This window comes from Phocoena phocoena, chromosome 4, assembly GCF_963924675.1.
Source record: "Phocoena phocoena chromosome 4, mPhoPho1.1, whole genome shotgun sequence".
Classification (NCBI taxonomy): Eukaryota; Metazoa; Chordata; class Mammalia; order Artiodactyla; family Phocoenidae; genus Phocoena; species Phocoena phocoena.
The window spans coordinates 134,183,344-134,326,334 of NC_089222.1; the positions used below are offsets into that span (position 1 = coordinate 134,183,344).

General features: G+C 48.1%; 2 protein-coding genes across 7 annotated transcripts; one reads left to right on the top strand and one right to left on the bottom strand.

Moving 5' to 3' along the window:
- The first annotated feature begins 8,803 nt into the window (after positions 1-8,803).
- On the top strand, positions 8,804-91,914 carry EVA1C (eva-1 homolog C). 3 transcript variants are annotated; one of them, XM_065876624.1, is made up of 8 exons: positions 8,804-9,147; positions 44,032-44,228; positions 47,983-48,106; positions 56,456-56,608; positions 72,013-72,156; positions 80,835-80,915; positions 82,639-82,728; positions 91,346-91,914. In XM_065876624.1, exons 1-8 carry the CDS (start codon positions 8,988-8,990, stop codon positions 91,720-91,722), a joined length of 1,326 nt encoding a protein of 441 aa, XP_065732696.1. In that variant the 5' UTR covers positions 8,804-8,987; the 3' UTR covers positions 91,723-91,914. The 3 variants fall into 3 exon arrangements, with proteins under 3 accessions (XP_065732696.1, XP_065732697.1, XP_065732698.1); XM_065876625.1 differs by having other exon boundaries at positions 8,988-9,147; positions 80,835-80,906; positions 91,346-91,722; XM_065876626.1 differs by lacking the exons at positions 44,032-44,228; positions 47,983-48,106 and having other exon boundaries at positions 8,988-9,147; positions 91,346-91,722.
- A 34,997-nt stretch (positions 91,915-126,911) lies between these two features.
- CFAP298 (cilia and flagella associated protein 298) lies at positions 126,912-142,379 on the bottom strand. Of its 4 annotated transcripts, none has more exons than XR_010655842.1 (7): positions 142,197-142,379; positions 139,767-139,934; positions 135,448-135,515; positions 130,078-130,236; positions 128,241-128,376; positions 127,427-127,522; positions 126,912-127,135 (listed from the first exon to the last, which is right to left on the bottom strand). XR_010655842.1 is itself a non-coding variant. In XM_065876568.1 (7 exons), exons 1-7 carry the CDS (start codon positions 142,333-142,335, stop codon positions 127,025-127,027), a joined length of 873 nt encoding a protein of 290 aa, XP_065732640.1. The 4 variants fall into 4 exon arrangements, 3 of the variants coding, with proteins under 3 accessions (XP_065732640.1, XP_065732641.1, XP_065732642.1); XM_065876568.1 differs by having other exon boundaries at positions 127,025-127,135; positions 128,245-128,376; positions 142,197-142,335; XM_065876569.1 differs by lacking the exon at positions 127,427-127,522 and having other exon boundaries at positions 127,025-127,135; positions 128,245-128,376; positions 142,197-142,335.
- Between the last annotated feature and the right edge of the window lie 612 nt (positions 142,380-142,991).

Here is a 142,991-nt window from a genome sequence, read left to right on the forward strand (position 1 = left end):
AGGTCAGTTGGAGAGTCAGCCAGACACAGTTTATGCAGTTCTTGTTGACAAAGTAAGGTCTTCATAATATTTGGATTGTCTAGATTTGCAGTTCCCAAACTGGGCACCAAACTGCCCAGAGTACCGCAAGAAATTCACACATTGGAAGGTTTTTATAAGTTGAGGGAAATACAGCAATTCCTGACATCTATTGCAAACCACGAACTCAAGGTAGTTCATAACTTCAACATTAGATTGTGCTACTTTTCTTTTTTATTTTCTGCCTCTGCAGTCACATTGTTTTCTCTTTTTAAATTTTTATTTATTTATTTACTTATTTTTGACTGTGTTGGGTCTTCGATGCTGCATGCGGGCTTTCTCTCGTTGCAGCGAGCGGGGGCTACTCTTTGCTTCAGTGCACGGGCTTCTCATTGCGGTGGCTTCTCTTGTTGTGGAGCACGGTCTCTAGGTGCAAGGGCTTCAGTAGTTGTGGCATGCAGACTCAGTATTTGTGGCTCACAGGCTCTACAGCGCAGGCTCAGTAGTTGTGGCACACGGGCTTAGCTGCTCCGTGGCATGTGGGATCTTCCCGGACCAGGGATCAGACCCATGTCCCCCTGCATTGGCAGGCGGATTCTTAACCACTGTGCCACTGGGAAGTCCCTGTGCTACTTTTTTTTTTCTTCTTCTCTTCTTCTTCTTTTTTGTGTGCTATTTTTCTATCAAAGATGTCAGAGCTTCACAAAGCTGGGATTTCAGTGGTTACTGTAATAAAAAGCAAGTACCAAGCAAAATCTACATGAAACAGAAAATAAGGGTGGCAGTGTCCAATCTGATTTCAAGGTTGGAGAGATAGCGATGTGCCTAATGGGTGTGCATACCCCCTTAGTAAATAACTGCAGTTATTTAAGAATAAAATTAAAAATATTTTTTCTTTTACATAATATACATTTTCCCCAAATAGCTACTTAATTAATTGTTAGAACATAAATACTTGCTAAGTTGTTTGGATCTAGCTATTTAATAAATTTTTAACAGTTCAATAATTTTTTTTGGCCTAGGGGCCCTGCAAAAAATCACTGGGACAATAAGGGCACCATGAACTGAGAAACTCTGGGAACCTCTGCTCTATACCCTTAAATGGAATTCAGTTTCATTGGTTCTGAATTCCTGTTAATGGACATTAATTTGTTTTTTTTTTTTGGTTTTTGGTTTTTTTGGTAGCTTTAAGCTTCCCCTTGGGAATGATCATTTAAATTAAAATTTTCTTTTCTTTGTTTACCCAGGTTTCTAGCTGTATCATTCACAATAGCCAAGACGTGGACGCAACCCAAAGATAAATGGATAAACAGAATGTGGTGTATACATGCAATGGAATATTATCTAGCCTTAAAAAGGAAGGAAATTCTGTGACATGCTACAACATGGATGAAACTTGGAGACATCAGGCTCCGTGAAAGAAGCCGGACACAAAAGGACAAATGCTGTATGATTACACTTAGGTGAGGGACCTAGAGTAGTTAGATTCGTAGAGACAGAAGGTAGAATGTTGGTTACCAGGGTCTAGAGAAAGAGGAGGATGGAGAGTTCTTGTTTCATGGGAACAGAGTTTCAGTTTTTGAAGATGAAGAATGTTCTGGAGATGGACGGAAGTAATGGTTGTACAACGATGTGAATGTACTGAATACCATTAAACTGTACACTTAAAATGGTAAATATTAGGTTATGTGTGTTTCACCACAATAAAAAAAAATGATTTATGAAATTCATGGACCGCAGTTATTATTCCTAAGGCAAATTAAGATTCTCACCTACAGAGGGCGCCCTTGTCAGTTCCTAGTACCTTTCCTTGGTGGGTTGCAGAAACTGTACTTTTTGAAGCTGCAGGTTTCTCCTCTCCCAGCTCCTGTGCAGCAGTCCTCTCCCTTCCAGCCTCTCCCTCACCCTTCTGAGGCTTTTGCTAAAGGATTTTTACTGCTGTTGACCAAAGGGAAACAGACTTGGCTTATACATGACGACCCTTCTCTTTTCTTCCTTCTCGGAGAGACACAGTTACAAGAAGTGCCAATATGGTCTATATATTCACCACTTAAAAATGGTGAAGATGCACCAGTCAGAATGGCCATCAACAAAAAGTCTACAAACAATAAATGCTGGAGAGGGTGTGGAGAAAAGGGAACCCTCTTGCACCGTTGGTGGGAATGTAAATTGATACAGCCACTATGGAGAACAGTATGGAGGTCTCTTAAAAAACGAAAAATAGAAGTACCATACGACCCAGCAATCCCACTACTGGGCATATACCCTGAGAAAACCATAATTCAAAAAGAGTCATGTACCACAATGTTCATTGCAGCTCTATTTACAATAGCCAGGACATGGAAGCAACGTAAGTGTCCATCGACAGATGAATGGATAAAGAAGATGTGGCACATTTATACAATGCAATATTACTCAGCCATAACAAGGAACGAAACTGAGTTATCCGTAGTGAGGTGGATGGACCTAGAGTCTGTCATACAGAGTGAAGTAAGTCATAAAGAGAAAAATACCGTATGCTAACACATATATATGGAATCTAAAAAAAATGGTCATGAAGAACCTAGGGGCAAGACGGGAATAAAGACACAGACCTACTAGAGAATGGACTTGAGGATATGGGGAGGGGAAAGGGTAAGCTGGGACGAAGTGAGAGTGGCATGGATGTATATACACTACCAAATGTAAAATAGATAGCCAGTGGGAAGCAGCTGCATAGCACAGGGAGATCAGCTCCGTGCTTTGTGACCACCTGGAGGGGTGGGAGGGAGGGAGGCGCAAGAGGGAAGAGATATGGGGACATATGTATATGTATAACTGATTCACTTTGTTATAAAGCAGAAGCTAACACACCATTGTAAAGCAATTATACTCCAATAAAGATGTTTTAAAAAAATGGTGAAGATGCTACATTGTATGCTATGTATATTTTACCACAGTAAAAACTAATTTTAAAAGAAAAGAAAGGTTATATAGTGTCAGGCCTTTGAGGATTGGAAGAACTGATGTCAGATTCAACCAGTATTTTGTAGGGAAATGAGATCCCAAGAACTCAGGTATGTCACAGAGGGCTGGGAGACAGGGATGTTTCCGGGCAGAGGAAGAGCGTGGAGGCTGACAGAGTGGGCCAGAGGTGGGGAGAAAAAGGGGCATTCAGAAACCAGAGTCAGGGAGAATTCATAGAAAGAAAAAAAATTCTGGTGAAAAAGTCCAGCCCGGTTTCCTGACAGGGGACCAGGGCCACTGTCGTCCAGAGGAACAAGTCGGAAACTATTACATTTCCATCATTACCTAACAAGGCAAAGGGCATTTGATCACAAAGACATCCCTAGGGGTTTGAATGGAAAGCAAACACTGTCTTATGCTCAAGCAATAATAATACACTAAGGCCATGAGATGGTTATGTTTATTACCGTGTATGGGGCTTCTGCTCTGACTTGCCTCTCATCTAGGTCCGCTCAAAACTGTACCACCATCCACAACTCAAGTACCAACAGTGGCAGAGCTGGGATTCGAACCCTTGAGCTCTGACCATGGAGGCCATACAATTACCCACTGCCACACGCTGTGTCATCTGGCAGGGCAAGCTTGGTAGTTCAGAGCTAGATGTGTTTCTCCCAAACCAACTATGGAACATCCTTCCATCAGCACACTTTCCCTTCTGATGGCACAGAACGAGGTAGGAATAGTAGGGAGTTGTGATCTCTGGAGAAAACTTCCCTGCTCTCAGGTGCGGTCCAGGCAGGCTGGATTCCCCGCAGCATTTGCTGTGTCACTGGCAGCAGGGAGCAGCCTCAGGGCTTCTGTGGGAACAGCGCTTTCCAGCCTCAGAGGGGAAAATGATGTCTGCTCCTTCCAGGATGGAGACATGCTCTCCTCCAGAAACTGAGTTTACCACCTTGAATACTTGGGAATGTTTACGCTGAAAACTCCCAAGAATCAGAATTCAATCATTCACAATGCTTCAGGAATCCCCCCCCAAGTTTACTCATGCTACATTCTTCTTCTATAAAGAGAAAAATATGAACAACATAAAAATAAACTGAGAGCAAAAAAGAAGTGAAAACATGTATTTAAGAAAACATTAAGGAATGTCTTGGAGCCAGTATCGATTTAGCCCAATTTCCTGAAATCCTACATCTAATTTAAATAGGCTGTGGGCTTTTAGAGCCAAAATGGACTTTTTGAGTCCACGATTTTCATTCTGCAGACGAAAGTCAGGGAGGTCCAACACCTCCGTCAGTGGCTGTCTGTCAGGGGCAGAGTACAGGCTATTGCACTTGAAGCCTTTGACCTTGGACGGACACCAGTTTTGAGCCCACATTCTTAAAGGTTTCCTTCCATAGGCTTTTGGGCCAAACATTCCCCCCACGGCCTCTCAAGTGCATCCCCAGCTTTCACAACCTTCAGCAAGCAGCCCTTTGCTATCGATGTGGCTCTTTGGTGCCAGCTCTATGAACAAACCACCGTTTGTTGCTTTTTAAAAATAAGCCTTTTTAGCTCTGGACAACATTCGGCCTCAGTGTCCTGAGCTGAAAGGTTGGTTTCTTTGCAGCTGACAAATGATGGCTTATGTCTTCTCGGAACAGCTGCAGCCCATCTTTGTCGAAAGCCCCAAAGCCTTACTTTGATAGCCCAGTGAGAGCACAGGTACAGGCTGTGCCCAGCACACAAACATCCTCCAAATCAGGTTTGGCTATGTGGGGAGGGAAGTAGCCAGGATCTCAAGGAAGGAGGAAAATAGAGATGTAACTTAGGAAATGGGGGTGGGGAGTAACTGGCTTCCACTTTGTTGGGGGCACACAAAGTATGAGGACCAGAGAGGAAAATAAACGGAATTCTTTAATTTTCTTGCAAGATTCCAAAATTCTTAAAGACATCAGGTTAGGAGTAAGATGATTTAACAGGGCACAGCTGAGGGGCACAGCAGAGGGCAGGGAGGGACTTGTCCTCCAGCCTCGTCACTCACAGCCCACAAGCACCCAGGCACACTGCGCTCTCCATCCTTTCCGAACACCTTTCCAATCTGGCCACTCCTCCCTTCTCTCTGGACCTGCAAAGCGCCAGCCCAATGCTCAGTCACAGCCTCCAGGCTCCCCTCCCCTCCAGACCATCTCCCTGGACCCACTTTGCAGTCTTTGATCTTTTTAAAAAAAAAATGGCTTCATAAACAACAAGGTTCTATTGTATAGCACAGGGAACTATATTCAAGAGCCTGTAATAGGGCTTCCCTGGTGGCGCAGTGGTTGAGAGTCTGCCTGCCGATGCAGGGGACACGGGTTCATGCTCGCTTTGGGAAGATCCCACATGCCGCGGAGCAGCTAGGCCCATGAGCCATGGCCGCTGAGCCTGCATGTCCGGAGCCTGTGCTCTGCAACGGGAGAGGCCACAACAGTGAGAGGCCTGCATACCGCAAAAAAGAACCTGTAATAAACCATAATGGAAAAGTATATGAAAAAGAAAAGAATTTTTTAAAAGAATATATATAGTATATATACATATAACTGAGTCACTTTGTTGTACAGCAGTAATTAACACAACATTGTAAATCAACTATACTTCAATAAAAAATTTAAACGAGAAAACAGTTTTATGGGGGAATTCCCTGGTGGTCCAGGGGTTAAGATTCTGCGCTTCCACTGCAGGGGGCACGGGTTCGATCCTTGGTTAAGGAGCTAAGATCCCGCATGCCGCTCTGTGAAGCCAAAGAAACAAACAAAACCACCCCAGCTTTACGGAGATATAATCCACACACCACACAACTCACCTATTTACAGTTAAGCGGGCTTTGGCCTATTACATTATTAATTTATTTTTGAAGTTGTGGTAACTACATGACATAAAAATTGCCATTTTAAGTGTACAATCAAGTGGTCCTAATTGCATCCACAGTGTTATACAGCCATCACCACCATCTATTTCTCAACTCTTGGAAACCTCTAATCTATTTTCTGTTTCTACAAATTTGTGTATTCTAGATATTTCATGTAAGTGGAACTATGCAATATTTATCATTTTCTTATTTCACCTAGCATAATGTTTTTAAGGTGCATCCATGCTGTAGCATGTATCAGAAGTTCATTCCTTTCTATGACTGGATAATATTCCACATTTTGTTTATCCATTCATCCATCGATGGACCCTTGGGTTGCTTCCACCTTTTGGCTATTATGAATAATGCTGCTATGGACATGAGTGTACAAATATCTCTTGGAGTCCCTGCTTCCAATTCTTAGAAGTATAATCCCTGGACCCACTGTTGACCCCTCCAGTCTAGTTGCATTCAGAAGCCAGAGTCATCTTTTACCAACACACACCTGATTGCATCACTCATCTGCTTACAACCCTTTGCTGGCTTAAGACGGAAGGGCTCACAAGGGCTTAGGATAAAGATGGAAGTGTTCTGGGGCTTCCCCAGAGGTCCAGTGGGTAGGACTCCTCGCTTTCACTGCCAAGGGCCTGGGTTCAATCCCTGGTTGGGGAATTAAAATCCCACAAGCTGTGCAGTGCGGCCAAAAAAAAAAAAAAAGATGGAAGCGTTCAAAAAAGATGGAAGCGTTCACCAAGGTCTCTGGGTCCCTGAGCTCTGACAGCTGACCTCTCCACATCACCCTGCCCTGCCCTTTTCTCTCTGCTCCATGTCCTGCATGCATTTCTGGAGCCATGCTTCTTTGGGATTTCACACATGCTGATCCCTTTTCCTAAGATGTTCATCCTCCCCAAATATTGATACCTAGCTTTTGCTTGGCCAACTCTTCCCGTCTTTCTCACCCATCTTATCTTTAAAAGGTCCCTAACACCTCCTTCCCTTCCTCCTTCCCTCCCTGGGTCTCGTTCCCATGGCTCCTTGGCATTCCCTTGGCATTACCTGTTCAATGTCTGTCTTCCTCACTGTACCAAGGACTAATGCTGAGTACTTACTCGTTCCAGGCCTTGTCCTACCCATGTCACCTGTTTCAACTCATTCAATTCTCACAATAAGCCTGATGCCTTTACAGGTAAGGAGATCTGGGGATGCCGTCACACCTAGTAGCAGTGTCCACACTGGCAACTGGAAACCAGCACATCCCTACGGGACAGTGGTGGCAGCCACCAGCCCTGAGGGAGCATGGTTCCCTTCCTGTGTTAGGAGTGTCCCCAGGTACGTAGGTACCTAATTCATATCTAAAGTAGATGGATGAATGGAATGGAAAGAACATCAGGGAACCGAGTTTTAAGCAAACGTCTCTTACTGAATGGCTGCTAAGTGCTGGGCATCCTTACCCACCCTCCCTGCCTCAGTTTCCCCAGCCTAGAAGTGCACAAGAATACTTAGGTCCAAGGGTTATTGAGAAGGTTGAATATTTTAATGTAAATTTTAAAAATCATTGTGCCTGGTAGACTGGGTCCCACTAACAAATATTGATGTTTGCATTTGCCCCTCTCACCCCTAGCCCAAGACAGGGAGGTAATGGCCGGAATCCGAGTTCTCCTGGCCCTGCCCCTGCCCCTGCCCCTGCCCCTGCCCCTGCCGGAGCACGGTGTGAGACGCAGTGACATCCAGCTCGCCGGGATCCTTGTAGCCCACCTCTAAGAGGTTCCCCCAGGTAGGCCAGCGAGTCTCGGTTTTCTCGGTCCAGGCCTCCCCGCCGCACTCTGCGGCGTGCGCGGTACAGTTCAGAGCCGGCCGGCGCAGGGCGCCCGGGCCCGCCCTTGGGCCTCATGATCTACATTTCCGCGTCAGTCCCGCCGCGAACTTGGCATGCCCTCCCGCGGTGTTCGGGAACACTTTGTGCCGAGAGCCCGCCCGCCCTGCCCTCCTCCTTCCCGCCGGCGCCGCCTGGCCCGGACGCCCAGCGCAGTCCGCGGGGTTTGGGTTCCTGGACCCCAGGTACCCCACCCGGCGCGCGGCCACGGAGCCCCCAAGTACTTGTCCTCGGTTCCCCCGAGCCCGAGCCGTGCAGCCCGCTCCTCGCGCACGGGCTGGGCGTCCAAACGTAGGTTGCACCGCGCGTAATCGAGAGGTTCAGAAAGATGCTGTGGCCCATTTTAAAACAAAGCCCATTTATTGCGTTCGGCGGCTGTTTGTGCCGGTCCAGTGTCAGATCCTCTGAGCGCGGCGGACAACCAGGACCCAAAGGAAACGTAGTCGCAGCGAAAAGAAACCGGCTCTGGAGCCATCTGATCCGTTTTCAGCACAATGCACATCCCTCCCCCCCGCCCCACTCCCCCCAGCCCCGCGATGGTTCCCCTCCTGGCTGCGTAAGCTTTGGCGTCGGGCAATGCTCCGGGTCTCGGTCTTCTCCTCTGTGAAATGGGGAAAACTGTGCGAGCTTGGTGATTCTGCACGTGGAGCGCGCTGGGTCGCAGAGACGTCAGTGTTGCGGTCCCACACCTCCAGTACCCCACCTTCCCGCGGCCCCCACCCCGGGGCTCCCGGGCTCCAAGCGCGGCTCTGGCTCCTAAGTGCGTCACGGGTACCGGCCGCACTCCACAGGCGGCCAGGGCGAGGCTGGCACGGGGCCAGCGCGGGCCAGGCCAGGGGCGCTGAGCCGTCTCCGGGGCGGGGACCCGGGCGTGGAAGGCGCTAAAGTTGCGCGGCCCTCGGCGCGCTGTTGGGGGCGCCCTCCGCGGCGGGCAGCGCGCCAGGGACCGGCCTCCGCAGCTCTGGGCGCGAGAGGCTGCACTTTCCCTTCGCCCCCAGCCCTCGTTTCCTCCCGCGCGGCCGCAGCGGAGATTTCCTCTCGGGGAAACCACGCGGACTCTTCCCGGGGCTCTTCGCCCCGCCCCAGTTCTCCGCCCCCTCCTCTTTGCTGGGGAGCCGGTGCTAGCCCGCGGCGGGGAGGAAGCTCTGGCAGCCTGGGCCAGGAGGTGGCAGGGGGCCGCGGAGCCGCTGGCTACCAACTCGCCCTGCCATGTGACGCCGCCCTCCGCCCAGCGACCCCCCGCGCGCCCCGGGCCCGCGCCCGCGCTCTGTCGCGCTGCGCACCATGCTCCTGCCGGGACACGCGCGCCCACCGCCAGCGCCCCAGCCAGCACAGCATCCCGGCCTCCGCAGGCAGGCAGAGCCTCCCGGGCAGCTCCTGCGACTCTTCTACTGCACCGTCCTGGTTTGCTCCAAAGAGATCGCAGCGCTCACGGACTTCTCCGGTAAGAAGCGACCTCCCTCGCTGTGCGCCCCCGGCGCCGCGGGGCGCCCAGGTGAGCCCTCGGTTGGGGGCAGGCGCCCGAGGGGGCAAGGCCGGGTTGGTTTAAAGTTGGAGCGCGCTCAGAGCCGGTTTTCTTGCCTGATAATAGGAGCCCTTAGCATATTAAGTAGCTGCGCATGTGGGATGGTGGCAGGGAAGCCCCCCCCCCCCCCGAGAAAGAAGGGTGAGTAGGGTATTTGGAGTTTTTCCCTCAATGAGTTGACTTCCTCGTCAATTTCCCAGGGTCAGGGACCCGACTCCGATGGATGCGGGTCGGCTTAAAATACCTTAAACTGAGTCCTGTGCCGCGCTCAGCGCTGTTGGAACACGTGTTGTGGTCCACGCTGCACTTGGTTTGCTCTCTGCATAGGCCGGGTGTGCCCCAGCCAGCCTCTCAGGTGCCCACGTAAGGAATCCAGCCCAGAGGACACTTGACCTGAAGTCTGCGCCGACAGGCACGAGGGAAGCCCAAGGGGATGGGAGGTCTGGTGGAGATGCAGTAAGAAGATGAGTAGAAGCTTACAGAACAGAGAGGAGACTGAGGGGTAGGACTTGACCGCCAAAAGGCACCAGCGTCCCCCACCTCCATCCCCCATTGCGCGTCCCCTATCGCCTTAACAAAAAAATAACGACTTCCCCCTCCCAGTAAAGGATGAGGCTTTTCTTTGGGGGGATTGCGACCAAGGCTTCCGCAGCTGATCTCAGATAGTTCTGGCGCTGTAGGTGTGGCGCAGCAAAGTGAGAGAAGTTTCTGGGTTGACGAGGGCTATAGGAGCCGCATTCTTACGTTATGGCCGCGCTTGCTTAGAGTAACAACGTCCTTGCAAATTGTATCGGACCTGGGTCTCCGTCTGGCGAGGTTGGAGGCCTTTCACCCTTTCCTCGCCCCTGCCCTGCCCAGGAAGCAGCTCTGAATCCTACTCTTCCCCTTCTCCAGCATCTTCTGCCAAGTCCAGGCTTCCCGCATCCCTGCCTGAGGGTCTTTTGCGGTATAATCATGGCAAACGGGAGTCGTTCCTCAGCCCTATTTGTGCAGTAGACTAGTACATGGCAGGGGACACTGGCAAATCAGAAGCTGAGTTGGGTTTCTAGTTTACTTACAGAGAATGTCATTGTTAGCTGAGAGCCCTGGGTCAGAGTTTCTTTGCTTTGAATATTTAATATCAAGGCAGTGTTTCCACCTAGCAAAGGAAGCCAAGATATGTCTATTTGGCAAGGAAACTGTGGTCCTTAAAATCCAGCACCACAGGGTCAGAGCGCTATGGTAAATGTGCTGGGAAACTGCTGAATATCAAGTGCTATTGACTTTTTTTTTTGGTAATAGAACTTTCTTGGCTGCTAGAAGAGTTCTCTCTTTGCTGGTTTAAGCTATGGAAAGCAGTTCTGAATTCAGCCACCATCAAGCTCTGAATATCGTTAAGGAAAGAACTGAAAGCCAACAAGCCCTTCTTTTGTGACATCATCGTAACTGAACAAATATTGCTTTAGGTAAATCGCGGTGTAACCATTAGACTGTTTTCATAGATTAAAGACACTTAGAGTTTGTTTCTTTAGTGGAGCAGTTGCAATCCTCGAAGCAGTCTATAGGTTACCACCCAGGTTTGGAATTGTCTGTACGGAGCAACTGTTCCAGAGGGTGAACTTGAGCTCTCAAACAGGGATGCTCTGCCCTGGGAAATGGATGCTGTCATACATGTTTTTCTAAGTGACTATAAACAATAAAAGGAATTTTCTCCTGCTTTGGATGGGAACCTAAATTCCAGGGTTTAAAACTCCCTGAGCCAGTGTTGGGTCGGCGGTGATATTTCCAGGTGTACCCACAAGGAGTTCCCACGTTTCCTCTGGGCAGCCTTGCTCTTCAGTGATGTGAAGACCAGGGAGAAAGTGCCCAGGAGCCTTTTGGGAAGAAGAAAAGAAAAATAAGCTTCTCTGAAACCACAGACACACTCAGGCTTAGATCTAAATTCTATCTTGTGTGGCGTCGGGGAAATATTAGAAAAGGCTCAGGGAGAAAGGTGAAGTCTTCAAAGTTGATTCATTTGATTTGAAACTTCATGAACCTTTAGGGACCCCCTAACCATGTGACATACGGCATCGAGGAAAACTCCTAAGCTCCAAAGATGACAGTCTGAGGGTTCAGTTGAATGTTTTCATTGAAGCAGTGCATCCTGATCACGTGACTCCAACACACACCTCCGCCCCTGCCACCCCCCACTGTGGCCTCAAAGCCTGATGCCTGCTCTTCTGGGGACAGGAGGTCCTATTCCTGCACTTGGAGGGGTGTGTAGAAACCAGTGCCTGAAAAAAGACAGTGGACCCTCCCTGTCGGAGCCGGACAGCAATAGCTGAGGGCTGGAGAGCACCATTTGACAATGTAGTTACTTGCTTGTTTTTCTAAACAAGGAAACATCAAAAAGCCAGACAGAGGGGGGAGGGTGGAGGGAACTTGGGACCCCCTTCAACCTTCGTGAAGAAGGGGATGGAAGAAGGATGGTGAATCCAGGTGAAAGAAAGTGCCAAAATGAGAGGGGTCCCAGCTATGGTCTGTACAGTACAGGGCCTCCAGGGAGATGAACGGTGCAGAGTTTTGGAAAGTTACTTAAGCCTTTCTCTTCTTTGCAGCTCTTCCTTGAGCTTTTTACCGAGGCCGTCAGCTGCTGTAGTTTTCCTGGGTCATTGATTTTTTTGGCCCCAGGGATTCCAGCATCGGATCTCACTCTTAATAAGCCAGAGGCTGCATCGGGGCCTGCTTCTCCCCCTCCATGCTCGTGACTTGTGCTAATGACCTCCAAGCCTGCTAGGAAACAGGCTCCCTAAACACCCCCTTCCCTCTCCTCCCTGAAGATGTTGAGATGCTGCCAGTGGCCACTGGAAGGCTATCATCACGGCATTAAAAACACATCCCAGGAAGGCAAGAACAGTTCATGCAAAATCACTGCCTCTGATCCTTAAGCCCGAACTCAAATGTGCTTGGCTTTCATCCATTTTCCTCTGGGATGGTCTTCTGTTCTTTTGACTGCATTCCCAAATTGAGGATTTAGCCTGAGAGGTCCAAACTGATCACTGATTTTTTTTTTTTAATAGAAATGTCATGTCAGCATCATCTTTGTTCAAAGAACAAGGCAGGATGAGGGCAGAGAGGAGGGAGGGGTGCCATTTTGGTTCCAGCCATTAAACGCTAAGGACCCTCTACATTTGGTCCTGCTTTAAAGCGGGATGTTTCAGTGCATCCCTGAACTTAGTCTGCTGTGTCCCTCAGGTCTTGTTCATGTTTTTGGTGGTTTTACTCTTTGCCGAGAGCAGGCACCGTCTTCTCCATCTGCTCTTCCCTTTCTCCCTCTTCTGTTTTGTTTTGTGTTTTTTCTTTTTTTTCTTTCTTCTCAAAGAAGTTCAAAGTGATGGATGGGCTGATGGGCAGAGAGGGAAGGAAAGGATAGAAAATTCATCAAGTTCCCACTTGGATTCCTAGAAAACTCTTGACTTTTGACAAAGTCATCATGACCCTATGTTTACACGTTTGGTTTTACCCTAGGGCACGTAGTGGTAAATGTGGGAAGCAGAAAGGAAAGGAGGTGAGAAACAAGGGGAGCGGAGCAGCTTTTAAGGCTTGTACCCAGATGTCCTCAGACTTTAAAGAAAGGGCACTGCACGAGGGAAGTGGGTCTCTGGGCTGACGTCCTACCTCCCGCCCCCGGGAATCAGTAGCCCAAGCAAGCAAGATGTGGGGCTTGTTATCAGATCATTTGCAGCTCAGCAAGTAAGCCCCATCCTAGCTCCTATTTCATTGGTCAGGAATTTCAGAATGTAGAAAAATGGTCATTCAGTTGATCTTGGGGGCTCGGGGGTGGGAACTTGGTCGTGATGGAGTTGTCCATTTAGCAGAGGTTGAACCTTCCTGTTGTGTTCAGAGAGGCAGTGGGTCTCAACCCCGGCTGCACACTAGAACTGCTTGAGTCTAAACAGCTGTACGGATGCTCTAGCAGCAACTCAAGGCATCTGATTTAATTGATCTGGGAGATCCAGGCATTGGTCTCTTTTTCAAAGCCCCCAGGCAATTCTAGCGCACAGCCAGAGTTGAGAACCATTGCTCTGGTGTCAGAGGGCAGGGCTGCCTCCTGTCTCTGTGTCAGTTCATCCAGGGGGACACGGGCATGACGGGGTCTCCCTTCACCCACCCTCCCGCACCCCAGGGCTCACCACCAGGGAGACCAGGATGTATTTTCCCAGCTCTCAGTTTGCCACTGCATTCCAACACACACGTATGCACACACTTATACATACATGCACGTGTGCCTATGTACACACGCACAGCTCTTCTTTTTAGCATGCCTCGGTCACATCATCCTTTAATTCGGGATTGTCTTCATTTTCAAAACTTTCATGGAGCGAAAAGCCAGCTCGTAACGAAAGAAAAAACAAAGCAAATGTCTGCAGGAGTTGTCCAGCTGTCACAGAAGAAGAGGGATGAAGAGTAAGTGTCTCAAAGGGCTCATCTGTTTCCATGGAAAGTAACAACGTTTGAAAAGTGTTCTCCCGGCTCTTTCTGTAGCCGAGAAGAGGAGTCTGGGTAAGGGAGTGGTCCTGTTATTAATGGCTTTGGTCTCCCAGGCGCTTTATTGGAAAGGGCAGCCTAGTAGCCATTTCAAGGAAGGAACAGAAAGGAAAGGAGTAAAAATTAATTGAGCACCGGGTTATCTGATTTCATCCTCATAGCAACACTGTGAGGTAAGTAGTAGTCTCACTTCACCCAGCCTCAGAGAGGTTAAGTGACTTGCCCAAGACCTCCCAGCTAGGAAGCAGAGCAGAGGCAGACCCTAACTCCAGCCCAGGAGTGGGGCCAGGCTGGGCGGCTTGGCCCGTGTGGGTGCTGAGTGGGGGACAAAGCCAGAGAAAAAGTGCCACAATTTGCTTAACCTTTCTGTATAGTCCTTGGATTGACCGTGGTGGTTTCAGTTGCCCTCTGAGTAGACTGACCTCTTCCCATTCCTTCCTTCCACGTCTTCTCATCACAATTCATCCATAGTAGGTACAGGCACAAGGTGATTAGTAGATACAGGAGAAAAATGTTAGAACTTCTGTTCTTTTCTATTTGTTTCTTTTCTATCTTTAAAAAAGAAGTTGTGTTTTGCTTATAATTAACATAAAGTTGAGGGAGTTCCCTGGCTGTCCGGTGGTTAGGACTTGGTGCTTTCACTGCCGTGGCCCATGTTCAATCCCTGGTCAGGGAACTAAGATCCCATAAGCCATGCCATGTGGCCAAAAACAAAAACTAAAAACAAAAACAAAAAAAACCCATACAAGTCGACAGCAGAACAGTACATAATCTCTTTTTTTTAAATTTTATTTTATTGAAGTATAGCTGATTTATAACATAATTTCTAAATGTAATATAGGGGCGAAATGTTCTCAAAATATTTTTACTGATGGGGTTCATGATCTAAAAAATTTGGAGACCACTGGTCTTCTCAGCCATCCTGTCAGCACCTTTAAAATTCTTGAAAAGGCGCCACTTTGGAAATAACATACACTGAAAGAACACCTGCTCCCATGTGACCCAGCCCTACCCCTGCCATGCCCACTACCCCAGTTAACAACTGCTAGTAAAATTTAGAGGCAGGATGTGAATCCCGTAACTGTCTTGTTTCAAAAATCCATACTCTTGTCATTCAAGCTAAGTAATGGACGTGGAAGCTAGGGGCGAGGCATTCTGAACTTTTATGATACTTGGCCACTATTTTATTTTATTTCTATTTCTTTTTAAAATTTATTTATTTATTTATGGCTGTGTTGGGTCTTCACTGCTGTGCATGAGCTTTCTTTAGTTGCGGCGAGCGGGGGCTACTCTTCGTTGCAGTGCGCGGGCTTCTCATTGTCGTGGCTTCTCTTCTCGCGGAGCACGGGCTCTAGGCACGCAGGCTTCAGTAGCTGTGGCACTTGGGCTCGGTAGTTGTGGCTTGTGGGTTCGAGAGCTCAGGCTCAGTATTTGTGGTGCACAGGCTTAGTTGCTCCACAGCATGTGAGATCTTCCCAGGCCAGGGCTCGAACCCATGTCCCTTGCATTGGCAGGCGGATTCTTAACCACTGTGCCACCAGGGAATCCCTCAGCCACTATTTTAATGAGGCTGGTGTGTTTGTATCTTTCTGGAAGGAAATAGCTTCCCTGAATAACATCAGTCCTAGAGTCACCTAGATTTTAACGATAGAAGGAGACTCTCAGATGGGAGGGTGGCCGACCAAGTGATTCTAATCTGTTTTCTCTGAGCTTCTCTCTTTCCCTGTGGGGTCTCTAATTCTGCTACCCCTTAGCTGGCCCCTGTGTGTGCACCATCTCAGTTGAAACGCTGACCCATCGTAAGGGGTATATTCTTTACTTGGTTCCCTTAGGACAAGTAAGAGAAGTTAGTTAAAAATACTGTAGCGTATCAAGAACATAGAGCACTGTGTACCACACAGTGCTTTCAGCACTTCGTGTTTATTAACTCATTTAATCCTCACAACGCTACGAAGGGAATACTGCTATGATAAGTTGAAGAAATAGCATCAAGAGAGGCTAAGTAACTTTTGGGGATTTGAATGCAGGCGGCTTCTCTAATGCTAAAGCAAATAAATTACAAGTTGTTTAAAACAGTGCCACTTCTGTAATGTTTATCTCTTAATATACTAGATCCAAAGCTTTCCCAGGACTTACAGGTGTTGTCCGTTCCATGTCGTGTCTAGAGATAGCACCGTCCAGCCCCAACTAACTGATTACAGGATAGGATCTATAATTCATTTCTGGAAATATGGTGGCACTGGTGTTCTGGAATTGTTTCCCCAACAAAACACTTAGGGCTGGTGAATAAAACATAAAAAGCATCCTTTAAATGCATGAGTGAGTGACTAAATGCAAGGAGTAGCCAGGGAACAAAAATGAAGAGGGATCAGAGAACTGAAGAAGTTTGCTGGCACCAACCCTATGGCTACACTGGGGCCTTTGATGAGCTTTACAACCAGGATTTAATAGGTACATGAGGGCAAGAGACAAGGCATTAGACCAATGTCAAGTGAGAAATTGGAATAAAGATCTCCTTATAAGGCCAGGACATGGAAGGGCTAAATACTCATAAAAAGATGCATGAAAAACACATCAGCCTTCTTGTAAAGAAAGATGACAAGGAAACATCTCAGCTTAGGTTCAGGATTGGAGGAAAAAATAATCTCTGTTGAGACTATGTAACCACAGGTCTGCCTTTTCAAGAGTCTGGGTTTTGAATTCACATTGCCTTTACCAGGAAACCCAAGCTGAGAAACTAAAAAAGTTGTCCCAGGTTAGTAGTGCCCCAGGGTGCCTGGGAAAAACACACAAATACTCCCTGCATAGAAACATCAACACAGGCCCCACAGATTCTGAGAGATAAAATTCTGTTGATTATGAACACAGTATCCAAAATTACACTATATGAATAATAATCAGCAAAAACAACAGAGTTTTTAATAAATAAAATAGGGAATATAAAACATAAAATAATAAAAGAGAATCTAAAACATGAAGAAAGAATGAAAGGCTATCAGGAAAGATCAGGCATATTTTTTTAAGAAATCAAATGTATGTACTAACATGAAAAATAGATTCATTGATGTTCAAAGCTTGATGGGTAAGTTAGATGCAGCTGAAGAGAGAAATAGTGAACTGGAAAATAAAGCTGGGAAAATTATCCAGAATGCCGCAAAAGAGATAAAGACACGGAAAAAAGTTTATAAGACATGGAAAATGGAATGAAGGTTCAACATACAGCTGATCAGTATTCCAGAAAGGGAGAATAGGGAAAATGAGGGAGAGGCAACACTCAAAGTGATAATACCTTAGAGTCAATTTTCAAGAGTTGATGAATGATTCAGATTCAAGCATCTCAAGCAAGATAAATAAAAATAAATTTATGCTTATCATATTAAAACTACAAAATGCTAAAACAAAGTGACAGTTTTAAAATGACCATAGAGAAAATAATTTTCATCTATAAAGGCTTGCCCATAACAGTGAGAGCCAGAAGCCAGTCAAATATTTTCCAGGTTCTGGGGGAAAAAAAACTGTCAGTGCAGAGCTATATACCCAGCTAAACTATCTTCAAGAGTGAGTGTGAAATAAGGGCACGTTTACCACTAATAAATCCTTACTGAAAGAACTACTAAAGAATATACTTCCTGAAGAAGGACACGGAGTCTAGAAGGAAGGCTTGACATATAAAGAAAAGAAATGATGAGCAAAGAAATGGTATAACTTCTAATGCACTTTACCTATATTTTTTGCTGTCTGCCTGCTTAGAGGGTGTCATTTCCTTGCCTTGATAGAGATGTTCTCTAAGATATCTTGTCTTTTTGGCAGCTAAAATCAAGAGATAGCTTTTTGACCCAGTTGAACTCTTCCACTGACATATGACTTTCATCCTGAGAGTATCCAGTACTCCTTACCAGGTGGGCATCAGTTCCCTTGTGAGTACACAGTGGAAGGTCTGTATGAAAGAACAAGAAATGTTCTCAGGTCTTTCAGGTATCAGATGCTGTGCTAGGTATCATATAGGCCTACTCTAAAGAGTCAGTTCTGTCCTGAGAAAGCTTCTTTCTCAGTGGTCTCATAGTCACACAGATAACAAGCAGTTTGAGGGATGAAGAATAGATTTGGCAGGTCACATTCTCAAAATGGTATCCAAAGCACAGAGCTTGGAATTGAGGGTTTAGTAGTGTATCCATAGACCTACCAGATGACACTGCCCATGTATAGGTTTTACATTTTCACACCTGCACTTCAGGACACCTGTATCACTTGCTCACTCAGGCTCCTGGAGATGAATTTCTCCTGCATTAACAAGATAGGGAATGAAGTGATGCTTGGGGTTAGTTTCGACCTGAGAGTCAAGTTTTCTATACACAGAGAAGCAGGCAACATTAAAATTCAAAACTCAGGCCACTGACTCTGAAATGTATGTTTGCAAACTGTCTGATTTCATGTCTGCCTCAGATGTCCCATGAATACAAATCACCTCATTTGGGGTTGGAGGAGCAGGGAGGAAGAAACCTAAGAAAGATCTCCAAAACAAATCTTTAATTCGGATGAGGATAATAGAATGTAATCCCATTTCAAGTCTGTCAGCATTCCTTTGATGATTACAAATGAGTCCCTTTCCCCCTGCAATGTGGGGGAATAATCTGGATAAAATAACCCTTTTTGTCTGTGAGGGCCTGAGCGATGCATACTCATGACAGCTTTCAGAGTAGTGTTTCAGAGTCTGAGAAGGGCTCTCTGCTACCAAGTCCTTCCCTTTCTACTCTTGACTTAGAAGATTTTTCCCTCTTTTCATGTTTGGCGGCTTCCGAAGGTCTCAGGCTTAGCAATCATAAATCAATCATAGTACTGTACTCTGGAACGAGAGAGACCTGGGTCACGGAGCCCTTTCTCTTCTCTGTTTGTTCAGCGGGAGACAGGTGGAGATGAGAACGCACGATCTTATCTAGAAGGCCAATTTGTACAGCTTTTGAGGGATACACTTCAAGGAGTGCAGGCAATTATAGTCTCCTTTCTATTAAAAAAATGTACACTGACTCAAGTTCAGGCTCACACACCTCTTTTCTGTCCATTTGATGGTGAAATTAAGGGACAGTCGTTTTTAAACACCTTCTTCTATTTTGTGAGGCCTAAACACACCTTCCAAAGCTAACAATGCCAAATGCTTTGTGGACAAGTCAGACCGGATATAAAGACTCAGGTGCCATCTGCAGCCCCAGCACGAAAAGGGGCCTCAAGGCCCCGGTGCTGCAGGACCTGCTGTGTGGAGTCTGTCCTTCAGGCTGTGGAGAATTCTACAGAACAGAGCCTGTGGGCTTCTCTGTTTTGCCTCTTTAAACCTCAGTTTAAGTGTGAAGGTCCCTTTCTTCTGATTTCCTTTTTTTTTTTTTTTTTAAGCAAAGGGCTGCAAGATTTTTGTCCCCAGGATTATGTGTAAATAGTGTTATCGATCCCTAAAACCATAAACCAGTGCTTTGAGGAAAACGGTCTCCTCTCGTCTCAGACTTCTGCGTTTCTTTCTGGCTCTTCAAGGCAGGTTATTTGGCTTGTCAGTCTTCACCAAAAATGCCATGCGGTCCCTTAGAGTAGATGGCTGTCTTCACTCAAGAAAAATTTAGCTTGTCCTAATGTTTAATCTAAACCAGTGATTCTCAATGCTTAGTGAAATAAGACAGAGAAAGACAAATGCTATATGGTATTTACTTATACATGGAATCTAAAAAATAATACAAATGAACGTATATACAAAACAGAAACAGACTCACAGACTTAGAAAACAAACTAATGGTTACCAAAGAGCAGAGGGAAACGGGGGAGGGATAAGTTAGGGGCATGGGATTAATAGATGCAAACTACTATACATAAAATAGGTAAGCAAGAGTTACTCTATAGCACTGGGAATTATACCCATTGTCTTGTAATAAGTTGTAACGGATTCTAGTCGGCAAAATTACTGAGGCACCGTGCTGCATACCTGAAGCTAACACAATACTGTACATCAGCTGTATCTCAGTAAAAAAAGAAGGAAAGAAGCCAATGATTCTCAACCCAGGGAGACTTTGTCCCCCCGGGAATATTTGGCAGTGTCTGGAGGCAGTTTGATTCTTCACAACTAGGGGTGCTATTGGCATCTAGTGAGTGGAAGCCAGGGATGCTGCTAAACATCCTACAAGGCACAGGATGGCCACTACAGCAGGGAATGATCAGGTCCTCGGTCCTCATGCTGAGGTTGAGGAATGCTGGGCCAGACAAGACAACATGCCGTGGCTTTATGTTCTACAAGTGTGGAATCTCAAAAAAGTGGGAACATTTTTTAAAAACCAAGGTTGAGTCTGGAAAACCTAGAGGTGGCTCCACGATGCTCTTTTCAAGGCCAGCTTGCCTTCTGCAGCCACCCAAAAGGGTTCAGTTCCTCAAAGCCAAGGACGTGGCAATCCAGGCACTGCTCTCATCCAGATTTTTCTTCAGGCTCCCCTCAGCCCCGGCTTCCTCTCTGGAACTTGCCTATGTCTTTGGCCCTTTTGTCCTCCTCATTTCAAGCTCAGTTACTAGCCATCGTTAATGTCAATCTAAGATAGCCCTCTGGACGCAGAGGTGTTTAGACTTGAAGTCGCGTGCTCGCTCGCAGTGCGAGGATGTGTTTGCAACACCTCTCAATTATTTCACAACTTCACTGAAACAATCCTAGGCGCGGGGCAGGATGGGGGGCGCAATTTGAATTGAATTTTTAAAAGGAAGAGAGCAAGTCTTGAAAACCATGCTCAGATCTGCTTTTCCCTGGCTCCTCTCACTGCCTCCCCCTACTTTCCTCCTCCTCTGTTCCTGCTTCCCTTCTTCCTGCACCCTGTCTAACCGCCCCCCACCTTTGCATCCACAGGCTGACAGCACATGTACCCACTGACATTTCTGTGCAACGTTGTGTCCCCATCTGTGCCGCCTGTTATATACTCTGTAAAGAGACCTGTTCAGAGACGGTTCTAAGAGTGTTACTTGCACGGATGAATCATCTATTACTATTTCAGTGCAACCCTGCCCACCCCTCTGTGCTGAATGTTATCACCTTATCAGGCCACATTTGAAGCTTCTGTGGTCATGGGACCGGGCATCATTGTAGGGCCCACACTGAGTAGAAGGAGAATCAAACAGATTCCTCTGAAATGATAGCTACAACCCCTGCCCAGAGGCCACCAGACCGGCGGACAGCCAACCACTGTCAGAGCTTGCCTTTCTCTGTCACCCTTCTTTCAAACAGGTTGCAACACTAATTAAAATATTTCTTTCTTTCTGCCAAACACAGAGAAAATATAGTATTGTTTCCAAAAGAGCAGGCAGGGGCACCAGCAGGAATGGGTGTGCAATATTTGTAAAGTTTCGTGACTCAGTAACTCTGAATCTCCAAGCATTTTAAGAGCTTTGTCCAAAAAAAGGTCTATTGTGTGGCTCTTGGCACTGAAGAAAATAGCAGGCCTGTCAGAACTCTGTTTCAGATTTAATTTTAAAGTGGGTGATGTAAGAAGGCCGTCCAATGGGAGGGCTTTGCTGCTTCTTCTCATTTCCGCCCATTCTGGTGTGACAGAACTTGAGTGTTCAGAATCCATTTATATTAAGAAATTGAAGCATCTTCCCTTGACACCATGTTAATAAAAAGGTACCACGTTCCTAAGCAAGGTACAGTATGTCTTTAAAACGAATATGACTTCCTGCAATAAAAGTAAAAACATATTTGACTGTATATGTATATTTGATTATTTGACTGTCTCTCTGTGTGTGTATATATATATATGCACATATACAGAGCATCTTCTTGCCAGATCTTCTCTTTTTCTCAATACACTTTTTAAAAATTATAACTTTTTTCTTTTTTAATTGAAGTATAGTCGATTTACACTGTTTCAGGTGTACAGCAAAATGATTCAGTTACGTATATATATGTATATATGTGTGTGTATATATATATAGTCTTTTTCAGATTCTTTTCCATTATAGGTTATTACAAGATATTGAATATAGTTCCCTGTGCTATACAGTAGGTCCTTGTTGTTTATCTATTTTATATATAGTAGTGTGTATCTGTTCATCCCAAATTCCCAGTTTATCCCTCCCCTTCCCTTTCCCCTTTGGTAACCATAAGTTTGTTTTCTGTGTCTGTGAGTCTCTGTTTTAACAATACACTTCTGAAAATGTAGGCCTAGAGACATTATTGATTTTCCCAAATGCTCCAAGCATTTGTTATTTACTTCCGGATACAGATGTTATAAAAATAAGCAGAAAAAAACATTTTATGAAGGTGCTCTTTCCTAGTTGTTTTCTTCCCAGGATATTAAACAGTGAACAGTGATTTTTTTCATCATATAGACATGTTAATATAGGGTACACATTTATCCTCTATGTCTCTGTGTTAATAAAGATTATATACTGTGTTTTTAAACAAAGAACCAAGGGATTCTATTCAACCATTGGATTCAGCTGAACCAGGTTGTAAAGCTTCTAGGCTGGGAAAGTTTCTCACAATGTAACCAAGCATCAGTCCATGTTATGGGAGTGACTTTCCCTGCTTCCAACGCCACTGGTCCTCAGCAAAACAGACTCTATTTCCTTCTTCCTGGTTTCTAGAAAATTCCCTTAAAGACCTGGACAGTCACTGAATTTAAGGTGTTTTTTTTTTTTTATAATGGGAAATTTAACGTGTAGACCCCATACGCAACATGGATCGCCCCAGGCTGGGTCCAAAATAAAATCAGACCATGGACAAGATCAGTCCTAGAAAACTGAACACAGATAAACCCACCATGACTCTCCACAGCCCCAGGTTGTTACTGTGAGGAAGGTCTGGCCAAAGGGAATGTCTTAGTTATTTGCTCCTGTGTGTGTAGCTAGTGCGGGGCCTTTCATCCTCAGAATGCAGTCAGACAGTGACATGTGAACCAAGCTCAAACTACAGTCTTCCATGGAACCTTCTGGAACCTTCTGGAATGTAACTTGCTACTGCCTCAGGGTCTTTCATGAGAGTCTGCACCATTCATCTTCATGACCCACTTATGTATTCTCTTTCTTTGGCAAGGTAAATTATTAGGTGGAGTACACGCAGTCTGATACACTGAGGGTCTTACGTTAAGAATGTCAGATGTTTGTTATTCAGTCTCACAGATTGGGTTAAAATTGCAGGGCTAAGTACTAGTTTTAAATTACATCATCATCATCATTATTATTCCAGAAACCGTGAGGTATGGACTTTACCTGACCATATCTGCACTTCCGCTGGCTTTGGGGAAGAGTGAATTTGCTGGAATCACCGAAGCCTGAGAACCAGGGGAAAGGGTTAAGCATTTCTCACTGCAGGGCATTCGGGGCCCAGGGCTGATGCCATTGCATACTAAATCCTTCCTTGATTGGATTTTAATACAATTATCACCAAGGAATTAAGTCACGAAAGGATAATATGCAGACTTCAGAAACAGAGCTGTCCAATAGAAATATGACGTAATCCATGTAGGTAATATTAAATATCCCAGTAGCCACATTAGAAAAAGTTAAAGAGGTGAAATGAATTTCCATAGGAAATTTTACTTAACCCAATGTACCCAAAGTATCATTTCCACCCTAATAAGTATTTTTAAAATTATTAATGAGATAGTTTATGTTCTTTTTTGCTTATGAAGACTTGGAAATGCTGTATGTATTTTACACTTACAGCACATCTCATTTCAGACTGGCTGCATCTCAAGTCCCTAGTAGCCACGTGTGGCCCGGGGCCGCCGTACTGAGCAGCGCAGTGGTAGAAGGTTGAGCAGGGCACGAAGGTCTATAGATGTCTAGAGCTGGGCAGAGTTGAGGTAGGGGATCAGCGCGGAGCCTCAGGCCTCAGCTTTTGGTGAGGGCATCTTCTTCTCACAGAGCCCCCGTCAGGCTGCCTCGTGAAGGGGCCAGTGCCAGCTGCCCCAGTTCCTCCCTGGGAGCTTGGCCTCCCCAGCTTGCCTCCTTGCCGCGTGGAGGAGGATTGGTGTCCTCATGCCTCCTCCAAGCCCTTTCCCGAGAACCCTCCTAGATTTCTGTCCTTGGACAGGGAGAGGGCTGCCGGGAGTCACCAAACTCTAACAGAACCTTCCAGCAATACCAGAAATTGATCAGCCCTACTCGCCTTAATCCCTTTCTGCCACGTGGACATCACAAGGATTTCAGGCTGTCATCCTGTGCAAACCCACCGCGGGGCATCGGGGCTCAGTGGTGCAAGAGTTTTTGAACTGTGCATCCTCCTACTGGAAAGCTTATTTCTCCCAGAGGCTGCTCTTGGTTAACCTTAGCCCACAGCGGAGAGAACACAGGCTGGGTACCAGTAAGGGATCTGCCAGGATGTCTCCCAGCTTATTAGAGGCAGGACCAAGATTGGACTCAGGACTCCGCTCCTGTTCGGAGTCACTGTGCTGCCCGCAGGATCAGCTCTCAGAAGGAACAGATGAGGGCCTCCCTGGTGGCGCAGTGGTTAAGGGTCCGCCTGCCAATGCAGGGGACACGGGTTCATGCCCTGGTCCGGGAAGATCCCACATGCCGTGGAGCGGCTGGGCCTGTGAGCCATGGCCGCTGAGCCTGCGCGTCTGGAGCCTGTGCTCCGCAACGGGAGAGGCCACAGCAGTGAGAGGCCTGCGTACTGCAAAAAAAAAAAAAAAAAAAAAAAGGAGCAGATGTGAGAGGTTCAGAAAGACCCCAGCCCAGAACTCTCCCCTTTCCTGATAATACCACGGGCTGACCTGGCTGTTTATTATTCCTCTGGGATCACGCTAGAATCACTTTGGGGGTGCGTTCAAATACACTGATGTCTGGAGCTCCTCCCCAGGCTAATTGAATTGGAATCTCTGGGCTGGGGCCTGGACATTGATATTTTTAAATCTCCCGAGGTGGTTCTGACATTCAGTCAAGGTTGGCATTTGCTGGAAAGCATTGCACGCTTTTAAATCTGTCCATATATTTATTCAATATTAAATATTTATTATTATTTTTCCAGACACAGAAAATTTGTAATACTAGTCCAAAGGCTTCCTTTATACTCTTCACCCAGATTCCTTAAACGTTTCCATTTTATCATATTCGCCTTATTCCTTTTTTTTTTTTTTTTTTTTTTTTTTGCAGTACGCAGGCCTCTCCCTCTCCCTTTATAGCCTGTCCCTTAGTTTGCATTTGTCTGATGTTTTATTCTTATGCATTTGGGCAGGACGTTACAGCAATGAAGCTGTGTTCTTTTCTGTGCATTGCATGGGGAGGAATGGGATGTCGGTCACCCCGTTACTCCGAAGTGACTTTGATGTTTGGTGAAGGTGTCTTTTGGATGACAGATGCCATCATCAGCCATCCTCACACAAATTGAGTCACTGTAGGTAGCAATCTATCTAGCAAAGCAGTTAGGGTCTTGAACTCAGGAGAAGCAAGTCTTAAAGCAGAAGAGGGGAAAGAATAAAAAGGTTCTGGAACCTGGAGCTTTGGCAAAGGGAACTGGTCCAGGAAAGGCACTGCCAATGTTGCTCCTGGCGTTGGGATGAAGTGACAGGACAGCATTTGTCCTGGAAGGGGCTTTGGATTAGGGAGAGGGGCAAGAAGAGAGACTGCTTACGTGTGGCTTTGGTGAGGACTGAAATGTTCCTTTTTAATCCTCCATCTAAATCAGAGCAACTCAGTCTTTCTAAGCTTTGGTGCACCTCGCAGCTCCATCTGTCTTTTCCTTTGGGATCGATAGCTTCCAGTTTAGCCCCAGATGTAATTCCTGTTAAGATCATGACCAGCTTGACACTTCCGGTAACTCAACCTGTTTATTATCTGTTGCGTATCTTCAGATCAGATGTGGATTTTACCACTTCAAAGAGCGCTAGAACTTCAACTGATGGAATGCATCCGTTTTGCTTCTGGCTCAGAAGACTTTCTTATTGCACAGACGAAGCCTATTACTTGTTTTAATAAATTATCAAAGCTTGGTTTGCCTTGTGCGTGCACGTAGGGGACAGTGTATTGACTGAGGTGGAGTCGGAGATGGTGTTTATTTCTGTCCATCTGGTATACCAGGCCTCCCGAGGGCCTCTGAGTACCAAGCAGTTTCCCTCCTGCACTGCTGTCGGTATTTCTGCTCATGGCTGTCTTTGGCTCATTATAAGAATGTGTCATTCCCTCTTCTTTGTTCCTTCTCCTTACTTCATATATTTACCTTCACCTGGGCCGTCGGAGAAACGTCGCATTGTCATGGAGAAAGTGACCACAACAAATTTAAGTTCCCCAAACTCACGCTGTCCCTCGGTCACTTCCTCATACCGTGGAGCCAAACAACAACTAATGGAGATAATAATGATAAAGATGAATGTTTATGCACAGCTGACTCTGGATGTCTCCCCCCCCCAACAAAAGATATTGGAGTCTTAACCTGGTACCTGTGACGTTATTTGGAGATAGAGTCTACATAGAAGTAATCAAGTTAAGATGAGGTCATTACAGTGGCCCCTAATCCAATATGACTGCTGTCCTTCAAAAAAGGGGAAATTTGGACACAGAGAGACCCACAGGGAGAAGGCCACGTGAAGAGTAAAGTTATGCTGCCACAAGTCAAGGAACTGCCGTAGCGAGGGGAGAGGCCTGGAACACAGCCTTCCCCAGAGCCTTCGGAGGGAGCGTGGCCCTGTCGACACCTTGATTTTGGATCTCCGGCCTCCGGAACTGTGAGGCAATACATTTCTGTTCTTCTAAGGCACCGAATTTGTGGTACCTTGTTACAGAAGCCGCAGGAAGTTAATACAGCAGAGTTCTGAGCACCGTGCCTATAATAACTCAGTTAATCTTGACAACGGTCCCCTGAGATAAGAGTTGTTATCGTTACCTTCAGTTTATAGATGCCTGTCTGAGGCTCAGAGAGGTGGGGCAGTTTGCCCAAGGTCCCTTGAGCTGATAAAACCCCGCTTTACTCAACCCTGTAATATCCACCTCTGGCCGTCATCTTACGTCTCACCTCTCCTTCACAGCCGCCCTGTGCCTCTTCCTCCCTCCCGTCCTCCTTCCCTCTCGGTCTCCTCTAAGGGGCCTTCTCTGTTGTTCTACCTCTTGAAGGTCTGCATTCCCCGGCGTCCCTGCCCTCGGCTCTTCCCACACTAGCCGTTCCCTCAAGTTTCACTTGTGTGCCGATCACTTCCTGGTTTCCCTCCTCCCAGGTCCCTCTCTGGAGCTTCTGACTCTGGACACTCCGCTGGGATGCCCCACGGGCACTCAGAACAGAGTCACAAACCCTGCTTTTGATGCTAGATTTCCCAAGAGGACAGCATCACCGGTTCAAAACCTGGGAGGCATCCCTAAGTCTCCCTTGTCCCTGTGCCCCTCATCCCCATCCCCCATTCCCACCGATTCTAGGGCTAAATCACTGTCATTTCAGTCTGGACCCAGCTGCATAATCAGGACCCAAATGCCAAATGAAAATAGGGACCCCCTTGTTCAAAAATCGGGGGAAAGAGCTGTTTAAGGCACTAAAATACGAAGTTTTCTTGTCACGCTGGTTTTTATTTGCTCTTCAATGTTGTTCTAAGAGAAAAAAAATGGACACTTTAAATTATTAGCATGGATTTTATTGTTCATATTAGGCTATGCTAGTTTTAATACAAATACAAGAGCGTTGAGCGGGTACATGGAATTACAGAAGTGATACATTCTTATTTTGTGTATATACTGCCCATTCTGCTACTGCTCTCTACCTTGTCTCTTACTGAGGTGTGAGGAATGATGGAAAGGAAAAGAAGCCGTGGGTTCCTCTGTCTTTCCCTTTCCTTCTGTGTCATCATGTTCAACATAAGTATCTGGCTAATGTAAACACAAGTAAAAAAAGATAGGTGGGTTTCTTGGTTGTCCTTATTTCTTACAATGCCCTTGCCGTCCTTCCTCATTCAAAGCAGATTCCTATTCTAACAGAGACTGTGGCCTCTCAGTGCTGTCAGCATCTCTGCTTACCCAGTTGGAGATGTAACACGCTTTCCTGATGCTCACTTTGAGTTTTGCTGGTCAGATCGCGCTTCTGCCAGAATTCGATGCTCGGGGCATGTCAAACAGTTCATGGCAACGTGGTAGGAAACAACAGTGGAAACCTAGGTTATGGGGGTCTCCTCTGCTCGAGCACATGCCCCGTTGGCCTATGGGGCTTCGTTTACAAAACACAAGTTCGAAGATGAAATTATTGAAGGGTTTCAGGGTGGTCACAGCAGAGCATTAAACCAAGAGCTGGGCTCTTCTGAGCGTGGGGCTGGCTCTGTGCACCAACACGGGGCGTAGACCCACGAGGTCGACTCTTGATCTCCATCCCTCCCTCCCCGTCCCTCTGCCCCTGTCTTAGCTCAAGCCTTCATCCTTGCCCCCCAGAGGACTGCAGCCACCCTAATTTCTTCATAGGTCTCTGCAGTCCATCTAACACAGGCCACTGGATTCAGGATTTCTCGGAATTGCCAATCTGACCAGCATCACTTGCCTGCCTTCGAGCCTGCAGTGGCTCCCATCTGACCTCAGGTTAAATGCAAACTCCGTAGGAAGACCTCGCTAACTTCGTCAGCCTTCCCTCCTGACTTCATACCCGGTGCACTGGCCACGCCGAACGTCTAGCTAGCTCCCTTTGAGCCTTTGCACATCTACCCCTGCTGCCTGAGGCTTATTTTCACCTGGTTACCTCCTGCTCTTTCTTCAGGCACCACCTCCCACCTGGAAGCCCTCCTCGCCGCCTCCTCGGGTGGGTCAGATGTCTCTTGTTATTGCACCCTGCCCACCAGACACCCACTGTGCTCCTCTACCACAGCATTTGAAATCACTCAGCGCAATACAATGACGAGGTGTAGAGAGAGAAGTGGTGCGCAGTTCCTCCTTTATTCGGCATCCTGGACTCAGGCAGGGGTGATGAGGGGCCCTTGAACCTGGAGTAGAGACCCAGGCCCAGAGTCGGAGCAGGGGCTCACCCCGGCCCCCATCACCAGTGGGGCGTGAGATCTTTTGTGCCGCCGAAAGTGGAATACTTCCCTGACATCACAGCGGGCTGTCGCGGGTATCATCGTGAGCCAGGAGATGACAAGGCTTTTGTTAAAGGTTGAACATTTTATAAAAAGGAAGAATGAATACTTATATATATTTTTTGAAGCAAAGACCGAGTTCTGCCACATGGAGACTTGTTCTGAAGGCAGTCCCAGTTCTGCATGTTTGAATTGCCTACAAAGGCTAGCGCTTTTGTGGCTGTGTAAATCCCACTCTATCCTTAATATAGAAATACACTGGGTTCTCATTATTCGAGGTGGTATGTTCTGTAGAGTCCTGCTGTATAGCACTGAATTAGCAAATATTGAGACATTGTTCCTATGAGAATGCACAGCCTAATTTTATACATGTTTCTGCTTAATGACTAATGACACCTTATTTTATCAAAATTTTTATTGGAGTATAGTTGACTTACAATGTTGCATTAGTTTCAGGTGTACAGCAAAGTGAATCAGTTATACATATACATATATCCACTCTTTTTAGCTTCTTTTCCCATGTAGGCCATTACAGAGTATTGAGAAGAGTTCCCTGTGCTATTATACAGTAGGTCCTTATTAGTTATCTATTTTATATATATTAGTGTGTATATGTCGATCCCAATCTCCCGATTTATCCCTCCCCTCCCTTACCCCGTGGTAACCATAAGTTTGTTTTCTACATCTGTGACTCTGTTTTGTAGATAAGTTCATTTGTACACTTTTTTTAGATTCCACATATAAGCGATATCATATGATATTTGTCTTTCTCTGACTTCATTCTGTATGACAATTTCTAGGTCCATCCATGTTACTGCAAATGGCATTATTTTGTTCTTTTTCGTGGCTGAGTAATATTCCATTGAATGCATGTACCACATCTTCTTTATCCATTCCTCTATTGATGGGCATTCAGGTTGCTTCCATGAAAGACACCTTATTTAATACCCATTGTTGATTCATTAATGTTGAACTCACGGCCAACAGCACTGTGATTCGTGCCTGGACACAGCCCCTCTAACATGTGTATTTTCTCCGTAAGGCCCATCCCAGCTTCTTGCGCTTGAGAACGTGAGACAGTGGTGCACCACCGTGCTTGGGGCTGTTCGACACAGCAGAATCACCAGCACGAAGCACAAAAATGTGACAAACCTGGCACTAGGTAGACTATGAAAAGGACCCACGTTTATCGTATGAGAGCTGAAACCAGAAGGCAGAGCGTCACCTGGTTCCACTACGGCTGGGACCACGCACACTGGCTGACTCAAATTTTCCCAAGAATGGCTAGGAAAGCCCTGGGAGGATTGATTTTGGGGGTCTCAAATAAATATTAGTAGGCGAGTTTGCAAGAAACATTGCGAATTATCATGAGGGTCAGCTGTATATACCAATGAACCAGGGTTGGATTTTCCTCTACTTAGCCATCCAGAAGATGGCCAGAAGCCAGTCGGTAGAGTAAGACTCCAGCACGGTGGTGAATAAAGTACGCATAACGGGATGTAATCGCTCAACTGTCACCCAAACAGTTGTGTATAAAAGAAGGCGACAGACCCAGAATAGAAAGTGTAAACTGAGGGCCGTCAGAAGTAACAGGTGTCAGCCAGGGAAGGATACAGAAAAGTAAATAAAGAGCTCATAGGAGAATGAAGAAAGCGTGGGTCCCTGGGGCCATTGAGTGAAGCTGAGTCCACTGGAGAAGGTTTACACCAGGGGCCAGCATGCCAGGGACTCAATTAAAGGTGAATATAATGATTAAGGCCAGGCCGGCCTGATTACCGTGCGGGCGCCCGTATTTCTTTACATTTGCCAGCCTCCCCTGTTTCTGCAAAATACAAAAGAAGAAATGCTGCTACTTCCCCTAATTCTAAGGTGAAACCAAAGAAGGGGGCAGCGAAATGACCTGCCCAAAATCCTGTTAAACCCAGGAGGAGGCTGTAACAGATACAGTAGGTCACCTGGCCTGTTCAGCACAGCCTCTTGGATACGAAGTTTACACCTGTTGCAAGTTTTAGAAACGTCCCTGCTCTGGTTTTGTTTAACTGCCTAGGGAACAAAGCGTGTTTAGTCAAAAGTACAGCAAATCTGTCCTGCCCCTAAATCCAATCATTTTAACCTTCCAAATAGCTTTCTGAGGTTTACAGCGCTGCTCACCAGTCATCATCTTCAAGGAAAAAGTTTTATTATTATGAGTAGTGAAATCACTATATAATTTTCCAGTTAACTGAATAAAGCTCAAAATGCATGCCCTAAAGTCTTTCTACCTTGAGCGCATCAAGCCACCTTGATCATCTTACACATCCTGAGCGTGGGCTGTCGGGGAAATTAACAGTCTGGAGTTGAAAGGCTGTTTCAGGGGCTCCTTGGAGAGGCAGCACCTCTCTGCCCCCGCATCCATGTGTTGGGCTGTGTTGGGCCCTCTGGTTGGTCGGCTTCCCTGAGTGTTTCTGAGAGCCTTTTGTTGTACGTGGGGATAGAGCCACTAATTTGGCCAATTCCAAGGCAGGAAAGATCAAGTGTAGATTTCACATCTGAGTTTTAAGTGTGGATTAAAAGTTGCATTAAGTTATCAAATGCACCTCCATCCTGCCTTAATCGCCAAGTGGCTCTGTAGTTTGGGGGTGACTCTGCATCCCAAAGAAAAGAAGAAGTATTCCGTGTAAAGGCTTCGGGCAAATGGGGATTGATCCAGTTACTTTTAAACAGCTCTAATCCAGATGGTGTTGGCTGAATAACTTTCTAGAGTGGGTACCTGATTACCGAATAAGGTGTTCATTCTTATAGGATGTGAAGTCTTTGGTTGAAAAGGCACAAAGCAGCTCCTACCAGACTGCTCAAACATAAAATAGTGAGTGTAATCATACGGTTGTAATTCAAGTCCAACACAGCTCACTTAGAATAATTTGTAATCAATTGATTCATATCTTTCTCTCTCTCTTTCTCTCTGTATATGTTTATATACATATGCTCATATATATAATGTATGTATGTACATATATACACGTTATATTATTGTGTGGTAAATGGTGGAGAAAGTCCTCCTCTTGGGCTCTTTAAGGATCACACCAACACAGCATGTTGGAAATTACACTCAGAGAGGCATGTGAAATTAAAGGATTGATTATACTCACAGGTCCTATAGGAGGGAGGCGTGGCACACCACGCAGGGTGCCATATGGGAGAAGCACCCAGGGAGCAGCTCAGCCAAGCAGGTAGGGAGCCGAGAAAGAGAGAGGACCCATGGGCAAGTACCTTTACTGGGGGTCAGGGTGGAGTACGTAGCAGAAGTCATGAGGGGTTTTATTGGTGTGTTTGAATGTCACTGGGTCACAGTCAGAGGAGCATGTAGCAGGGACCAGCCTTATCACACCAGTGCAACTGATTGCCTGGGTGGGATGCTCACAGCCTGTTTGTGGGGATGTTGAGGCATTAGGAATATAGGTTTAAAAAACTGACAGTACCGGGGGCTTCCCTGGTGGCGCAGTGGTTAGGAATCTGCCTGCCAATGTAGGGGACATGGGTTCAAGCCCTGGTCCGGGAAGAACCCACGTGCCATGGAGCAACTAAGCTGGTGTGCCACAACTACTGAGCCTGAGCTCTAGAGCCTGCAAGCTGCAACTGCTGAGCCCGTGCGCCACAGATACTGAAGCCCTCACTCCTAGAGCCCGTGCTCCGCAACAAGAGAAGCCACCGCAATGAGAAGCCCGCGCACCGCAACGAAGAGTAGCCCCCGCTCACTGCAACTAGAGAAATCCCACACACAGCAGTGAAGACCCAACGCAGCCAAAAATAAAAAATAAACACATAAATTTATGAAAAGAAAAAATTGACAGTACAATTCCCTAGCAAGATCTATAAGTACTGGGTGACGTTGGTGCCATGAGGGTTAATCAGAATCTACTACTCACCCATTCACTTCTGGTCTTCCCTTTCTCTGCCAGTCTTACTCATTTAAAAACTATTCATTGCCTTCCTACTACATGTCAGACTCTTTCTAGGTTCTGGGGATAGAGCAATAAATAAAACAACATCCCTGCTTATATTCAGAAGAGGAGAAACTGACAGTATCTCCGTGTAGTGAAATACAGCAGAATCAGGGGTAGTGGGGCAGGAAGTGCATGTTTTTCAGAGCAGCTAGGGAAAGCCTGTCTGATAAGGTTACATTTGAACAAAGGTCAGGATGAAGGGAGGGAGGGAGAAAGTACACACTCGAAGGAAGAAGCTTTCTGGTGAACAGAACAGCCAAAGCAAAGGTCCTGAGGTGGGAGTATGTGTGGTTTTTTTTTTAATGGATTAATTAATTTATTTTTGGCTGCATTGGGTCTTCATCATTGGGTCTTCGTTGCTGTGCTCGGGCTTTCTCTAGTTGCACGAAGTGGGGGCTACTCTTCGTTGCGGTGCGCAGGCTTCTCATTGCGGTGGCTTCTCTTGTTGTGGAGCACGGCTCTAGGCGCGTGGGCTTCAGTAGTTGTGGCACGCAGGCTCAGTAGTTGTGGCTCGCGGGCTCTAGAGCTCAGGTGCAGTAGTTGTGGCACAGGGGCTTAGTTGCTCCGCGGCATGAGGGATCTTCCCGGACCAGGGCTCGAACCCGTGTCCCCTGCATTGGCAGGCGGATTCTTAACCACTGCGCCACCAGGGAAGTCCCTGTGTGGCATTTTTGAGAAACAAGATCACTGTGGCTGGAGCTGAGGAGGAGAGTTCTAAGGATGAGGTCAGGTAGGTAGTGGAAGGGGGCTTGATCTCATAAAGACTTCAGATTTTTTTGTTTGAATGAGTCGAAAGACAAATAATGGATTGACACGTGTAAACAAATGCTTAGACAGGCACAAGGATCTGATCCATACGTATAAATACACACCTGGTCATCCACACAGAAAAATCCGCTTAATATATATGAATATATAGGGGAAAGTATGGGGTTTGGTGAATCAGAGGGTCAGTGTGCAGAAAGGGAAAAGAAGGAGATGTTGGGAGAAAAACTAACAAGACAAGAGATCATTGACTAAGTGATTGTCAGGAACCAGAGTTAAATACAAGAATTCAAAGCCCGGGGGAAGTGGAAAAATGGGACCTGGGTGCCATGTGGCACTCAAGAAAGATGAAAAAATGTTCATTCTTTAGGCAGAAAAGTCACAGAGAAGAACCGGGCGGCTGTCACTTTTCTTGTCAAATGTTAGCAGCCAACTTCCAGGGTTATTTTTTCCATTATTGTTGATCAGAAATTTGAAAGTATTTTAATCACATACACTTTGGGGCTCCTTTAAATGCTCTTGAAACAATGGCAGGCATGGAAAATTTTGCAGGTTTTGTGCCTTTAGCGATAGTATTTTTATTTGGCTTTAAGAAAATCAAGCGGCTTTATTGTCAAAGAGCATAGCTTGAGTTTGTTGAGAAAAAGGGGTCAGAAACTGGATTTTTGGAATTTGTAGGTTCAAAAGTAACGTATCAGAAGCCAGCAGACTTTTCCAAATTTGCACTCAGCTGGTTCTTTTGGGGGAGTGTTGTGCTCATTTCTGTAAAAAATGCTTCCACGGCACCCGCAAACCTGGGGACAAATGATTAATGGTATAATCCCCATCGTGAATATGAGCCTGTCCTTGGGGCATTTTTATAGACTGTAAAAGCAAACATCATCTACCGTTTTACCAGATGCCTTAATCCTGAATCCAAACCGAGGCTGAGCTAGGAAGCAGTGGATTTGGGGCTGCTTGTCCTTGCTTGTTTGGGGGCTCCATTTCCATAGAGCTTGGACTCCCAATCTCTTTTCCTCTTAGTACACTCATGGAGTCCTTAAGGGATGAAACTGACATGCCGAGCCACTGTGTAAGCTGCTCTACTTATGCTATCTTACGGCCTGCACAACAGCTCTGTAAAGTAGGTATGTCTTCGATATTACAGATGAGACAACTGAGACCTAAAGGGGTTAGATTTAACGTGCCTGAAAAGCATCTGATCTGAGGGGTTTCAAAGCCTGAATTCCCTGCATCATAACCTGTGTCCCCCACATCTGTGCGTTGGCACTTTTTATCCTGGGCCAGCACCTTCTGGGGCACCGCACCAGTCTGCCCACAGCCCCAAACCCTTCCCACACTCATCAGGACATGGAAACTTGCCTACCTGTGAGCATTCCATAAAAGCCCACTTAGTCTATGCTTTCCTCTTTTGCTGATGCAGCTTTTTAAAATTTTAAAAAGTCAGTGGCCTTGTGAAGAGTGGTGACTAGTAGGCTAAGTAATGAGACCTCTAATTCTTTTGATCTCCTTAGTAATTCAATGGCAGCAGGGTCTCAGCTCAAAGAAAGGACTATCCCAATGAGCATTGAAGGTCATGCGAAATGGTGTCAACACCACCATCATAAATCAGTGAGATGTGTTTGGTGAAAGTTTTTGGTACTCCTCGAAGACCTACCAGCTTCCTACTTAACACAAGTACCCATTGACAGAATGCTGGAGTATTAGTCAGGGTAGGCTAGCTGCTGAAACCAACAACTCCCAAATCTTGCTGGGATAACGAGGCTGTGCTCCATGAGGTCACTCAGGGACCCAGGTTCCTTCTGTCTTGTGCCTCCCCCATCTTCTGGGTGCTCAGAATCTGTCCTTGTCCCTTCTCTCTTCCACATGTGACAGCAGATGGGGAGACAGAGGGAGTAGAGAGTCACACTGGGTCTCAAGGGCCAGACCTGCAGGAGGCAAGCATCACTTCTGCCCTTTTTCTATTGGCCAGAACTTTCCACTGGTCCACTATATTGTCAGGAGGCCTGGGAAAACTGCTCCTCCATGGACTGAGGAAGAAATGTATTGTCTCTGCCCCATCTAGACTCTCACTTTACCTCTGTCCTCGGCTGGTTTGTTTTGGGACCGGGATCTGAATTGCATCATTTAAGAGCAGCACAGCTACCTTGGTCATCCCTGTCATTGTGATTCCCCCCCACCCCAAACATCTAAGAAACAGTCCGATGGCTCTAGTTCTGCTCTTAATTAACCTCCAGAGTCAACGTTTTCATGCCAAACCTGGGGCTAGAGAAGAGACTTAAAGTCTAATAGACTTTTTGATCTTAATGCTCTTGTGTGTGTGGTTCCCAGTCTGGAGCCCTTTATCCATTGTAGGGCCTTTCCTGCATCCTCAGACTCACTGACTCATTGCTCTAAAGCCGCGTGGGCTGCCCCTCCCCGAGCTTTAGCCAGTTTTCCAAACACACTCACAAACACAAAAGAAAAAATACCCTTTTCTGGAAGAGAACTTCAGACATGTAGAAACACCTTTGAGTATTTGTGAATAAAAGGGTGTGGTCTCTTATCTAAAGCATTAACCGACTGGAGGGAGCTGCTTTCTTTTAAGAAAATGGGGGTGTGGGGTAGCAAGAACAGTACAATTGAATTCCATTCTTTTCCCAGAAGAAAGGTTGTGAAATTGGCCCCAGGTGATAGGGGCCTTGAGCACATGGATGTGGGACCGGGGACTGAGGTACTTACATCCTGCACTCGGGGTGACTCCGGGGACTGAGGTACTTACATCCTGCACTCGGGGTGACTCCCGCAACCTCAGGCCTTGGGAAACTTGGACTTTTGTGGATGGCTTCTGGCTTCAGAAAAGAAAGAGGAAGAATTTGCAGCCCGTTTGGCATCTTCTAAATATTAGTAGTTTTTAAACCTTATTGATTAATATTCGTAGTTTTTAAACCTTATTGATTTAAAAACTGGAGCGAGAGAGAAGGGAAGGGAGGAAAGAAGGAAGGAAGGGAAGGAGGGAGAGGGAAGGGGGGAGAAAGGAAGGGATAAAAATGTTCTTTTCCCTCCAAGCTCAGCAGTGACATTTCTGGACCGTGACGGCAGCTACTGGGCTGTGTGCTTGTCTCTGAGTTGACCGTCTCTGAGTTGACCGTCTAACCATTGATGCTCAGAGCAGAGAGGGGCGACTGGGGGTGTTATTTACATTGCATCAATGAGTAAGTTCATGTCCTTCAAGATTTACCATATAGTAGCAATTCCTTAGTGTTGTGCAATGGTTTATGGTTGATAGAAGATGCTCTGCCCATTAACGTCATTTGATCCTCACAGTAAAACATGAGGACATCAGTTCTGAGAGGTGATGGTCACAGTCACACACTTTAATCCCAGGTTGAACCCTGGTCTCAGGGCTTTTAATCTTCTGCTCCCCCCACTTCTTCCCTGTCCGTCCGCCTGTTTCAGGATGAGGATTCCTCAGCAGTATGGGATTCTGAAATGCCTTCTGAGATCACCCAAGTTGGACGCAGCTCTTAGCACTGACCGTGTTTTACAGACTCAGCGAACGTTCCCTTCAGAATGATGTGCTTAACAGTAACCCTCAGATACTTCATGCAAAAAAAAAAAAAACCGGGGGGTCTGGTCAAATATGTGCGAGAGAGTCTACCTCCTACGTCCCTCCTCACGCCCCAGTGCACAGTGGCTTCTCTGTGGCTCTGTGGAGTCCTGCAGGGCAAGCACTGTTTGCCTTGGTTGAACCCATACATTCCAGGCTTATTTCGGATAGACTCTTCTTTTTCCCTGCACAGTACCTGTTCCTCCCATAGAACTCTTTACCTCCTCCCCATTCTTGAATGGGGATTCAAGAATCCCTATTCTTTGAAAATCAGTCATTTCCATTCTGGTCCTTCAGTGGTCCCTGGATTATTTGTGTATAAATGGGTTTTCCTTGTAAATGCGATGGGGGTTATTATCCCAAGGATATATTTCTGAAGACAGAGAAGAGCTTCTGCCCCTCTTAGGGGTTCATTTCCCATGAACTTTTCACCTACCTTTAGAAACAGGGAAACATAAAAGCCTTTATCTAAATTACTCGAAGGGCTTCCCTGGTGGCGCAGCGGTTGAGAGTCCGCCTGCCGATGCAGGGGACGCGGGTTCGTGCCCCGGTCCGGGAAGATCCCGCATGCCGCAGAGCGGCTGGGCCCGTGAGCCATGGCCGCTGAGCCTGCGCGTCCGGAGCCTGTGCTCCGCGACGGGAGAGGCCACAACAGTGAGAGGCCCGCGTAAAGCAAAATAAGTAAATAAATAACTCTAAGATTTGCCCAACCCAAGCCTCTCGGGACGTGCCTCTGAGGAAGGTTTGAGCCACAGCGGTGGCTGCAGGAGTTTCTGCTGATACACAGTGAAGGGCTCACCAGGGAAGAGAGTATCCTGGAGTTAAACAGAAGCTCTTCCAAGGCCTCTGCGCTGTGTGTAGCTGAAGAAGCATCTGCGCCCTCCCACTCCTCCTCTCCCCCACTTTAAACAAGGATCAGTGGAGCATTCACAGGCTATACCAGATTCTGAGGAGCGATTTCTTTTTTTTTTTGGCGGTACGCGGGCCTCTCTCACCGTTGCGGCCTCTCCCGTTGCGGAGCACAGGCTCCGGACGCGCAGGCTCAGCGGCCATGGCTCACGGGCCCAGCTGCTCCGCGCCACGTGGGATCCTCCCGGACCGGGGCACGAACCCGCGTCCCCTGCATCGGCAGGCGGACTCTCAACCACTGCGCCACCAGGGAAGCCCCTGAGGAGTGATTTCTTAACAGAGTGTGTACTTCTGCCTTCTTTCAGGGTAGTAAGTATTTGCCCCCAAATGTACAGCTAGATTGTGAAAGTGCTGGCAGAGAATATTAACACATAGAGCATTTTTTTTTTTTTTTTTCCGGTATGCGGGTCTCTCACTGCTGTGGCCTCTCCCGTCGCAGAGCACAGGCTCCAGACGCGCAGGCTCAGCAGTTGTGGCTCACGGGCCCAGTTGTTCTGCGGCATGTGGGATCTTCCCAGACCAGGGCTCGAACCCGTGTCCCCTGCATTAGCAGGCAGACTCTCAACCACCGCGCCAGCAGGGAAGCCCCACATAGAGCATTTTTGACTGATGGGGCATTTGATGCAGAGAGAACTGTGAACAAAAAGCTACATCTTTAAAAACGATCCCATTTGAAAGTTGGTGAGGGCATAAATGACATAAAATTGGCCGTATGTTGATTAAAAAAAACCCAAAAAGATCCCATTTGAACCAGCCAAGAAACCAAGGTGTGGGGAAGCTAAGTGCTGCGGTCTGAATGTATCTGTGCGACTAAATTTATGTATTGAAATCCTGACTCCCAAAGGGAAGAGGTAGGGCCTTTGGCAGGTGCTGACGTCATGCTGACGTCATGAGGGTTGAGCCGTCGTGAATGGGATTCACTAATCCCATTAATCTCTTACAAAAGAGACCCGACGGAGTCCCCCTGCCCCGTCCACCATATGAGGACACAGTGAGCAGAGGCCAGCTATGAAGCAGGAAGACGGCTCTCAGCAGAACCTGACCATGCTGGTGCCTTGATCTTGGACTTGCAGCCCCCAGAACTCTGAGAAACGAATTTCAATTGTTTATAAGCCACCCGTCTGTGGTGTTCTGTTAGAGCAGCCTGAATGGACTGAGACACTGAGTAACGTGTTGACTCTACACAACACATTGGGAAGAGTGCACGTGTTCGTTGGGGAAGCCGGGTAGCACGCTGGAAGGGGCTTTGGACTGGGAGCGGGTCATCCGTCATCTGCCCTTTGTTCAAGGTCGACCTTGGCGGAAGGCTCTTGCTGCACCCCAGTTCCTTCCTTCATCTTGGGAGATGCCTGATCCAGAGGGCATCTTCTCAGCTCCTGGCATCCTCGTTTCCAAGAACCTTCTCCTCCACTAACCTCTTGCACACTTCCGTGGCCACTGCATCACCGGCAACTGCTCTGTCTTGAAATCTGTTCAAACAAATTTTGGGCACGAGTTCCTCCCTCCCCAGCTTGCTGGTGTGCTTGCTTCCACTCTGACCTTGCTGGATCTCAGCAGGACCTCTCTGTTCCCTTGGGCCTCTCCCGTGATCATCTCCTTCCCTGTATTTAGCTTGGAGCCCACAGTCCATCGTCTCAAGCTCTCTCTTGCTAGCATCCGCTTTCAAATGTTTTGAACCTTAATCTACAGTAAGGAATATAATTTACATACGACCTCTGACTCATATGTACATATATTTTTACACATACATACAAACCTGCATAGACCTCTCCCAACTTTAAAACAATCATAATTATTTAAAAATCTCTCCCTGGACATCAGTTCTTATGACTGTAGCCTTATGTCTCTCCTTATCTTCACCAAGTTGTAAGGGTCATCTGTATAAACTCTTAGTTTCCTGTGGTGCTTTAACAAATGATTACCCAGCACAGGCTTATTCTCTTACAGTTCTGGAGGTCAGAAGTCTAAAATCAAGGTGTTGGCAGGCCTGCATTCCTTCTGGAGGCTTCAGGGCACAATCTGTTTCCTTGTCTTTTCTAGTTTCTAGAAACCGCCTACATTTTTCGGCTCATGGCTGCCCCATTCCAACCTCTGGTTCCGTTGCCACACCTCCTTCTTCTGACTTTGACCTTCTTGCCTCCCTCGTATAAGGACCCTTGGAATGACACTGGTCCCTCCCAGATCAGCCAGGATCATCTTGCCATCTCAAGATCTTTAACTTAATTATAACTGCAAAGTCCCTTTTATAATGTAAAGCAACATATTTATAGGTTCTGGGGACTGGTCCCTGTGGACATTTGGGGGGGCGGGCATTATTCCGTCTACCAGGTGAACCATCTTAGATTCCCTTAACTTCCACTCCCTTTCAGCCTTTTCTAAACAGGCTTCTGTTCCCCACTCACCATCCCAGATGCCTCTCCAAATGGTCCTTGATGCCCTCCATGTTGCTGAAAGCAGTGGGCAGTTCTAACTGTCCTTCTTTGGACCTCTTAGCAGCTTCTGACATAGTCGGCCAATCAGAATGGGGCATGGAAGGCACCTATGGGGGCCATAAGGTGGGCGGGCCAATGGCTTGTCCTCATGAGGGTTTCCTGCTGTCACTATGGAGGAGGATCTAGTGCGGATGGGATGGGGTCAGCTGCAGAAAACGGGGTTCCATGGCTCTCCATGCCCTATACATCAGCCACAGGCTCCACAGTATCCAGGCTTTCTTTATTAGTGTAGAGTATTGGTCACGAAACTGCAGGTAAAGGTTTTTTAAACAAACGTTTATCTACCAACAAAAAAGTACACAGATCCTAAGTGCGTAGCTCGGTGAACTTTCACAGAGTAAAGCACGTATCCTCCCTTCAGGTCAAGAAACAAAACTTTGCCAGCACACACGCACTCCCTGTCACGTCCCCTCCCTGTCACCTAACCCCTCTCTTCCCAAAGGTCGCGCTCTCCTGGGGAGGCATGGGTGGTTTTTAAATTTTTGCCCTTTTATATAGACTTTCTTTCTGAGAAGTTTTAGGTTCACAGCAAAATTGAGCAGAAAGTTCAGAGACTTCCCGTATATCCCTTTCCCCCTCGACCCCGCACACACAGCCTTCCCCACTGTCAGCATCCCACACCAGCAGTGCATCTGTTACAATCAGTGAACCTACTCTGACACCCGATCATCACCCAGAGTCCATAGTTTACGCTAGGGTTCACTCTTGATGTTATACATTCTTGGGGTTTTGACAAACGTATAATGATATGCATCCCCCCGTAGAGTATCAGACAGAATGGTTTCATTGCCCTCAAATTCCCCTGTGCTTCACCTATTCAGCCCTCTCTCCCCCCACACCTCTGGCAACCACTGATGTTTTCACTGTCTCCACAGTTGTGCCTTTTCCTGAACGCCGTATAGTTGGAATCACACAGTGTGGAGCCTTTTCAAATTGGCTTGTTTCACTTAGTCATATGCATTTGTTCTCTCTGTGTCTTTAGTGGCTTCATAGCTCATTTCATTTAGTGCTGAATAACATTCCATCGTTGGACCTAGGCGTAGGTTTTCGAAGAAGGAATTGGACCGCGTCTAGAGCAAGCTTTACTGCTGAAGTATCTTCTTTGAACTTGTATTAGTGTTAGGACTGACGTACCGGGAAGGAGGCTCCCCTCCCCCCTCAAAGTGCAGAAGGGCCTAAAAGACCTGGAGTTAGTCAATTCTATGCATCGAGCTTCTGCCTCTAGAATATCACTCAGAATGTGAAGACGGTATGCAGGGGGGCTCGGGCCCCTGTGCTGCATCGTGCTGTGTTTTGATGTAAATGGTCCCACGGAGATCAAGTGTGTTTACTGGGCACAGAGTACACGACGCATAGGGTGAAGAAAGGTGATGGCCCGAACACAGCAGAAGTTTCTTTCTCACTCATGTGACAGTCTGTGGAGCAGGCAGCAATTCCCTCCGTGAATCCAGGACCCAGGCCCCTTCCGTCTTGTGGCTCCACCTGCCCCAGGGCCTTATCATCACCTTCATTTAGCCAGAGTAACACATGGCCTTTTGCACAAACCATAAACATGAAGCTGAAGCCATGCTCCCAGAATTAATTTAACATTTCAGTCAGCCGATCATCTCCATGAGTGATGCGTGATGGACGAGAAAGTTTTAATGACGAAGCTAAAGCGCGGGGGTACCCGTCTGGGAAGCCTCAGGGTGGGTGCTGGCCTGGGGCGGCCTAAGGGCCACCGTGAGTTCCCTGGTGTGGCTCAGTCCAGCTCATAATGCCGAGATCCCACAGATGATCTTGTACAAATCAAATCATGGCTTAGTCAGGGCTCACCTGTGTATCCTACAGGATGACACTGACCTGGGGCCCTAGGACCACCAAGGGGCCTCTTCCTGGCCCCTCTTGGTGCCCTGAGGGGTTTGAGTGACCTTATGAGTGACAGCATTTCACCAAGCAGGACCTTGACTCGCATGCCTGATGGCAGTTTTGCTGCTCAAGCTAGACTTTGCTTCTCTAAGCAAAGTTAAATCAGGGTAGCTGATGTCTTGGTCTTTCTTAGGATGATTGCCATGGGCGGGAAGGAAAAAAAGGAGTCGCAGTGAAAGACCTACAGTCTGGATGCAGTGTGCTGTCAAGGGCGCCCGGTCTCCATCTTCAGGTGGGCAGGTGTGGATTGGCTGGTGTGCCCACCGTACGGCAGAGCATCTCAGTCCCTTTTCTGTGACTGTCAGGGAAGCCCGGGGAGCTGGACTGGGTGCCTTTTGCAGAGCATTACGGCCCGGAGAGGATTTTGAAAGCCAAGCAGGGCTAGCTGGAACACGGCCTGGCCGTGTGGGAACTGGGGAGCTCTAAGGCTGCCTTCCTACACTCTCCCTCTTCCCCCTCAGAGGCCAAAGGCTGCCAGACCGTCTCCCACACACCTCACCAGAAAGTCCCTGGCTTCCCTCCCAGCCGCCTTGCGACTGACCTCGTGAGGTGTGAGAAGGAGGAAAGGAATCTATGTTTCAGATGAACCTTCCCTCCTCCTTCCTGAGAAAACATCCAGACCGCCAGCGCTCCTCCGAGCCCAAGGGCCCTGCTCAGCTCAGCCAGCCAGCTGGAGACGCAGGGATCGGGAGCCTGTATGAGTTTGCCGGGGCTGCTGTAACAAATGACCACTAACTTGAGTGACTGAAAACAACAGAAATACATTCTCTCAGAGGCCCGAAGTCTGAGATCAAGGTGTCCGGAGGGCCGTGCTGTCTCTGAAGTTTCTAAGGAAGAGTCTTTCCTCGCCTCTTCCAGCTCCTGGTGGCTCCCAGCAATCCTTGGTGTTCTTGGCTTGTAGAAACACGGCTGTCTGCCTCTGTGTCTCTTCTCTTCTCATCAGGACACGGGTCATACAGGATTAAGGGCCTTTCTTACTCCAGTCTGACCTCATCTTAACTAATTATGTCTGCAACGACCCTATGTCCAAATAAGTCACATTCTGAGGTTCCGGGTGAACGTGAATTTGGGGGGATGGGACACTATTCAACCCATGACAGAGCCCCACCATCCTCCCCTTCCCTTCCCTTCAGAGAAGGCCCTTATCCCATGCAGGGTGCCTGCCTTGCTTTCTTCTCCAGCACTGAGGCAGGCCCAGGAGTGGTTTCCTAAAATAAAACTGCATCCCCTCGCCCCAGGAAGGCCTGGCCCAGCTGGTGGGAGATCAGAGAACCCGAGTCTCCCCCAGGACAGGCATCTACATGCCCAAGGGACACCTACTTGCATTTTCTTCCTGCTTTATAGAGATGCTTCGGGACTTCATGGCTCCTGGCCCGTCCTTTAGTGCTTCCTGGAGGGAAGGAGCCCTTGGAGGCTTGCAATGTGCCATTCCAGACCAAGGTTTCAGGCCCAGATGGAAAAACGAGCATCTGCTCCCTCCGCCCCAGCTCCGGGCCTGTCTGGTGTCCTGTCCAGGCAGCAGCTGAGGAGGCCCCGCCCACACCTTCCTCACTGACCAGCTCCTCCCTCCGGGGAGCCGAGGTCCTCCTGCCCCAAAATGCATGAAGGAGTGGTGAACTCCTGGGCCTCTTGTAACCCGGCTGCGTATTTTCTAGGTTACCTAACCAAACTCCTGCAAAACCACACCGCCTATGCCTGTGATGGGGACCATCTGGATCTGCACTGCCCTCGGCATTCGACGATAAGTGTCCAGTCGGCATTTTATGGGCAAGATTACCAAACATGTAGCGCACGGCAACCTGCCTCTCGGAGAGAAGACAGCTTAACCTGCGTGGCGCCCACCACCCTGCAGGTATTGCCTTCCCTAGATGGTTTAAGATGACAAAATGGGTTTCTCTCTCCCTCTCTGTCTCTCTCTCTCTGTGTATATACTTGCGATTCTATAGTGTACTCAAAGCAAACCCGCTCCCTGAAAATCTCAATGTAGACAAATCACGGATTTTGCAGGCGAGCTAGTCTTTGCTTCTCAAAAGGATTCTTTACCAAACGAGTCTAAATAGAGTTCCTGCTTCTTGCAGAGCTCCCTTAACACACTTGCAGAACGAAGTTATTCACAGGCCCACGCCTCCCTGCGGTAAAGTATCATCACGTTGGACTTTAACCTCCAGGCTTACGTTGCCTATCAGTACCCCGGGAGAGAGGAGAGGCTGTGCATTCTTTAGTGCAAACCACAAGGCAGACATCAGGAGTCATGATCAAATTCTTAGAGAATGCACTCAAGGAAGGGGAATATCACTAATTATCTTTTTTTTTTTTTTATGGTTTGCTTCTCTAGTTGTAGATAGTCATGTTATTCTTGTTTGGAGCTATTTTGGGCAGTCTCTGCTGGTTTGTCCTTGATAGTACCAGGAATTAGGGGTGGGGGGTGGCTGACTCATTGTTTTTTCAGTCGGCATTGGGGAAATACGTGGTCTACGGGGAGGTCAAAACTAATATAACAATGATGATTTTAGACTATTCTGGCTTTCAATTATCCGGACAACCTCTCTTCTGCTCTCCCAGGCCCCTCCACATTTATAACTAGTTAGCTAAGATTATGGAGTCACTTGGCCTTGGGTTTTTTTTAATGCCTCCAAAGTTCCCTATGAATCCATTGGAGTCACGGTGGTTAGAGCAGATAGGTGGCAAATTAGATGTCAGCTTGATTTTGTCAGTTGTGGGAAATGTGGGTGGTGGTAAATTTCCTCGGCGGACTGAGGAGAAATGGAATTAGCTCTAATGCAGTGCAGCTCTCCCTAAGGCCGGAAGAGGAGAAGCAAACATAAAATGATCGTGTAAGGATTTTTCTGTTTTGTCCAAGCTAAGCATTGTAGTACCTGGGTGGTCATGTGATTGGTAAAGACACCAACTGAGGAGCCAGAAGAATGTGTTTGAATGAATCCCCTGGTTTCCACACCCTGAGGAGAGACAACGTCTCTCTGCTTGTCTTCTGGAGACAAGCAGTTACTTTACTTGTGTGCCCCACCCTACTCCCAATCCTTCCCTGTACCTTGAGAATGTTCCCTTCCCTCCCCCCAACACTCTTGCCCACCTATCCCGGGTACCCAGGCTTTCTGCTGCCCTCCTAGGGGCATAAAAAGAACGTGGCCAGTGCCACCAGGGCGGCAGTGCCTGCTTTGTGAATGTATGAACTCCTGGCACCCTGCGGTTCCAAAACACGGGCACCTCGCCCTCCAACACGGGCGCCTGCTTCTGCCGGGCATCCCCGAGGGAAGAGGATGTTGCCGTAACCGGGCAGACAAGTCAGAATTTGTGAACACAATTCTGATGCTGTGCAGAGGGTTTGTTTGCCAGAAACATCCCCGCGCGCTAGGAGATCCTTTACTTTGTCTTTTAACCTGTGTTTGGGAGCTGAGGCAAGGTGCTTCCTCAGGGAGCAGTTGCTTAACGTAGGAGAGAACAGGTTGATGTCCACACAGGAGCACCTCACCTGATCTAGCCCACGACTGAATGGCTATAGGAAGTCCCCTCTCTGCAACTTCCAGCTGTAATACAGTTTGGAAAGAGCTCTGCCCTTGGGTCCCATTCCATGGCTGTAACACGAAGAGCCATCCAAGGGCTGAGTTATTTCACGATACCCTCGGCCGTGGAATATGCACCATCATCGGGGGGACCTTGGGGTTTCCCTGGGCATTTTTCCTGATTTTACGCACATCCACGGGGCCCCTGAGGTGACGGGGGATACCTGGTAGGGCCAGCATCCTTCACGGAGATATTCCATGAGCCACTATGAGAACATGGCGACTCAGACAGGCCCGTGAATCTGCACTAAGTTCAGTCCAATAGTAATAAGTAGATTCCTGGGGACATTTTTACTGTACTTGGTGTGGACGGCGTTTGTCGTCGGCAGGGCCTGATCCGTTTGGGAGCTGGAAGGGCAGCAGCGTGACGCTGGCCCATCTGCGACCCAGTACTGGGCGTTCCCCAAGCTTCCGCAGAGCAGACTCACTCACAAAGGTGTGATCTGCTTGGAAAAGGTCGGGAGAGATTTGAAGGAAAGCTTTTTTTAAAATGTATTTTTATAAAGGAAAAATTTTAAGCCAAATGCTCAACAGAAAGCCTGCATATTCCACCCAGAAAATTGCTCCACCAGGAAAAGTGGGTCCCACGTCCTTGAGGTTAGCGAGGGTGGGAATCAGCTTTTTTTTTTTTTTAACATCTTTATTGAAGTATAATTGCTTTACAATGGTGTGTTAGTTTCCGCTTTATAACAAAGTGAATCAGTTATACATATGTTCCCATATCTCTTCCCTCTTGCGTCTCCCTCCCTCCCCGCCTCCCTATCCCATCCCTCTAGGTGGTCACAAAGCACCGAGCTGATCTCCCTGTGCTATGCGGCTGCTTCCCACTAGCTATCTACCTTACGTTTGGTAGTGTATATATGTCCATGCCACTCTCTCACTTTGTCACAGCTTACCCTTCCCCCTCCCCATATCCTCAAGTCCATTCTCTAGTAGGTCTGTGTCTTTATTCCTGTCTTACCCCTAGGTTCTTCATGACCTTTTTTTTTTTTCTTAGATTCCATATATATGTGTTAGCATATGGTATTTGTTTTTCTCTTTCTGACTTACTTCACTCTGTATGACAGACTCTCGGAGAAATCAGGCTCCCTGACTTCAGACTATACTACAAAGCTACAGTAATCAAGACAGTATGGTACTGGCACAAAAACAGAAATATAGATCAGTGGAACAGGATAGAAAGCCCAGAGATAAATCCACGCACATATGGTCACCTTATCTTTGACAAAGGAGACAGCCTCTTCAACAAGTGGTGCTGGGAAAACTGGACAGGTACATATAAAAATATGAGATTACAACACTCCCTAACACCATACACAAAAATAAGCTCAAAATGGATTAAAGACCTAAATGTAAGGCCAGAAACTATCAAACTCTTAGAGGAAAACATAGGCAGAACACTCTATGACATAAATCACAGCAAGATCCCTTTTGACCCACCTGCTAGGGAATCAGCTTTTTAATTTTCATTAGTTGGCCTGTGTTTGGGTTGGGGTCTCCAAGGCATCCCCCAGATGCTGAGCTCCCCTGCGGCCAGCATCAGGTGTTTCTAAGGATGAAGAGCTGTGATTACGGTTCCCACTCCCCATAGCCCTCTGTCAGCGTTAAAACCAGGGATCCCTCCCAGAAGGGGGCCTCCGAGTCCCCTCCAGTCCACAGTCCACAGTACCCTGATTTTGCTCCCGTCCCTGGGAGCCTCCGTGATGCAGCACTCTTGCCAAAACTGTCAGCAGTGGTGCCAGGTGAGTCAAATAGGAGCTGTTTTTCTGAGGGAGGCCTGGCACTCTTGGAGCAGGTTTCGTTTTGGGGGAGACATGGGGAGACAGGCAGCCGACCTGGTCAGCCGCGTGCGGGTGCTTCCATCTTAGACATGGCGGGTACCAGCGAGAAGGTTTTAAAACGGGAGCCCCAGGCCAGGCAGGCAGGTGCCCTTCCTCCTGAGAGCCCAGAGCAGCCCAGGTGTGGAGTCTCGCAGACACTGTGTGTGGTTCTCAAGCCTATCCCTTTTCTACCCCCTCATTTTAGAAGGTGCTGGACGAATGCCAGAACCAGCGGACCTGCCACCTCCTGGTCAATAGCCGTGTTTTTGGACCTGACCTTTGTCCAGGAAGCAGTAAATACCTCCTGGTCTCCTTTAAATGCCAACCTAGTAAGTAACTTGCGAGGGGCACAGCATGCGCAGGGGGTGGGTTCCCTGACGACAATGCTGCTCCAGCTGACGTTCGTCCAGCTTCGAAACTCTTGTTCATGGGAACGTCGGGGCCCCGTCCCACCTGCTATTTTAGTTCGTGTGTATTTGTGTGCGTGTTGTGTGCGCACGCGCACCGATCTGTGTGAATTCTTGCAAATTCCTGAATTTTAAAAAATCCTTCCTAATATGTAAAACTTGGTTGTCCTGATGCTAAAGATGCCGGGTGACAAGAGACTGCAATGGCTTTTCCCCAACATGAGGAGCTGGTTCTCCTTTGCAGAGGAAGGCTTGTTATGAGGCTCCCCCTCCCCCGGCTGCAGGGCGACTTATTCTTCTGAGGGGGCTGGTGGCACAGCTGCCACCTGAGACCCGGATTCCAGATCTTTACAGACTGGCTTCTTCCCACTTTCCCCTTCAGCGGGGGCTCCTGAAGCAGCCTGTTTCCTAAGGAGAAAGAAAGAGGAAGGGGACTTGGCGGGAGCAAGCTCTTCTATTCTGATTCTTGCACTTCTCTCCACTGACTTGCGCCATTTCTAACGCACACCAGTTTTGTGGTTAACCCATTGCAGGCTAAAAATAATTGCTGTTCCATGAGGAGGTCACACCTCCAGGCGTGGAGGGTCTGCCTGAGAGAAGCCATAGGTAATTACGGGTTCCTGGTAATACTTGGAAAACTTGTTGAAAGACAGCAGTGTTCTAGCAACAACATTTAGCCAAACATCAGGGATAATAATTTGTAAAATTCTGTACCGCCACAGCAATGCAACCGTTCTCATTGTTTTGCATCTTGTTCTGTGTTGGTTTCTGCCTCTGGAGCCCAGCATCTCCCAAGACACTGGTGGCCTGGGTTCCTGTGGCGGGTGAGGCATCAGCCATACGCATGGAACGGTCTCGGGCACACGTCTTCAGAGAAAGCCCTGGATGCTTTGGCAAATATCCAGGCTTCTGTCTCAAATCCTTTCCTTGCTGGGACCCAGATGCCTTAGAACGGCCCTATGGCTCAGCGCCCCTACTCTGCATCCAAACATACACTCAAACTCACTCATACTCACACGTGCACCCATGTACACACTATCACACACTCAAAATGCACACGCTATCACACACCCACAATGCACACGCTGTCACACATGATGCACACACCTGGACTCTCACACGTATACACTATCACACCCATACACACTATTATACACATATGCACTGTCACACATGTAGTCATACACACACTCAGTCACAAGTACACACAATCACAAGCTCTCACAAGCAGGCCCAAAGTTTGCAGAACGGCCGAAACTCCCCTGCTCCCCACCCAGGGGTTCTCAGCAACTCCTGCCCTACCTCGCAGACTCAGGAAAATCACTTCTAGATGCCCACGTTTTTAGTAGCATCCTCCCTCAGCTGAATCTCAAAAAATGACCACACCCCCTAGGGCTTCCCTGGTGGCGCAGTGGTTGAGAGCCCGCCTGCCAATGCAGGGGACACGGGTTCGTGCCCCGGTCCGGGAAGGTCCCACATGCCGCGGAGCGGCTGGGCCCTTGAGCCATGGCTGCTGGCCCTGCAAATCCACAACGGGAGACCACAACAGGGAGAGGCCCCAACAGGGAGAGGCCCCAACAGCCATGGCTGCTGGCCCTGCAAATCCACAACGGGAGACCACAACAGGGAGAGGCCCCAACAGGGAGAGGCCCCAACAGGGAGAGGCCCCGCGTACTGCAAAAACAAACAAACAAACAAAAAATGACCACGCCCTGGCCATGGTTTTGGCCACGCCCTTGGCCTCACCCTTGACTGTCTTAGCTTTCCTTTCTTTTTCTCTTCTGCCCATTTATTGTGATATTCTCTCACATTTTCTATATGTTGGAAATAGTTCATAATAAAAAGTTGGACAGGACCAGCCTTTAGAAGAAGTGAAAAGACCCTTATGAAATTGGCAGGACCCTGGATAAGCCAGTGCTGGGCCACAGTCTTGTTTCTACAGTGGGCAGTTAGGTCTGTTTGCTAATTTCATTTCCTCAAACACTTATTAAGCACCTGCTGTGCACAGGTGTGGGCCACGTTTTGGTTATGAAGAGAACTCACATCTCACAGAGGATTCCTGGATGGTGGTTCTGTCTTGGGTGATTTCCAATGTCCCTTCATAAAGCGAGCATTTATTGAGATCTTCACATAGCCAGTTGCTTCTCATTCTTTAGATTCTAGGCCAAAGACCTCCTTTCTCCAGAAGGACCTTCTCTGTCCAAAAAAATATCTAAAGAAGATCCCTGCGCCCTTGATCCTGTGCAAGAAGCTCACAGGAGGAATTGACCTCGGCAGGAACTCAGGGAAGGCTTTCCCGGCAGATGGTGACAACCTTCTGGGGTAGAGTCAGGGCACAGAAAGCTGACTCCTTACAGAGGCCTGTGGCAGGGGTGGCACAGGGTGGTGCGGGGGCCGGAAGGAGCAAAAGGAGCCCTAGGCAGAGAGCTGGAGCATGATCCAGGGCCCTGATGGCCAGGGAAGTGGGTGGAGTCTTCCCGTAGGGCAGCATTGAAGCAGGGAGGCTACTCGGCTGGGGTGGTAGAGGCCCACAGGGCAGTGGTAGCTGCCCTGTGTGTAACAGATTTGAGGGGCAGAGCCCTTGCATCTTAGTCTGTTTGAATTGCTACAACAAAATGCCATAATTTAAGTGGCTTATAATCAACAGAAATTCATTTCTGTCAATTCTGGAGTGCTGGGAAGGCCAGGATCAAGGTGCAGATTTGATACCTGCTGAGGGCCTGCTTCCTCATAGGCGGCTGTCCTTTTTGCTCTAACCACACGGCGGAGGGGCGAGGAATCTCTCTGGGGTCTCGTGTACCAGAGCACGGATCCCATTCATGGGGGCTGCGTACTCATGACCTCATCACCTCCCAAAAGCCCCACCTCCTGATACCATCACATGGGCATCAGGATTTCAGCATATAAATTGTACGAGGACACAAACATTCAGACCAGAGCCCCTGGGCTTCGCTGGTGGTGCAGTGGTTAAGAATCCGCCTGCCAATACAGGGGACATGGGTTCGAGCCCTGGTCCGGGAAGATTCCACATGCTGTGGAGCAACTAAGCCCATGCGCCACAACTACTGAGCCTGCGCTCTAGAGCCCGTGAGCCACAACTACTGAGCCCGCGTGCCACAACTACTGAGCCCACGTGCCACAACTACTGAGCCCACGTGCCACAACTACTGAGCCCACATGCCACAACTACTGAGCCCGCGAGCCACAACTACTGTGCCCGTGAACCTAGAACCCACCGCAATGAGAAGTCCGCGCACCACAACAAAGAGTAGCCCCCACTCACCACAACTAGAGAAAGGCTGCGCACAGCAACGAAGACCCAATGCAGCCAAAAATAAGTGAATAAAAGAAACCAGAGCCCCTCGTGTGACCTGGACATTGGTGGCCTAAAGCACTGCCGTTTAGGTGGCAGCACCTATTGCTGCTATGAAGTAGGGGTGGAAGTGAGGTCCCCGCACCCTCCTGTCTCTTTTTCTGCAACCCTGTCACCTCCTGAGGCTCTTCTCCATGGCCCCAGTTCCAGCCCCTGCATAACACTCTAATGGTCCAAAGGCCCCACGGCTGCACCCAGGTACGCGTGGAGCCAGCCGTTACCATGAGAGCCAGTTATTCCCATCTCTTCCCAGCCGTGCCCGTGTGCCCCGATGGAAGTTCTTACACCAGGGAAAGTGGCTAAGGCTACAAATCAGGGCTTACTTGTGTGCTTGTTTTTACAGGCAGTGAAATCTGCCCCGATGGAAGTTCTTACACCAGGGAAAGTGGCTAAGGCTACAAATCAGGGCTTACTTGTATGCTTGTTTTTTGGAGAGTATTTTACCAACAATCCTCACTAGAATCTTCTTTTCCCCGATCGTGTGCCGTGCTTCACTTCCTCCCTAAATATCATCCCTTCAGAGAATTTTGGTTTCAGTGAGTCTTTGAATTTAGGGTTCATGTTCCTGTCTGCCGTGGAGCTGCTGTGTGACCTTGGGCAGTGGAGGGAAACTTTCTGAGGCTCCATAACTCAATTATAAAATGAAGATAAAGCACCCTCTACCTAGGGCTGTACGTAAAATGCTCAGCGCAGCACCTGTCATGGACTTGAGCTCGGCGATTGGTAGCTATTATTCCAAGAGGCAGATTAAAGTAATTCTTGCTAAAGATGTGAATGACTGAAAGGCAGTGATGTACCAATGGCTGGGGGTGCAGGGGGGTGCGGTCTGCCCTGAGTGCAGGCAATAGCAGGGTGCACTGACGGCTGAGAATTTAAAAACACAATAGAAGAGACCGAGTATCTGTCTGCATGTTAACATTGCCATGCCCTGGCAGTCATAAATAATGTCGATAATAACATGTTCCCATCATGGCAGATCACTCCACATGCCCACCTTTGTAAGGCCACTGCTGATATGCAGATGTGTCTATGCATTGTTTTCTGTTTGTTCGTTTGTTTTTATAAATTTATTCATTTTTGGCTGCTTTGGGTCTTCGTTGCTGTGCACGCGGGCTTTCTCTAGTTGCGGCGAGCGGGGGCTACTCTTTGTTGCGGTGCGCGGACTTCTCATTGCGGTGGCTTCTCTTGTTGCGGAGCATGGGCTCTAGAGCACAGGCTCAGTAGTTGTGGCACAGGGGCTTAATTGTACCGCGGCATGTGGGATCTTCCCAGATCAGGGCTCGAACCTGTGTTTCCTGTGTTGGCAGGGGGATTCTTAACCATATGCATTGTTAAAGAGGAATGCATCGCACACAAAGACCTCTAATTAGGCGAGAGAATTTGTTGCTGTTGTCCTTTAAGCAGAGTCGTGGTTCTGCCTCTACCCAGGCTCCTGGGTCAACCATCCGAACCCACAGAGATGTTGGCAACCCGTTTCTGGAAGGCTGCCCACACTCTAACCCAGCTCTAACACAAATTCTAGTTCTCTAAGAAAAGCAGCAATTATGTTTCCATTGTTTTTAGAACCCAGAAATGTCACTCTTAGGTGACAGTGAATTACTACACTCCCAAGGAACCAAAGGACTCAACATCATACAGCGGTAACCTCCAAGCCCATAATGTGACACTCCCAGGCCCCTCCATTCCAGGAGATGATTTGCCCATATTCTGGGGACAGAAATCACTGGAGGCCTTACATGGAAGTGTCATGTTACTCTGGGTGAGTTTGGCTGGTACCGAGGCTGGAACCTTTCATGAACGTGTCTTAATAAATCAGAGAGATGGGGGCTACTAAATGCGTTTCATGACATGGCTTAAAAAAGCTCATCTAATTTTTTTAAAATTCTGATAAGAAAGAAACCATTCCTGTTGAAAAGTTTCCGGGTTACGGAGATAAGGCTTGCTTTCTGTCCTGTTTTCTCCCTTCTCCTTCTTGGCAAGCTCTGCCAATGGAAGGCAGTTCACCAAACATTCTTAGCATTTTTGGTATTCTCCTAGTTGGAAGGGTACTTGAGCTCTTTTGGTGTGTCTACTAGGCCCTCTGTTCTGCATCAAAGGCTGTTGCTCACGCTGGACCTTTGAAGTCAGGCAATATTTCGGAGTTGGTGGGATTTAGTGTTTACTCATCAAAAGCACTGAAAAACTCATACCAGTGCGGATATGACTCACCGAAGTCAAACCCTCCAATGTCAAGGTCAGACACAGTGTTCTTTTTATTTAGAAAAAGGAAACAAAACTTTTCTTGGCTCTGAGTTTAAACTGTTCTATTAAGATTCCAGTGAGTGGGTAAAGGGCCTCCTAGACATTTGCTTGGTCATCACCTGACTTTTCCCTCCTCTGATGGGTCCTCAACTCTGTTCACATACCAAAAAGGATGATGATTCTGTGAGCATCTGTAACCTGGTTTCTGCTCTGCACCTTTCATTCATGAATCTTCCCATCATCATGTTTTAAAGAACCGTTGCCCAAGTTTTCCAGCGCCAGAGCTGATGGTAATCTTGAGATCCTAAAATGTTTCCTTCAAGCAGTTCAAAACTTTGGCCTCACTGCTACGTCTCTGTTTTCAGGAGAGAGGCATGGGAATTTACAAGTTACCGAAAGGTGGCATTTCTATTAGGAAATTATTTTCTGTCATGTTTTAAGTTTGGGACTTAAGCATCAGCGATTCCAGGATGTGACGGTCCCACCGGCCACCTTTGCGCTGTTGTTTACTGCTCACGCCTTCTTCTGCAGGGAATTTCAGATTGGTTTGATCACAACCCCGAGTGAGAAAAACATTTTACATTTTGGCCCTACATAACTGAAAAAATCTTTTATAAACTACTGTTTATCCTTACTTTGCGTGATGCACTTCGATGTTTTCTGAGCTATTCTTTATTTTTTTTAATTTCTAATCACAACTCAGCAAATTAATTTTATGACCTATTAATGGGCCTCAAATGACAATTGGAAAACTTTGGTTTCAGGGGATCAGGCTATACCTCCCATCCAGGAACGAAAAGTGGAACAAAAACATGAATGGGAGAGAGAAGTGAAAGACGGGTTGACTGTGAGGGTGATGGAGGGTGTGGGCTAGTTTTCCTTCCTCCTTCTTCCCATCCTAGGCAGCCCATGACACCCTGAGCAGCTCCTAGAATTTAGCTCTCGTTTGCTGTTGACACCAATGCTTGTCTGGCTGAAAGATTTGCCTCAAAGTAGAAAAAACTAGGACTGGGGTCATAGATTGGGGCTAACATTTTTTCATGGGGGGAGAGAACCCCACAGGCAAAGAAATAACCACGTTCCCCTTTATGTTTTGCTTTGCTTTTATCTCGCAAGGTGTAAAATAAGTGGGAGGCTAGGAAAAGACATTTATAACATGTAAGAGACGAAAGTTCAAAAGTTAGCATCCAGTATCTATGAATCACTCCTACAAGTGATTTCTAAAGATCTGAAACACAACATGCAAAGGATGTAAAGAGGGGGCTCACGGAAGGGCTGTTTTGAGTAGTAAATTCACTGATACATTTAAAGATCCTAGAACAAGGCCTAAGTTCAGAGAAGGTGTGAACATCAGCTATTGTTATTTTTAAAATATCTTTGTTGAGGTGTAATTTACATAGCAAAACATTCACCCATTTTAACTGTACAATTCAATGATTTTTAGTAGATGTACTGAGTGTACAGCCTCAACCGTCCACCAGTAGAACATTTCCATCATCTGAGGATATTTCCTTGTGTCCATTTGCCATTGTCACTTCGTGTCCCCAGCTCTCAGCCTCAGAAGACCACTAGTCTTCATTCTGTCTCTAGAGGTTTGCCTTTGCTGGATAGCTCACAGAAATAGAATCATACGTTAGGTAGTCTGTTGTGTCTGCAGTGTTAACTATTATTACTTTAAAAAATCAAATCATTATTAAAACATTTTAGTCAATTGAATGGTTTGGGGGGACACTCTTCTAAAAAAAAAACAGTGAACTGTATTTTCTCCAGGGCGCATTTATAACGTCAACTCTGTGTGACGTGGCAAAGGGAAGTTTCACTGTGGTCCACGGAATAAACAAATCAACTTTTCCTAAATTCTTTGGGAACAGACTATAAGCTGGAATCGTCCTCTCCTAGGACCCACGCCAGCCCAAGGGCCCGTTGTTCCTGGATCACCAGACTTGGGGCCAACTCTTCACACTTCTTCAAAGAGGGATTCTTTTTTTTTTTTTAATATTCTTTTTCATATTCTTTTGCATTCTGGTTTATTACATGATATTGAATATAGTTCCCTGTGCTCTACAGTAGGACCTTGTTGTTTCAAAGAGCGATCCTTCACAGACACTGTGTCTTGCTTTTTTTCCTTTGCTAGACAAGGACATAATTTACTTTCCTATCATTTCTCTTTCTCTTTGTAAATACACAAACGGAATACTAGAACGTTACGAAGTTGGGTGGTGCGGTTTAGCTGGGCTCTCTCCTGAACTTAATCTTCCATCAGGTAATTCCTGGTCTTTACCTGTGTGAGTCCCGGTATGGCATTTGAGAAGAGGCTCCCTTCGATTAAGGAAGGTGGGACCTCAAGTGGGGAGAGAGAGAAACTCCCTTTATGGCCTGGCCCGGGACCTGGCCCAGGGAACCCTGCTGTCTTCACCCTGGCATCTCTCCTCCTCCATTTGGTCCTTCGTGTAATTCCTGGGTTTTTGCACTTGTTGACCCTCTTCCTGCAGAGGATTTTGCAGGGTCAGAGAGCCCATGGCAGGCAGGACCATCCCGACTCTCCCCTTCCTGGGGTGCAGCCCCATGGGGGATGGGACCAGGCCAGGACGCGGGCAGTGCTTACTGATTCCTTCTGAGGAAGCTGATGGTGCCACCGATTTTTGTTTCTGCTTCAGATGAATTAAAAAACAAAACTGTGTGTGAAGACCACGAGCTGAAACTGCACTGCCACGAATCCAAGTTTCTCAACATCTACTCAGCGACCTATGGCAGGAAGACCCAGGAGAGGGACGTCTGCTCCTCGGAAGCCACGTGGCTCCCCCCCTTCGGTATGTGTCTTTATGTGGCTGTTCTCAGGGTGCTGTTGGAGGAGATTAGGGCTCCCGTCCCTAAGGAAGGAGGCCACGCGCTGGCTGGTACCTGGGCTAGAGGGAAAGTCAAGGGCAGGGGGAAACCACCCCCCAGGGTCCTGTCTCCCTCTGCCCCACATTCTGGAATCCGTCTGTTGTTCAGTTAGTCTACACCGAGTATTTACTGAGCACCTGCTGTATGCAGGGCCTGTTCTAGGCATGGGGGAGTCATCAGTGACCAGCACAGAGTCTCCCTGGAGCTGACCTTCCAGCAGTGGATGAGAAGGCAATGAGAAAGCAGATAATAAATGAGCTAATGGGTCGCGCTTCCGGTGCACATAAGCATTAAAGGGAAAAGCACATGAGGGAGGGAGGGAGGGAGGGAAGGCCGGAGAGCACGCGGAGGACGCTGCAGGGAGGCGCAGTGCTGTGGACTGATGGGTGTGCTGAGTAGAGACTCCGAGGGGCAGAGCCTGCAGGTCCTGGGGACGGCGTCCAGGCGGGGAGAAGAGCCCATGCTAAGGCCCTGAGGCTATGTTCAGGGTGGAGAAGAGCTCAGCGAGTCATTCTTAGAAGTCCGCAGTTTGGAGCTAAGAGATGGCCTGACACGCCTGAGAGCTCCACCCTTCAAAGTCACCCTCTATTATTATTAGGGTTCTCCAGAGAAACGGAACCAATAGGAGATAGATAGATAGATAGATAGATTGCTAGGTAGATTGATAGATGATAGATAGATAGATAGATAGATAGACTGATTTTAAAGAACTGGCTCACACATTTGTGGAGGTTGGCAAGTTTGAAACCTGCAGGGCAGGCTGGCAGTCTGAAAACTCAGGTAAGAGTTGATGTTCAGTCGTGAGTTTGAATTCCGCAGGACCGCAGGCTGGAAACCCTGGCAGAAGTTCTATGTTGCGGCCTGGAGAAGAACTCCCTTTTCCGATGACCCCAGTCTTTGCTCTCAAGGCCTTCCATGGATTGGTTGAGGTCGACCCACGTTATGGAGGCTGATCTGCACTTACTCAAAGTCTGCTGATTTGCTGTTAGTCATATCTTTTTTTTTATTGAAGTATAGTTGATTTACAATGTTTCAGGTGTACAGCAAAGTGATTCAGTTAGACGTGTATGTGTGTGTGTGTGTGTGTGTGTGTGTATTCTTTTTCAGATTCTTTTCCATTATAGGTTATTACAAGATACTGAATAGTTCCCTGTGCTCTACAGTAGGTCTTTGATGTTTGTCTATTTTATATATAGTAGTGTGTATCTGTTAATTGCAAGTTCCTAATTTATCCCTCCCCCCGCTTTCCCCTTTAGTAACCATAAGTTTATCTTCTATGTCTAACGTTAGTCATATCTTAAAAATACCCTCCCAATAACATCTAGACCGGTGTCTGACCAAACCACTGGGCACTGTAGCCTAGGCAAAACGACGCATGAGATGAACCATCACACGCCCCCGTCTGCGGTGGTGAAACGGCCTCAGCCCCACCCGCCGTGTTACCAGAGAGAACAGACCAGTTGTGAAACGGCCCAAGAAGTTTCACTTTATTCATCAAACCTGAAACGAGCTCCTCGATGTGTTTAATTGCTGCAGTCGATTCCTGGGTCACACGTGAAATTAGACACTCATCGAAAAAAGAAGTTTATACATAACTAATATCTTGGATCTGAAAAAAAAAAAAAAGAAGAAGGATGTAAAGTGACCTAGCTACACAGGCACACGCTCAGGCAAGGCTGGAGAGAGAACCAAAAAGCAATTCACGAGGAACACGCGTCACACGTGTCTCCGAGGCCCCTCGCCCAGCGTTCAGGGAAGGAAGGCCCTGGCGTCGGGAAGGTAGAAGGTCGTCTGAAGGACAGCCGAGGCAGACAGCAGAAGCAGGCCGAAGTGGGCATCCAGCCGCTCCCGTCTTAACAGGCTTGCCTGCCACGTGGGCAGAGAGACCCTTGTGAGGGTGGCTCCTGCTGTCTGTCCATAGTGCCCGGGGCTCCAGCAAGTGACTTTGGAAACTCCATTCTCCCTCCCATATAACATCTCCCCGTGTTCACAGTGTCTCCACCCCCCTCTCCCTTGTTCCTGCTGCTGCGTTAGGTCAAAGGACCATTGCCTGGTCATCGCAGGAGTCCCCCTGTCCCTAGGCATGGCCTTCTCCCCTGGGTGGCCAGAGGTACCTTCTAAAAGGCAAATCTGATCACTGCCCTCCTGGGCATCCTGCAGGGGCTCCCTGTGTCATCTGGTTTGCTTAGCTGGACAAGGCACCCTTGGTGATCTGATCTCTTTCGACAGAAAGCGACTCCACTTCTTAATATCGGTGTGGGACATCCCATTTCTCGGGCTCGCTGAGTCTAGCTTAGCCGTGTGTGTTTTGGGAGACAGCAATAAGTAACATCTATCTTAGGAGTTCTTTTGAGCAGAAGTTGGTCAGCCAGGTAGGTAGATCTGTGTGCAGGCTGAATGACTGACGTTCCGTACGTCACTGCCTTAGGTTCCTGGGAGGTTGGATGGGAGTTGGGTTTACAGGGAAAAGTCATCAGCCAAAGAAAACGTTAGCAGACCCCGTGGTTAAAAGACAGGTTTCCATAGAGAGTTCAGGGAATCCTCAGGTCAGCTGTGAATAAGCCTTGTTGACTCAGGAAAGGTCTGTGAATGGGAGACTGTGCCCCTTGCTTGGCTGTTCAGTTATTAAATCCTGAGCCCTGGCCAAGTCACATGGCAAAAACAGCCTGCCAGGGCTTCCCTGGTGGCGCAGTGGTTGACAGTCCGCCTGCCGATGCAGAGGACGCGGGTTCGTGCCCCGGTCCGGGAAGATCCCACGTGCCGCGGAGCGGCTGGGCCCGTGAGCCATGGCCGCTGAGCCTGCGCGTCCGGAGCCTGTGCTCCGCAACGGGAGAGGCCACAACAGTGAGAGGCCCGTGTACCGCAAAAAAAAAATAAATAAATAAACAGCCTGCCCATCCCTCTGCCCCTTCCCACCCTCCCCTCACAGTTGCGTGCTTCTGCCCATGGCCCCTGAGTGCCCGTGAGGCTGAGGGTCAAGCTCTTCACTGCATTCATGAACCACCACCCAAATGCCAGAGATCCTCAGGCCCTGGGCTCTGCAGTGCGAAGGGGTCCAAGGGAAAGTGAAAGGGTCCTTGCGGGTCCCCCTTCAGCTCACTGTCTCGGGTCCCCCTTCATCTCACCATCTCGTGTGCCCTTCACCTCACCGTCTCGGGTCCCAGTTCATCTTGTCCCACAGCCTTACGTGGAGGCCTCTGGTTTCACCTTTCGGGTTAGCACTTAAGGGCAGAAGCGTGCATGTGTGCAGAAACGTGAACCCCTGTCTGCCTGTGCTGATGGAGTTTCTTGATCTAACTGAATGCTAAGAAATACTCCACTCCTTGGCCCAGGTAAACTGTATGTAGGGTTTTTAACTGAATTTGGCGTGTTCGCCCCACAAAAATCATCAGTTTTCCCTCTGATATAAACATACTTTAATATCACCCACTTTAAAAAGCACCCTCTTTGGGCTTCCCTGGTGGCGCAGTGGTTGAGAGTCTGCCTGCTGATGCAGGGGACACGGGTTCGTGCCCCGGTCCGGGAGGATCCCACATGCCGCGGAGCGGCTGGGCCCATGAGCCATGGCCGCTGAGCCTGCGCATCCAGAGCCTGTGCTCCGCAACGGGAGAGGCCACAACAGTGAGAGGCCCACGTACCGCAAAAAAAAAAAAAAAAAAAAAAGCACCCTCTTTTGACCCCCTGTCTTCCATCCACTGCATCTGCAAGTCCTGTGGGCTCTCCCTGTACCCAGTATCCAGACTGTTTGCTCCCAGCCCACTCAGGGCTTCTCTCACCTGGACCATCTGGGCTGCCTCTTGACTGGTCTCCGGCCTCGCTTCTTGATTCCATACCCTCCCTTAGCCCCTTCTTCACTTATCAGTCAGAGGGATTCTATTTAAATCAAATCAGATCACATCCCCCCACCCCACTTAAAGCCCTTCACTCTGTCTACTGTAGAATAAACCCAGTATCCCAGCTGTGGTGCGCCTCTCTCTCTCCTTCCTTCACTACCTCTGGAGCACTCCACACTCCTTCATACCCCAGGGCCTTTGCACAAGCTCTTCCTTTGGCCTGGAATCTTACCCCACACCTTTGCATGGCCAGCTCCGTCTCGTCATTCGGGAATCAACCCAGACGTCATTTCAGAGAGGTTTTCCGAGGCAGCCTGCCAGCATGGCACCTTGTCCCTGCCATCCCACTCGAGCTGCCCCCATTTGATTGTCTTCATAACATGGAAATAGTCACTTATGTGCATATGGTCTCTCTCACCTGGAGAAGGCCAGCACTTCAGAGGATATGTCTCTTTTTTCCTGTGGAATTCCCAGCAGGCAGAGCAGAGCCTGGCACAGAGCAGGTGCCCGTGTGAATCTCGAGCCCTGTGAATGAATCAGAGCCCCCCTTCCTAAGTGAGGCACCCACACTGGCCTCTGGCGGATGGATGGTTGCCGGCCTGGAATGTGGGCCTGGTGTTGTCACAGCTTCCAACCTCATGAGATGCTGGGAATCTGAATTTTTTTTTTAATGTGAAATTTTCCAACTTTTAAAACACCGTGCGAGCCAAACAAAACATGCCTACAGGCCACATCCGGTCCATGGGCCACCGGTGTGTGATCTCTGCTCTCAGTTCTAAGTTATCACTGCAGCTGGGCCTCAGCACTTTGAAGAAGGAGAAAGGGCTGTTTATTTTTAACCCCGGAACCTGGTATGAACTTGGGAGGATGGTTGCCTAAAGGCCAAGTGGTCAGGTCTCACCTTGGGCCTCTGAAAGGGGATGTGTGTGCTTTTACTCTTGCATATAAGCTAAAGTCTGGTGCAGCCCCACAAGCTCAGGGTCTGGGTACCCAGGGCAGCCCCGCATACTCGGTCAGAAAGCAGGGCGGAGCGGGGCTTTAGCACGTAGATACCCAGCGAGAGCATTTCCACTTCTTTCTAAAAGATAATTGTTCATTGTATTGAACAGAAATAAGAAAAAGATTCAGCCACGGATTTTTCCCATCAAATGAAAAGATTTTTCTTTTCAGGATCTCTTGCAAGTCCTGGTGTATGATGAGCAGAGAACAGCTTTTACATAATGGCAATTCTGAAGTAGATACATTTGAATTCTGCTTTGAAATTTAACTTTATGTCACGGGTGGTTTTCCACGTGACCAGCGAATTCCTGACAAAGTCAATCACTCTCTTGTTAAAGGGATACAGTATATACTTTACTTACCCATTCCCTGGTGGCTGTTTCATTGCTTTTTTTTTTTTTAATTAATTTATTTATTTTTTGGCTGCATTGGGTCTTCGTTGCTACGTGAGGGCTTTCTCTAGTTGCGGAGAACAGGGGCTACTCTTCATTGGGGTGTGAGGGCTTCTCATTGCGGTGGCTTCTCTTGTTGCGGAGCACGGGCTCTAGAGTGCCGGCTCAGTAGTTGTGGCGCTCGGGCTTAGTTGCTCCGCGGCATGTGGGATCTTCCCTGACCAGGGCTCGAACCCGGGTCCCCTGCATTGGCAGGCAGACTCTTAACCACTGCACCACCAGGGAAGTCCCTATTTCATTGTTTCTGATTTTTAAATATCATAAACAATGTGTAAGGAACCTGTGCTTGTAGCTTTTTCTTTCCTCTGGTTTATTTCCTTGGGATAAATTCCCAGAAGTTTTATTCCAAAGGAGGGCATGGGCATGTTTACGGCTCTTCCCATGTACCACCAGAGGTCTTTGCAAAACCTTTTGTACCAGTTTATGTGCGTAAACAGCGACGTAGAACTGTGGGTTTCCCTGCCATTTGGGCAGCATTCTGTATGATTTTTCTTCATGTTTCCAAGTTCATAGGTATAAAGTGGCCTTTCTGTATATTTTTTATTTGCTTTTCTTTGTTTATGAATGACCTTGAACCTTTCCCCTTGTGTCTGTGGTTATTGTATTTGTGCTTTGCACACACACTGTGTCTCTAGCCTTTGTCCTTTTGTGGTTGTTGTTGAGATCTTTATTTTTTCCATTAATTTTTCTGAGCTCAAGACAGAGTTGGGTCTTGAGCTCATAAAAACGTTGGGTCTTCGTTGCTGCACATGGTCTTTCTCTAGTTGCGGCCAGTGGGGGGCTACTCTTCGTTGCAGTGCACGTGCTTCTCATTGCGGTGGCTTCTCTTGTTGTGGAGCACGGGCTCTAGGTGCACAGGCTTCAGTAGTTGTGGCACGTGGGCTCAGTAGTTGTGGCGCACGGGCTTAGTTGCTCCACGGCATGTGCGATCGTCCCGGACCAGGGCTCGAACCCGTGTCCCCCGCATTGGCAGGTGGATTCTTATCCACTGCGCCACCAGGGAAGTCCCTGCATTCGCTGTTGAAGTTGGGAAGCTCTGCCTTGAAGATGCACTTGTCTCAGGGCACAAAGGTTACTGATGCTGGGCTTCTCTTCAAGGCCCTTGGACTTTAACCATCTCCTCAAGGTCCTCCCAACTATGCCCACTGCCCAGTCTCAAAGCTACTTCTGTAGTTTTAGGATTTTCTTTCCCCAGCAATGTGTGTTTGTTTTCTTTTTTTTTTATTTTTTTAAATTGAAGTGTAGTTGATTTACGGTGTTGTGCCAGTCTCCGCCTTACAGCAAAGTGACTCAGTTACACACATGTAGACATTCTTTTTATATTCTTTTTTTTTTTTTTGCGGTACGCGGGCCTCTCACTGTTGTGGCCTCTCCCGTTGCGGAGCACAGGCTCCGGACGCGCAGGCTCAGCGGCCATGGCTCACGGGCCCAGTCGCTCCGCGGCATGTGGGATCTTCCCGGACCGGGGCACGAACCTGTGTCCCCTGCATCGGCAGGCGGACTCTCAACCACTGCGCCACCAGGGAAGCCCCTCTTTTTTATATTCTTTTCCATTATGGTTTATCACAGAATACACTTTTGTGTACTATACAGTAGGACCTTGTTGTTTACCCATTCTAAATGTAATAGTTTGCATCTACTATATTTGTTTTCTGTTGCAGAGTAATGAAATATTCCCAAATTTAATGGCTTAAAACAAAAATGAACACTTATTACTACACAGTTTCTGTGGGGCAGGGATTCTGGGGTACCCTAGTTGGGAAGTTCTTGCTTAGGGCCTCATGGTGTCTCATGGTTGCAGCCGGCATGTCGGCTTGGGCTGCAGTCATCTGAGGGCTGGACTTCCAAGGTGATTCACTCATATGGCGGGCAAGTTGGTGCAGGTTGTTGGTGGGAGACCTTGGTTCTCCCCACATAGGTCTCGAGTGTCCTTGAGACATGACAGCTGGCTTCTCCCAAAGCCCAAGATGCAGAAGAGCAAATGGAAGCCACACACCGTCACCTCCACCCAACTCTATGGGTCTCACAGACCAGCTGATTCTTTGAGGGAGGAGGCTACACAAGGGTATGAATTCCAGGAGGTTGAGACCATTGGGGGCCATCTTGAAGGCTGCTACGGGCTGAACTGTGTCCTCGTAAAATTCCCGTGTTGACATCCTAACCTCCAGTACCTCAGAATTGTGACTGTTTGGGAAGATGGGGCCTTTAAAGAGATGACTAAGTTAAACCGAGGTCATATGGGAGGGCCTTAATCCAACGTGACTGCTTGTAAGAAGGGGAGATCAGGAAATGGACACACACAGAGGGAAGACCATGTGAGGACGCAGGGAGAGGTCAGCCATTTGCAAGCTAAGGAGAGAACCCTCAGAAGGAGCCAACCCTCCTGACACCTTGGACTTCCAGCCTCCAGAACCAAGAGGAGACAAAATTCTGTTGTTTAAGCCACCCAGTGTGTGGTACTCATTACCACAGCCCTATAAACTACTACAAAGGCTGACACCATCACAGCTGTCAAAAAGTGACATTTTACCGTCACACAGGTTCAAACACAGATACATTTGGTGTCTCTTCTTGAGGGTGGTGACCCAAAAGACATTTCTGAAAGATCTTAAAGCAAGTCACACCCCTCAGAACTTATGGCTCCTCTTGGGACTTCCCTGGAGGCCCAGTGGTTAAGACTCCCCGTGCTTCCAATGAAGGGGGCGTGGGTTCAACCCCTGGTTGGAGAACCAAGATCCCACATGCCGTGCGGCATGGCCAAAAAAATTGGAAAAAAAAAAACAAAAAAAAAAACCCGAAAACTTACAGCTCCTCTAGTGGAAGAGAAACTGAAAGAAAGGTATGGAAATGATTGATCCGCGTTGGTTCCAGAGAAACGCCAGCGAAGCTGCGTCCTAACACAGAAAGGACTGGACCTTCCCACAGATCCGGGCATGAACTTAGGAAAGCGGGCCTCCAGAAAGTTCCCTTGGCTGGGCCTCCGCTATGGGACGTCATTTCCTGCCGCAGCTACATTTTCTGGGTGGGCTCCAGGGATTCTATTTCCTTAAGAAGTGAATGAAAAAAATGACACAATGGACGTCAAAGGCTGGGCTAAGGCCACCCCAAGGCCAAGTGTGGGCAGGCCTGGACTTTTCAGCCAAAGATCAAGGTGCCAGGGCTTCCCACTGCCAAGAAAGTCTCTTAAGAGCAACCAGCCTAATTATCTGAATAAACACAGGTTGTAAAGAGCGATTAACTTCAGTTTCTGTTAAACAGTAGCCTCCCCCCCACAAAAAAAAAAGTTGAATATCTTGTTATCACATGTATTGGGGTGGAGGGTAGTTTGCCAGGCAGAGAGGTGCAAACAGAATCAGCCTGGGAGGGAAATAACCACTTTAAAAAAAGAATCCTGCCAATGGTTCAGAGCTCAGCATCAACAAGGAAATGGTCAGACCTGAAGTGGACCTGAATTACCTTGGGCCTCTTCCTAAAAACACACTGTGGCTTCTTTCCTTCTCACCAAGATAAATTCTTTCAATCCCAGGGTAGCTATGAGTGCAGAAGCCCGCCTCTGTAAATCACGCTGGTCACAAGACCTCCTGGGTACAAGAGGACTGTAGCCTTATAAATGGGAGTCTCTCCCCCCCGCCCTTCCTCTGTTAGCCTTAAAGAATATGGCCAGGCACATGTCCTAAGAAAATATAAAGTCTCCAGGGCTCTAATACAATTCTGGCAAGAGCATGAATTGGTACAACTCTTCTGGATAATGGGTTGGCGGTGTGTGTCAAAAAACTTTCACATTTTGAATGCCCTCTGACAAAGCAATCTACTTCCAAGAATTAGAAACTATCATGCCTGTGTGCAAATACTTATCTCTAAGGATGTTTCACATAGAATTCTTTATAGCATTAAACAATGGAACTCATCAGAATGTCTACCAATAGGGTATTGTAAATAGAGCTGATACATCCATAAAGTGAGAATCTCTACAGCTCTTTAAAATGATGCTTATGTTAAAATTTTCACAAATATATTAATAAATGAGAAAAAATAGCATACAGCGTAATATGTACATGATCCCATTGAGGGGGAAGGACATTTAAACATAGAAAAGTGACTACAAGGATGTTCTTTAAAGGTTAACCTTTTTTTTCCTGTTCGTGGGATTTACTGGGGATTTTTATTTTCCTGGTTTAGGCATATTTGTGATTTTCAAGTTTTCAACTACAAACGTTTTTATTTTGAAACAGAAAAAACTAATAGTTTACAGAAAGAAAACAATAATAGTTATTATAGGACTTCTAAGAACAACTTCATAATTCATACGGTTACTTCTTCCCAATGTCGGTGGCTTATACAGAAATCATACAATGCATTCTCAAATCTCTTGAGATTTAAGGTTTCTTTTTTTCAACTGATAAATGTGCTCAGAGAAGAACCCCAAATAATAACGAGGCTCCTAAAGACAGCAAAAATATTCACAATCAACCCTGTGCACCCACAACGCAATGAAAAATAATAATAAAAATAAACTGCAAGGGACTGGGGAGAGATAAACTAAGAGTTTGGCATTAACAGATACACACTACTATATATAAAGTAAGGAAACAACAAGGACCTACTGTATAGCACAGGGAACTATACTCAATATCTTGTATTATAGTAACCGATAATGGAAAACAATCTGAAAAAGAATATATATATGTATAACTGAATCACTTTGCTATACACTTAAAACTAACACAACATTGTAAATTAATCATACTTCAATAAAAAACTTTTTAAATAAACTGGAAGAAAATTCAAAGGATACATCTTTACTCCTAGGTAAACTTTTCATGGCTTCTGGGGCAAACTGGGTTATACAAAAGAATAGTTTATCATTACATTTGCAGAAAAATTTACATTTCTGAAAATAATCGCCCCAGAGACCCTCGTATTCAAAAGCTGTCTTCTATCCAGACACGAATTTTATTTTTCTTTTTAAGAAAGTTCATTTTGTACGCTTTCATTTCAAAGCAATGTAAACTCAGAAACTTGGAAAGTATCTTAAAATCGATAGGGGAAAAAAAAAAAACTTTCCCATCAGCCAGAAATATCCCCTGTTACCATCTTGGTGATTCTCCTTACAGTGTTTTTAAATTTTTGCTTATTTGCAGGTTAAACTTTAATATTTAGGTCTGATTGTACCGTATGCTTGTTTTCACTTTCTGGACTCTTAACCATAGGAGGTATTCCATTCGACCTTAGAGACAGCTGGTGAGAACAGTTCACGTTTATGTGGGCTTTGACTTCCGCAGTTGCTTCATACAGACCTCACAGAGAGGCAGTGAAAAAGGTGTTCCTCGTGCTACGCAGGAGGGACACAGAGTCTCAGTGAGTTGAGCAGATACCAGGTGCTGGGCAAACAGCAGAGAAACTCCCATGCCCTCCAGGAGCTCTCATCCAATGAGAGATCCAGGCACCAAAGCAGCTAACCTAACGCAACACAACGGACCGTAAGCAGCACGACTGCCCACCGCAGACCCCAGCTCCGTGCAGCAGCCGTCTCCATGAGGCATCCCCCTTTGTGCTCTGGAAGCCATTGTCCTTGCCCCTTAGGCTTGGGGTGGTAGCATCTCACTGCTGTTCCTTGCCCCGGGGTCCTGCACCATCCTTCGAGGTGTTCACATCCCATCCACACCTTTGTAAAGTCTCTTTATCAAGCTTGCTTTACATTGTCCGATTTGAGCGCTGGGTGGCCTGCCGGAACCCTGATGATACCCACTGCTCACGTTACTATTCTTTACTCTTCACAAAGACGTACTTGTTGCTCAGGCACTTAAAACATTTCATTCCATCTTCATTGGCTGCTTGACTTGCTCTGTTTACTTTTCTTTCATTCATAAGAACGCACCAAATTAGGTCCAGCAAGATGCCTCCTTTAGACTGGAGTATTCAGAGGCAGTCAGAAGAAAGATGGATCTATTCCAAGCCAGGGCGAGTTGCAGAGAACTGACCCAGCTGACCAACAGGAGGCTGACAGCTTCCTGAAGCCCCTCCAGGCAGCTCTTCTCAGCACAGATTTGAACTCACGGATCACACCGCCCCCCTCCCCACACACACATAGCAAACACATTCTAAAGCCAGATATATGGGATGTTTGCATTCCCTGGTGTCCATGCCAGTCCACTAATTCATTCATTAAATATATCATTGTTGGGTGCCTGCTGTGAGCCCAACACTCCAGGGATCAGGCATCATGGAATTGGACTTAGCAAAGTAAATCAGAACCTTCATGAATATATTCAGATCAAGTGCTTTTATAATAATGTTCCTCACCATTTGTTGAGCTATACATATTACATACATTTAGATATATCACAAAAATATATACATATATATTCACACATACACACATACGTATATACATATATGTTTATAGGGTCCATATATTTTTATATGTGTAAATATATAATATACACATATTACATAAACAAATATATAATTTATATATTTTATATATGTGTGTGTGCATATATGTGTGTGTGTGTGTGTATTTAATTTAATTGTCCTTTCCTCAAGATCATTGTCTTTCCAGCTATGTGGTGTTTACCAGAGATCCTTCCTTTCTTTTTTTTTCTTCCTTTTTTTTGGTTTAGCCATACCGTGCTGCTTATGGGATCTTAGTTTCCCAATCAGGGATTGAACCCACGCCCTCAACAGTAAAAGTGCAGAGTCCTAACCACTGGACCTCCAGGGAATTTCAAACAGATCCTTCCTTTCAATTGGACTCTTTCACGGATCTCTAGTTAACATAAGAGATGGAGTTGGAGGGCTTCCCTGGTGGCGCAGTGGTTGAGAGTCCGCCTGACGATGCAGGGGACGCGGGTTCGTGCCCCGGTCCGGGAAGATCCCACATGCCGCGGAGCGGCTGGGCCCGTGAGCCATGGCCGCTGAGCCTGCGCGTCCGGAGCCTGTGCTCCGCAGAGGGAGAGGCCCGCGTACCGCAAAAAAAAAAAAAAAAAAGATTTCCTGCAAAAGTGACAGGGTTGAAGCTGAAGCTGCAGCGGGGAACTGAGGAGGGATGATTCTAGGACCGGCATCAGACCTCGGAGGGAGCCGGGGCTTCTGGCCGGGCCGCCTAGAGGATGTCGCAGCGCGACTGAGAGCAGCCTGTGGGGGAAGAGCAAGCTCAGGCTGCTTCGCTTGGGTGTTGGTAGGGGGAGGGGAACATGATGAATGTCCCGTGAGGAGTGAGAGGTTCCTGAGGGAACAGTGAAGGCGATCCATTATGGGAGCTGGAAGCGGTCGGGTCCTCAGTTTTCCGATGGTCCAGGTGGACGTGGGCCCAGACGGCATGTGCAGGTGCAAGAAGAGAGCCCAGGCTGAGGAAGGACCTCCTGTGGGGCGAGCAGGCCTGCAGGGGGCTCTGGGATGGAGCAGTCAGACAGATGGGGGAGAAGGGCACCAGGCAGCCAAGGTCAGGGAGGAACCCTCCAGCAAGAGGGTTCAGGCACCCAGAGTTCCGGAGATGGGCAAGGATTAGGGCGGTCCACATCTCTCTGCTAGGACAGTAGTAGGTCCCTGTGATCTGAGGGAAGGGACCCTTGTCAGGGTGTGTGGAGGGCAGAGGCACATTGAGGAATGGCTGGGACGTGGGTGGAGGGGGACACAGCGGAGGTGGCCGGCATGGAGGACCTTTGCAGAATCCTGACTGTGAAGGAGGGCGATAAGGCTGGAGACAGGTTCCGGGATTGGACTGCAGGGTTTTTGTTTTTACAGGGTAGAGGAGTTTGTCATCTGCAAGACATGAACAGACAGCACAAGAAAAGTCCTGTGAGGGGACTTCCCTGGCTCTCCGGTGGTTAGGACTCCACGCTTTCACTGCCACGGCCCGGGTTCAGTCCCTGGTCGGGGAACTAAGATCCCGCAAGCCACGTGGTGTAGCCAAGAAAAGAAAAGTCCTGTGACTGGGGGCCCCTGTGCTCTCCCTGAGACCAGCTTCATAGCATCAGCCCTCGGGCTCTGTGGGCGTGCACATCCCACGGGCATCTCAGGATCTGAAAACTTTCCTGAATGGTCCTTCCCCTCTGAAAGGCTGAATAGTTTTTTATTTTGTTTTGTTTTATTTTAATGAATTTACCATCTCGTCCTCCAAACTGCCTATCTCCCCTGTCCACGGCAATGGCACCGCCATCTCCTCTGTCCCCAGGCTGAAGGTCTGACTCATCCTCAGTGGGGCCCTCACCCCGCCCCCCAACTGGAGACCTGAAGAGTGGAGCTCAGAGGTTAAAAGGTTAAACCTGCAGACTTGGGGGCCTTTCCCCGGTGTTCACGTCCAGACCCTGCTGTCCTCATTCTTTAGCTGTATGAGGTTCCGTAACCTGTCACACATCTGTGTCCCCATTCACAAAATTGATATTTTATATATATATATACACACCCACCCACACACTCTCTCTGTCTCTCTCTCTCTATATATAAACATATATGTAATATAAACAACCTATTAGATATTAACTAACCTATTATAGATTATATAAGCAACTTATGATACATAATAATATATCCTATCCTATATATAGTCTCTCTAAAATATAAGATATTATAATAAACAACCAATCTCATGGGGTTGTTGAAACATTGTATCAGTTCACATACAAGTGCTGAGAGCAGAGCCTGGCAGAATGTTAGCTGTTATAGTGAGCTGAACTTTGCAAGGTGTCTAGAATTCTCTTCTTCTCCATTCCCCTCTCTTCAAGCTCTTAACTTCTCCCAACGTGTATTATTAAAATTGCTTCCAAACTAGTCTCCCTGCCTTTGGTTCCTTTTTTCTCCCAGGGCATCCCATACACTGTCCCCAAAGGAAGTAGCATCAAGGCATTTTTTAGGCTCCCTGCTGCTTGCAGAATAAAGTTCAAAATCTTTAGCTCAGCATTCAGCGGTAGCTTGGTCCTGCTCCATTTTGCTTTTCCGGCTCATCTACTGCATCCTCCTTGCCGATGCCCACTATTCCAGCTCACGCTGAGCCCCTAGACTCCCACGAAGTGCTTTGCCCACTATTCCAGCTCACGCTGAGCCCCTAGACTCCCACGAAGTGCTTCTGGCCCACTTGCCTTGGTGTTTCTACCTTTCTCTCTTGGCCTGCCTCTGTCCAATTCATGCTGCTTCGCCCATGACCAAGCCCCTCTGCTCCATAAAGCCTGTCTTGACCACTCCGGTCCCCAGCAACCTCTCCTGCCTCCAACCCCATCACCTCTTATCTGGACCAATCACTGCTGACACTCACTCCGTGTTTCACATTTTTAGCCGTCAGGTTAATGTGGGTTTTGTCTCTCCAGCCCCATCCGACATCCTGCGAATGCAAGGCAGGCTTCTCCTGACTTGTTTTTCAGACGGTACCTAGCCCAGTGCCTTGTCCTCCGTACGTGTTCAGTGAATATTTACTAATTGTGATGGCATCGTGCCAGGGCGCTGAAAACCACGTCCTTATGTTTATTCATCCATCTGTCCTTTTGTTCATTCATTCATTCGTTATTACTGGGTTTCCACAGTGGACCAGGCTGTGGGAATTAGATAAGGAACACAATAGAAATAGTCCCCGTCCTCATGGAGCTTATGCTCACACAGGGAGAAGGATTCTCAAAATTAACCAATAACTAAAATATTTCAGAGAGATAACACTCATAAAAGAAATACGAATCTTTATTCAGTGTTCTGCCTGTGTTTTGCCTCTTCTATATGTGAGGCCCGTTACCTGACTGGGGAGACAGGGGCAGTGCCCAGTGCAAGATGCAAATACAGGGCCCCCTGTTCAAAAATACATAAGGATTTCCGACCAGTGACAGCAGAGCATTAGAGCAGTCTGATCAAAGTAAGCCCTTCCAGGCCTGCCTGTGTAGTATTGATACTTAGCCCATGCGGGGTGCTTTGATGAGACAGAAAATAATCAGAGAACCAATCTCCGTGAGATGTGAAATCCAGCTCAGTATCCTTATTTACAGGAAATAACAGAAGTTACATGGTGGCCATACATGGAATCCAGCTAACATGAAGTTCTTGATGTTTTTTGCCTCTCAGATTGCTTGTCTTACTCAGCTTTGCAAGTATTATCCAGGAGGTGTTACGGGAAGCAGAGATGCAAAATCCTCGTCAACAATCACCATTTCGGAAGCCCCTGTCTTCCAGGAGTGAAGAAATACCTCACCGTCACCTACGCGTGTGGTAAGAATCCACCCTCCACAAGCTGCTTGGAGACCCTGCCTCTTGGGGAGGTGGCGAGCATGTGAACAGAAGTTTTCCAGCAACAAACCATTGCATTCACTCTACCCTGAAACTGTGCTGTCATCCCAGATACTGGCGAGCCTTTTCTCCTGTCCCTTAGCCTTGTTTATGACATTCGCCTCAGATAAGCGATCGAATTGTCTCTGGTCCGCATTTGTTTTAAAAGTGCTTTTAGCAATCAGATTGGCAGCAAGCGGGGTGGGCAGGAAAAGAACAAGCAAATGGGATAAAACGGATGTCACTGAGAAGAATGATCTCAAGCTGGGTTCTTAGGAGGCTCTGAAATTTATGGGTACGTCACACAAGCTCACTCAGTATTGCTGGCTTCCTAGTTAATCTTCCATCCCAGCCTTTAGGCTGTAAAATGACTAATTCTCTGTGCTGCCGACAGCCGTTTTATCGACGTACCCCCGGGGTTAAACCAACAGATCAAGTGCTTACCCCATAGCCATTAAATATGTTACATGACAGCATCACTTTGTTTTCCTAGTGCCTTCAAATAATAAAATGAAATCGCTCATTCATTCGATTCTAATTTTATAAAGCTGCCTTTAAAAATCAGGTGTTAATTACCCTCAGAGGGTGCCGTGGATTTCTGGTTTGTAATCCTGACATGTGAACTGGTTTTTAGAGGTGTTTTTTGTTTTTGTTTTGAAATAAGTATAGAAGCAAAGGGAAAGCAAAGAACGTCATAACTGAAGAACCCAATATTTTTGCTCATGGAAACCCCTTTCCCCCTGCCAGATACCCCTGGCCTTTCTTTTCTTTTCTTTTTTTTTTTTTTTTGGTAGCAGCTTTATTGAGCTATAAATCACAAACTATACAGTCCAGCCATTAATCATACAAATCAGTGATCTTAGTAGAGCCACAGAATTGTACGACTCCCACCATAATTCATTTAAGAACATTCTCATCACTCCCCCAAAGAAACCCTGGACCCTTCAGCCGTCACTTCCCGACCCACCCCTCACCCTCCAGTCCCACCCTAAGCAACCACCACTCTCTGTCTTTACTGATTTGCCTCTTCTAGACATTTCATATAAATGGAATCGGACAATACGTGGTTCTTTGTGACTGATTTCTTTACCTAGTATATGTTTTCAAGGTTCATCTCTTTGGAGTACGTGTCAGTACTTCATTCCTTTCTATGGCCCAATAATATTCCGTTACATCCCCAGCCTTTTCTGTCCCGAGTCAAACCGTTGTCCTCTGCCATATCAAAGCTGTAATAGTCACAGTGCAGTGACGACAGGATTGTATTCCCAAAGTAACAGCACCCACACTCACGTTCCAGGAAGCGTGGTTTTATTTGCTCTCCAGTCTACATTCTGGCTCCCACGTAAAGCAGCTCTGGGCAGCATGGAGCCCATTCTGGCTGAGTTTCCCCAAGATACCGGACAGTCACTCTGAAGTTCTAGTAACTCCAGGCCTCCCCAGCTGAGCGTTGAGGGAAGGGCAGGACATTAACCTGCAAGTAAGGTGGATTTCCTGGTGTGCCTTCACGGGCGAGGCCAGAGCAGTTCCCAGGCTGAGGCTGCTCTTCGCGAAGAGAAGGTGGACTTTCAGAGCCTAGGGGTCACGTGTTCCAGTCCAAGCTTCCTCTCCCTCATTCACTCGTTCACTACGCTGTGGGCGTGTTGTAGTTAAAAAAGAAAAGAAGGCGTTGTCCGTGTCCTCATGGAATTATCAGCTGGGGGAGAGAGATGGGCATTCAACAAATAACCAGAGAACTGTGTCGTTACCCACTGTGATAAATGATGCTTCTGAAAAGGACAGGATGCCATGTGGAAGGATAACAGTGGAGGGGCCCTTTTAGCTGGTGAGAGGTGAGGGAACGGAGAAGTTTTCCAAGGAGAACTTTCCTCTGGGGCGAATTTGCCCCTGTCCTCTGAGGGGTGGGCAGGTGCGAGCTGGCAGGTGCTGAGTGGGGGAGACGAGGGCAGTGGGTGAGGTGGAAGGTGGATGAGGTGGCACGGGAGGGGCCAGGACCAGATCCCACAGGGTCCTGGGAGGAGGTGCCACTGGAGAGTTTTAAGTAAGGGAGTCATTTGGTGATGATTAGACCCTTAGAGGACCACTCCGGCTGTAGGGTGGAGGGGGGGGCTAGAGCGGGATGGAAGCAGAGACCAGTCAGACAGCAGCAGGCAATGACTCGGACCCGAATGGCGCTAGAGGACGTGGTCAAAACTGGGTGGATTTGAGAGGTTTGGGAAAGTAGGAAGACATTCCTGGAGAGACCTGGCCTATTTGGGCAAGATTGGGGTCCAGAGAAGGTGACAAGGGCGGGAAAGATTTGTCCCTTGTCCCAACGGGGTGGGGCAGAGGCTCTGGGAATGGATGGAGGGAGGGCTTGGCGTTCCAACCGCATGGCCCCTGTCTTCCCAACCTTCTCAAGATAAGTGCGAGCTGAGGTGGTCCGCTGTGAGGACTTGCGGGAGGAGAGAGGGGTTTGAGGAGATGGGAGAAGGTCTGAAGTAAGGGCCGTGGGGGCAGGCTGACTTCGGAAAGGGCGGTGGTGACGGTGCTGCGTGTGTTGAGAGCCCAGGGGGTTAGCGGTCAGCGTTCTGGGGGACCCTGGTCTGCCCGGTGGTGGGTCCCTCCCTCAGGGCCAGCTGCTTGAGGGTCGGCACAGAGCAGAGGGCTGCTCCAGCCTCACTGGGCAACGGGGAAGGGTCTGGATGAGGTCGAAGGATGGCAGAGGGAGGCATCCAAGTGAGTCCGCTTGAGGGTGGGAAGCCGAGGTCAGAGAGGGGGCTTTGCATCTTGGTTTCGGACGTGGGACCGTGGACAGTGGCTGCCTGTCGTCAGCGTGGTTCCCCAGGAGTTATCCCAAAGGGAGGTGGTGACCCTCGGCCTGAGGCCACTTAATGTTCCCAGCGCAGCCCCGACTGTCCAAGCAGACACCTTCTAAGGCAACTTCTAACCACCTTCTGAGTGGTTGACGTTTTTTTTTCTTTTTTAAGTGGTTGACATTTTAAAATTATTTCTCCCCCAGACTGATGGCCCTTCACTGTGAAACCTGAATCATTAAAACATGATTTGCAATGTCTGCATATTTTGTAGATGACCAAATGGGCATGAAAGGTTTTACATTTTAAAAACATGAGTTCTACTGATGTGGGAGTTGATACAAAAACAGAGGATGTCGGGAATTAATTTCTAAGCGAATCTGTCTTACTTCGGACTCTCTGGATATGAATGAAGAAACCAAGTTGAGCTGGTTTAAGCCGAAAGGGGGTTGAGGTTGGGGAGGTACCCTGAGGCTAGAAGGCCGTCTCCAGAAGCCAGGGCCGGAAAGCAAGGCCTCAGGGTGGGCCGCAGCTGGAGTCTTCACGGTGATGGCAGCCGTCCCTCACCTCTCTCCCTCTGTCTCTCTGTTTCTTTCTCCCTCCCTCTCTCTCCCTCTCTCTCTCCCTCTCTCTCCCTCTCTCCCTCTCTCCCCCTCTCTCTCTCTCCCTCCCCTCCCTCTCTCTCTCTGTCTCTCTCTCTGTCTCTCTCCTCCCTCCCTCTCTCTCTGTCTCTCTCTCCCTCCTTCTCTCTGTCTCTCTGTCTCTGTCTCTGTCTCTCTCTCTCTCCCTCTCTCCCCACCCTCTGCAGACAGCCCTCTGACCCTGGGCTGGATGCCATACAGCTATCCCCACAGCCCGAATGATTCTTCTGTTAGATTTTTATGTTCGAACAACATGAAGACTGGCAATCTGGCAACTTAATTCCAAATTTCTAACAGAGAGCTATTTAATTGTTTGGGCTGGGGTCCAGTAGCCCCCTCCTTTGATCTGCCTTGGCCAGAGACCATGTGATGTGATTATAAACATGGCTGCTAGAGAGGGGCCCAGCCAACCCCGTACTCAAATCAAGATGTTCTTACCTAAGAGGCTCATGGAAGATCCACCCCAATAGACATCTGTTCCACTACCTGGCTTCTGACCGCAGTGTCCAACCGGGCTTTGCTGTTGTGCCCAGCAATCTTGCTGTGCCCACCCAGGAAATACCCCGCCCCTTGGGTTGGGGAGAGGTTGCCTCAGTGCTGTGAGCAATGTGGTCCCTGTCCTCATGAGCTATAGGATGGAATGTGGTGATTCCAGGCCCTGGTGACTTGGGGGACCGGGAGGGCTTCCCAGGGGAGTGGCGTCTGAGGCAAGTGAGACCAGGCGTGTAAGGAGTCAGCAAGGTGACGGGCAGGCAAAGGCTGGGAAGTGAGCACAGGAGCGGGAAGGAGGGACCTTGGGGGATGGGCGACTAAGGATTGGCTTGTACCTAAGGGCAGCAGGGAGCCCTTGGAGGGTGTTCTCCGGGGACATAAGTAATTTGCACTTTGATAGGGACACTCCTGACTATTTTATAGCTTCCTTTAATCCTGCCTTCCCCTCCCTCATTGCTCTAGGCTGCGTGGAGAATTTCAGCGTCTTGGGGGAATGATTCAGGCTGTGGGCCTTTTGCCTTTTGAACTGTAGGCGGTGCATCTGGTTGATGTCAAACCCCTCGGAGAGCGGAGCAATCAGTCTTTGGTTGGGCTGGGAGATGCATCGCTGGAGCTCCCTTCTTTAATGCATGGCTAGACGAGGTCCTCGCTCTCAATTTTTATCCAGGTTTTATTATTAGCCACATCTCTTGGACAGGATAGGTTTCAGACTTTCCTCCTATTAGGAGGAGGCAGACCTGGAGAACGGCCTGCTCTCCCCTCACCCCGACGGGGACGGCTTCTCCCTGGGTCCACAGCCACTGGTTCTTGAGGGTCACCAAGACAGAGGCACAGCCAGCATCCCCGCCCTGACAGCCAGCATCCCCGCCCTGACAGTTCCTGAGAGGGACAGGAAACACATGGACCTCAGCCGGGGGCCTGCAGCTCCTCCCAGGAGATGGGTGCCAGGATTTGGGGGCAGGAGGGATGGTCGTACTGTAACCGAAAGTGGGGTCCAGCTGCTCGCTGCTTAAAAGCCAATAAGGAGGCCAGGTTGGTGGAAAGGGAAGTGTGCTTTCTTTTGGATGCCGGCAACCTATGCGGGGTGGGAGGGAGGGGATGCCTGTCCAAAGGCCGACTCCCCCCACTGACATCCAGTGGGCAAGAGCTTTTATAGGCTGAGGGAGGGGCTACGTGCAGAAACAGAACAGTCAGCTCTGACGGTCATCTTGAAATCGGTCATCGCTGGTCTGACCAGCGTCATCTTGATTGTCTTAGGTACAGTTAATCTTCACTTCCAGGGTCGGTTTGTTCCCATTTCCTTGAGGCCAGTTCTTGGAATTGTGACACCTTACGTCATGGCTACAGTCTGGTCAACACGTAGTTAACTTCTCCCGCCTGGCGGGGGGTTCAGTATCTATAAGACAGCTCACAGGATATGGCTCAGAATATCATCTATAGCCCTTGAGAAGGAACTAACGGTCCTTGATGTTGCTTAATGACTAAACTATTATTATTTGGTCTCCTTTGACTGTTTTCCTTTCTTTCAGCATTTTCTCACTTCTCTGATTAAACTTATTCTTTGGCTAAAGTTTTTCCACAGGCAAAAGGCAGGCAGAGGACATAGGGGAGAAAGACCGTAAGGTCCCGCTCTGTTTCAGTACCAGGGTTGTGTGTAAAAGGAATGGATGCCAGGATCTGGGGACAAGAGGGATGGTGGTACCAGAATTTGGGGTACCCCCTTCTGTAGGTGCTAGGATTGGGGACAGGAGGAATAGAAGGTGCCAGAAGTGGGGACAGGAGGAATAGGTGCTGCAGGTTTGAGGCAGGCGGGATGGGGGGATGACAGGATTCAGAGGTGCTCGTGCAATCTGGGTACCTATTGAGAACGTAAGCAGAGATCTTTTTTGTCTCTGATGTGAAAAATTACGTGGGGCTCTAATTTCAACCTCTGGAGGCTTCTTTCTTAAAGTCTACCCGGATCCAGGCTTGACACAGATTTACTCAGGAAAACAAAAATCAGGAAGGGAGCCTGCCTAAATTCAGCGACCCACTGGAGCCCATTAGAATCATCATCTCTGGTTTCACCTAAGAGGCTTGAGGGGGACTATGTGAGTGGGAATTGCTTTGCCATCTTTATAATCCTTTAAAACGATCCAGTATCCAGTTCCCAAAGGCTGAACGTCCCAGCATCACAGAAAAGAGTAAGGGCATATGCGAGTGAGACCAGGAGTTGAAGCTTCGCCCTTTGCTAGGTGAATGGTTCATCTCTGAGCCTCAGTTTTCCCATCTGCGGGAATGGGAATGATACGCATCTTCATGGGTCACTAAGAGGACTGCACAAGAGGCACTGTTTAAACGCTGAGCACAGGGTTCGGCACGTGGTGGGAGCTCCACGCAAAGGGGTTTGCTGGCATTTTCACAAATGGACCTCAAGTGGAGAGGGACGGGTTTAGGGGTGGTAGTAAATGACACGCAGTCCCTGTCCTCATTCAGAATCAGTTTGAAACAGGAGATGCGAGAATCTGACAGGTGTGTTGACACCTGTTGTTACCTTAAAGATCCTAAAAGATTCTCCCAGTACGAGAGCCATTTTCACACAGTAAATCAGCAAGTTCCCTGACGTGAGCCGACGGCATACACAGGCGATTTAATGTTTTATTCTGCAAAGCTCATTCCTCTCCAAGCAATTCCTCCTCGCGCTGGAAAGCCTCTGGCATTTGTAGGGAGCCCGGCCCTTCTGCGGCTGTATCTCGACTACAAGCCAAGAGGCAGACGTGGGAAAGAAACACCACTCCTGCAGGGAGGACTTAACTCCTGCCGAGGAATCAGGGCGCAGAAGTGATGGAGAGGTTGTTCATCAGAAAGCATCTGGGGCAGCACAGCCCAGCTGTCTGGGGCACCGCCGGTGTCCCAGGATCAGCAGTGTGCCTGCCCCTTGGTCGGCCAAGGAGCATTCCCGGGGGGAGGGGTGGACAGCTTACACCGCCTCTGTCCCCATCACTGTGCCGCCCAGGAGAGCGACCCTTGCTGCTGACGGTCACAAAGGCGCCAGGGCCTCCTGCACGTGGAAAATTCACAATTTAGGAACGTCCTCTGGTTGTTGATCCTGGGACGTCCCCAAAAGACTTTTGTTAAGCCCTTTGAGAAAGGAAATGAGGTTTTCTTGTTGCTGAAGATGGCTTACCAGCTCTTCCAAAACATCAGTGCAGTTGAACTTGCCCGGTTTGTATTGGCTTCACTTCTATTTCCTGTTGCCACTTCTCCCAGATACCAGCTGAGCCGAAGAACAAACAGAAATAATTTTCTGCAGCGAAAACATTTGGTTTCCTCTCCCTGCTCCCAGCTGGCTGCGGTGCACTGGCTCTTCAGAATTCTTGCTTTGCCCCCCTGCTCAGCCTCCTGCTACCGTCTTGTCCGCTTTGCCTGGGGGGTCTTGAGATTCGGATGGTTTATTCTTAAGGTCAGTTTGGAAGAATCTTTAACCATCTTCCAAGGGAGTCTATTTCACGGCCCTCTCTCTTCATCCTTCTGTCATCCTTTCTTATAATACTGAGAGCTGCATTCTAGCACAGAGACTTCGAATTCTCTCAGGGTTATTAAGGAAGGAGTGAGTTAAAGAGAGTGAACAAAAAGTGGAATCGCAGCCGGGAGAGGTCGGTGATGAGTTTTGAGTTGGTGCCATTCATTTTGTTTCACTGTGTCTCAGGGAAGTTGATGTTCAGAGTGAACAGCGTTATTGAGGTGTGATTTACATACCTTAAAATTCACCCGTTGTAAGTAAAAATGATCCAGTGGTTTCTGGTAGATTTACAGAGCTCTGCAGCCTTCACCACACTCCGATTTTAAAATATTTCCAAGATCCCCAGAGTTCTCACACGCCCATTTGCGGTCCGTCCCCACCCCCACTCCTGTCCTCGGCAACCACAAATTTACTTTCTGTCTCTATAAACTTACCTTTTTCTGGAGATTTCATATAAATGGAATCATGCCATATGTGGTCTTCTGTGTCTGGCTTCTTTCGCTGAGCATAATGTTTTTGAAGTTCGTCCGTGTTGTAGCAAGTGTCAGTGCAGTCGGTCCTGTGTATCTGTGGGTTGCACATCTGTGGATTCAACCAACCACAGACTGAAAATATTCGGAAAAAAAATTCCAGAATGTTGTAAAAGGCACAGCTTGAATTTCCTGCATACTGACAACTATTTACATAGCATTTACACTCTATTTACAACTGTTTACATAACATTTACAGTATATTAGGTATTGTAAGGAATCTAGAGATGATTTAAAGTACAGGGGAGGATGTGCATAGGTTACATGCAAATCATATGCTATGTATATTAGGGACTTGAGTGTCTGTGGATTTTGGTATCCAAGGTGGGTCCCGGAACCAATCCCCCAAGGATACGAAAGATGATTATACTTCATTCCTTGTTATTGCTAAATATCATTCAATTGGATAGATATGCCGTATCTTGTTTATTTGTTCTCTATGTTGTTTTTTTTTTAAATACTGCAAGATAGACCTAAAGTTTAACCTTTCTGGGACATTTGATGATCACATGGGTACCGCTGGTGTATGTATGTGAGTGTATTGGACAAGCAGAGTGATTTATGTACTGATTTGAAAATTGATCTCTTTTTGTCTTATCTGCATTGCATTTTAAAGTTGTATTATGGGTACAAAGTATTTAAAATATTTCTTTTTGGTTTTTAGTTCCCAAGAATATACTCACAGCGATCGATCCATCCGTTGCTAATCTAAAACCTTCTGTGAAACAGAAAGACGGTGACTATGGTAAGGTTTATGGCTTACTAGCAGCATTTCTCTTTAAGTAAAGGTGAACAGCCCCATATGACCGCAGGTGGGTGCACACTGGTTAGGATGGAAGGTGTGTGAGCTGCCAGCTCTGAGAATGGCAGTGCTGTGCCAGATGGTTGCAAGTGGTGGCCAACATTTTGTGTTTTAAATTATAAGTAGGATAAATCCCCCTTCCATTCCCTCTCTTATTTCCTAAAAGAAAAATCACCTTGAAAAAAGATCTGCTCAGAAATAAATCTGGGGTTCCTGGATTATCCGATGAGCTTGTTGGAAAGAGGATCACATAGGACGGCGGTCCCCAACCTTTTTTTGGCAGCTGGGAACAATTTCGTGGAAGACAGTTTTTCCACAGACCGGGGCTTGTGGGCTGGGGGGGGGGGGGATGGTTTCGGGATGGTTCAAGCACATTGCATTTATTGTACACTTTATTTCTATTATTATTACATTGTAATATATAATACAATAAGTATACAACTCACCATAATGCTGACAGGAGGCGGAGCTCAGGCGATAATGCAAACGATGGGGAGCGGCTGTAAATACAGATGAAGCTTCACTTGCTCACCTCCGCTCACCACCTGCTGTGCGGTCCAGTTCCTAACAGGACACAGACTGATACCAGTCTGTGGCCCGGGGATGGGGACCTCTGCCATAGGGAACCTGGGTGGGCCACGCCCAGGCTGGACCTGTGTGCCTCCATCCACATGTGCCCTTCTTCCTGAGGTTTTCACCGGACTTTTGTAAATAAGGGGATGAACATTTTGGTCTTCTTATCAAATCTAGAATGGAGTTCAGACCCTTGGGGCTCTTGATGAAATTACAGAGGCCCCCCCAAGACAATCTATGTAAGATATTGCACTTTGCAGGTTGAGAATTGGTCTTGTGTGACTTTGATTACATTTATGAAATTTTTCCCCCTAAGAATAAAACTAAAGTGTGCTTGTTATGGAGCACACAGGAAAGCACCAAGAAATAGAACTCACCCTTAGTGTCAAAGCTTAGAGATAACTATTGTTAGTATCCTATGTTCTTCTAGTTCCAGCCCTCCAGCTCTCCACCAGGCTCTGCTTCTCCCAGCCTCTCCCAGCCCCTCTGCTCTTTCTAAGAGGGCTCCCACCCAGATCCCATGAATATCCTGGTCCCCCTGGAGTGGAGGCCTGAGAGCCGTGTCTGACATTCCCAGGGGTCCCCAGGGCCCTTAGGCTACCCCATCAGGGGATCCCTAAGCTCCATCACAGCAACTTAACCAGGCATCCGAAGCCAGATCCGCCCTGTATTTTGCTTCATTTCCAAAAAAGTAGCCCAACACAACCTCCCTCCATAATTCCAGGCCTTCTTATCTGTGGTCAACAGAGCAGACAGCAGCTCTGTGGTTAAGTGGGACATTATTAAATCTCCCAGAGGCATGATGAATGCCATTGCCTTTAAAATGGGAAAATAAATGTGTTCCCTTCTGCAGTAGAGTAGATGAGTGAAGTTGGAACCAACACATTTTAGAATTTCTGAATCCCTTTTATCACTTAATATTTTCAGAGACTGCTTACTAAATGCTCTTCCTGGCTTAGTCTTCCCTACTTTTGTCAGAGGCCCACTTATTGGATCTCTATGACGTTTTATTTATTATGGCAGTCCTGGATTAGGAAAAAATGCATACGGTGAACAGTTGTGATTAATCGGTCTTGCATTTTTTACGAAACAGGTATAAACTTTGACCCAAGGAAACCAAGAGTTCTGAGGAAAGATGGAGCTATTGTCAGCCACTCCCTGGCAGCATTTGCTTACCTGCGAGGTAGGTCAGTGAATTAATAACGGATTTACCGAATTCTTACTCACAAATGCTCTGTTTAATTACAACACTTGGTTGGCTAAAGAAAAAGGACTTTAAGTTTGACACTTAAAGTGACAACTGCAATCTTCTACAATCCAGAAACACAGAGGCCTGAATTTAGGTATGCTTGCCACTGGCAACCAACAAGAGAACCACACGGGGAAGTAGCAAAGGCTAAAGTCGCACTATGTAGCAGTTGGGCTCCATGGGAATTTTCCACTTTGCAAAGTAGGAAGCTGAGGAATGCATTTTCCAGCTCTAAAATTCGGGAAGGGCATAGGATTATTGAATTCCACCCTTGGCTGGGAGAAAATTGGGCTGAAAGATGACTTAGTGAACAAAACAGGTCATGCTCTGTGAAAGGAGAGCCCCTTTCTGAGTCACCAGCGTTACTTCTCACGGTTCCAAGGTTTCCCTTGATAATCTTCCCCTTAAGGATCAGTCAGACTCAGCCCTCCTTAATTAGCAGAGCCCAAATTGCTCATGGTGCACGCTACCTTTCCTCACCAGCCTCACTGCTCACCTCTGGAGAGACCGTATTTTGGAATGTCAACTCTGCAAGTTTCGACAATGCCTGCCTGACTCTGTTCAGAGAGCCAGAACCTCAGAAGACTTTTGTAAAATACATGGTAATACAATGCATTACGGCATTACTTACTCAAGGCCTGCCAGAGCTGGGGCTGTTTGGAGTAAGCCTTCCTCAGAAGAAAATAAAGGCTTAAGGAAACATCTCAACACAGGAGATAGAACAGTCTTGGGACCTCCTTACCAATATCCTCCCTGTGTGGTGGTTGTGTGGTTGTTGAGAATCTTCTCTTTTCTAACCACCCTTCCATTTCTGTTTCTTGCTGTTCTGGACAATTGTCATAGTTAAGAGATGTAAGGATTTTGATTGTTGAAAATATCACATATTTTCAAAGTCCCCGGAGGGCCCCGTGGAGGAAAGACATCATGAAAACCCTTCACTCAGAGGAGCAACTAGGAGGCTGCTTATGTCATGTGGCCATTCTGGACCCTGTCAGTTCCTCTCAACAACTGTCTTGGTCAGCTCAGGCAACCATAACAAGATACCATGGGCCCAGTGGCTTAAGCAACAGAACTGTATTTTCTTCCAGGCCGGAAGGCCATGATCAAGGAGCTGGCAGGCTTGGTTTCTGGTGAGGGCTCTCTTCACGGCTTGTAAACAACTGCCTTCCCCCTATGTCTTCACACAGCAGGGAGGGAAAGAGAGAGAGAGCTCTAGGTGTCTCTCTTTTTTTTTTAAATTGAATTATAGTTGATTTACAATGTTGTGTTAATTTCTGCTGTACAGCAAAGTGATTTAGTTCTACATATATATACATACTTTTTCATATTATTTTCCATTGTGGTTTATCACAGGCTACTGAATAGAGTTCCCTGTGCTATACAGTAGGACCTTGTTGTTTATCCATTCTATAGATAATAATTTGCATCTGCTAATCCTAAACTCCCAGTCCATCCCTCCCCCACCCTCCCTCACCCTTGGCAACTACAAGTCTGTTCTCTATGCCTATGAGTCTGTTGCTGTTTCATAGATATGTTCATTTATGTCATATTTTAGGTCCCCCTTGGTGTCTCTCCTTATAAGGACACTAATCCTGTTGGATCAGGGCCCCACCCGTATGACCCCATTGAACTGTAGTTACCTCCTTATAGGTTCTATCTCCAAATATAGTCATATTCATTCAACACGTGAATCTGGGGGAGACACAATACAGTCCATAGTAGTGACCTTGAGAGAGGGACTCTTATCCCCTATTCTGCACACAGGGAAGCTGAGGCTCAGAGGAGTTGAGCCAGGTGCCTGAGGACACCAAGTGGCTGGCGATAGGGCAGGATTCAGACTCAGCAGATATAAAACCTGCCCTCCAGCTTCTCCAAGAGAGATGTGTGCCTTTCAGAATTTTGAAGGATGGAAACCTCATGACCTCGAGTGATCTAACGTAGATTGCCTCCATCCTTGTCTAACGTTTTACACACTCATCGCTCCCAGAAGTCGTTGGAGAGATTTATCTGTTAAACACCCATCTCTCCACTAGACATTAACTATTTCAAGTACAGATGTTTGTCACCTTAGTCATTGTCATATCCTACTGCCTGGGACAGAGCTGGCACAGAGTAGATGCACACGAAGTAGTTAGTAAGTGACCATGTGAAGAGTCCTCCTTTGGTGTCATGAGCTGTCCTGCACCTAATCATCACCCTGTATTTGCTGTTTGTAGGTATTAAATTTTTAAGGAATGTAAGGACTTGGTGGGTTGTTATTTGGTTTTATAGAGGGACGTTTAGGCACGATGAACTCAGCAAGCTGCAACCAAGCCGAAATTCCATGACAAAGAGAAAGAGGCTCTGAGTGTGTGGTGTCAGGTGTTAGTGAAATGAAGTTGCTATAGAAGTTCATTTGTCAAATCACAGAGGCTCACAAAGTCTTAGGGAAACAGGGACATCTGCACCTGCTGGTGAATTTCCTGGGCATGTCACCCTCTGGGTGGTCACTCTAGAGGTCCCCAGCCCACCTCGTCCTCCTCACGAGGCAGGCCAGCACACTGCAGCGAAGGGCAGGACATCAGGCCGAGCTGTTTCAACACGAGCGTCACACAATGAGAGCGTCACCCTCATCGTCGTTAGAAAGCAGCGCCCCAGCCAACTCTCAGTAGCATCCTTACCCTAGTTGCAGGGATATGATCTGAAGGCTGGACTGGGGTCCCTGGGCACCCACCAAAGGGAGGAGACCCTCCTACACGAGGGACCCCAACAGGAGCCACCAAGAGTGAGCTGGGAAGATTCTGGCAAGATCAGCTAAATCAGTAGATTGAGCAAATCCAGAAGGACGTTTCCCCAGGTCAGGCTGTAGGTAGCTTTACTGCATCACCGCAGCCAAGTTCACACGAAGGACCAGCAGACTAGAACCCAGAATCAAGGGGCCTGTCCTGGGATGTTGAGACACAGAGGCTGGTGGAACGGACACAAGGTTATCCAAGGGTCCCTGATGAATGATTTTGCTTTGGGCCATTTAAATGATCTGTGAGACATTTTCTTAGGAGTGTTAGAATTTACCCTCCTCTCAGTAATATAGTGTGTGTGTGTTGGAGGCTTGCAGAAGGCAGTTAGCTGGCTCAGCCATTGTACCTCTGCAGGTTGTTCTGAAGGAGACTTATTTAGACAGCCTGGCTCAGAACTTGATGTCCTCCATTCCACCTAGTGAGTGTTTTATTGTGTGCCCTCGTGGCCCAATATTTCAGCCCCGGCCTTGGGCTTGGGCCTGTGTGTGTCTTCGGCCTCTGGAAGCGCTCACTGTGGACTTGCGGGGTGCATGGGGTAACTGGGGCCATGGGTGAGAAAGCAGTGCTTCTCCTGAGTTGGGAGGGCGTCATTGTTTCATATGAAAGGAACTCCAGGCTATCAGGCAAACCCCCATTGAAATAGAAGTATCATAACACATTTCAGAGTTGAAGTTACACGATCCCCCGTCAGGGAGGACGCTGGGAAATCAGCGCCGCCTTGTCACATAGGTGTGGATTCTGAAGTGTTCCCATGGCCTCTAATCTTTGGTTCCATGACAGAAAGTTATTATCACGTCCCTAAGTGCTGTCAGACCAGGCCCAATACTCTTTGTGCTTTCACCCGACGGTAGCAGGGCCCCAAGGGGTGGAACCCTCGCCCCAGCCTCTCGGTGTCTTATTTGGACACAAATAGGTTTGAGCTGGAGCTTGTGTTGGCTCCAGACCAGGGATCTAAGGGTCAAGGGGCCTTAAAGGCCACGGGCCACCATGGTGAGATTCCCGAGGGCTTGCTACCGCTGATGAAATTAAAGCCATTCGCTTGAGCCTGTGATGAACTAAGGCTAAAATGAGAATAAGACCAACAATAGCACAGTGTGAAGATTCTGTCTGACAGGGAGACTAATGCCTTTATTTTAACAGAACGCAGTCAGTGTAATAGGAAAAGGGGTCACAAAAGCCTAAAGTGGTCCAATTGATTTTAGAAAACAGACGGTATCCCCTTAGTTTAAAGCCTGGGGCTTTGGAGAGAACCCTGGCCCGAGCTTGGGGTCCCAGCCAAGCAGTGGCTATGGACAGATTAACTGGCTGTGACAGGAAGAGTTGAGCCAGTTCACCACCAGGGCTCCATCTAACTAAGAGCTGGTGATTCTATGACTCCAGACTAGTTGGTTCAGGTGACTAGGAAGCCTTATTTCCAACGGGCTTTCCAAGAGTTGCCATATTCTCCATCTTTGATTATTGGCTATTAGCAGACTTGGTGTAAACATGGCCTGAAGAGTGGTCAGTTGGCAGGAGGTACACCTGAGCCAAGAGGCACCTAGGGTCTGATGAGTGAGAAGCGCTCCTGGCAATAGAACCCACACCCTCCCTCTCCGGGAGCAGAGGGAGAGAGGAAGAAAGGCAACTAACGTTATGGAGCCCCCAACCCACAGGGCACCAAGCCTAGTGCCGTAGGCACTCAGCAGATAGCTGTGTCACCCCTGCTTTGGGCCAGGCACTGGGGATTTGGTGAAGAGCAAGGTTGTTCAGTCCCAGTCCGCACGGAGCTTGCATTCTATGGTGGGCGAAGGGCGGGGGGGAGGACAAAACACACTCATAGCCATTCCAGAGGCTATGAGACCTAATGACAGGGGAGACCTGGTCCAGACTGGGGGTGGGGTCACGGAGGGCTGGATGAAGAGGGGAGAAAGAACATTCCAGACAGAAGGAACAGCACGTGCAAAAGCGCCAAGGTGCGAAGCCGTCTGGCCCCTGCGAGGGATGGAGAGAGGCCAGTGGGTGGGAAAGCAGAAAGCAGAGGGATGAGTCTTTGGAGTTGAACTTGGGGAGGGTAGTTCCATGGACCAGGTCCTAGCAAGCTTCGTAGGCAGTGGTCTGGGTTTGATTTTTACCTTACGGGAGGAGGGGGACCGTTTATAGGTTTTAAGTAGGGGAGTGATGTGATCTGATGTGCATTTTTAAAAAGATTACAGTGGCCACGGTGGGGAAGATGGATGAGAGGGGCAAGGGAGGAGAGAGGAGACCAGCTGGGGGTGGGGAGGATGGAGAAGAGAAGTGTTATCATTCCTGTTTTTCAGATAAATTCACTAGATCAGAAGACACCCTAATGGAAGGAAAATACAAGCCACTTACCCAGAGATATTCACAATGTATATACTGTCTAATGATCAATATCAAGAATATATAGAAACTATAGATAGATACAGATATATTTTATGTGTAAGAAGAAAAGCACACACAACCCCATTTAAAAAGTGGGCACATGACCTGAGACAGCATTTTGAGACGAGGGATAGGTAAGTATCTGGAGAGATGTGTACATAACTGGGGATCAGGGAAATACAAGTCAAGCCACAGTGAGATGCAATTTTATACTCCTATGATTGGAAGAATGTTAGAAGCCCGTCCATACTCAGTGCTGGAGAAGATGAGGATTTGCAGGATTCCTCATGCATTGCAGCCACTTTGCAAACCACGTTGGCAGTATTTCCCCAATTCACATGCCTTACAGCTCATCCAATTGCCCTCAGTAGCCGAGACAGACACTTGCAGGTATTCACCAGGGACGTGTACAGGAATGGTCACAGCTACAAGGCCCACATACAGAAACCTGGCAGCCCCCCAGATGCCCATCAGCAGGAGAGCGAGTGAATAAACCACAGCGTAGTCAAGTGATGCAGCGATATACTGTTCAGTTAAAAACCAACACCAAACCCCCAACGCTGCAACGTTACACCTTTTTCATGAAGTTTTTAGGAATACACAGAGGTGCCATAAGCTATGTAAAAAGGCAAGTGCGGGAGTAATGAGCATGGAATTCAGGTGGTAGTTACCTTGATGGGAGGAGGCTGGGGGGAGGGGAACCCACAGGTTAGACATGGTTATTGTCAAGGCTCTAACTCCCAGCGCGGGTGCTGATTACAGAATTTAAAGTAGTTAATTAATTAAATAAACATAATGGAAGGCCGCGTATTGACCGATAAAGAGAATGTGTCATATCCTGAGGATTATGGTGAGTTTAATTCTGTCCACCTGGAGTCTTTAAAAAGAAGTAGAGGGGCTTCCCTGGTGGCGCAGTGGTTGAGAGTCCGCCTGCCGAGGCAGGGGACGCGGGTTCGCGCCCCGGTCCGGGAAGATCCCACGTGCCGCCGAGCGGCTGGGCCCGTGAGCCATGGCCGCTGAGCCTGCGCGTCCGGAGCCTGTGCTCCGCGACGGGAGAGGCCGCAACAGTGAGAGGCCCGCGTACCGCAAAAAAAATAAATAAATAAATAAAATAAAATAAAATGAAGTAGAGATGGGAAAGGAGTGGGGGACAGTAACTGGCCCACAGTTACCCACCTGTCTGGGGCAGAGCCAGACCTTAAATCCTCCTTGATCCTGGCCTGAGTACCTGATTCACCCATGAGACCACCACTGGGAATGATGGTCTCGTGGGCGAGGAGAGAAGGGGGCTGTGGGTGATCATGGTCTTCCCAGAAGCTTGACCAGCATGGGATCTTTCTGCCTGGAGCTGGCCCTGTCCTGAACCAGGATGGCTGGAAAAGGTTACAAGTGGATGGGACTCCATTCACCCATCGGCAGCGCTCCTTCCAGGCACTGCAGGAGGTGATGGCTACAGGCGTGGCTGTCAGTGGGCTCAAGGCTTACGCTTTCCCAGGAGGAAGAGGAGATGAATTGTGGGTGCACAGAAAGCCCGTATCCGACTCCATGAGGACAGGAAGGACTGGAGAGGACAGTGGCCAGGAGGCTTGGGAAGGGGGGGCCGGAGACAGCGGGGAGAGGAAAGGAGGATTCAAAGGAAAGGGAGGTGAGAGTGAAGCTGGGAGTGATGAGTCCACTCCCAGCAGAGGCTTTGATGTGCAGGGGGAGGAGAAACGATTTGCCCCATCAGATCAGGGCCTCGGGTCTTAGCATCATTTTGTGGTTTACGGTTTAATGATTGTGTCCCAAATGCCAGTCTTCCAATCCCTATTCTACCACCACTCCCAGAAATGAACCCGGCACAAAGGATGTGTGTCTCTTTCTGACCAAATCTTCAAAATACCTTGACCCTTAGGAAAAATATATTGTTATTAATAGCACTACAGACACAGCTCACTGCCCCTCCCCTGGCCAAAAGCAGTTTTGCATTCAGACTTCTGTGTCTTAGAGAGAGTGATGAAATGGTGCTCGTAGGGGCGACGGCAACAAAGGACATTTGAGTCCAGTGAATTGAGCTGCGAGTGAAGGAAGCCGAATAGGGAAGTTGCATGTTTCAAGGAGATAGCGTGTCCCACTTAGATCTCTCCTGTCAGATCACAGCGGCTAGATCCCTTGACTGTACATGAAACTTATCAACTGTCAAGTTCTGAACCTCCATTCTGCACCTCTGGGGAGGGACCGAGGCAGTGAGGACAACAGTCATCATTATATTCGAGTCTAGTGAAGGAGGAGGCCACGTGCCTGGCGGAGGCTGGTTCCATCGAGACGTAGGAGCAAACGGCCAGTGCACATCTCACAAGCTGCTTGCAGCTCAGGAGCTGGGTTCCTGTCCTGGCTCCAGCTAAAGAGGCCAGCTGAGCTCAGACAGTGGCTCCCCTACACCTCAGCTTGAGTCTCTGTATCAGTGATCCACAAAGTACGGCCCACGGGCTGATTTTGTAAATAAAGTTTTATTAGAACACAGCCACACCTGTAACATCTTTCGTGTTACAACAGCACAGTTGAGTAGTTGCAACACAGACTGTTTGGCCCACAAAGCCTTAAAATATGTACTGTCTGACCTTTTGACAGAAGGGTCAGAAAAATCTGTCAACTCCTGACCTATATTAGGAAGTTAGCTGGATCATTACTTCCCAAAATGGGAGTGCTAACACCTCAGGGGGTACACGGCTGAAAAGTAATAGTCCTTTCCACGCAGGGTTAATGTAAGAATTAAACATATGTAAAGATTTAGACCAGGGTACATAGTACAAATTAGCATTCTTTCTATTTCTATTGTACAGTTATTTGGAGGTAGAACTTTTACTACCAGAACTTTTATTTATATTTATTTTTTAATCTAAAATTAAGCTTTGTAACATTTACTATATTAGTACTTACATTCATATATATACTTTATATGTAAATTAATTTTTCAAAATTTACTACTATTAATAATAGCTAACAGTTTATTGAACATTTGTTATGTGTCATTGAGTGTTCTGAGAGCTTCACAGGAATTAACTCTGACAGAAAGGGGCTTCTGGCTCCATTTTACAGGTGAAGGAACTGAGGAACAGAGAGGTGATGTAATTCGCCGAAAGTCACACTAGGGAATGACAGATCTGCATTTGAACTCAGGAGGGCCCAGCTTCTCAGGTCCTTTGCTATGTGTCCTCTCATAAACATACATATGTTGACTATATATGCTCCAAACCTTTTTTTCTTTTTAATTAGTGGGGGTATATGATCAGTTAGGTGTGGACGGTCTTAGAGATGCTGTCCAGGACTGCATGTATCTGCTTCTGTGGGACTTCGGCCTGGTGAAGACTGACAGCTCCCCCACGTCCTGACGTGTTCTCTTTCCCTTACAGCCCACCCTGAAAGAGCTGCCCTGCTGTTCGTGTCCAGTGTTTGCATCGGTCTTGCACTCACGCTGTGTGCCTTGGTCATCAGAGTGTCCTGCACCAAGGACTTCCGGGAGCTGCAGCTGGCGAGGGAGCACCTGGTGCCAGGAAGCGACAAAGCCGAGGAGGACAGCCAGGATGAGGAGGGGGAGGAGGACTCCTCCGACTCCGATTTTCCGGGGGAACTGTCGGGGTTTCGTAGGACTACATATCCTGTCTACAGTTCCATAGAGGCTGCAGAGCTGGCAGAAAGGATTGAGCGCAGGGAGCAAATCATCCAGGAAATATGGATGAACAGTGGTTTGGACACTTCACTCCCAAGAAACATGAGCCAGTTCTACTGAAAACCAGATGCATCTTGATATGATCACACTTTCTGAAGAGGGAAGGGTTGAGAATGCCCCTCCAGTTCTGTTTCACTCGTACCTTCTATGAAGGAGAACTTGTCATGTCATCCAATACTGAGGAAGCCAGAAAGCTCTTAAAGGGACATTTCAAACTGTTTACAGCACATTTCAAAATAAATATGGAGGGAAGAAGTCTTGGTTTTCTGTATTTATTTAAATTCATGTCTATATGCTAACAGAACTAGAGTTCACATTTATTGAGCACTTATAATGCCAGGCACTGTTCTAGCTGCTTTTCATGTATTAAGTCATTTAATGCTCTCGACAACTTCGGGAGATGGTGCTGTCATTATCGTTTTACAGATGGGTAAACAGAAGATCCCTATCTCTCCATAAAAGAATTATACTAATATTCACAATGGCAAGCGTGAGTTAGTCACTCCACGTTCATTGGTGGTAGACTTTAATCACTAACATAATTTGTTTAGAGAAGGGATTGGCAAAGTTTGTTTTCTTTTTAAGGGAAAGATAATAAATATTTTAGGCATCGCAGGTCAGATAGGTCTGCCACAACTACTCACCTCTGACCCCGGAGCTCAAAAGCAGCCACAGCTAATAGGTAATGAATGAACACGGCTGTGTTTCAATAAAACTTTACTTGTGGGAACTGCAATCTGAAATTAACTTTAATATGTCACCTATTTCTCTTTTTTTAATCAATTATTTTAAAATGTAAAAGCCATTCTTAGCTTATGGGCTGTCCAGTAGCCTACAGGCAGTGGCCTGCCTCTTGATTTTGTAAATAAAGTATGGTTTATAACGCCTAAAACATTTACCCTTGCAGGAAAAGCTTGCTGACCCCCGACTTAGATTAAAACTACAGAATTTCTAGTGGTAAAAAACAGTCGACCAGATTCCCCAGCAGCCTGTGGGCAAGGATCAAGTAGAGCTACCTTTCAAATTATTGCAAAAAAATAGGTCCTACCATATTAGGGGGAGGGGCAGGTGAAGAAGTAAAAGAAAAAGGAGAGTTGAGGAAAACAGATTCCTGGTGGGAGAACTGGTGATGGTTTCTTTTAGAAGGCCCCCCCCCTGGTGGACAGGAGGCTTATAGCTGTGGAGTAGAATAAGAAAAGAATTTTTTTCTCTTTCTTGTCCTAGGGGGCTTAGAGCATTAAAATGATGGTGTTGACTACGAATGAGGTCTCCTTGCCTTATCTTACTTCATCATCACATCAGCCCTGCAAGCAGGCATATGTAGATGAGGGAGCTGAAGGCTGACAGTACAGGGGCCAAGTCACACGGTGCCAAGTGCTGGATCTGGCTCAGCTGTAAGGTGATCAGGAAATACTAGCTGTTCCCCCAGGAACCCCAGTAACGACAGGTAGGACAGAAGGCATTTCTCTTTCAGCCAGCCCCCAGATCCTGAGGGCGAAGGGCCCATCTGAGGAATCCAGAGGAGGGGGTGGTGTGGAGGGAGGGGCCTGTCTCTCATCAACTAGCCCAGCTGCCTGGAGGGCAGAGGTGCTGCAGTTTTGTTTGTTTTTTAAAATTCAGTTTGTCTTAGTTCATTCATTCTGCTATAACAAAAACACCATAGACTGAGTGGCTTATAAAACCACAGAAATTTATTTCTCACGGTTTTGGAGGCTGGAAGTCCAAGATCAAGGGGCCAGGGTCTGGTGAGAGCCTGGCTTCCTGGCTCGTAGCTGGCGGTCTCACTGGGTCCCCATGTGGCAGAAAGGCCGGGAGCTCTCTGGGGTCTCCTTTATAAGGGCACTAATCCTATCCAGGGAGGCTCTGCCCTCATGACCTGATCACCTCCCAAAGGCCCCACCTCCAAATACAATGGGCGTTAGGATTTACTCTGAGTTTGGGGGGAACACAAACATTTGGTCTACGCCAGACATGAAATTCACACGAAGTAAGATTAACCATTTTAAAGCACACAATTCAGTGGCTTTTAGTACATTCACAGTGTCATGGGACCCCCACTTCTGTCTAGTTCCAAAACATTTTCAACATCAGAAAATAAAACCCCCTACCCATTAAGCAGTCACTCCCCATTCCCCCTTCCCTCCAGCCCCTGGCAACTACCTCTCTGCTTTCTGTCTCTATGCATTCACTTATTCTGGAGGGTTCATATAAAGGGAATCACACATATAAATGTAATCTTTTGTCACTGGCTTCTTTCACGTAGCATAATGTCCTCAAGGTCATCCATGTTGCAGCATGAATCATTATGGCTGAATGATATTCCACTGTATGTATAGGGCACATTGAGTTCATTAATTCATCCATTGGTACACATTGGGTTGTTTCCGCTTTAGGCTACTGTGAATAGTGCTTTTGTAAACATTCATGTGTGGTTTCCTTTTTATCCTTTGGCCACACTGCACAGCATGTGGGATCTTAGTTCCCTGACGAGGGATCGAACCTGTGCCCCCTGCATTGGCAGCACAGAGTCTTAACCACTGGACCTCCAGGGCAGTCCCTCGTGTGGTGTTTTAACAGCAGTGAAACCACATAAAACGGCAACCGCAGATAAAGTTGATGAGATATCTCGCGGATTCCATTCAACAGAGGGAAGGGGGAGTGAAGGTGAGTCAGAGTGAAGCCCCCTTTCTCACCCCCGCTTCTGCCAATTTCAGAGTGTGCTTCACTTACACTTACCTGCAAAGGTGGGAGAGTAGAGACTGGTCCAGAGAGGTGCCATACGGACAGGCTGGGGTCGTGTGGGCAGAGCTGAAATGCCTCAGCACCTCCAGGAACCCGAGTCCTCCATCTATAATGTAGGGAATTGGGAGAAGTTGACAGGGCGAAGATGACTCGCCTTCAATCTGTCATTAGAGATAAATCTGTTCTAGGCCATAGCAGAGAATGAACATATGGCTCCATTGTCTAACTTCTTCATGAGGATTTTGTTCTAATCAAAGAGAATCCTTGTCCTTTTATTTCTTGAGCTCAGCAAGAAGCACTTTGAAACTGTCTCAGGTCCCAGAACAGCCTCCGCCATGGTCTCTAGTTCTAATTCCCAAGCAGCATCTTCTCTGGCTCCGTGAACGTAACCACTGTCCTTCCGATGACCTTGTACAGCTAAAGAGAGAACACGCGCCAGCTGAAGGTTTTCACTTTTCCAGTTGGAGGAAGAGCTGTGCCCACACTGACCTCAGTCTCAAAGCTCTTGTTGAATGCCGCGATGGGTCTTCCCTTATTTGCGTCTCCCCCCAGCACCCACCCACGTGCACACTCCTCCCAGGACCCCCGAGGAGGCAGCTGGAAGACAGGCCGGCCAAAGCGAGGGGCGGTCTTTGGCCTGATCAAAAGCAACGAGTTGTTTATTTGCATTTTCTGAGCCCAAGAGAAGAATGTCACGTTCTTCTCATGGAAGGAGCCTGAGAGGTCCTGCTGAGAATGTGTTTGGACGGGCACCACGCCCAGGAGGAAAAGGACCAAACCAGATTTGGATGAAGGATTTCTGATGGAGCATGGTGGCTGGTGGAAGCTCCCAGGTGGAATTCCACCCGGGGAGTGTGAGGCACACATGGGCTGCTGCTTCTAAGCTTTGTGTTTCTCTGGGCCACAGACACCCCACTGTTTCCAAGCTGTGGGGCTCCGGAAGTCCTGTGCCAAGAGGCCAGCTCTCGGCGGGAGGTTTGCACGTGTCACTACCTCAGTTACTTGCTGTAAATGCTGACTTTCAAAATGCAAGCCACCTGCTGCAAAATTCAGCCCTATGGATTCACGGAGCTTGTTAGCAGGGCCGCTCCCGCTCTGTTTGCTGCAGCTTCACGAAAAAGCAGCGCTTACCCAGGGACCGAGCAGTTCCTGGGAGGCCCTGTGAGCAGTCCCACTGCCGACCCCACAGATGGGCAGTGCGCGGTGCTGTGCCCGCCCGGATCCCTGTACCAAGCCTGCTGCCTGCCCCAGCTGCTGCGAGGGTGACTTAACGGCCCACAGCTGCCCTCTTTTGCAGAGAATTGCCCCCTCACCATTTTTGTCTTAGTCTGCGTGGGCTGCTATAACAAAACTACCACAGACAGGGTAGCTTATAAACAACAGAATTTTTTTTCTCAGTTATAGAAATAGACGTCCAAGCTCAGGGTGCCGGCATGGTGGGGTGAGGGCCCTCTTCTGGGTTGCGGACTTCTCGCTGTGTCCTCACATGATGGAAGGCACATGGGGAGCTCTCTTTTATAGGGCACTAATCTCATTCATGAGGTTTTTGATCTAAAAACCTCCCGAAGGCCTCACTTCCTAATACCATCACCTTTGGGAGTTAGGATGTGAACATACGAATTCGGAGGGACACAAACATTCAGACCATAGCACTTTTCTTACACGTATTTCCCCTGAGAGCACTGTTTCAATAAACCACTCATTCAAGAATCTCGGAAACTGACCTGAGACATCCAGTGTGAGGGGCCTGGGGGTACCTATTGGTCCCTGTCGGCCCACACTGCTGGCACAATGCCACCCGCAGCCTCTGGGGGAGCCAGAGTGGAAGGAACATGGGGGAGCCTCCCCACTAGCAAGTGATGTCAGGGAAGAGTCAGCCGTTGGTTTATACATCTGGCATCTGGTGAGTCTCAGAAAAGTGATGCCCACAAGGGCCCCCTTTCAATCTGTCCCTGTCGTTCTCCACGGGTGGCGACCCCCTATTCCGGCTCCAGGTTACCTGGGGAACCGAGGCTTGACGCTGAGTCCTCCCTGGCAGAGCGGGGGGAGCTGCGTGAGCCTTCTCATCCACTTTCCCCAGGGCTGATCCACTCTCGGCAGCCCATATTGTCTAGTGGGGGCCTCCCGGAAAGCACCACTGCCCTGAAGCTTTCACCCCACTCCCTGCCCCACCCAGACCCTGGAACACCGATGTCAACCAGACTGGACATGCCTCTGCACCAGCCCCGGCCTCAGGGTCCCCCTCCTGCTGTGCTGCCCTCTTGTTTCCCAGCTTCTGTCTGACTTGGTCTTAGCTTGGTCTCAGGAAGATCTATCTGTGCTTCAGTTTCCTCATCTGTAAAATGGGCACAATAATAGTAACTCCTCCCTAGTGGTGTGGAGAGTGACCGTGCTTCACACCTAATGAGAACCACCGTAAATGAAAGCTTTTATCTTCGATTATTTCTTCCTCCTGAGGGTCAGCATCCAGCAGGGCCAAAACTTCACCAGTTTTACCACATTCAGGGCATCAGCCAGAGCTCTAGGGCAAAGTAAGAACAAGCTGCTGAGGGGGAGAACAAGGCAGCCCTCCAGCCCCACCACAGAGGGGAGTTTGGAGGAGGAATGACTGTCTGCAGAGCTCCAAGGAAAGTGCCAAGGCCTGACCTTCCTGGGAGTCTTCAGCCAAGTCCATTGTGAAGTTTCCCACACTTGGACTTGAAAGGCCAGGCCCAGTATTGGCAGGATAGTTGTAAACCCGGAACTATGGTCACTGGGTTTTCGGAAGCCCATTGTAAGCCTGACCACCAATGCAGAGTTGGCCAAACTCCATCCCATGACTGGACGGTAGCCTCAGAGATTAAATCCTAAATAAATACTCCAACTAAATGCCCTGTCAATTGGAAGCCACACTGGCCTATAGCTGGAAGTAAGGCAAGAAAGAAGCGCGATAGCATCGACCAGATAAGGGAGAATTCAGGAAGCCAGCTAATAATTATCCAAGGCCATCACATCCTTTGCAGGAATTTCAAATCAACAGGCACCTCCCCGTGGGGGCAGTGCTGGGCTCCCTGGAGACTGAATGAGACGGTGCTAATCACGATGCTGATCATCTGGTGCAGAGCCAGCAGCCACGTGTGCTTAGCTAATCTTAAACTGAATCAGTTAATAACATTTATTTATTTTTAAGTTTTAAAATTTCGGCTGCATTGGGTCTTCGTTGCTGCGTGCAGGCGGGCTTCTCATTGTCGTGGCTTCTCTTATTGCGGAGCACGGGCTCTAGGCATGCGGGCTTCAGTATTCGTGGCTCGCGAGCTCAGCAGCTGTGGCTCACGGGCTCTAGAGCTCAGGTGCAGTAGTTGTGGCGCACGGGCTTAGTTGCTCCACGGCATGTGGGATCTTCCCGGACCGGGGCTCAAACCCGCGTCCCCTGCATTGGCAGGCAGGTTCTTAACCACTGCGCCACCAGGGAAGTCCAGTTAATAAAATGTAAAAGTCAGCTCTTCGCTCACGCTAGTCACTCAGTGGCCACATGACCAGTGGCTCCCGTCTCGGATGGTGCAGAGAGCTCTTAGGCGATGCTGAGCTGGGGTATTAAGTCAGACTCGGAGACACAAGCCCAACTCACTGAATGAAATGGAGCGGATACTTTATTTCCAACCGAGGGTGTAATGGGATCAAAATCCCAGGCACAGAAACCTGGGATAAAGTACCTCCTACTCCCACCCTGGCTCACCTTCCTGGGGATGCCCTCACACGTCCCTAGTCTCCAAGCCCTCAGGGCTCGGTCCTGCGGGGACACCTTGATGCAGCCCAGCCTTTGTGGGCACCAACCCCTGCAGAGCCGCGCCCGCAGCCGTCGTGTCCACCTTTGCTGCCCCAGCTACACACAGCTCATGGCGCCCTTTTGCTCTGGCCACCTGTCCTGCCACAGCTGCTGCCACCAGCCCTCCCCTGGGCACCGCTGCTGCTATCAATTCACCTTTTATCATTGCCTCCTGAGAAGAGCGCACCTTCCGAGAAGAGCCAGCACCCCTTCCTCCTGGCCCAGCAGGCTAGCGGCACCCCCAGGAAGGGTCCAGAGAAACCTCAGGCCAAGCCCTCTTCACACCAAGGCCCTGTCTCCCCATTTCCCAGGCAACAGCGGCTGGTCCACCAGGCCCACACCTCCTACCCTCCTCTTCCTCGTAACCTTCAGGATCTTCCATCTTTTTGCTGAACCTGTGAGCGGAGTCAGCAGAGGCCCTTTTCTTTATCCTTTGGAGGTTTTAGCTTCACAAGACAGAGTATAAGAATGACATTAGCCCAATTCCCTGGCGGTCCAGTTCACTGCTGAGGCCTGGGTTCAATCCCTGGTGGGGGAACTCAGATCCTGCGAGCCTCTGGGCGGGACCAGAAAGAAAAAAGAAAAAAAGAATGACATCAGATGGTCAAACCAAATGGCCATGGGAGCCCAGAGAGAACGATTCTACCTAATGGGCTGGAGATGCTTAATGGAGACGGTGCTCAACAGGGTCCTCAGGAATGAGCAGAATTTTTTTTTTTTTTTGCGGTACGCGGGCCTCTCACTGTTGTGGCCTCTCCCGTTGCGGAGCACAGGCTCCGGACGCGCAGGCTCAGCGGCCATGGCTCACGGGCCCAGCCGCTCCGCGGCACGTGGGATCTTCCCGGACCGGGGCGCGAACCCGTGTCCCCTGCATTGGCAGGCGGACTCTCAACCACTGCGCCACCAGGGAAGCCCACGAGCAGAATTTTAAAAGGTGAAGGTGGGGAAACCTGAGGGGGAGAGGGGAGCCGCAGCAGTGGGCCAGGAGGTGGGAACAGGAAGGGGATGTTTGGGAATGGGGAGCTGCCAGGGTGAGGGGCGCCATGGGAAATCAGGCTGATGGGGTAGAGAACACCACGAGCTGGGTCTGGACTCCAGGCTGCAGGACTGGCTGTAGGGGCATCACCCACTTTGGGCAGGATCCCTCCATCTCCAAGAAGCAAAAACCAGTGTTCAGAGCACGTAAGGGACTTGCCTATTCAGCGCACCCACAGCCAGTAACGGGCTGGGCCTGGCCTCAAACCTGGGCCTCGAACTCTTGGAATAGTAATGGCTCCTGATTTTAAGGTTGCTGATGACTATCCAGCTAGTCTTACTATCTTATAAGTTACCAAATTACAGCTTAATTTTCTGTTGGAGAAATTAAACAACGTTCTTAGAAAGCTATTCCAGGGACTGACTCGCAAGGGTGCTTGAAAATGCAGTGGGGACTTCCCTGGTGGTCCAGGGACTTCCTTGGTGGTCCAGCGGTTGAGACTTCGCCTCCCAGCGCAGGGCGTGTGGGTTTGATCCCTGGTGGAGGAGCTGGGATCCCACATGCCTCGCAGCCAAGAAGCCAAGACATAGACGGAGGCAATATTGTAGCAGATTGGTTGAAGACTTTGAGAATGGTTCACATCAAAAAAACTCTTAAAAAAAAAAAAAGATGCAATGAACTTCTCCAGTGATACAAATATATGTCCAGGACCTGACAGATGATCTGTATCAGAGCCCTTCTTTGGAATGTTCCCAATCTCTGCTTGAAGATTGCTCACGGCCCAACTGCACTTCTCTCAGATGGGTCCGACAGAAAATCCAATTGGGGATTTATCTTGAGATGAAAATGCAGCCTTCCTGCTTGTAAGCAAACTGCCCACGATATCACGGGCTCAGACTGCAGGACTCGGTAGAACAAAGACAGGAAGGCCGGTCACTTCCGATCGGGGCTGCATATTAATTCCCCGTACTTTGTTGCAACTCATGACTCCGTGGATGGAGTTCTTTCAAGAAAAGAAAAATAGACCTTGTCATTTCCTATTGTTTCAAAGACAAAATCCAGCCTGGGAAAGATTACGGCAAGAGGAAGGGGACTCGTGTTCAGATGACCAAACAGCAATCTGACCTGGAAAATGCTTGATTAGTTTCCGAGGAAGGGAGGGAGTAGCAATTAGAGGGATGTGTAGAATCACGATATTACCTCCCTCACGGAGAAAAAGCAAAATGTTCCCAACCCACTAACCGTGAACAGCAAGAGAATGTGTTAGGAATCTACGAAACCCAGTGAGTTGCCTCCCAGCTCTGAGCTCCCCGAACTTCCTTCCTTAGAACTTGACCTCTGATTGTAAAGCCTCTGGACCCTGGGAGCGCAAAGCCACGTGCTGTCAGCAGAGGGGGACTCACAGGAGCTATAGCCAGGCTCGCCTCCTCCGAGGTTTCTGTTAAATCAGACTTGTCTACATCACTCAGCTCAGGCACGTGGAAAACTTCTTTTCTTATGGAAGATGTCTTGGGAGGAATTCCAACTGTTCGGAAAAAATTAGAATAAAGACGGGTTGTACTGTGTTTTTAAATGAGGTAGATCTGTACATACAGACATGAAAAATTCTTGAAGTCTTATTCAATGAAAAGGGCAAATTGGAAAATAATGCATAGATTATGATATCGTGATGTAAAAGAAAGACTCCCACATAAAACTATATTTTTCTGTGTATGCATAGAAATCTATAGGTCTGCCTCTCACATCTGCAGTTCGGAGAGAAGGAACGAGTGTTACATACCAAACGGCCAAGCGTTAAAATGTTAAAGACATCAGGCCGAAAATATAAAGTTATATAAATAATGTTCTCTTGCCTTCCTTGACACATATACCTTTATAACGACCTTGAAGCCCCGGTTCAAACTTAGAATTCTCAGGCTTTTCAGGGTTTGATGTGGCAACACGGCTGCATGGGGAGGAAGGGGCTGGTCTCAGACTCTGGCCCCTGACCCACCCTTCGCATCCCACCTCCCTTCTGTCCCTCCCTGGGAGGGGCCTCACATACTTAAGTGTGGACGACACAGCTCCTGTGTCCATTCCCTGTTCCACCCATGCCCCCAACAGCCTTAAGTATGTGATCTCCTGCTGGGGGTCCAGCCCTATAGGATGTCAGGATGGCTGACAAGGCACTGGGGTGAAGGACAGGGTGGAGAAGGCTGGAAGAGAGTGGAGAGCAGGTGGGTCAGGGTGAAGGGAAGGGATTCGGTACAAGGGCAAACAAAAAGCCCAAATATGGGGGGTACCTGGGCTGCAAGAGATAAGCAGGTAGGTGACAGGGCTCAGGAAGCCCAGGCAGAGGCCAGCCTGGGCCTCTCAGCCGCCTGCCCGTCAGAAACCCCAGGGAGGGAATTCCCTGGCAGTCCAGTGGTTAGGACTCTACGCTTTCACTGGCCGGGCTTGATGCCTGGTCGGGGAACTAACATCCCACAAGCCGTACAGCACGGCCAAAAAAAAAAAAAAAGAACGAAACCCAGGGGAGTTTGTGATAAGAATGCAGATTCCCAGGCCCTGCCCCCTGAGACTCAGTGGCTCTTGGGTGGGGATTTGGAATCTATCCTCTTAGACAATGTGAACAGCCCTGGGCGGGGGCTGCAGATGGCCTGGGCTGAGGACAAGGTCCTTGAGGACCTCAAGAGGTCCTTGACCTGGGAAAGGCAGGGGGCAGGAAGCCAGGCAGGTGAAGACAGCTCAACTTCACGCCTCCAGAAACCCCAGACCCTCCTGTAAGCCTGTCTAAAAGCTCCCACTGACCCAGTGGGTTTCCTTGGGTGTCTGCCTACAGGGCTGGTGAGAAGCTCAGGTGAGTGGGGTTTTACAAGCACTTCTCATATCTGTAGTAATCTCAGCTAGGGTGACCCACCATCCTGGTTTGCTGGGGACCAAGGGGTCTTCTGCAATGCGGGAGTCTCAGTGCTAAAACCGGGGTCGTCATCCTGGGGAGTCGTGACGGGTGGACACACACGGGTGGTCACCCTAAATCTCACCTTCCTTCTGACCAGGCAGTGCAAGGATAGAAATCTCACATTGCAATGAACAGCCACTGGGTTCTAAATCTCATTTTCCTTAAATCCATGTCCCAAAGAAATATTATAGCATTTGCTCTTTTTCGTTTTATAAGACATGTTGAAAAACTGCCATTCATTTCTAAATCCCTCTTTTCAGTCACTTTTAATATTCTTTTTAAAAGAAAGAAAGAGAGAAGGCCCTTGGTACTGAAACTTCACATACTTGGACTAGACCCAAAGGTGAATATTTATTTCAGCAAAATTTATTCAGGGTCTTGAAAGTCAAGTGTGTGAATATAAAATGCACCTTTTCAGTCTAAAATAATGCCCTTTTCTGCGCTTGGATGCCTGAATCATGAAATGTCAGGTTGACATATTCGGCGATCCCAGGAATGTGACCCTAGAAAACAAGAAAGGAGGATGCGGTGCTTCTAGAGTCGTGGGCTCCTTGGGGCCTGCGAGGCTGCCCGGGCTGGTTGGCGGACTTGGGTTCTGGGAGGGTCCGGTCCAGCGGCCTTGCCTGGCGCCGCTCCCATCTTACCCCCTCGTGACCCTTCCTGCTCACGGGGTCTGTTTAAACTCCTTTCACACACGAGCATCGTTCGTTTCAGCTTCAGCCCCTCACCCCGATTCCAGCGTGAAAGTGTATCTGGGTCTCACACAAGGTGCCCTCGTGTGGGCGGGGCCAGAAGGATCCCTCAGCACCTTCAAATTCCAGCCCCATCAACCCAGGGACAGAGCACTGCATCCCCCCCCACCCCCCGCCCCGCTCACAAAGGCTCCCCGGCCCCAGAGCTGCAGAAACCAGGCTTTCACCCTCTCAGATCTTCATTTGCTCAGTTGTTCTTTCCATCAGAATCATTAGCTGTTTGAAGGGCAAAGAGAACACGGTGTGCGTGCACGGGTGCATCTGTATGCGCGTGTGTACACGTGCGTGCATGCCTGTGGGTGTGTGCAGGCGTGTGTGTCTTATCTCCCTCTGCCCTTAAAAGCACGTTGCCAAGTGGCCAGGGCATGAGGCGGCGTTTCCACTCTGCAGGTCTGCACGTGTAAGTTTGAATAGCGGCCGGCTGGCGTAGAGGTCAGTAGGGTGGGTGCTGGTTTCTGCTGACCTGGGATCAAACCCCACCTCTGCCACTCGGTAGCTGCGTGACCTTGGGTGGCTGGCTTGGCCCCTCTGTGCCTCTGTTTCCTCCTCTGGAAAATAGAGATTACGGTAGTACAACCACAGAGTGCTGTGGCAGGAAGTAAATGAGGTTGGGAGCGCCAAGTGCTTGCACAGGGCCCAGATGTCAGAGTGCCCGGGGAACGGCAGCCGGGAGCCCCTCACAGGCAACCCTCCAACCCCACTGCTTGTTGAAAAGCCTGGCTTTGGTCAAGAAAGTGGGAAGTTTACTCACACAGAATTCCTAGGAAGTTTGTCTTTAATGAAAAGAGAGAAGCTAAAGGATGGAAGGAGCCTTGTCCATGCACACCTGGCCAGGCCCTGGGCTCAGGGGCCCTCTTGGCCACCTGGGCTGTTTCCCTGGAGAAGGCCCGGCTCATGTCACCTTATGCCCCAAGAATGATTCCCTTTTGGTCAGCACTGGAGCTCACCCACCATCCGCAAGACCACAGCCCATCACCCTGCCCTGCCCAGCCCTCCAGAGCCCTTCAGGGAGATCACAGGATGGAAAGTCGCTGTTAAATCCTGTGTTCTAAGGCTCATCTAGGAAAACAGTGAAAGTAACACATTAGTGTATAGAAAAAACATCTACTAGAATGCGCTAGGCAGTGTCATTCCTACATATAAAAACATAAACATTGACAAAGCAGTGTTATTCACAAAAGCCAAAAGGGGGAAGCAACCCAAGTGTCCCCTGACAGATGATAAGCAAAATGTGGTCTATCCACACAGTGGAATATTATTCCGTCTTAAAAAGGAAGGACGTTCTGACACAGGCTACAGTGTGTGAACCTTGAGGACATTTTGCTAAGTGACGTAAGGCAGACACAAAAGGACCAATACTGTGTAATTTCACTTATAGGAGTAGTCGAATCCATGGAGACAAAGTAGAATGGTGGTTGCCAGGGGCTGGGGGTGGGAGGAACGGGGGAGTTGTTATTTAACGGGTATAGAGTCTCAGTTTTGCAAGATGAAAGGCACTCTGGAGATGGGTTTCATAACAATCTGAATGTACCTAACACCGCTGAACTGTGCCCTTGGAAATGTTTAAGATGGTAAGTTTTGTGTTTCGTGTATCTTATCACAAGTCAGAAAGTACACGTAAACATTGATATTCATACTTAAAAATGAAACGCTAACATTATGAAACAAAATACTTGTGTGACTCTGCCAGTGATTGGTTCAGGTCTCCTCAGCCACGCTCAGCCCGCGTTTCACAGCCGGAGTACATCCTTCTAGAATGAAGGCTGCAGCTCTTTCTACCCTGTGGTGAAGCCATGGTGGGAAAACCCCATATTCGAGACCACCATGAGAAACAGACAAATGAAAGGAGTCGCAGGGTGCTGGTTGTGCAGGGATACAGGGGAGTGTGGAGGGCCAAGCGGGATGGGTAGGAAATTGGAGTCTAAAGGGGCCCAGACAATCTCACCAGACATTCCAGCAACCACGCTTCTCTGTATTTACTCAAAGGAGTTGAAAACTTATCTCCACACACAAACCCACACACGAATGTTTAGAGCAGCTTTATTCATAGTCATCAAAACTTGGAAGCAACCAAGAAGTCTTTCAGTAGGTGAATGGATAAACTGTGGTCCGTCCAGACAACGGGACATTATTCAGGGCTAAAATGGAATGAGCTTTCAAGCCATGAAAAGATATGAAGGAAACTTCAATGTATATTACAAAGTGAAAGAAGCCAATCTCAAAAGGCTGCCTACACTATGATTCCAACCATATGACATTCTAGAAAAGGCAAGACTACAGAGATAGTGAAAGCATCAGTGTTGGCCAGGGTTAGGGGAGAGGGAGGGATGAATAGATGGAACTCAAATGATTTTTAGGGCTGTGAAAATACTCTGTATGATACTGTAATGTAGCTACATGTCATACATTTGCCCAGACCCATAGAATGTACAACACAAAGAGTGGACCTTAGTGTAAACTATGGACTTCGGGTAATAATAACGTGTCAGTGTAGGCTCACTGATTGTGGCAAATGTATGCCTCTAGTCTGGGGTCTCAATAATGGGAAAGGCTGTGCTTGTGTGGTGGCAGGTAGTTACGGGGCCTCTCTGTACTTTCCATTCAGTTTTGTTGTTAACCTAACACAGTTCAAAAAAATAAAATCTATTTAAAAGAAAAAAACATGCGGGTAAATAAAGGCTAACTACTTTTTTAAAAAAGGACCCAGACAAGTTCCTTGAGAAATTAGAAAATGTCCCAGTTTATTAAATTCCATTCATTTCTTCATTCAATAATTGGTTTTGTTTTTAATTTGCCACCTCTTCTTTGGTGAGGTGTCTGTTCAGATTTCTTGCCTATTTTTAGTTGGCAAAATAAACTTATTTTCTGATTGTTGAGTTTTAAGAGCTCTTTACATATTTCGGATGTTAGACCTTGATCATATAAGGACTTTTAAAAAATATGAGGGCTTACTCTGTGCCGAGCACTGTTCTAGGGAGTGAACAAAACAGAAAACACCCCACCCGCGTGGATCTTACGTTCTAAGTAACCCACAGTAGGCCATCTTGTGATAAATGCTATGGGGACAAATAAAACAGAGTAAGGTGGAGGAAGAGACCTTGGGATGCTATTTTATAAGAATGGTCAGGGAAGGTCTCGCTAATAAGGTAGCATGTGAACACAGAAGGAAGTGAAGGAACAAGCCACAAAGCAGAGGGAAGAGGGCTCTCAGAAGAGGCAGAGTGAGTGCAAAGGCCCCGAGGAAGAGAGCATACTCAGCCTGTTTGGAGGAGAGCAGGAGGTCAGGGTGGTGGAGTCGGGTTGGGGGAGGGCAGGGGCTGGTCATTTAGGGCCATGTAGACCTCTGAGAAGGACTTTGGCTTTGGGTTGTGGATCCATTTCCTGCAGCTGCTGTAACAAATACCACAAACTAGGTGGCTTAAAATAACAGAAATGAGTCTCTGACAGTTCTGAACCCTAGAAGCCAGAAATCCAGGGGTCGCGAGGGCTGTGTTCTCTGAAGGCTCTAGGGGAGGATCCTCCCCGGCTTCCTCCAGCCTCTGGTGGCTCCATGTGGTCTTGGCTTGTGGCTGCATCACTCCAGTCTCTGTCTCCCTCTTCACATGCCCTTCCCTTCTCTCCATATCTCCTTCTCTGTGCGTCTCTAAAAGAACACGTCATTGGATTTAGGGCCCTCCTGGATAACCCAGGATGATCTTGTCTCGAGGTCCATAATTTAGATTATATCTGCAAAGGCTCTATTTCCAACAGCATGGAGGTCAACGGCGGTGTGACAAGAGCCACTTCCGTGATGCTGTGTGGACTAGAGGCTACCTGGAGTAGGTTCAGGAGAAAATGCGAGGGAACAGCAGGTGTGCACAAAGATTTTAAGGTGCTTCTCTATAAAGGAAAGCAGAGAAGGGAGACAACAGCTACAGAAGGATGAGAGGTCAAGAGAGGATTTTTTAATATGCTGTTTAAATTTTTTATTTATTTAATGTATTACATAAATGCAGTCACATTTATATATAATTTCGGTAAGCCACTTTGTGGCAACAATACATTACAACTATCTTCCCATGTTATTTACTGTACTTCTACAACTGACTTTTAAATTTTTTTCTTTATTTTTTATTGTGGTAAAACATATATAACATAAAATTTTCCATTTTAACCACTTTCAAGTGTACAGTTCAGGAGTATAAAGTATATTTTGGGGTAATCATCACCACCATCCACCACCAGAACTCTTTTCATCTCGCAAAACCGAAACTCGGTATCCGTTAAAGACTAACTCTGCCTTCCACCCCCCGCCACAGCCCCCTGGCAACCACCACTCTGCTTTCTGCCTCTGACTTTGACTACTCTGGGAAACTCATATAAGTGGAATTATGCAGTATTTGTCCTTTTGGGTCTGAGTCATGTCTCTTGGCAGAATGTCCTCAAGTTTCATCCATGCTGTAGCCTGTGTCAGAGTTTGCTTCCTTTTTAAGTCTGAATAATATTCCATCGTATGGATAGACCACACGTTGTTCATCCATTCATTCCTTGATGGACACTTGGGTTGCTTCTGCCTTTTGGCTATAGTGAATGGTGATGCTACGAGCATGGTGTACTACAACTGGCTCTCGTGTTTATTTGGATAGGTGACTTCAAAAGGTACAAAAGAGCATATAGGAGCTTCCCTGGTGGCGCAGTGGTTGAGAGTCCACCTGCCGATGCAGGGGACACGGGTTCGTGCCCCGGTCGGGGAAGATCCCACATGCCACAGAGCGGCTGGGCCCGTGAGCCACGGCAACTGAGCCTGCGCGTCCGGAGCCTGTGCTCCGCAACGGGAGAGGCCGCAACAGTGAGAGCCCCGCGTACCGCAAATAAAGAAAAGAAAAAAAAAAAGAGCATATAGTGAAAGCGTGACTCCTTCCATCCCATCCCCCTCCTCTCTACAGTTTTAACCACAAGTGGTCACAGTTACCAGTTTCTTGTGATTTTTCCACAAAGAGTCTATAAGCATTTATGTATTTATTTTTCTTTTTAAACAAATGGTTGAGTGCATACACATAGTTTTGTGTCTTGATTTTTCTATCCCCAGTCAGTACACGTATCGTGTCCTTGTTCCTCGTGGTGGTTGCAGGCGTTCCACCGTGTGGATGTACAGTAATTTATCCATCCATCCTTTTCGATGGACATTCAAGATGCCTCCAGTCTTTTGCTGTTACAGTGCTGTTAGGTGCAGTAGACTGAACGGTGGCCACCCAAACACACCAAGCCCTGATTCCTGGAACCTGGGAGTGTTACTTTATGTGGGAAAAATTTGCAGATGTGATTAAAGGTGTGATTAAGACTCAAGATGAAGAGATGATCCTAGATTACATCTCTCTCCCACTTTCTGAAAGTTCGTTTTAGGCCACTTCGCTTTTACTAAAGACCTACGTTAGTACCTGTTTCTGCTAACTGAAAGAATTTCGAAGAGGATTTTCATTTATATGAAAAAAAAGGCAAAAATTGAATAATAGCATTCAGCATTTGTTTGGCAGCGAGCTGTTCTAGAGGTGGTCATCCTCAGCAGCTAGAGTGGTACCACCAAGCTCCTTCCCTAGAAACTCCACTCAGCATCTCAGCATCAAGCCGCCAGAGCTTTCAACTGTCTGAGCATCCGTGCTCAACTTACTTTGTGCATTCATTAACAAGATGTGTCCTAAGGTAATGGCTTCTTTACTTTATGCCAGTTCGGCTTGCAGAAGATTTCATAGCAATGCTCTACTGTTGGATAGTGGGGGGAAACCTGTATCTGAGTGAAATCATATGTGTCCTTAGAGAGGCAGAGGGAGATTTGGTACAGACAGAAGAGAAGGCACACACAGAAAGAAGGTGAAGTGAAGACAGAAGAAGAAACTGGGAGGCTGGCAGACATGAGAAGCCGGAAGAGGCAAGGAAGGACTTGTCTTCAGAGTGCGGACCAGCTGACACCTTGATTTTGGCTCAGTGACACCAATTTTGGACTTTATCTCCTAAATGTGAGATAATAAATTTCTGTTGTTTAAGCCACCAAGTTTGTGGTAATTTATAGCAGCCACAAGAAACAAACACAATAAATATATCCTCAAAATGTAAATCTACACACATTTGTGACTGTATCTGTAAGAAAAATTGCTAGAAGTGGAATTATGAGGTTAAAGGATAAGTGTACTTTAAAATTTGATAGATATTTACCAAAATGCCCTTCATCAGGGTGGTCCTAATTTCAGCTCCTGCCAACTATAAACAAGAATGCCTATCCCCCACTTGGGGCGACTTTCCATCCCCCACCTGGTCTCACGCATGCACATTTCACCGACAGGTGAAGTCTGTAAATCTAGCTCTGGCTGTTGGAATGTGAACAGAAGTGATGTGTGCATATAAGGGAAGTGAGAAGAGGGTGTGCATTCTCCACTTTCTCTTTTCCTCTCCACCAGCTGGAAGCCAATTTCAAGGCCCTGGGAAATGGTAGAGCCCACATGGTGGAAGGAATCCATCAATAAGTCACTGAACCGCCAAGCGGAAAAACATGTCCACCAACTAGAAACATCCACACGGGACTGTTACAGAAGCAAGAGATACATTTCTATTGTATTAAGCCTCTGAAATGTTGGCTTTTGTCACATTACCGTAACTAATACGCCATGATACTATTTTTAAAATAAAAACACCAGATCCCCTTTTCTGAGGACTCACTTGGGAAGTGTTAGCCACATATGTCAAGGTTAAGAATGACATTAGCTGCTGGGACTTCCCTGATGGCATAGTAGTTAAGAATCATCCTGCCAATGCAGGGGACATGGGTTCGATCCCTGGTCCGGGAAGATGCCACATGCCGCGGAGCAACTAAGCCCGTGCGCCACAACTGCTGAGCCTACACTCTGGAGCCCGTGAGCCACAACTACTGAGCCCGCATGCCACACTACTGAAGACTGTGCACCGCAACAAGAGAAGCCACCGCAATGAGAAGCCCGCACACCCCAACGAAGAGTTGCCCCCGCTCGCCTCAACTAGAGAAAGCCCGCGCGCAGCAACAAAGACCCAACACAGCCATAAATAAATAGATAAATAAATAAATGACATTAGCTGCTCTTTATTCTTTATCATGATGAGGAAGTATCCTCCATTTCATGGATTACCAATTACCTTCCAACTCGGGGGATACGGTTTCAATCCCTGGTCAGGGAACTAAGATCCCACATGCGGCAGGGCAACTAAGCCCACACGCCACAACTAGAGAGAAGCCCACGCGCCATGACAAGAGATCCTGCGTGCGCAACTAAGACCCAACACAGCCAAGTAAATAAATATTAAAAAAAAAAAAAGTAAACAGAAAATGCAAATTAAAACATTTCGGTAGATGAAAATTCTTCCCCTAAAACCAACGACAAAGCACAAGACTCATTTGGACAAATAACAGAAAGAAAACCTAGAATCAGATAGTCAAAAAATAAAAACAGAAATGGAAGGAAAAATTAAAAAAAAAAATTTTTTTTTTCCAATTAAGGAAGCAAAAAAGAGAAGAGACGCTTCTGACACCAAATTCATTGTGCGGACAGAAAGGATTTGTTTTAAGCTGGGGACCATTATGTAATTATAGATTAACGGGATGGATGATGCTGTAGGGAGTATGGCGGTGTGGAGCAGAGAGGGGGTCGGCCAGAGCTGTGTCCCGGGCGGGGAACAAGGCCCTGGCCTTGGCGGGAGCCCGGACAGTTTGCCCCCTGAAATGGGGGCAGATGCCAGGTGGGGGCGAAGTGGTGGCAGGGGCATGCGGACCGTCTCTCTGGTAGGGGCTTCTGTTTTCTCTGTGAATTAGGAGGCAAGAGAGGATGGGAGGAGCGCAGAGGTGTGGCGAGAGAGGAGACGTGACGTGGGTGCCTAAGGGGAGAAGCTAAGGACCGGGGGTGCCCTCCCTGTGGCCATGACTGTGCTGTTCTCTCCATCATTCTGCGCTGGAATGTTGTTTTTAACAACGTTTGGGGTTTTGCCAAACGAAGTTCCCAAGGGAGAGGGCCGAGTGTGGGAGCTGACTGGGTCTGCTGTGGTGGTTTAAAGGCGCCCTGAGGTCTGTGAGGGGGGGGTTCAGATGCAGGGGTGGTGAAGGGGCAGCAAACAGAGCTGTACAAAGACCCCGAGGGGTTGAAGAAGTGTCAGAGGCAGGGTTTTGAGGGAGGAGAGAGGATTATGATCTAGAACAGCCAGGAGGACATCGACCCACACCCACCTGGGAATCACCCACCTGGGAATCGGGGGATCGGGGAGAAACCAGTCCCCACTTCACAGGCTGCACAGAGAGCGGGCCTCAGGGGAGAGTCAGGCTTGCGATGCGACAGAGTGAAGGAGACGCTGGAGGGGAGGTTGAGCATATGAGGGATTTTTGTGGATGTACCACAGGCTCTCCCGAGCCAAATGGTAGGGGTCTGGATGAGAGACCCAGGAGTCTTGGGCCTCTTGGGACCATCAAAAATGGGAATAAAGGGCATGATGGGACCAGCCAGAATGGCAGATCACAGGGGCCCGGGACCCTCTACATTCTAGTGAAGTTCCTCATTCAACAACTTGCTATTAAAATTTGACCTGTGGCAGGCACCGTGAGAGAACCCCAGCTGGACCCAAACCTGACAGACGTCTTTCCTGGGGAGGCTGTGTCCGAAGATTGAGGCCAGGATATGCTGGGTCCGTCACCTCCCTCGATCCAGGAGAACTCAATTATCACTTGGTTCTGGAGGGTTTGACTGTCCTCAAATCACATCTCCTGAAACTGTGAACGGTAACTGAAAATTTTGGAACTCTTTCTCTGTGCCACGTTAAGTGTTTTTACAGGGAGTATTTCATATAGTCTTCATAACAGCCCTATGAAGTTAGGTGTATTATCATTCCCATTTTACAGATGAGGACACTGAGGCAGACAAGGGTAAAGTAACCTGTTTGGATTCCAGAGCCAGCAAGAGGTGGTGTCAGGATTTGAACATGAGCCTGTGATCTTCACCCAAGATCCTCTGCCTGCTACCAGCACAAGCATTTTACAGATGAGGACACTGAGGCAGACAAGGGTAAAGTAACCTGTTTGGATTCCAGAGCCAGCAAGAGGTGGTGTCAGGATTTGAACATGAGCCTGTGATCTTCACCCAAGATCCTCTGCCTGCTACCAGCACAAGCATTTTACAGATGAGGACACTGAGGCAGACAAGGGTAAAGTAACCTGTTTGGATTCCAGAGCCAGCAAGAGGTGGTGTCAGGATTTGAACATGAGCCTGTGATCTTCACCCAAGATCCTCTGCCTGCTACCAGCACAAGCAAGCACCAAAAAAGCCTAAACTGACACGAGGGGCGATGCTCAATTGCCCCAACTCTGGAGATGAAAAGATTTTTCTTTCGATTCAGAAAGAATCCTCCCCCATAATCACCCACTCAGTGATCGGCTCTCATTGTTTCTACCTCTCTCAGTTAAGTGGCCAAATGGTGCTTGCAATGGTGACTTACCAATTCAAAACTACCAGCAGAAAATGCTCAGTAGAGGAAAAAGAGAAGTTGCCAGATTAGATGTTGATTCAGGAGCGATGAGCGATTCCCACGTTTGTCTATCTGACAGTCGAGCGCTGAAGCATCTTGCTCGGGTCTTCTTTTGAGTGTGGAACTTGGGAAGACTCTTTGAAGTGTTCCTCTGTTTTCCTCTGGCAGGCAAGTGCCCTTCAGTCTCTCAACACTCCAGCACGAAGCATTGGCTCAGTGCATCTCGATTTTCCACAGCCCGAGGCAACTTTATCAATTCCGCCTCTGGTTTCTCTTGTTTACATTGTTAAGCATTGCAGGAATGGGGCCACCGTGAGGTAAGAGGAAGATGGAGATGGGTTGTGTAGCTATACCAATTAGATTGGGTTCATCTGCAAGTAACCTAATAATGAAAACAGTGACTTAACCTGTAGAGAAGAACCCACATAGGCCTTCCTGAGTGGTACGGTGGCCCATGGTGTTACAGACCCAGGCTTCTTCTACCTCGTTGCTCTGCCACACGTGGCTTTCTTTTCCAAGGTCATCTCATAGTCCAATATGATTGCTGGAGCTCCAGCCATTACCACTGCATTCCAGGTGATAGAAAAGAGAAGAAGAGGAAGAAATCACTTTTAAAGAGATGTTCCACTATTACCTCCACCCACTTTAATTTCTCTCTCCAAAGTCTTCTTCTATGGCTACCTCTAGATGTGAAGAATATTGGGGGATGTAGTGTTTTAGTTGGCAGCATTGTGTCCAGCTTTTTTTTTTTTTTTTTTTAAAGTGCTCTTTTGCTAAGAGAAAAGGAAAGAATTGCAACTGGGAGGCAAACGGCTGGCTTTGTTAGAGTTACTCTGCTGTATTATGAGGAAGAAGATCAAGGTCATGGGTTCAGGAAGAACTAGGAGACGTATATGTGTCTGGTGCTGGGATCTGTGGACAAGCTATGCTGGGTAAGCATATGAAAGCAAAGTGCCCAGAGGTGGTGGGTCTAAGGGTGATTTCTGCCTCCCCCGGAGCAGCCTGAAGGAGGGAGGCACAGGGAGGTGCTATTTAAATGGTAAAAAGAAGATGTTCAATTTGTCTCCCGGCCAATTCAACAGGGGTCCACTCTAGTTCATCGTGCCAGGGATGAGGGCCCAGCACTAGGGGATCCCTGTCTGTCTCTCTGTATTCTGACACCCAGCTAATCACTGCAGGATCCTTGACAATGTCACAGAAAGTCAAGTTCAGGACTCGGTCCATCTCTCATGAGTTCAGACCTGTTATTACAAGTGTCCATGCATAGCCCAGCTTCCCCAGGCTCAGTAAGCCACCCATGTAGGAGGAGTCTCAGCTGGGTCAGGTTCAGGGTCCCCACTGGCCCAGATGTTGCCTCTGTGACAATTAAAAAAATAAGAAAAATGTACTCTTTCTGGGGAGATGCAGCACCCACACAGCCAGGACCATTTGTGCTGTGTGCAACCTGAACAGCTGTGAACGGCAGCCCTGATAAAGAGGATATAAACTAGGGGCTGGCATCACATTTCCTGGTCACCCAAACAACCATTACTGATTATTTCCCGAGTGTGAGGAGTACCCTGTACTCCTGCCCCATTGATGTGGGCCCTCCCTCCATCCTGCCAAGCTGGAGAGGATAGAGCAAAGCAGTGAAGAACATAGGTTCAGATTTAGATAAACCTGGGGTCAAATCCTGGCTACGCACTTATGAGTTGGGCTTCAGGGAGAGATAACCTACGTGGTTTAGTTAGAATTAGGCTCAGCTTTGAGAAGCAGAAAAACCCAAGAGAGTAATGGCTTAAAAAAATATACCAGTATCTTTTCTCCCCGTACTCAAGACGGCAGGTACATCCAGCTCCAGGATGTGCCTCCCTTCTCAAGGTCAGGTTATGGTCCATGGTGTTGGAGTTCCAGGGACAAATAACCTGCACATTCCAGCTCGCTGGAAAGAGAGGGGTGGGCAGGTGAGAAGGTACACGTCTTAGAAGTCACACACACAGTTTCTGCTTGTAACCCGGACATCACAAGGTTATGCTTCAGTGGGAAGCTGGGAAATGTAGATGTTATTCGGGAGGGTCCTGCTACCAGCTGAATATTGGGGTTTCAATTATTAAAGAAGTAGAGGAGATAGTGGGGGACCGCTACAGCCTCTGCTGTGGTGCGTGAAGCACTTAGCGCAGAATCTCGAACGTTCTTTGGACAGATCTCCACCTCATACCCAATCATCAGAATAGCGGGGATTTCTTGAGCTCTATTGCGGAAGAGTGAGGCTGGCACGACCAGGGCATCTGCTCTTGTCTCGTCTCATTATACATGAAGGGAGGCTTCGTGGAGGAGGGGGTCCTTGATCAGGTCCCTGAAGTACAGGTAGAAGTTGCTCAGGTAGAAGTGTGTCGGGAAGAGGGTCTTCTGGGGGAGAGGGGGCAACAGGAGTTGAGGGGCGGACGCCAGAAATGCGAGCCTCTTAGGGGAATGTGTTAGGTCAGGATCCCTAGAAGCAGAACCTGAGATGGGGATTCATGTTCAAGAGATTCATTAAGGGAGGGCTGTCCGAGGGGAAGGGGGAAGAGGGATGGAGCAGAGGAAGAGAGCCCAGCAGGGGTGTGGATGCAGCCTGCCCCACCGGAGCCCTGGAGCGAAGCACGGGCACAGGAGTGGTCCACAGTCAGGCGTGGCCTGGGGAACTTGGAGGGGAGAGAGGCCAACGTCCCCATCGAGGTGGCTCCTGGCAGGCAGAGAGCAGTTCCCCAGGGAATGGGGTGGTGGTGGGAACTCAGCAGCCAATCTCACAGCAGTGGGGGGATGGGCACATCAGCCCAGTTCAGCAAATGGTGGGGGAGGGAGGTGTGCTCAGGAGTGACCATCACAGGGAAGGATGGGCAGTTCCATTCAGCTGGAATATGGGGACCCAGAGGGAATGACGGTGATCCCTATGTCACCGGTGGGGAAACACGAACGGCCAGCTGGGCCCAGATCATGACGCCAGCCAGTCGCGGGATGGGTTTGAAGCACCCACAGTGACCCATCCTAGCGGCTTTTCCTGCTTGAATGAGGAGTTTGAACTGAACTGTGAAGTCAAAGGGGAGCCTTAGAGGGGTGGCTCCAACAAGTGAGGGGCTTGTGGTGGGATTCAGACAAAATCAGAGCAGAGAAATTAGAGGCAGTGGTCCAGTTCAGAGACCATAAAACACCATATGCCCCCAGTCACCTTCTTGATCACCCCAAACCAAATCATATTTAGTATAGTTTCCAGTGACTGATGTGCTTTAATTCTTTTTTTCTTTTGCGGTCCGCGGGCCTCTCACTGCTGTGGCCTCTCCCGTTGCGGAGCACAGGCTCCGGACGCGCAGGCTCAGCGGCCATGGCTCACGGGCGCAGCCGCTCCGCGGCATGTGGGATCTTCCCGGACCGGGGCACGAACCCGCGTCCCCTGCATCGGCAGGCGGACTCTCAACCACTGCGCCACCGGGGAAGCCCTATTTTAATTCTCTAAACATTGGTATTTTAATGACTGTAGGTCTATAGTGAGGATAATATTTGACTAAAAAGAGTATCCTGAGACTTCTGTTTCTGGCCAAAATGGAGAACAGAGACTAGATTTACCCTCCCACCTGCAACAGTCAAAAACTTTAAAAAGTATGTGAAACAACGTCTTCAAGACATTGGACATGAGGCAAGGAGGGGCAGTGCTGGCCCCACTCACTGCCTCGGGGGCAGCGTAGGCAGGGGCAGCCCCGGGGGCACGGGGGCGGGCAGTGGCTGACCTGAGTTGGAGACATGGAGCTGAGCATCCAGGGACACCAAGGTGGCCAGAGTCCCCGGGACAGACTATCGGGGATGAGAGGGGTGCACAGGGAGAGAGAACCCAGGGGTGAGCAGGGGCCCCTCGAGAAGGCGGCTGAGAGCTCGTCACATGTGCTTGGGAGGGAACCACTCGAGGCTGGGGTCGGGGGGGTGGGTAAAACAGGCAAGGACCAGCAGAAGCTGCATCCCGAGCTCTCCAAGGAGTAGAGGTGCCTGTTCCACCAGCGAGACTGGAAAACCTCGCAATTCTCGGGACAGCCGGCCAGGCGCTCAGACAGTCTCGCTTCAGAGGTGACTTTCGGAGATTCTGCCCCACGTGTCGTGGCTGCTCCGGTTATCCCCGCGGGCCTGCTTTATGATGACCTCCCCACACCCAGCCGAGCTCCTTCACTCTGGGGAGCACTTGGTTCCCCGAAGCCGAGGACCCGGGGCCGCTGAGAACCAGCCCGTTCCCTCTGACTCCACTTGGCCACCACACGCCCCTGTTGGGAGTCTGCTTGGTCTCCAGCTATTGAAACTCCTCCTCACGATGGCAAAATCTTGAGCTCATATGTAACTGGGCTGTGTCTGTATCCAAGGAAGTGCTATATTTCCCACAGCTTTCTATAAACTTCCTTTTACTGAAACAGCCAGACGCATCTGGGTTCACAGGCTGTGAACCTTTCTTTGAGATTCTAAACTTAGCAGTCTTTTTTCCCCCCTCTGCTCCCCAAATATGGGTTCGGATAGAGCATACACTCTGGGAATCCAAAGGTCCAGTCGCTGCACCCCACAGCCCCGTGGCCAGGGTGGGGTGCATGGGGACTGGGCAGTGGGGCAGGGGTCAGATAGCGATGTGGGGAAGAACTGCCAAGAAGGGCCACGCCCGGAGGCAGGGGCCGGCGTCCGTGTGCTTCCTGTGCATCCTGTATGGACGGGAGAAGTGGCGCCTTCAGGGCTGGGCAGAGGCAGGTAGTCCACCTGCACACCAGGATCTCAGCCATGCCCCCAGGCATGAGCAGCTCTCTAAACTGCCTGTACTTGCCTATATTTTTGTGTTATCCTCTTACTGCTAAAACATCGGTTTTATTATTATTTGGGGGTAGTGAAGGCAGCAGATCAGGAGACAACTGCTGCTGAAAAGACAGCTCGTTACTCACAGTTCCTAAGAGGAGGGGGCACACCGCCCCATGCAGGGCCACACCGGGAAGCACAAGGGTCGGTCAGGAGATGGAGGGAGTGCAGGGGAAATGTGAACAGAGCCCTTACTGTGGTTTAACTGGAAGGAATGGGCTAGGCAGGGTAAGCAGGCTTGAGACTGGCTAGTTTGAATAACTGCAGCAAGCTTTGGAGGGTAGGACTGTCTGATACCTAGCCCTGGGTGATTAGGGCAGGGAGATAAGTGGCCTTGAGTGTGAGAGTCCTGTGAGAGCTCAGTAAAGGAGGTCACTGGGGTGGGCCCTGGACTGGTTGGTTTGCATACAAAAGGTGTGCTCCCAGGTGAGCTGTTTGCTGTCTCTAGGAATCAGCTAACGCTGGGAGGGGCAGTCCCTCCAGGGCCAGCAAAGGCTCAAAGTCAAAGCATCAGAAACACATGGAGATGCCAGATCTCACTTTTGACCAGGACAGATTTGGATCAGGTAGTTGGACCTTGAGATGCTCAGCCAGTTTGGCTGCCCAGGCTTGTCATTTTCCTTTCATTAGTCTTGCAGTAATGCAATCCTACATTTTACACATTTGACGTTCTTGGACCTCACACGTTGAATTCATGGCTAAGTTTTATATCGTCTCCACTATTCATTTGTCTTGCTTCAAACAAATTATCTCAATTAATCCTTCAACAACCCTGAGGTTAGGTACGGCAGATATGAGTAGTTAACTATCTAATATTCACTTTCCCTTTCTTCCTTACTAGCAGAACTCCAATTTTTTTCAAGGTAGCAATGCCCCTGGCTAAAATACTGACCACTTCATACTCCTTAATAGCTAACATTGATGAAACAACCAGTTCTAGCCAATGTGATACAAAGCAAAGAGGTCCTAGGAACCTTTTCAGGAGGGAGCAGACACAAGTGGCATCCACATTGCAGCTTCTTGCCTTTTGCCCCTCCCCTGTCCTCCTGCCTAATATAAAAGCTGGGTGCTAGAGGCATGAGAGTCAACTTCCAAGCATGAAGAAGAAAGCTTCAAGCCATGGATAATGGAGCAGGAAGCCAGAAGGAGCCTGGGTCTTCAGCTGCCCCAACCCTGAATTGTCTGCCTCTGGATTGGTTGGTTTGTACACAAGAGGTGTGCTCCCAGGTGAGCTGTTTGCTGTCTCTAGGAATCAGCTAACGCTGGGAGGGGCAGTCCCTCCAGGGCCAGCAAAGGCCCAAAGTCAAAGCATCAGAAACACATGGAGATGCCAGATCTCAATTTTGACCAGGACAGATTTGGATCAAGTAGCTGGATCCTGAGAAAAATGTAACCTCTATTTGGCTAAGTTACTGTGATTATGTCACTGGTACACGCAGCCAGCTTTAGTCCTAATGGATGAAATAGGCAATGGTATTATTCCCTTTTATAGAGGAGGAGACTGAAGCCTATAATGTTAATAAAATTATCCAAAGCCTGGTGGCTCTTAAATGACAGAGCCTCTATGGACTGAACTGTGTCCTCCAAAAACTCATATGGTGAAGCCCTAACCCTCAGCATCTTAGAATGTGACTGCATTTGGAGACAAGGTTAAATGAGGTCATTGTTGTGTGCCAGTCTCAGCCTGCTAATAACCAGTGTTGTGGCTGGACAAGCCCTTGTGGTTATTATGATTTCAAGACACAATCGTAATCACGCTTTTTTCCCTCCAAACATATTTTCTTTATTTCCTCCAGAGAACAGGCTTCAGTCCTCCGGTCCTTGTAAACATTTAACACAATCGGTGTGAGATCAAACTGCAATAACCATCAGGAAACTGAAAAAAATATGTATTACTTACAGGACCCGGAAATTACACGGCACACCTGGGGTCACACCGCGAGATTGTGGGTAGAGAGCGCGTGAGCACAGGCCCGGGGTTCTCCTTTTATAGGGGTGAGGGTGGGGGCCTAGGGTTTCATGGGCTCACTACTGCCGAGTTCAAAACATAAGAGCAGGAATTTAAAGGGAGGGAAAAGCAAAAACAAGGGGCCCAAAGTCGGCAGTTATTGAAGTCAATCAAGATCTCTAAAACAAAAACAAAAACAAAAAAAAAGACCTCTAAAACAAAGGAGCCTTAGTGGGGGAAGGTGGCCTCGCTCTTTACCTGGTCCTGTGGCTGGCAATGTGTTTATTCAATCAAAGCTTAAATCTGGCACTTGCATTACAAAAAAGAGAAAACCTAGTTTTCAGGGCTTACACCACAGTCATAAGGGTGAGGCCCTAATCCAATAAGACTCGCGTCCTTATAGGAAGAGGAAGAGACATGAGGCATGCGCACACACAGCGGAAGGACCATGAGGACACAGAGAGAAGGCGGCCGTGTGCAGGCCAAGCACAGAGGCCTCGGAAGACACCAGACCTGCCAGCTTGATACTGGCCTGTGGGTCTTTGTTTCCTCCTCAACTGCTTGCACATCTGCGGTCAACCCTGCTGCCTTGTCTGACCTGAGCTCCTCCACCTCACCCTCCATGCTCAGCCTCCCCAGGGAGAGGGGGGTCCAGAGCACCCCCTTGGAGCCTCATCCGTGTCATGTCTTGGAAGAATGTCTAAGAGCATGATGAAGTGTGTTGTGGCAGGATGCAAATCACCTGTACAGTGTGGTTTGTGGTTTACAGCCGGAGTCAACTGGGAGTTGAATTTTGTCAAATGCCTTGTAGGCATCTATGGATAATCAATGAGCAAAAAAAGGCAAAGCAGCTCTTGAATTAAGACGGGAGTGCTGTCTGTTCACTCCACATCTGCTTCACCTTCTTTAGAAAGGTCGGGGGAAGTGTCAGAATACTTGCTTTTGCGGGGAAAGAGTCAAAATATAGTAAAACAGTGTCTCTGCCACCAAGAGCTCTCAGTCCGTTCAGGGGACAGACGTGCAAATAAAGACTGAGTTACAAGCCGCTCAGAGGGATAGATTCTAACCATGGTAGTCTGAAGCATTATAGGAAACGTACTGCTTTGAGAAAAAGAAAAATGCCCAATTCCTCGGTCTTAATTGTTTCAACAAGCATGGGATGTCCACACCGAAATCATCTTGTAGGCACCTCGCTCCGTTAACATGATAGATTTCCTAATATTAAACCATCCTTGCAATTCTGGAATAAATCCCACTGGGTTGTGAAATATCATATTTAATGCATTTTTGGATTCAATTTCCTTATATTTTTATTTTAAAATTTTGCCTTGGGACTTCCCTGGTGGGCCAGTGGTTAAGAATCCGCTTGCAATGCAGGGGACGCCGGTTCAATCCCTGGTTGGGGAACTAAGATCCCACATGCCGTGGGGCAACTAAGCCCACGTGCCGCAACTACTGAGCCTGTGAGCCACAACTACAGAGCCCATGCAGGAAGCTCTGGGGGAAGGGTGCCTCATTCCCCTTTTGGAGGATACATTCCTGGGTTGAGGGTAGGGTGGGTGTCTACACACCTCTGCTCCACATACGCAGCAGGAAGCTTCCCAGAGACATTTCTCTTCTATTTGAAAATGTTCTACGAATATTTGGTAAATTTTCTATTTGGTAGCATTTCTACAGCCCTTTGGAGAAACACAGGCCTGGAGGAGGCCTCCAAGAACGAAAAGAACCTGTGTGCCCCATTTCAAGATGTGCTGGGTGGAACAGATCCATTGTAAATGTTTGTCCCTAAAATGTTTTCATTAAAAAAATGTAGACGATCCATTACATACGGTGCGCTCTGTGTGATGACAGACCTTCCCGTGCTCTGCTGAAGACCCCTCTCCGAAAGTGAAAGTCCGATCCTGTCATTGCTTCCGCGGTCACAAAAGCGGTAAGGCTGACTTTCACGGAGGACTTTCCCCAGGCCGAAAATTGGGTGGTGACAAAGGCACACGCAGTAGCTTGTAAACCGAGCACTCCGTTATGTGCTGAGCGCTATCCCCAAACTGCTTCCTGTACCAGGGAAGTCCACAACCAGCCACAGTGTGTGGGAGCAGTAGCATCTTCCAGGCAAGACCAGACAGCCCGGGGGAGGGTGGTGACTGTGGACCCTTATCACTGACGCCGAGGCACAGACTTGCAAAGAATTAACATCCCCCCTACCCCACCTTGCCCGACTCTGGCCCCATCGCCCCTTTCGATAATCAATGAGCAAAAAAAGGCAAAGCAGCTCTTGAATTAGGACGGGAGTGCTGTCTGTTCACTCCACATCTGCTTCACTTTTTTTTTTTTTTTTTTTTTTTTTTGTGGTACACGGGCCTCTCACTGTTGTGGCCTCTCCCGTTGCGGAGCACAGGCTCTGGACGCGCAGGCCCAGCAGCCATGGCTCACGGGCCCAGCTGCTCCGCGGCATGTGGGATCTTCCCGGACCGGGGCACGAACCCGTGTCCCCTGCATCGGCAGGCGGACTCTCAACCACTGCGCCACCAGGGAAGCCCTGCTTCACCTTCTTTAGAAAGGTCGGGGGAAGTGTCAGAATACTTGCTTTTGCGGGGAAAGAGTCAAAATATAGTAAAACAGTGTCTCTGCCGCCAAGAGCTCTCAGTCCGTTCAGGGGACAGACGTGCAAATAAAGACTGAGTTACAAGCCGCTCAGAGGGATAGATTCTAACCATGGTAGCCTGAAGCATTATAGGAAACGTACTGCTTTGAGAAAAAGAAAAATGCCCAATTCCTCGGTCTTAATTGTTTCAACAAGCATGGGATGTCCACACCGAAATTCTCTCTCTCTCTCTCTCTTTCCCTTTCTTTCTCTGTTTTTAACAAATTGCTACTTTAGGCCAGGTAATGTTTCCTTTTCCTCCATCTCAGCTCAGGGTGAATTTTCTAATACAGACAGCTTCAGTTGAACTTTATTAGATTAAATTATATTTGCTAACAATTTGTGACATTTATTTTCTAGACATGTGCACCAATTTCTGACTTCCTTTAGCGTAAAGCTAATAAGATCCTATATTCAATAACTTAAATCAGATTTACCTCCCAGGGCAAAATCAACAGCTGTGCCACTGGAAAACTCTCTCCTCAGTTCAATGCTAAGTTACCTCTAGAAACGCCAGGCGTTTTCAGACCTGGAAATAGTTGCAAGAATAGGTGGACACCTGTTCACCCGAGCTGAGCTCCTTTTGTGAAGGTCTAAGAGTTAAACTCAGAGCAGCTCTCAGTTTGGGGGTTCTGATTTGCATATTAATGCCCTTAGTAGTTTTACCTCCATCTCTTTTATTTTACAATAAGTGATTTAGTTACAACACAGGATTCTGATAGCAGGAGCCACTCCCCACCTCCACAAGGCTTGTGGGGTCCTAGTTCCCCGACCAGGGGAGTCCTAACCACTGGACCACCAGGGAATTCCCAGTAGGAGCTCTGAGTGCATCTTGTATTTTGCTGACTTACCACTGAAACATACAGTTGCTCTGAGCCCAGCACAATGCAAATAGAGACGCGAAATGAGAAATGAGAACGGAAGGTTAATGCTGCTATCGTGCCTGCCTACTTTGTCTGGGGGTGGGGCTGGGGGAGGCAAGAGTAAGCAAGCAGGGAGGAGGGGACAGAGGAGGCCCGTGGGCATTTAGTGCGCTGCAGTCACCTACTCGTAGGCAGGGTTTGTCTTGTTTCAAAACGATGCGACAGGGACTTCCCTGGCGGCGCGGTGGAGAAGACTCCATGCTCCCAATTCAGGAGGCCCAGGCTCGATCCCCTGTCGGGGAACTAGATCCCACCTGCATGCCACAACTAAGAGTTCACATGCCACAACTGAAGAGCCTGAGTGCCGCAACTAAGGAGCTGGTGAGCCGCAACTAAGGAGCCCGCCTGCTGCAACCAAGACCCGGCGCAACCAAATAAGTAAATAAATATTAAACAACAACAACAAAATGATGTGACAGGTGAAGGGGCAGAATGAAGGCGCAGGTACCATCCTCACCTTCATTAGCCCTGTGCTGAGGCCACCTGGGCACCTGCAGTATGACAGCCTCTCTCAACGAGCCAAGGAAAAGCAACAGAACGCGTTGGGTACCTTGGGCGGATGTACCAAGCGCACTGGGGTGGGGTCAGGGGAACGGCAGGGACACAGCTGTGGTCATGGGGTTGCTGAGCAGGGCTGCCACCCAACACAGACGGTTGTAGGATCAGGGATTTAGGTGACAAAACCGCAAACGGAGTTGCTGGCACTTCCCATTCTGCATTTCATGACGATGCTGGAATCCTGTCCCATGGCTGGAACAGCAAGACGGCTGTGGCTGCTGTTTTCTTGGTCTGAATGCAGCGAGTTCAATCTATTCACAGTCATGATAGCCTGGGACTTGGCCTGTGGGACTCTGCTCATCCAATAACCTCTGAATCCATGCTAGCGTGGCCCAGAATCCTACGGCAAAGTGTCCTACGACCCGCGTGTGCTGGGCCTGAGAGCAGGTTGGGGTCCCTTCTCCAGCAGGGACACAACCCCAGACTCTTTTTATCGCTCTGGGCAGTGGTTTCAGAGTCAAGCCAAGTGTCTATTTGCTTAAAGCATCTCATGGGTGGGCTCACATATCTCTTTTCCCCCTTTTCAGTGGTCGGTGAAACGAAGCAGTCTTAGGACCCGTAATCCCATCACTATCGGCCTCAGAGTAAGTTAAAATAACCAAAGGCTGCCACTTGCCCGCTCTGGAGAGAGCACTCCTGCTTGGGGCCCTTCACAGGGGTGTGTTCCATGGACGTTCCCTCCCCGATGTTCCCTAGCACGTGGTTTAGCATCTACACTAGGTGTACGTGGAAACTTACCGTATAGTTCGTGGCAGATTCTGGGGCAAGCAGGTGGGCTTTTAGATGCTTCACCTTGGGCAAAAGAACCTTTCTGGGCTTTGGCTTCCTTATTGGTGCAATGACAACACTAGTTTCTTCCTGATTTGGCTGTCGAGAGGTTGTAAATGAGAAAACACACGTAAAGCACTTAGCACGTTGGTAGCTGGGAAACAGCTCCGTACTCTGACATCCAGTATCGAACTTTTCTTGGGAACCAATGACATCTCTCCTGGGGCCAGTGGACTTGGAGGAATAGAATGACGACCCCTGGGATCTTGGGACGAAGGGTGGGAGATGGAGGCAGTTTCCTGAGGCTTCATGGAGAACGGCTCAAGGCCACCATGCCTCAGCTCGTGGCGGCTGATTTCAAGCCTGACGGCACAGCCTTCGCAGAGCCGTTGCCAAGGAACGAAGTAATCCTGCGGCAGAAACACTGCGCAGGGTTTCGGTTTGCCGGTGGAAAGGGTTTTGGGTGGTGACAAGTTTTATTACAGGCATTCCTGGTCTCCCTGAAACAACCGTGTGAGAAGACAAGTTATGTAGGACAAAACCGCAGACCCAGCCTGGCAACAGACAACATGCACTGTGTTTCCTCGATATTGATCCACAGATGTATGGGATTAAAAAACAACAGTCCCACCAAAAAGCCCAAGCCTGCATACTTAAGCTGATCCATAGCCTGCCATTTGGCAAGATGACTTTTGCTGGTAAGTTGATTTCTTGGGAAGTCCTGGGAGTGGCCCTTGGCTCTAGCCTCACTAGCCAGGCGACCGTGGATGAGCGAGGCCACCCATCTGAGGTCACCACCACCTTCCTCAGGGAGTGGATGCGAAGTGAATCAACCCACATTAGCACAGAGTCGCCCAGGGACTGCCTGCCCCCCTTCCTTACAGACAGACGGCCGTGAAGGGGCAGCTCCCGTACTGCCCTTCTAAGGAGCCGCTATGTCAGAACGGACAGAGCTCAGGGGTTATGACGAGGAGAGGACTGTGCGTTTTACGTGAGTATTCAATAAAGGGCTGTAGTGTGATGTCAGTAATGCAGTGATTTCTGCACTCAAAAGCCAGTGGCCCTTTGGTTAACAATTTCCGGTGATTATGTGAAGCAACAGAGTAACCGTCATGGCCACAGAAAGCACCGAAATCCCATGGAGTCACGAATTCCTAGTGATATGGAAACAGTGATTCTTAAGAAGATCTACTGTGATCACGTGGCTTAACGTTTTCTGCAAGTCAAGTATGGCTGTCACGCACGCACGTAAACTATGCACTGACAAGAGCGGGTGCTCCTCAAATAAAACCACAGGATCTTATTGCAAACTTTATGTCGTCCAAGGACAGAAGCCTTCCACAGAGACGTTTACAATTATAATGAAAAAAAATAAAATTACGATGAAAGTTACACCTGAAACTGATCTAATATTATGTCAACTCTACTTTGCTAAAAATAAAATACTAATGAAAGTCAAAAAGCAAACAGACGCAAACCTGATTTTACAAAATCTGACAGTCAAAAGAGTAAGGTACAATCAAAGCGTATCGTCGGTTACAAGCCACTTTAGAACAATGCTGTTTTGAGGACAGCAGAAATGTTCGTCAGTGCAGGGGCCCTAAGTAACCTGGAGACTGTGGGGAGATGAGGACAGGCTGCAGAGGGTTCTGGGAGGAGAACCTGCATAGGGTGCTCTCCAGGGGCACTAGTCTGCCAGGAGCCAAGGCCTCCCCTCGAGGTGAGGGCACTCTGAGTAGGTCTCGCCGATGTGTGAAGGGCTGGGGGAGACATGGACGGTCCTCACCCTCCACAACGGAATCAGGTCTGGGAACCCAGGGTCCCGGCCCCGGCCCCGCTCCCAGCTCCATCCCTGTGGCTGTGTGTGTACGGGGCGCTCCGGCACCGTGGCGGGCGAGGAGCACTGGGCACAGGGAGACCAGGGCAGGCAGCGTCCTTGTCACTTCACTCTTCCTCAGAGTGAGCGTGATGCGTTTCCTCCAACTAGGGGAAGAGCCTTCTACAGACCAAGTGTAGCTGGACAAGACGTCTAGGCCACTTCTGGCTGCACAGTCTAAGAGATGTACTCGAGCTGCTCAGACGTCAGCATTTGCAGAGATGGTAAGCTGGAGAATTTAAAATCAAAGATGTCCTAGAAAACCAGTCAGGATGACAGGTGAGCCAACGTGGTTGTCACCGAGCCAACAGCGTTTGCATCTGTCAGCCTCGGTACCGACCTCAGCACGGCAAGAGCTGCAGGCTCTTGTGAGCCCACGGGGAGAACCAGGATCTGCATTTGTTTTCAGGAAAAGCCCAGAAACTACATAAGAATTTGTCCAGTTTCAAGGTTAGTCTAGTTTGGCCACCCAACTTCCATCACAGGTACAGGCTTTACACCTGGAAGACAAGACCAGCCAGGTCTCAACCAGGGGGTGAACTTCACCTTTGAAGCTGGGAGACACAAGGCTACAGTTAGACCCCCTGCCAGTCTCAACAAGATTGAGAATTGGGCCTCTGACAGTTCCACAGGGAGGGCCCAGGAAGAATGCGGGTAAGGAAGTGACGGGCGGCCTCTAGTGGCCACTGACAGCCAAGTTTCACAGCAGATCCCTGGGAGAAAAGGTACTTTCAACCTCCTGCAATACAGCAGCTGTTATGAGAATATAAAATAAAGCCATCAGGAAGCAAAATATATTTGTAACTATATCTTCAGTAGTTTGCCAAAGAAAAACCTCAGATTAGTAGATAGTCGTCCTGAAATAAAAATAGTTTAGGCGGATTCTTTTGAGGATGTGTTTATTAAGTTCTAAAACCTTGAATAACTTTTATTTTAAAAATTCAAACTGAAAAAACTAGGAAAACCAGAAATTTCAACAACTTTCAAAGAGAGCTGTGGGTGTCCTTTTTAGTTATTATCATTATTATTATTTTGCCAGAAGAAAGGTGAGCTAATATTTTAGAAAGCTTCATCAACTGGTGAACTTCATCTTGGTCTCCACTTTATGTCTTTTACTCCATGAAAATGTCTTTTCAAAGCAGTGTTATCTGCCCACGGAGAATTTAAACAGGAATCGTCGTCATTTTCTTCCAGTTTCTGGACACAAACGTATTTTGCTCAGGAAGGCATTTCAGGAAAGTGTTCTATAGAACCCACGGCCAACCTCCTTGCTCCCCACGTCCCCAGAAGCAGGACACCTCCAGAGCCTAAGGCAGGCGGACACCGGGCAGGGCCCCCGCAGCCCTGGAGAGGCTGAAGCTCAGGAGGTGCCCTCACCACAGCCTGCAGAGCCCCCCGAGCTACCCCCGTGCCCAGAGTAAGGCCTGGGGGTGAGGGGGTGAACGCCCCAGGCGCCAGCTAGCTGAGAATCCATCAGTCACACGGTACCTTGAGCTCCTCTTGTCTTCTGTGATAGAAGAGCATCAGCTGTTTCTGCTCCTCACTGCTTATGATGGGTTCTCGCGCTGGAGCTCCTTGCCCCCTCTGAAAAGGCGGGGGGACAGCAAATTGCGGACTGAGGCGTTCTTATAAGGACGACCCAGGAAGTTACAGCTCACGCCTTACAATTGCCTTTGCCGACTGCTAAAGATAAACAGGTCGCATCTCTGATCATCCACAGCGAATAACGAGGGGAGTCTCGCTCTGGCCCTGGGCCCTCACAGTGGAGGCTGGGTGGTGCTGTGTTGGTCACAGCCATTCCCAAGTCAGCCACTGCAGGTCCAGCGAGGGAGGGGTAGAGATAATCGTGGGGGGGACCCTGTTGCCCCCAAACTATAGAGAGATGATTTAGGAGAGAGCACGTAACAAAGCAGCCTGCAGGTATACGGCTCCACACGAAGTCCTTACAGGTCTCCAGCTCTCCACCTCTTTCACAGACTGTCAGCACTTAGGAAAACTTGAGATCAGTGCTCTGGGCTGTATTTTTCATTTCAAGAAACATTTTTAGTGACTTGTAAGCCCCATTTTTAAAGCTGAAATGAATGCAGCATACTCTCCTTTCCCCCCAATTAAAACAAACTCCAGATACCGTCCATCGATCCATATTTCCTTCATGTTTTTGTTGCTCCATAAAGAGGACAGTTTGACTTTAAGCCTGGACCGGCAGGATTAAAGTGTCTGCACAAGAGTTTAAATCTTTCAGATTTAATGTAAAGTTTTATCAGTTTGCAAGTAAGCGAAAAAGAGTGACATGTTAAAGTACTTACCCGCTGAATCTTGACGATAATTTTGGTTTTTTCATTCTTCCCCACGTAGTCCGAAAGCTTCTTTGTTCGTCTTAGCTCCTTTGCTGCCCACCACAATTGTGCCTCTGATTCTGTGATGACGCTGAGTGCTGCCTGGGTTCACGGCAAGAACCAGCTTTAAGGTGGTCAGGACACGGCCAAGGGTGTGGGCCGGCCCTGTGGGCAGGGAGCCTGGCCAATGCCCCTCCCAGCATCGGAAGTGGGACAGGTTTCCAGCACCCTGCCCTCCCCTTCCGTCCCCCACGGGCAGCACTAATGCCCCCTACTCAAAGCCCTCACTCATTTCAGCACCTTCCCTGTTAGTTTCAACTCATGCCCTGACTCAGGTCACTTCTGGAAGGTGGCGGGTATCCTATCTCATTTGCACCCTCATCCATGATAGAAGGTCTGTCTTAGATGGATTTTTAGGTTACTGCCAGGGAAGAATGCGGGGATCCTGCTGGGTGTTTAAATACAAAAGCCTCTGACTTACGATGGTTCGATTTATGACTTTTCGACTATATGATGGTGTGAAAGTGATATGCATTCAGTAGAAACCATGCTTTAAATTTTGAATTTTGATTTCTTCTCGGCCTAGTGATGTAGAGTATGAGACTTTCTCGTGATGCTGGGCAACGGCAGTAACTTGTGATCGCCAGAGTAATCAACCGATACAACTGTCCGTACCAGACAATAGTTCTGTTTTTTGCTTTTAGTACAGTATTCAATAAATCACACTATTATAAAATAGGCTTTGTGTTAGATGATTTTGCCCAACTGTTGGCTAATGTAAGTGTTCTGAGCACGTTTCAGGTGGGCTAGGCTAAGCTATGATATTTGGTAGGTTAAATGTATTAAATGCATTTTCAACTTATAATATTTTCAACTTACGCTGGGTTTGTTGGGGCATAATCCCATCATAAATTGAAGAAGAGCTGTATAGGTATAATGGGGCTGTTCGTTTGCTTCTGCATATCCTGCCTATTTAAGATGGCTCAGAGAAAAAGATACTGTCCCACAGGATAAGGAATGAAAAAATGAGAAAAACAAAGGAAAGTGGAACATAAAGCTAAGAAAATAATAAGGAGCAAGAGGTAAGGCTAGGGGCTTCCCTGGTGGCGCAGTGGTTAAGAATCCGCCTGCCAATGTGGGGGACACGGGTTCGAGCCCTGGTCCGGGAAGCTCCCATGTGCCGCGGAGCAACTAAGCCTGTGCGCCAGAACTACTGAGCCTGCGCTCTACAGCCCGCGAGCCACAACTACTGAAGCCCGCGTGCCTAGAGCCCATGCTCCGCAGCAAGAGAAGCCACCGCAATGAGAAGCCCACGCACCGCGACAAAGAGTAGCCCCTGCTCGCCGCAACTAGAGAAAGCCCGTGCGCAGCAACGAAGACCCAACGCAGCCAAGAATGAATGAATGAATGAACGAATAAATAAATAAATGTATTGGGGACAAAAAAAGAGATAAGCCTAGAACACAAAATTCCATGCAAAGGGACCGATACGTTTGGGTAGAAATAGGCACAAATTAGGGTTTTGGCTTCCCAGCGGTCAAAGAAAATGGGACTGTTTTCAGTTACTCCCTTGTCTCTTGCCACCCCTGTGTGTGGGGGCCAAGCCCTCAGCCAGGAGCACGTCCTCGGGGTCCTCCCCTGAATTCACAGCTCTGCTCTGAAGCCTAGTCTAGCAAAATGGAAAGCTGTGTACGAAGCAACAAACTACATCAGCAGAGAAAGGTCAAATCGGAGGGGCTGCTGCTCTTTGGGGGCTGGGGGAGGGAAGGAACTCACCTGGAAGAAACCCCAAGAGCCACATACCTGACTCCCCGACAGATCTTCTTTATTTTCAAATTCCATCCGGATAGGATCGTATGGCGGCAACCCCATGGGATAAACAATCATCACTGCACCTCGAAGCTGGTCCAAGGCGTCTTTCACCATCTCCATGGTAACGCAGACATTGGCTTCCACATGTTTCTGAAAATGATTACAGGCATTGTTATCTATGATGATCAATTCAACAAATCTCAATCAAGCTCTTGTACAAGACCCGTGCCAGATACTGCCAGAGCGACAGAAAGAATCAGACGGCGCTCGCTACCAAAGTGACTACGCTCTATTTCTGGGGCTGAGCCATGGCCACCACGACCTAGGTTATAAGGCAGGATATGAGCGGCACCAAGAGGGGTGAAGCGCAGAGGACACTCTGAGGGGAGGAACCCCAGTCCAGCGGTACAGATGCGAGAGGGCATCAGGAAACGGGGCAGAGGGGACGGCATCTCAGGGAACAGAGTGCTTCAGGACAAGCAACGGCAAAGAAAAGCAGGTAACAGCTAGCAGCCCACGCAGCTCGGGGAAGGGAAGGCACTGCTGGCCGGCCAGGCTGGAGCCTGTTTTGGGATGGCCGTGAACGCCAGGCTGAGGAGTTAGCATTGACAGTGAGGCGACGGGCAGCGAGTGGCTTCTCTGGGAAGAAGTGGTGACGCCGTGAGACTCATCTTGCAGTGGTTGTAGAATGGACCCGGGCGGGGGCAGACCACGTAGCAGGCAGGCTCTGAAGAGTGCAGAGAAAGGTGTGACGTAATCGAGAGCGTATCTGGTCTTTGCCCCCTGTTCCTGGCGCAGAGCTTCAAAAACCCTTGGCATTTCCTGAGTGATAGGGTTGTCATTATTCCTAACCAGCCCCCTCTGACCAGACCTGGGTTCATGCTGACGAGGTGATCCATGTGAACCCCTGCATAGTTTGGGGAGGGGTGGCCCCCGCAGGAAGCCCAAGCTGGGACTAGCAGGTTGGAGCTTTCAGACACCCTCCCCGCACCCCCATCATCACCACCTCTGGAGAAGGGGATTGGAGAGGAGCTCAGTCACGTGGCCGCTGATTTAACCAATCAGGTCCACACAATGAAACCCTGATAAAAATTCTGGACACTGAAGCTCAGTGGAGCTCCTGGATGGAGAGCACACTGAAGGTGTGCACCCGGGGTCCACTGAGGAGGAGAGGCCGCGGAGGTTCTGCACCCCCTGCCCCGGGCTCTAACTTTGCTCTATGGGTCTCTCCCATCCGGCGGTTTCTGAGTTGTATGCTTTATAACAAAACTTTATAACAAAATAGGAAATACAGCACTTGCAGCGTGTTCGGTGCATCATTCAAGCAAATTACTGAACCTGAAGTGGGGTGGTGGGAACCCCCAAACCTGCAGCCAAACCAGACAGAGTGCAGGTCACCTGGTGGCTGAGGACCTCACCCTTTAGCTTGCGGGGTCCGTGCCAGCTCTGGGTAGTTAGTGTCAGAGCTGAGTTGCAGGCCCCCCAGCTGGTGTCTGAACACAAAGGCTATCAGGGGGGCTTCCCTGGCGGCGCAGTGGTTGGGAGTCCGCCTGCTGATGCGGGGGACGCGGGTTCGTGCCCCGGTCCAGGAGGATCCCACATGCCACGGAGCGGCTGGGCCCGTGAGCCATGGCCGCTGAGCCTGCGCGTCTGGAGCCTGTGCTCCGCAACGGGAGAGGCCACAGCAGTGAGAGGCCCGCGTACCGCAAAAAAAAAAAAAAAAAAAAAGGCTATCAGGGGAGCCTTAAATAAAGTGGTGACCGTGGATATGAAACGAGGGGTTGGATTTTAGATGCATCTTAAATCCATGGGAGTGGACGGTACAGGACCAGACTTAAGGCATACAGGTGACAGAGAGGAAGTGACGAAGGTGACACTGAGCCTGGATAACCGAGACAGCAGTGGCTCTTAGAAGAAATGGAAAGTCTGCAGGAAGTGCTTCCTCTAGGGTAAAGAACACAGGGCAGAGGAATCAATGAGCTCAGGTCTAGAAAACTTGAGTTTGAAGTGCTGGTTGGACTTTCAGGTAGAACCTTTTAGAAACCAGCTGGAAACTCAGGTTGCAAGTAAAGGAAGATGCTGGGGTAGAGGACAGAGATTTGAGAGTTATTGTGGAGAGTGGAATCTGTATTTGGCAGAGAAGATAAAATGCCGAGGAAGAAAGAGCAGAAAGAAAAGAGATTCAGGATAAAGTACTTTGAGAAACACCAAATTTAAGAGGCAAGAGCCAGAGAAAACAGCAACCAGGAAGCCGGGAGGGAACCAGGATAGAGGAGGCTCATGTACGTGGTCGAAAGACAGAGAGGGCTCCAGGAGTCAGATGGGAAAAGCCCCTGGATTTGCAGGAGGGGGGTCACTGTTGGCCCTGAGGCGGCCATTTCTGTGGCGGAAGAAAACAGAGGCCAGGTTCTGAGAAACCCGGGAGCATCTGGCCCGAGGATCTGGGGGCCTCTCCTTCGGGAAAGCTGCTGGGGGTGGGAAGATGGGGGAGGCGAGTGTTGGGGGGGCAGGTGGAAGGTTAAGCTGCAGAGGACTGATTTCAGGCTAAGGAAAGAGGCCCAAGTGTGCTTACAGAGTAGATGCTGCCATAGGACAGGGGAGACTAAAGGCATTATTCCTCCTGGGTTTCTAGAAGGGGGGATGCAGACCAGCTGGAGTGGGGGATGCAGCGGAAGTGGGAGAGCCCAGGGGCAGGAGACACTGGTCGGAGTTTCGAGGGAAGAACGAGAGAGATCCAGGAAGAGACAGTTTGCAGGGGGGACAAAAAACCGAGGGCTTATGCCAGATGGCCTCGACCTCACTGCCAAAGCAGGAGGCAGATCTGCCACGGAGAAGGTGAGAGGGCAGGAGCCCAAGAAGAGGAAGGGTCTGAGACAGGCTGGGGGGAGGGCCAGCGGGCCCGCAGTCCCCATGAGGTCAGAGCTTGCTCAGCAAAGGAGGTCAGGCCAGGAGCACGGGCCACGCAGAGACCCGGAGCCAGGAAGAGGCCACCTTGGGCCCTGCTGGGCTGGGAGGCGAGGTAGGGGAGAGGGGTTATCGGGAACCCTCGGCACGCTGACAAGGGGCTGGGGGGCAAGGGCGGGGGCAGGGAAGGATGGAGGATCCTGCACTACGAGGACGACATCAGGGCCCACATCTGAGACGGAGCCGCTCTGAGTAACTGTGAGTTATAACCTGACCGAGCTGTAGGCAAGTGACACGGAAGGGAGATGAAAATCCTCGCTTCCGAGGAAATGCAGGAGTCCCGTGACCTGGTACAACACGGATCATCAGCGTGGATGCCCAAGTCCCGGGGGGACAGGGGGCCAGGCAGCACCCGTGGCCTGAAGCTGATGCACCCCAGGGAAGGCAGAATGCCCTGGAGGCCCAGATTTAAACTCTCTTAAACCTACGTTCTCATCTGTAAGATGGAGGTAATATTCCTGCCTTACCTACTCCCAGTGCGGCTTATGAAATTGTTTCCAAGTCATAAATCCTCATAAAATAAATCAGGCCTTCCCATGAGGGGCACATGCCGTAGAGATGGTGTGAAGATCTCCCGGATCCGGGGTCACCGGAGGGAAGCTGTCCCACTCAGAGGGCTCCACCCCCCACTACCAATATATGCAGAAAGGGGGAGCCACGGGGTCATTTTCTACAAAAACTCCACCAATGTCAAGGGCGGTGATTCCCCACCAGATGCCATGGTTGGGTGACAGAGAAACTCACGGTGTGGCCTCAGGACGACAGAGATTCCCCGCTGTCCTGGTCTCCCACTCACAGCAGAGGGTGGGTCCCAGGAAGAGAGGCGGCATGGACACCATCATCCCACCCCAAGGAGCCCCAGTTTCGATATTCCACCGTCTTCCACTCTCCCCCTGAGGAACCTGAGCAATGGAGGTGGAGTCCCAGGCCCAGGGCCAAGGGACTGGTCACAGTGGGGCTGCTGGGACCTGAACTCTTCCTTCCCTGCTCGCCCAGTGGGTTCTGACCCACAGGGCTAAGTGCCCCACGCAGGGCAGGGTCTAGGGAGGCGAGAGCGACGCCGGCTGCATTTGGGAAGCAGCGTGGAAGCCCCGGGTGAGAAGTGAGGCCTGGCCACCCAGGAGCTCTGCAACTTTGGGAAAATCGCTGCAGCAAAGCGACTGGAGCCCCTGGGAAACCTCTCTCTCTCAACTATGACATGACTATGTAAAAAGACACACAGGCAAAGGGAAGAAGTGATACAAATGAATAGGAAGGATACCCACAGAAGCAAGAGTGGGGAGTGAAGGGGGCGGAGCAGGGTCCAGGCCACTGTTCTCCTAACGTGCTCTGAGATGTGCCCATTTGACTAGATGTTACTAGCTATTATCCTTTTAAAAAAAGGTTCTGCAGTCAAATGCATTTTGCAAACATTGGATCGAACCGAAGCCTTCCTTGTCGGCTTTCCCAGAGTCTTTCCTATATTAACAGGCAGAAGGGCAGCCTTTCCTGAAGCACTTAAAGGATTAGTTAAGAGCTTGAAGAATTTGGGAAATGTTGGTTTAGAAATGACAGTTATGCCCAGTGCATTGAGAGGAACAGAAGAAAAAGCAGTTATCAAGTGAGAAGGCCTGCAGTGGCGGGTGGGAGCAACTAGTACCAGCAACACATAAACAAAAGCGACTGATAAAAACATTCAATTCTTGAAAAATCCTTAAATTATTCTCCTCCAGACTCACAGTATATGCAGGTCAATGGTATGTTTCTCCTTCAATGAAACACTTTTTGTGTAAATACTTAAGACAATTACAAAAAGCTAATTCGTAATAAACACATGCTGTGCCAGTCAGGTATCTGTAGATCCAGCGTGTGGTTACAATGTTCGCATCTCCCCATTCCACTTTCATTAGTTCTTAAGGGTTACAAACTACAACACATAGAACGGACAAGCAAGAAGGGTTTACTGTATAGCACAGGAACTTATATTTAATATCTTGTAATAACCTAAAATAGAATATAATCAGGAAAAACCACAAATGAATCAACTATACTTCAACTAAAAAAAAAAAAGTTAAGGAAACAAAATCATATATGCATCAATTCATATGTGCACCACATTTACACAAGCCGATAACCATTTCTGTCAGACCTGAGAGAACTGGGAGGATTGAGGACAATTATGAAAAGGAAAAGCTAGGGCCCACCCCGAACATGCTTGTTTCCCTTGCCTCTGGAAGGAGGAAGGAGGGAAGGAGGGAGGGGAAGAGAAAGAGAGAGAGAGAAAGAAACAGAGAGAAAGGAAGAAAAGAAAGAAAGAAAGAAAAAGAAGGAAAGAGAAAAGGAAAGAGAGAGAGGGAGAGGGAGGGAAGGAGGAGGGAGGAAAGGAAAGGAAAGAAAGGCTTCATTTAAAAAGCTAACCTTCGATATTATTGCTTTGGCTTCTTCTATAGTCTTCTTTAAAACTTGCTTCATCTTTTCATTTGGAGCTATGAAAATAAAAAAGGGAAGGGGGAGAGAGACAGCCATCTTTAAAACTCTTCTTAAACATCTTAATCCCTTCTGTCTGCGTCAGGGAGGAAGTGAGATGAGAGAAAGTACAAGAATGGAATTCAGATGAGGGATACAGGAAAGCTGGCTGTAAGAAATTAGGTAAAAATCTTTCAAACTTCATATGCTGAATAAATAACATAGCCATTGAAACTACTAGAAATACAAAACTGTATTAAAATAAAAGTGATTAAGACAATCTTGGTTAAAGATGAATAATGAACTGGTAAAAATAAACTGTTAACTCTTCTTACGAGTACCATTAGTTTTTTCATTGATGCCATTCCTCCTAAAAAGCAAAAGATCTCTCCAAATTGAGAATGGGTTTAGGTATGAAAAGATGTGGAAGACAACCAACTATTTTCTAGGTTAAAGTTCAAAAGAAATAATACTAGAAATTCCTATTATCTTCAATACTAAAAAAAAATTTCTGAGCATGCAAAGGCCTTATACGGACACTTTATTTCTTTCGCTCCTAATAGTGTTTTAAGGGCATAGTAGATACTTAGGTGTTTGTTAACTGATCAATTATAGTCTTTTATTTTATTTTTTTTTAAAGAATCCATGATAAACTTTCTTCATTTATTTATTTGGCTGCATTGGGTCTTCGTTGCTGCGCGCGGGCTTTCTCTAGTTGCAGCGAGTTTGGCCTACTCTTCACTGCGGTGCGCGAGCTTCTCGTTGCAGTGGCTTCTCTTGTTGCAGAGCACGGGCTCTAGGCACACGGGCTTCAGTAGTTGTGGCTCGCGGGCTGTAGAGCACAGGCTCAGTAGTTGTGGTGCACGGGCTTAGTTGCTCCGCGGCATGTGGGATCTTCCCGGACCGGGGCACGAACCCGTGTCCCCTGCATTGGCAGGCGGACTCTCAACCACTGCACCACTAGGGAAGCCCCTATAGCCTTTTAAATGGAGTTTTTCATGCAGGTTAAAAGGGATAAGAAGCTATCAAAATGGGTTATCATCCCTTTTTCCTTCCAGTTCCACACAAACAACCATATACTAAAACAAGAGGAATTTCTTCAGTGTTCTGGTGTGTCCTAAGCTGCTTTGTACAAAAGAGACATGTCCTCAATTCGAGTGGAGACTGTTGGGCTGATATTTATTTCCTCCTTCCACACAGAATCTCTAAATAAACCCTGATCTGCAAACTGTAACAAAACACACCCTTCAATACATTATCAATGATTATCCCCTCAAACGATTAGGTCGCACCACATGAAAATGGCAATTTTCAATCACTTGTTGCCTACAAAAATGGTAATTTCTTTTTTTTTTTACATCTTTATTGTAGTATAATTGCTTTACAATGGTGTGTTAGTTTCTGCTTTATAACAAAGTGAATCAGTTATACATATACATATGTTCCCATATCTCTTCCCTCTTGCATCTCCCTCCCTCCCATCCTCCCTATCCCACCCCTCCAGGCGGTCACCAAGCACTGAGCTGATCTCCCTGTGCTATGCGGCTGCTTCCCACTAGCTATCTACCTTACATTTGGTAGTGTATATGTCCATGCCACTCTCTCGCTTTGCCACAGCTTACCCTTTCCCCTCCCCATATCCTCAAGTCCATTCTCTAGTAGGTCTGTGTCTTTATTCCTGTCTTACCCCTAGGTTCTTCATGACATTTTTTTTTCTTAAATTCCATATATATGTGTTAGCATACGGTATTTGTCTTTCTCTTTCTGACTTACTTCACTCTGTATGACAGACTCTAGGTCCATCCACCTTATTGCAAATAGCTCAATTTCGTTTCTTTTTATGGCTGAGTAATATTCCATTGTATATATGTGCCACATCTTCTTTATCCATTCATCCGATGATGGACACTTAGGTTGTTTCCATCTCTGGGCTATTGTAAATAGAGCTGCAATGAACATTTTGGTACACGACTCTTTTGAACCATGGTTTTCCCAGGGTACATGCCCAGCAGTGGGATTGCTGGGTCATATGGTAGTTCTATTTGTAGTTTTTTAAGGAACCTCCATACTGTTCTCCATAGGGGCTGTACCAATTCACATTCCCACCAGCAGTGCAAGAGTGTTCCCTTTTCTCCACACCCTCTCCAGCATTTATTGTTTCTAGATTTTTTGATGATGGCCATTCTGACTAGTGTGAGATGATATCTCACTGTAGTTTTGATTTGCATTTCTCTAATGATTAATGATATTGAGCATTCTTTCATGTGTTTGCTGGCAGTCTGTATATCTTCTTTGGAGAAATGTCTGTTTAGGTCTTCTGCCCATTTTTGGATGGGGTTGTTTGTTTTTTTGTTATTGAGCTGCATGAGCTGCTTGTAAACTTTGGAGATTAATCCTTTGTCAGTTGCTTCATTTGCAAATATTTTCTCCCATTCTGAGGGTTGTCTTTTGGTCTTGTTTATGGTTTCCTTTGCTGTGCAAAAGCTTTTAAGTTTCATTAGGTCCCATTTGTTTATTTTTGTTTTTATTTCCATTTCTCTAGAAGGTGGGTCAAAAAGGATCTTGCTGTGATTTATGTCATAGAGTGTTCTGCCTATGTTTTCCTCTAAGAGTTTGATAGTTTCTGGCCTTACATTTAGGTCTTTAATCCATTTTGAGCTTATTTTTGTGTATGGTGTTAGGGAGTGATCTAATCTCATACTTTTACAGGTACCTGTCCAGTATTCCCAGCACCATTTATTGAAGAGGCTGACCTTTCTCCACTGTACATTCCTGCCTCCTTTATCAAAGATAAGGTGACCATACGTGCGTGGGTTTATCTCTGGGCTTTCTATCCTGTTCCATTGATCTAACTTTCTACTCTACCCAGCAAGGATCTCATTATTTGATGGAGAAATTAAAACCTTTACAGACAAGCAAAAGCTGAGAGAGTTCAGTACCACCAAACCAGCTTAACAACAGATGCTAAAGGAACTTCTCTAGGCAAGGAACGCAAGAGAAGGGAAAGACCTACAATAACGAACCCAAACCAATTAAGAAAATGGGAATAGGAACATACATATCAATAATTACCTTAAATGTAAATGGACTAAATGCTCCCACCAAAAGACACAGATTGGCTGAATGGATACAAAAACAAGACCCATATATATGCTGTCTACAAGAGACCCACTTCAGACCTAGAGACACATACAGACTGAAAGTAAGGGGAAGGAAAAAGATATTCCATGCAAATGGAAACCAAAAGAAAGCTGTAGTAGCAATTCTCATATCAAAGTACACTTTAAAATAAAGACTATTAGAAGAGACAAAGAAGGACACTACGTAATGATCAAGGGATCGATCCAAGAAGAAGTTATAACAATTGTAAATATTTATGCACCCAACATAGGAGCACCTCAATACATAAGGCAAATACTAACAGCCATAAAAGGGGAAATCGACAGTAACACATTCATAGTAGGGGACTTTAACACCCCACTTTCACCCATGGACAGATCATCCAAAATGAAAATAAATAAGGAAACACAAGCTTTAAATGATACATTAAACAAGATGGACTTAATTGATATTTATAGGACATTCCATCCAAAAACAATAGAATACACTTTCTTCTCAAGTGCTCATGGAACATTCTCCAGGATAGATCATATCTTGGGCCACAAATCAAGCCTTGGTAAATTTAAGAAAACTGAAATTGTATCAAGTATCTTTTCCGACCACAACGCTGAGACTAGATATCAATTACAGGAAAAGATCTGTAAAAAATACAAACACATGGAGGCTAAACAATACACTACTTAATAACTTAATAATCAAGTGATTACTGAAGAAATCAAAGAGGAAATAAAAAAATACCTAGAAACAAATGACAATGGAGACACGATGACCCAAAATCTATGGGATGCAGCAAAAGCAGTTCTAAGAGGGAAGTTTATAGCAATACAATCCCACCTTAAGAAACAGGAAACATCTCAAATAAATAACCTAACCTTGCACCTAAAGCAATTAGAGAAAGAAGAACAAAAAATGGTAATTTCTTATGGTTCATCTATCACATTTAAAAGCTAGCTGCAACTTAGAGCAAGAAGACAGATGTCTTCTTTTCCTCCTAATTCATTCTGGATTAGTGTTTTACAAGTAGTTATTACATGGTGCAGTATTTTATAAGTTTGTATATAAATACTGAGGTCAATTTTTTAACTTAAAGAACTGCTTTCGTACTTATCACTATACTCAGGCATGCAGAGAGAAGAAAAATGCTGAATTACCTTGTCCATTCCTTCGTCCAATATCATCCTTTTTAAATACTGAACCCCCACTGGGGACACACTTTTCACCCCATTCATCCTTTAATTTCAAATCTTCAATCTGGTCATCAGTTAGTCCTTGCATATTGGGAGGGAGAAATACGCCATGTTCTGCTAATTCTTCCATTTCTTAAAAACAAGAGAAAGTTAGACAATATGTATGGTAGTCATCATCATAACACCTTACACCTCATTGGAATGTAAGCTCCCTAGTGGTCGGGGGTCTTGCCCATTGGCTATTTTATTTAACAAACACTCTGATGCCACTTGCTATGTGCCAGACCTGTCCTTGACCTCTGACAAATGCTCACCAATTTGTCCTAGGTCAACCGATGCAGAGAGTCTGGGTGTTTACCCACCGCTCACAGGCTACAGGTTCTGTGCTCTAACCCACTGTGCTATGTTATACTTCCCGGCACTCAGGAAGCACAAATTCAAATTCATTGACAGTCTGAATACACATCCACATAGGGCGTTATGGTTTTCCAAGCACGTTCACATAGCTTATCTCATTTAATTTAACCTTGAGAGGTAGGCCAGACCGTTATCAACATCCTCATCTTCCCTAATTTGCAGCTGTATCACCTGAGGCTTGCTCTGGTCACACTTCAACTACTGTATATAAAACTTTATATAAATACTTTATAAAGGATTTATGTACATCTGATCATTGGGGAGGATGTAAGGCAGCTCATGCCCTTCCACAGTGGCAGAGACAAGATCTTGATTTTCTAGTATCATGTTCACTATTCAGATGCATGCTTTATATTTTTCCTGTTCCATATATATTCACCCCAAAACGAATCCACATTTCAACCTTGCAAAACTGTCTTTCTTTCTTTCTTCTCTTTCCTTCTCTCTCTCTCTCTCCCTTCTTTCTTTCACATGAAAGAGGTAGGCGGAGCTAAGTCTTCCCATAGCACTGTGTGAAGACACTAGATGGCCTGTAATAATACAATACTATGGAACAAATGGTGGAACTTAATGGGTTATTTATGGGATACATATTGTCTCTCTCCCCACCAGACTGTAAGTATCTGGGGGTCAAGGAGCTGGTCTCATTCATCCCTGTCTTCAGTGGGCATAGCACTGGGGCCTGCCTGAATCACGGCTGATAACAAGGACTGTAGACTAAATGAATGGGTTGGGTTTTTTTTTTGGTCACGTCGCATGGCATGTAGGATTTTAGTTCCCCCACCAGGGATCGAACCCGCGCCCCCTGCAGTGGAAGCGCAGAGTCTTAACCACTGGACCACCATGGAAGTCCCAAATGAATGGGTTTTAAGTTCACTAACATGCCCGAACAATCAGCACCACATTTCAATGGATAATTTCATAGAAAAAGAAGTTGAGGCCCTTTTCTCCCCAAATGCTTTCATTTTAAAATAACACTTAATCGAGCTTCTTTTGGAGTCAGTAAATTTTACTAAGAAACTATACGTATGACCCATAAAGGTAGAAACCACGACGCTTAAGGAGTTCTCCATGGTACAAAAATCACGTGGTGTAATTATAGACACAATCACACCCTAGACCACACCTGGAGTAGCATCCTGTCAAGTACTGCGCTGCCTAATGTGGCAGTTACTAGCTGCACGTGGCTACTTGGATTTAAGTTGAAATGCAATGAAATAAAAAACGCAGTTTCTTGGTGGTGCTCAACGGCCCCCTGTGCTTAGTGGATACCTTACTGGACAGCACAACCTGGGAACATTTTCCATTGCCGGGGAAAGCTCCCTTGGACGGCACTGCTCCAGAGTGTCGAGAGGACAGTGACCAAAACACTGTAACAGGAGAATCAGGCTTTGCTTCCTGGAGAAGGGAACACCAAGAGAGGCAAGAACACCGAGGCTCTCTGTTTCTCACCTCTGAAGGCCATCCCAAAGGTGGGGGGCTCACCACCGGAAACTGCTCTACCTCCAAAGTCTCAAAATAGGAAATTCACTTGTAAAAAACGGCCCAGTGGTCGTGCCACCTCTCACACTTGTTGAAATCCACTACACCGGCTCTTGGGCCCAAGCTTCCGGCTCCCTCCTATGCCTCTTGCCTCCTCTGTACAGGGTCTATTTCGGTTTGCTCACAGAGCCCCAATCCCGGCAACCAGAACCTGGGGTGCGCCCTCCCCGCCGGCTCCGGGAGCCTCTCCTCGCGGTCCACCAGCTCTTGAAGCATCTCTGGCGAACCCCGCTGTCCCATTTCAAGCCCGGCTGCCGCATATCTTTGCAAATCTTCACAAACTTGACCCTCGGCCCCAACCTGCCCAAGAAAGCCTCGTGGGTCCCGCCCAACTTCGTCCCAGATGGCCCAGTTTCTTCTTCCCTTCTGGGGCCCTCGCGGTCCGGGCCCCCACCCCAACCCAGCCGGCAAACTCGCCGCGCCGCCGGGCCGCACCTGAGCAGACGCGCTGCACCTTGAGCCGCGCGTTGTAGACCCGGGCCACCTGCACCGTGAGCTCCTCCAGCTCCGTGCTCCCCGGCGCCTGCAGCAGGAACTGGCTCTCGTCGCCCCGCTTCACGTGCAGCAGAACCATGGTGGCTGTGGAGGCCCCGCCGAGGAGGCGAGAAGGCCCGGAATGAGCGGCGAACAGCGACGACCGACCGACTAACTGCCGCTGGGAGGCGGGAACCCGGGGCTCCGGGGCTCGCGTTGCTGGGGGAACTGCACTCGCTCCCGGAAGTGGCTGTTGCCGGGAGCAACAAAGAAACAGTCTGAGGGCCGCCGCTCAAGGTCAGACCCCGAGGCTGGGGCGGAGACCCCGCCCTCCACTGCCGGGAGCAGGTGCTGGCGAGCAACGATCCACACAGTCTGGGAAGGCCTCCGGGGCCCGCCCGCACCCGGCGAGCCGGATTCGCCGAGCCCTGCTCCCGGAAGTGAGTGTCGTCGGGGCAACCCTCAAACAGACCAGCCGGCTGAGTGGAGCGCTGGCCGCCCAGTCGGCTCGCCTGGGGCCCAAGATTCCACCCAGGGAGATGGGTGGGTGGGAAAGAGGTTGCTAGGTCGGGAATGGGTGGGGCGGTGGGAACCCACAGGTGCCCAGCCCCGCAGCAGTCTCCCCACCGCAGCTCCGAGCCTCGGTAGCATTTCCGCCGCCCCCAGTCTCCACTTCCGGAAACTCCTCCCGCTGCTTCGGGTCTGGAGCGCTCAGAAGAGGCTGTCTCGGATCGCTGGTCCCCGGTGTCTGCTGCC

Bases quoted from the DNA above. Each gene is read 5' to 3' on its own strand.
- CFAP298 (XM_065876568.1), bottom strand. From the start codon at position 142,335: ATGGTTCTGCTGCACGTGAAGCGGGGCGACGAGAGCCAGTTCCTGCTG. The intron at 135,516-139,766 runs GTAATTCAGCAT...TTATTTTCATAG, and splicing joins TGGACGAAGGAATGGACAAG to CTCCAAATGAAAAGATGAAG. The intron at 127,136-127,426 runs GTACCGTGTGAC...GTTTGTGTCCAG, and splicing joins GAAGACAAGAGGAGCTCAAG to AAACTGGAAGAAAATGACGA.
- EVA1C (XM_065876624.1), top strand. From the start codon at position 8,988: ATGCTCCTGCCGGGACACGCGCGCCCACCGCCAGCGCCCCAGCCAGCA. The intron at 9,148-44,031 runs GTAAGAAGCGAC...CGTATTTTCTAG, and splicing joins AGCGCTCACGGACTTCTCCG to GTTACCTAACCAAACTCCTG. The intron at 80,916-82,638 runs GTAAGGTTTATG...TTTACGAAACAG, and splicing joins ACAGAAAGACGGTGACTATG to GTATAAACTTTGACCCAAGG.